Below are 129,619 nucleotides of genomic sequence, written 5' to 3'. Positions count from 1 at the left end.
TTCATTTAAAATCATTTTGTAAATATCAGTATTCAACGTTTTATGTTTAAAACACTTTTAGACAAAAATGGTTTTCCAAAGATCTAAAAATCTATTTAAACTTATTGGAAAAGATTAATTTCTATCACTGTTGTGAACTAACCTCACAGAATATGAAGAATATCAAAAACATTTATGAGTCAGCTGTCCACGGTAGTCCTTAATATACCAGCACAATAACACAGTCAGAAAAATATTGTCTCATTATTGATAAAATACCAGAAAATATTTAGATATAATTTTGTCAATATCACACACCCCTATGTCTCAGTTACTTAAAGTTACTATTTATTGAACTAAATTATTTTTATCTAACTTTATGTTGAATATAGGAAATGTATGAGACACAAGGAATATGTTTCTGCTATAACTATTTATTTATTTATTTATATATCTTTTCTTATTTTCCACAGAAGAAAGTCACACTGTATTCAAATGACTTGAAGATAATTAAAGTGAGGACAGTTTTAATTTTTGGGTGAACTATCCCTTTAACATGAAATGTTTTTGTTTGGCAGTATTTTCACACAGTTTTTGTGTTTAATAATATAATAACACTTACTGTAGTTTCTGTAGTTTACAGCGTGGATCCTCCAGTAGAGCAGAGAGCAGCTTCACTCCTGAGTCTCCTGGTTTATTACAGCTCAGATTCAGTTCAGTCAGGTGTGAGGGGTTTGATCTCAGAGCTGAACTCAGAGCAGCACAGCCTTCCTCTCCAATACTGCAGTCACACAGCCTGCAGAGAGAAAGAGAAAAACTAAAGATGAGTTAAGTTCATTCACTGTTTGTCACAGACCCATGAATGAGGTGTCAAATCGACCGGCTCATTGAGGAGAGGAGTGTTGTATCTTTTCTAAGTCATCGGACCTACGATGTTCACACAGCGGATGAAAAAGCAGACAAAAAAATCTCATAGACTTACAATGACGGAATGTTCATGAATTTGAATCTCAACTGTCACTTTCTCACACACACACACACACACACACACGGGCAGACACACACACACACACACACACACACTCTCACAGACACACACACACAGGCAGACACACACAGGCAGACACACACAGGCAGACACACACACGCACACACTCTCACAGACACACACACACACAGGCAGACACACACAGGCAGGCAGACACACACACACACACACACTCACACTCACAGACACACGCACACACTCTCACACACAGACACACATCAACAGAAACATACATTAGCCGAACCCTGTTTGCAATAATATTTGCAATAACACATCGATTTGTTGAATAATTAAGTAAATATACTTCCTTAATTTCCCTCTGTAAAGAAACCTCATTGCTGGCTACTCTCTGCTGTCTCAGACTACGACATCTTAGCCCTTTATCGGCCTCCGTAGCTTCTCTAAAGGGAGCGGTGAGCGGGAGACTGAGCCGTTGCTTGCAATTCACAAACTCAACCGCTACATGCTGCTAAAATCTACACACTGCACCTTTAAGTCGGCCGCCTACTGCTTGATCAGAACAGAAAGAGTAGTTCTGGTCACTTCAGTACAACTTGCTAATCAGTGATAGACAGAAATCAAAAGGTCTCTGATGACGTGCTACTGCTCCATTCATCCATGAGCCTTTAGTCTGTTCTGTCCTGGACACAGATTTGAGGAAACATCAGCCTCCACATGATCTACTAGTCATTATGATTTCAGAAAATGTATCTGTATGTTTCATTTTGGCTGATACTTATGTACTTTGTTGTTCATTGGTCTATAATGCTGCCTTCTCGTGCTATCGGAAATTTCCTATTTCCCACTTATGAAGTCGTGATTACGAGCTTGTTGTGTTCAAGTGCTTTAATGTCGGAAAGAATAAAATGTAGCATCCCATTGGCTGACAATCATATAAACATTCACCGTGCTATACATGCAGTTTTCTGACAATTTCAGTCAAATACATGTTTATTTCACTGCTTATCAAACATAAAATATGCTTTGAATGATCGTTCATATCTAGCCTATAAATACAGTACTTAAGCGACCAGACAAAGGGATGTAGTTGTTGTGAGAACAGACAGCAGCAATGGTTGTCCCCTCCACCATGTTTAAAGATTATGACCCGCCCAACTCAGAAACTCTGGTATCAAAATTATTTCTGAATTTCCCAGTAAATATGACTTGAAAGGCCGTTCACATCCAATCTCCTGATTACTCCGATAGCATGTGAAGGCACAATAAGTGTATATCCCAGGGGTGCCCACACTTTTTTGAGCGGGGATCTACTTTTAAAAAATAAATAGGCCTAAATAAAAAAGCTGGTTGGGATGTATCTTTATATTGCATTAAGTTAAATTTTATTTTATTTAAAAAAAAAAAAAATAATGTTCAATTCTTAGTACCCCATAAAACCGTGCCTGCATTTCCCTAAAGCAGTGGTCCTCAACCTTTTTTACTCCAAGACCCCCTCTTCTCCAAATCAATACTGCAAGCCCAAACTTTTCTATTCACTAAAACCTTCGTATTTTCATGTAATTATTTTAAACAAAGCAAATTCAAGAAAGATTTAAGCATCCCATGAACACACTTCACAAAAATGTCCCTTAAGTTGTGTTTAATATCTACAAAGTATGTGAAAGTATGTATCTCTGAACTCAGCGATCTGAAGGCAGCTCGACAGCATCAGTGAATATTTCCTCTGTCAGAACAAGCTGTTTGAGCGTCTGATGCCCGTATGTACATGAACACCACTGATCCTCACAAACTTCTCCAAAACACGCGAGCATCCGTTATTAAACTCTGTGTATTCAACTAGGTGAATATCCTGAGCTGTGTTCAAGCAGAAATATGATATTATAGTGATCAGTGCACCGAGAGCACAAATACACACGGCTCGTTTGTGCATCAAATAACAGACACAACACACACCTAATGCACCGTCCTGTATGTGACTGTAATCATCTTTACCTTGATGACAATCATCATCCATCAAAACTTTAGGCTACTAGTGTGACCCTGGCTTCTTTTATCCAGCCGAGATAAACATACATTAGTCTTGAGCACATTCAGTTCAATCATTGTGTTTGATCATGCTGTTTGGAAATGACTTGAAGATAATTAAAGTGAAGACAGAGTTTAAATTTTTGGGTGAACTATCGCTTTAACATTAAATGTTTTTGTTTGGCAGTATTTTCACACAGTTTTTGTGTTTAATAATATAATAACTTACTGTAGTTTCTGTAGTTTACAGTGTGGATCCTCCAGAGCTGAACTCAGAGCAGACCAGCCTTTCTCTCCAATCCTGCAGCAGGAAAGACTGCAGAGAAAATACAGAAAAAATAAAGATTAAGTTCATTCACTGTTTGTCACAGACCCATGAATGAGGTGTTAAATCAACCGGATCATTGAGGAGAGGAGAGCTGTATCTTTTCTAAGTGATCGGACCTACGATGTTCACACAGCGGACGAAAAAACAGACAAAAAAATCCCATAGACTTACAATGACGGAATGTTCATGAAAGCATAATCTAGCCGCTGCCGTTTTCAAAGCAAAACTGACATTTCATTTACTGACGCTCTTCAATCAGCGGCTCTAAACCCGGAAGCGCATAAACTTACTTGCCGGCAACCCGCCAAAATAAAAGCTCGCTGATTTCACTTTTGAAAATGATGAAAATTACAATTAAAAATAACAATGTGTCAAAATATTAGCATTTTATTTTTAACTTTAATATAAAATAATTGTGTGTGTATGTAATACTCCCTTTTTAAAATAAAATAGTATTATCACACTTGATTATTTAGTTTATTATTTAATTTAAATAAAAACTAAATAAAGTGCAATATTATTATCACTACTATTAATTTATTTTTTTATAGTTATATTTTATGGGTCACACTGCATGCCGTGGCCTGTGTGAGGACCAAACCAAATCTCCAGGTTCTCATATGAACCAGGCTGAAAAACTTATGAGCTCCTCTGTTTATATGGCTTTCCACACACACACACACACACACACACACACACACACACACACACACACAGACACAAAGAAACACACTCTCACACAAACTTTTTTTAATTCTAATCCAGTATTTGTAATATCAGAGTCACAACCCTGTTCCTGGAGGCAGCTCATCTTTGCACAGTTTGGATGAATCTCTCTTATCAAACACACTTGATTCAACACTTCAGGTCATTAGTAGAGCGCTCTGTGATGTTAGCTGAGTGTGTCAAATAAGAAAGACCTCAAAATATACAGAAACAGTGTAGAGAAACACAGGCCTACTGTTTACAATAAAGTCAATAAAACAAAGACACTGTAAAATACTCACTCAATCTTTCTAGATGCTTTGATCACTGGCAGCAGCCTCAGGAGACATTCTTCTGATGGATAATATTTACTCAGTTTAAACTCATCCAGCTCTTCTTCTGAGTTCAGCAGCACAAACACCAGAGCCGACCACTGAGCAGCAGACAGAGAGACTCCAGAGAGACAACGGTAATCTGTTCCGCTCAGGTATGTTTGTACCTCCTGCTCCAGTGAACGATCATTCAGTTCATTCAGACAGTGGAACAGATTGATGGATTTCTCTGGAGAGGGATTCTCCCTGATCTTCTGTTTGATGTATTTAGCTGTTTCCTGATTGATCTGAGAGCTGCTTACTGTCTTTCTCAGGAGGCCTTGTAAGAGAGTCTGATTAGACTCTAGTGAGAGACCTAGAAGGAACCGGAGGAAAAGGTCCCAGTGTCCGTTCTCACTCTGTAAGGCCTTGTCCACTTCTCTCTTCAGTAAACTGGTCATTGTTGATCTGAACTCATTCCTCTGTCCTGTGTTTTGTTCAGAAAAGGACAGCAGCTTGAATAAAGCAGCAAGAAACTCCTGAATACTCAGATGAACAAAGCTGTACACCTTCCCCAGCTGCAGTCCAGACTCCTCTCTGAAGATCTGGGTACAAACTCCTGAGTACACTGACACTTCTCTGACATCAATGCCGCTCTCTTTCAGGTCCTCTTCATAGAAGATCAGGTTCCCTTTTTCCAGCTGTTCAAAAGCCAGTTTTCCTAGAGACAGAATAGTCTTTCTAGCCTGATCAGAATCAAGTTCATATTTCCCATCATACTTCTGAGTCTTCAGTTTGGTCTGAAAGATCAGGAAGTGTGTGAACATTTGTGTGAGAGTCTTGGGGATCTCTGCTCTCTCTGCTTTACCCATCATCCTCTCCAGAACAGCGGCTGAAATCCAGCAGAAGACTGGGATGTGACACATGATGAACAGACTTCTTGATGATCGGATGTGTGTGACGATCCTATCAGCCAGACTCGGATCATTTATTCTCTTCCTGAAATATTCCTCCTTCTGAGGGTCGTTGAATCCTCGTACCTCTGTGACCTGGTGGACACACTCAGGAGGGATCTGATTGGCTGCTGCTGGTCGAGAGGTGATCCAGAGGAGAGCAGAAGGAAGTAGATTGCCCTTGATGAGGTTGGTCAGCAGCACATCCACTGAGGCTGATTCTGTCACATCAGACAAGCTCCGATTGTTTTGGAAATCTAGACGCAGTCGACACTCATCCAGACCATCAAATATGAACATGACTTTGTAGTCTTCATAATCTGCTGATTTAAATTCTCTGGTTTCTGTGTGAAGGTGGTTTAGAAGTTGCTTAAGACTGAGATGTTTCTGTATCAGATTCAGCTCCCTGAAAGGAAGTGGAAATATGAAATGAACATCCTGATTGGCTTTTCCTTCAGCCCAGTCCAGAATGAACTTCTGCACAGAGACTGTTTTTCCAATTCCAGCGACTCCTTTAGTCAGCACAGTTCTGATGGGTTTGTCTTGTCCAGGTGAGGGTTTAAATATGTCATTGCAGTTGATTGGTGTCTCCTGTGTCTCTGGTCTCCTGGACACGGTCTCAATCTGTCTCACCTCATGTTCATTATTGACCTCTCCACTGCCTCCCTCTGTGATGTAGAGCTCTGTGTAGATCTCATTCAGACGTGTTGAGTCTCCATGATTGGACAGTCCTTCATTGATTCTCTGATATTTATCCTGTAGTCTGGATCTGAGTTTTTGTTGATACACAGGCATCAGTTCTGAGCAAAGGAAATAATTCTTGTTATTGGCAGAGCAATATTTTAGAAATGTATTTTTAGGTTTGATATGTTAGATATTAGATTGTGTCATGAGATTGAGAGACAGAAGGTTCATAATAAAAACACAGGCTATAATCAGCTGATCCAGAGCTCTTACTGGTCTGTAGTGTGTTAGCGAGGTCTGTCTGGTTCATCTTCCTCAGGATGAACAGTGTGATCTTCAGAAGCCCCTCTCTGACTCTGATATGACCCTCGTCAGCATAATGGTCTCTTTCAGAGCATTCTGGGTAATCTGGACTCAGTAGTCTTTTAAAACTCTTCAACTCAGAAATAATTTTGTGCTCAATCTCCTGAAATCATAGTGAATATTCAAACAATAAACCTCCATTCAGTCACAGAGAAGGTGAACCAAAGGATCAATACACAAGAGTCAAGAGTGAATTGTTTTTGGGGTAAGACTTTATGTCGATAGTCCACTTTAGACGTTCTTCTATCAGTAGGTAACTTTGCAGCTACATGTCAACTAGCAGTCATTAGAGTATTAGTAGACTGTCTGCTTAATATCTTCTAACACTTTACTTTGATGGGTCCACAACATACAACATACTGACGATGAGAAACTATGCAAGTTTGTCAACTTATTCTACTAAACCTAAACCTACCCTACTGAGAGTTAGTAGACATGTAGTTGACATGTAGTTACAAAGTTACTTATAGTTAGTAGAATGTCTAAAGTGGAAATAAAGTGTAACCTCTTTTTGTAGTTTAGTCAAAGGCATGAATACTAAACATCACTGAATTATATCACACCTGCTAATAACTTCCACTGTTTGCTCAGACATCAGCGTCTACAGATACTGAGGTTAAAAGAGGGAGTTTGACTGGATTGGCTGTTTGCTAGATTGATGTTCATCTTTGTGCAGCAGTCAGGTTACATATGGACTCAGCTTCTCTACTTTAGTGATCATTGATCTGCTTTATAGTGGCCTACAAATTATCTTACATTGGTAGGAAAGTAAATGTGACTATTACAGAGAGGATTTCACAGATTTACCCATTTCTTAATACTTTTACCCAGAGAGTTACACACACACACACACACACACACACACACACACACACACACACACACAAACACAAACACATGCAGACACACACACTCCACACACACACACACACACACACACACGCATGCTCACACACACACACACACACGCACAAACACACACACACACACACACACACACACGCACAAACACACGCAGACACACACACGCACACACACACACACACATGCAGACACACACACTCCACACACACACACACACACACACACACGCATGCTCACACACACACACACGCATGCTCACACACACACGCACAAACACACACACACACACACGCACAAACACACGCAGACACGCACACACGCACACACACACGCACACATATACACACACACACATACACTCACACACACACAAAACCAACCTTGAAAATGGAGTCTAAGTTCTTCTTTGCTGAATGTGATTCTGGTCCTTCATGTTTTTGACTGTAGTTAAAAACATGTAAATATATGCATGTAAACATGTATGGAAGTATTTAATACAGATCAGTAAATGAATGAATATCTTATAAATATGTATTATACTGTAAACTAAACAGCACCTCAGATCAGCAGATGATTCTCCCGAGCTGAATTTCATTGGAGGATTCATTGACGCGTCACTCTTGATGGACACACAGCTGGGTTCAGGAGAGTCATTCTCACACAGACTGAAACACAACAGCAATACAAACTGTTTCTGAAAATCTCACACTGCTCTGACAGAAACACCTTTACTGTTTCAAACTCCCTTTAATGTTCATATCTTTCACTGAAAAATGGCGATGGGGAGGTTGTTGAATTTTTAAATATGCATTTCATATTTCCTACATGATTAATTTATGTTCCTCATCTAAACATATTTGAATCATGTAGCATGTATTTATTCTGTAAGGATGTTCAATCATATAGAATTAGTCATGTTGAAGATAAATAAAGTGGTTATGAGTTCTTCAGAAACCCCGCTCCTTTGTGAAGGAAACTGATTCGCACCCATCACCATTTAGTCTCTCGCTGTGGATGGATCTGAGCTCTACACGGAGTTAGGGAACATAAACGAGATCAATTATGTTGAAAGAACATAGAAATATCTGCAACCGATGTACATATTTGTTTCATGGAGGACTGTGTTGTGTCTTGAGAGTTAAAAGATGAAAGTATTATTTTCTATCAATAAAAGGATCTGGCCCATGTGCCCTCTTCATTCATGCATTATAGAATAAAATAGAGCAATACAGAGACACTGGTGCAGGGACGGATGATGACGCAGAGGTGCCCTGGACTGATTATAGGCCCTCCTCAGTTCAAATTGCAGTCATTTTTCTTACCTTCAAATAGCAATGGATTTTATCTACACTAAATAGCTATAGATTATATTTACACTATGTTACAATAGCAGGATTTTCTGCTATTTATACTACTTGTTGCAAAATAGTGGCAATTATCTGCACTTCAGTATTGTATTACATTATAAACCAGTATGCAATAATAACGTATTGAGTGTAAATTATCATTTTAATTCAGGTTATTAAATGGATGCCACCTTATTGATACAATAAAGCCCTCTGCACCTACCCTAACCCTACCTACCCGATACTGTATTTTCAACTTTAGTTATTTCTTTAATTTTTATTAAAAATAAATGCCTTTACGATGTGATATGAGATTTGAAAAGGGAGAAAAGTCTAGTCGATCGCGTCAAAAATCCTCCCATAAGTGATTTAGCATCTGCGCCACTGGAGCTGCTGGTCCATAGCAAAAGACGGGTTCAACCCCATAGCAGCTTTTTATAATCTTCACAGAGCCAATCACACGATGCTGGAGAATTAGTGTAAATAGACTCTCCGTTTACATTATCAAAGAACATTATCATTGACTTTAGTCTAATTCAAGCACTCTCAAAAACTCCCATTAATCACTGAAGTTGCTTACATTGTGAAATGAATATCTTGCTCACATCTTACGCACATCTGCACTTTGTTGTTTCTGATGAGAGAAATGGTCAGAGAGCAGAATTCATTCAGGGAGCGCTCACACTGAATAAAACACTCATCTGAATGCCTCTTATTGGTCATTGTACTCATGAGCTCAACAGAATCATGTGTGATTGGTTATAATGCGCAGTGCTGGAGCTAAAAACACAGCAGTCTCTGGCTCCGTGCCAGACAGTGAAGTTGAGCAAACACAGATTTGAATTTAGCACCGAACATCTAATCACACCGGTGTGATCGTTTATCAGAGACAAACATATATTAATCAGCTATTTGTGTCTTTTGGAAGCTGCATTCAAAATCCACTTGACTCAAAGATCTGAGGGGCACGGTTGAAATCGTGTTATTGTAGCATGCATTTATTGTTTCTGAACATTAATAATGTGAAACATATTCAGTTTTCTCACCTCTTGACTGTCTTTATCTGTGTGTGATGTTCTTCAGAGAGATTCATTCTGGAGGCCATGGTTTCATCTAAAAGCAGATACAGATGTTGATCCACAGAGTGAGTTATGAATCATCTCAGCAGTTAATTTTCTCAAATCCAGCTCTGTCTCATCAGTCAGTCCTCAGTAATGACCTGCACACATGAAAAACTATTTCATCCTGATATTATTTACACAGAATCACATTATTCACAAACTGCAGAACAAGTTCAGACGAGCACTGTGTTAAAATGAAAGTAAAGCTGGAATCAGACGATTTACAGACTCTGTGTTTTATCTCCTAATGTCATTTTATCTACTTTCAGAATATCTGATCCTGCTGCTGTATAGGACTCATTTATTAGATTTTGCACTGTTGTGTTGAAGATGGATGAGGCTGAATTCAAAGCACTGACAGACTTTAAAAGATATGGAAAGATACCTCAGGGTCTTTCCAGACAAGATAAGTTTATATTTCTAATTTTTGAAAGTAATGTAAAATGTACACCTGGATTTAGTGGCTTCACTGGTTGTTTATAATGATTTTTATACTTTTTAGATGAAGCTTTGTATTATATAAAAAAAGAAGGTACTTTGGCAAAAGTGGTCAGCACGAAAAAAAGTGCCCAAGAAATTTTTGAAGAGCTCCACAGCAGCCCAATAGGTGCTCACTGTGGCATTAAAAACCCTAGATGCCATAATCAAGCGCTTTTATTGGCCTGGTATGTCTGTGGACATAAAAAAATGGGTGAGTTTAATATGTGAATCCTTCGTCATGTTTTCATTCAAGATTCAAGATTTTTATTCTTCACATACACAATTATACAGAGTCAGTGAAATGTAAGTTTCATACATCTATTATTACCATCAAAAATATTTTAGGTCAAACACTGTGCTGCTTGTTAAAAAAGACAAGTGCTTCTCTGAAGAACCCAACAGAATATACCCCTATCGTGGTAATTCATGTTTTTATGAAAAACACAAGGAATATTTTTGTTGCAGCTGTTTTATATACGTGTGAAATACTCGAGTTGCGCAGATGATGACACAGTATATGGACGATAGCCAGAGATAGCTTAAAAAAATAATTAAAAAATAAAAAGCATCACGCAGCTAACAGAATTTTGTTATAAGAACGTTCTACAAATATTCATTGTTGGTTTTGGGAACATAAAAAAATGACCAGTTTTCTTGACGTTAGAGGAACGTTTTAAAACGTATGATGTTCCTCAAACGTTCTTTCAACTTAATTTTGATTTAAAATTCAACATTCCAGGAACGTTGATTTGTAACATTCCAGGAACGTTGATTTGTAACATTCTAGGAACGTTGATTTGTAACATTTGAATATAAAAATGCCCAGTTTCCTTAACGTTAGTAGAATGTTGTTTAAAGGTTATTATGATGTTCCACAGTGTCAACAGACAACATAGTAGAACGTCACAGCATGAATTAATAAACAACAGACAGGACCGATCTATTTTTGATGTTATTTTTTATTCTCTTTAAAACATACAACGTTTTTTTACATGTTTTTCCAACTTTTCAGTTGAATTTTAATTATAAATAGCATTGCCAGCTTTATTTTCAGTAGGCCCTACTGTAACTTACAGTACTGTCAGTGAAGCTGGTAATGCTGCGACTTATTTGTCTATATAACTAATCGCAAAATGATGGGCAATGATTCACATTTCCCGTGATAATAACATAATTTTATCAAAAGATCTTCCTTTTTTTCGTTTTCTTTCTTACCGCATTAAAGATTAAATGGTTCTATTTCCGCGCAGGCGCAGTGAGGGAAAAGGCAGTTTAGGACAGTGGTTCGTAGCTCTGCTTCAACTGTGCGATACCCTCACGAGGGGTGATATGTCAGAAATTCACCCGACCATCCGATTGCCTGTCGGGAGAGGCTAATCGCTTCTCATTTCCCCCTGTACACCGAGCAAACACTGCACGATAAACGACACACGACAAAGCTGAAATAGGGCCCGACAAAAAAAAAAAAGAGTCGCACGACCCAGAATTCGGCTCAAAACTGGACGAAAATAGCACAGCCCGGCTTAATAGAGGTGAATCGTATCGTATTTCATCCGGATATTATTTACACAGAATCACATTATTCACAAACTGCAGAACAAGTTCAGACGAGCACTGTGTTAAAATGAAAGTAAAGCTGGAATCAGACGATTTACAGACTCTGTGTTTTATCTCCTAATGTCATTTAAACTACTTTCAGAATATCTGATCCTGCTGCTGTACTTCACTTTAAATCAGTCTGGATTGAGTTTGGATATCAAAGATAATTGTGAACTCGTGATACTCACTGTTTTTCTCTCTCAATGCACTTCACTTCCTCATATGACAAAACAGATCCAGTTGTAATAGTTTCCCTTTCTCTGTCAGCTTCCTCATCTCTTGCTCCCTCTTCAGGATACGAGTGGAATATTTTAACAGTGTCAAGAATGCAGTTATTTTCTTTAGTAATGTGAGGAGCAATAAAAACAATAATAATCTGGTTATAAATTAATAAAAACATAACTTTTTCAAAGAGTTATATAAATCAAATCTATCAAAAAGCAGGATATAAGTGTAGTAAAAAGGCTGCTGGTTACTCTTTACAGATCCCCATCTGCTACTAACACTGTTTACAATAAAACACAGACTTTACACTGAACTACAACACAATCCAAATGAATTACCAGAAACAAGTTTATTTTAATGCAGTACCATTTTTAATACAGTCTCAATAGTCTCTCAATGCAGCACCTACTTAACTACAGTAAACAGTCCTTGCTAAAGTATCTGGAGCACATCCTCATGTTGTCTGTAATGTAATGAGAAAACCAGTCAGCCGACAGGATTTTGAGCAGCAGTTCTGGTACATGTGGCTACAAAAATTAGCAAAATCATATGTGAGCACATGTATCCCATTGGTTGTACCTAGACCAGAAATCCCTTCTTTCTTATAAGGAGTTTAGGAGTAACTGATAAGATGGATTGTGGACTAAACTATATCATCTTATCTTCTGTTGCTGTCAGATATTGTAAGAAAAATGATTTTCATTACTCATAACTTTTGCAAAATCGGCAATGTTTCTCTATTCTGTGCAGTCTAAGAGCTGTATGTTAGAATGTAAGTGTTTTTAATTATTTCTTCCTGTTCCTCTCATAGTTAAAACCCATTTTCCACAAGTTTTCATTAGGGTCTTAATGAAAATCCTATAACATTCTATAACATTAAATTTGAATGAAATGAAAACTAAGACTTTCAAATCACATGAGCCAATATTTTATTCACAATAGAACATGGAGAACATAACAAATGTTTAAACAGAGAAATTTTACAATTTTATCCACTAAGTGAGCTCATTTTTGCATTTGCATTTTGCATTTAGCAGACGCTTTTATCCAAAGCGACTTACATTGCATTCAAGTTACAGTTTTTACATTTTTATCAGCTCTTGCTTTCCCTGGGAATCGAACCCGTGATCTTGGCGTTGCTAGCGCCATGCTCTACTATTTGAGCTACAGGAAAGCACATTTCAAATTTGATGCCTGCTACAGGTCTCAAAAAAGTTGGCACAGGGACAACAAATAAATTTGGAAAAGATTCAGCTGGGAGAACATCTAGCAACTAATTAATTTAATTGACATCAGGTCTGTAACAGTATTAGCTATAAAAGGGATGTCTTAGGGAGGCAGAGTCTCTCAGAAGTAAAGATGGACAGAGGCTCTCCAATCTGTGAAAGAGTGCGTAAAAAGATTGTGGAATCCTTTAAAAACAATGTTCCTCAATGTCAAATTGCAAAGGCTTTGTAAATCTCATCATCTACAGTGCATGACATCATCAAAGGTTCAGAGAAACTGGACAAATCTCTGTGCGTAAGGGACAAGGCCGAAGACCTTTGTTGAATGCCTGTGGTCTTCAGGCCCTCAGACGACACTGCATCACTCATCGGCATGATTCTGTCATTGACATTACTAAATAGGCCCAGGAATACTTCCAGAAACCACTGTCGGTAAACACAATCCGCTGTGCCATCTGCAGATGCCAACTAAAGCTCTATCATGCAAAAAGGAAGCCATATGTGAACATGGTCCAGAAGCGCTGTCGTGTCCTGTTGGCCAAGGCTCATTTAAAATGGACTGTTTCAAAGTGGAAAAGTGTTCTATGGTCAGACGAGTCCAAATTTGACATTCATGTTGGAAATCACAGACGCCGTGTCCTCCGGGCTAAAGATGAGGGAGACCTTCCAGCGTGTTATCAGCGTTCAGTTCAAAAACCAGCATCTCTGATGGTATGAGGGTCCATAAGTGCATACGGGCAGCTTGCATGTTTTGGGAGGCACTATGAATGCTGAAAGGTATATAAAGGTTTTAGAGCAACATATGCACCCCTCCAGACGACGTCTATTTCAGGGAAGGCCTTGTGTATTTCAGCAGGACAATGCAAAACCACATACTGCAGCTACTACAACAGCATGGCTTCGTAGTAGAAGAGTCCGGGTGCTGAATTGGCCTGCCTGCAGTCCAGATCTTTCACCTATAGAGAACATTTGGTGCATCATTAAACATAAAAATACATCAAAGATGACCACGAACTCTTCAGCAGCTGGAAATCTATATCAGGCAAGAATGGGACCAAATTCCAACACCAAAGCTCCAGAAACTCATAACCTCGATGCCCAGACGTCTTCAAACTGGTTTGAAAAGAGATGCTACACCATGGTAAACATGCCGCCGTCCCAACTATCTTGAGACCTGTAGCAGGCATCACATTTTAAATGAGCTCATCTTGTGTATAAAATTTAAAAATTTCTCAGTTTAAACATTTGTTATGTTATCTATGTTCTATTGTGAATAAATATTGGCTCATGTGATTTGAAATTTTAGTCTTTTAGTTTTCATTTTATTCAAATTTAAAAAATGTGATTGTGTTCATACACTGCCAACATACATTTATGTTCAAACAACATACAAAACATCCAATGACCCCTTTAACTATTAACACATAGGCGGCTGCATATATATAAAAAACCACCTGACCCTAAAAAAATTCTAACAAAAGGTTTCTCAGTTGTTTTTTGTAGTATTAGGTGTCCTTAACAACATACTAAAAGTTTACCAAAGTTTGACCACTAGAAAGGTGTAATTTTCAAGATGGTGTCCAAGATGGGCAGGAAGCCCTTAAAATATCCTAACTCCTTCATTATTTGACCTAGCCAAGTAATCTTGGTGTCTAACCCAATGTTTTCTTGGTCTATGAATCCATTGGACTTGTCTAAATTGCACTGACATGATTACATACTTATGGAATATATGATTTTGTGAGATTACTGTAAGGTTTTATCATTGTTTGGGGTGAACTAGAGATGTAAACGATTTAGCCTATGTCATGTAACTCCTACTCAGTAAGTGTTTTTGGACACACACCCTTTTTTTTTTGCTAAAACACAGACTTGACATTCAATGTAAAAGTTATTGCACCCAAAAGTAACTTAAATTGGAGTTGTATAACTTTGATCATAAATAACTCTGAATTAGCCCGAACAGAGGCCTGTGTGTGAACCCTCTAAAATGGTCACTCATTTCAATTTGAATAAGGTAATACATATGTAATGCATCCTCTATAGATGTTTTGAGTATAAAGGTGGCATTATACTTATCCCAACAAAACTAAATTCACAATTTTCAGCAATTCAGAAGATGGTGGAAGAGAATACTGACATTTGATATTGCTTGTCTCATTGAAATGTTGTTGGCAGCACAGTGTATACCATTTTGCTCAAACAAAATTCATCCTTGACTACTTAAACCACCCACCCCCCCACCAAGATTTCTAACACATGAAAAAGGCCAACAATGTGTGAGTGTGTTAAGAGAGGATGACATTGTTGAATTAGCTTGAGAAAAAAGTACACTCCAAATGCAATTTTGACCATGCGTCATGTTGTTGTAAACCAAGAAACCTGCCCCATTTGCTGTAAAAACTTAAGAGATGGCTCTGATGTGGTTGAGGTTCATCAGAAGGGAGCTGATGGAATCAACAATGCAAGTGTACAAAGAGACGACGACGTACACATTTCCGCTGGTGAAATAGTACACTCAAAATGTTGACAGAAGTACATAAATAAAAAAGACATTAAAATCCAATAAGATAATAAATCTGAGCCACCAAAAAGAAGTACCAGAGAAGCAACTGGTCCTTTCAACAGCCAAACTGATTGTCTTTTCTGTGGGACTACGATAACACATGGAAGTAAAGACACAAGTAGTGTTAAGACTGATACGCTTGCAGAGTCCATTCTTGAGTGTTGTGACAATCGTGCAGATCAATGGGCTTTCACTGGATTGGAAAGGAAGACATGAACACAGTGGATTGGGGATGGAAACTGGTGAACAACCGGTTCCTGCCAGTTATGACCAGTAAGACTGCTGCCCCAGAAAGCCTCCTGCAGATGATCCACTGTAATTGCACAACTGCCTGCCGAACACAACGGTGCAGTTGCAGGGCATATGGACTACCGTGCATGCCTGCTTTACCCCTTTTCCACCAAGGCAGTTCCAGTGCTGGTTCGGAGCCAGAGCCTAGTTTCGAACCGGTTCTTTGTTTTTTCGACACCCAAAGCACCAGCTCCGAACCAGTAAAAGCGGTTCGTAAGTAGCACCTAAACATTGCTGGGCTAGAAGGAAGAACCGCTTGCGTCAGGAGCTGGGGCGGGGTTACTGTGACCAACAAGACGAACAGAAACTTGGACCGCCATATTTGAAATAGCAGCTAAACGCTAACACGTTTGATTCGCCGTGTTTGGATGCCGATGTAGGTTCGCAAAGCCATTCGGTGCGAGGCATATCGGGGTGCTGCGGGAGCGACTGGAAAGCAGACGGCTCTTTATGCTTTTGGATCGCTCTCGCGGTGCTTAAGTGTGTTGTGTGCCGATTGATCGATCGATCTGCGTGGCGCTGATGCACCTTGAACAAGCCTGTTGTGCCGCGCTAGCTATGGGAGGAAGAGTGTGAAGACTAATGGTAAATCTAGTGAAGGTCACAGTGCAAAAAAGTATAAAATATAAACCAGAATAAGAGGAAACAACTGAAGAAAATAGAAAAGTATAAAAAATATATATATAAAAACCAAAAGGCAAAAAAAAAAAAAAAAAACGCATTATAAAAAATATAAAAAAATATTTTAAAAAAATAAAACACAAATAAATAAAAGGGGTAGCGGTACTGAGCCTTCACGTGGCAGCCCTGTTTTGACAAATTTTACAGTACCACACAGTTTTAATGAATTTATTCTTTATTGGAATCTAAAGAATTGTTATGAACCACAGAAACTACCAACACTAGGCAAAACAATATGAGAAAGGAGAAATATGCAATTACTTAAGGGGAATTGTACTTATTTTTCGTATAAATATGCTTGTAACCAATTGATTTAATATATAATTGTACTTGTATTCACTTATCTATAATGCAAATATGCTAATTAGAATATTACATGGCCAAAACATGTATCAGGCACCAGTATTCCTGGTCTAGGAGGAATACAAAGGAGTAATGGTCATTTTAAGGACCTGACAGCCGCCATTTTAAAAATGGGGCCTTTCTTGGAGTCAAACTTTGGTAAACTTTTAGTATGTTTTTAAGTACATCTGATACTACTGTAAACCACTTAGAAACCTTTTGTTAGAATTTTTTTGGGGTCAAGCCATATTTGCAGCTGACTAATAATCCTAGGATTACAGGATAGAAGAGGTAAGGCCTGAGAGAGTTGTCATTTGTTCAGACTCTGCTGCAGCTCTTAGTAGCTTGAACTCCAAAGAAACATCTAGAGATGATTTACTGCTGGAAATATTTACAATAGCGTTAAGAATACAAAGAGCTGGAACGGATGTACAGTTTTGTTGGGTTCCTGCTCATGTTGGTGTAGAGGGTAATGAGAAGGCAGATGAGATTGCAAAGAGAGCGCTGAAATTAAATGAGAATGAAATTATGAAAAGGTGAAGCCAAATCATTCATCAAAAAGGCAGTGAGGGATTTATGGCAGAAGAAGTGGGACACAGATAATAAAGGGAGACACTATTATAACATACAAAAATCAATCACGGTGGAAACATTTAAAGGGAAGTGCAGAAAAGAGGAAGTGATTCTTGCAAGGTTAAGACTTGGACACACAGGATTAAAGTCAATTTTGTATTTAATGACAAAATGCGTTTCTGATAAATGTGACGGTTGTAACGTACCAGAAAATGTTGAGCATGTCATTTTGTGGTGTAATAAATATAGGGCAGAGAGGATAATTTTACGTGACAAGATATATGGATTAAAACATGGTTAGAATTTGGAAGGGATTTTAGGAAGGAATGAGAAAATGAGGGACTGCTGTAAGGCTTTATTTCTTTTTCTAAGAAATACAGGATTAGATCAGAAAATATAGATTATAATTTAAAAGGAAAGGAAATAAAGAGGGAGAAAAGAAAGAGGGAAAAGGGGAAGAGAGGGGAAAGGGAAAGAAGAGGGGGAAGAGAAAGAAAAGAAATGAAGAATATATAGTTTATTTGTATTTTTTAACTAAAGTATATAAAACTCTGATGATACACCCTCCTGTACAGTAGGTGGAGGTATGCTCCTATAAATGCTGGTTTGCCATCCGCCATTAAATTAAAAGAAGAAGAAGAAGAAGCAGCAAATCCGAGAGAGAGCAAGCGCAAATGCTGGCAGTGGCAGGTCGTAGCGCCACTTCCGGTGGCATCGCCAAATGCCAGCGGCAGCTGCCAGAGTTCGTGGCAGCTGCCAGGTCTTTTCTGCCAGCTGCCAGATTTCTCGTGGCAGATGCCATGGTTTTTCTCGCTGTTTTTGCTGTTTGCTCGGTAAAAACTACACTGTTCTCAGTGGCGTGCGGTGGTGTTTTTTGTTGTAGTTGTTGTATTATTATTATTATACATTTTTATGGATCAGCTGCCAGAGTTAGTGCCAAGAGTCACGATCGTTTGTCGCCGTTTATTGTTTATAATATGCTTATATTTTTTCAAATGTCGCAAAAATTATTTTGGAAACAGTTTTTGTGGAGAAAAGGGGCTTTAATGCAAATAAATGTGGAGTCACATGACAGAATTAGCCTATAGGCAGCTCGTGTTCATGGTGTTGCTCTCGTTAAAGCACCGTTTCCCTGTAGTTCAAAAGCGCATTAAACATATTCATATTATTAAACTGTATCTAAAATTATTTTATACATGGTAAGAAAAAGACCTCTCAAACATACTTATCTTAATTTGGTGTTAGTAGGCTAGCCTACGTTTACATGATTATTATAAATGTTATTTTTTTACAGCGCACTGTTCAGTTTAAATAGCCTGTAGTCCGTGCCTTTCAGCTTGACCACCATACCCCCGTCATATTATGCCAAGCACATTTAGTTTTACATGAACCTGAAGTATTTAAATTAATTCGTTTTGGCTTGTTAGCTTCTTATATTTTTATTCTTGAGGGGAGTGAGGAGAAAAATATTTGTTCATGTTTCTTCAATATGTTTGTCTGACTGTATTTTATTATGACATGAACAGGCTGCGTTGTGGAGGCTATGCTTAACTGCGCGCGAGGCGCCGGCAAGATCGCTTGCGGGTTATTTGTTTATTTGTTTTCCCTGGAAACAACTTGCACTAGTATACTTCTTCATTTGTGGTCATATAAGAGTAAGACATTATTCAAAACTATTCAAAATATTTGTTTTATTTGTGTACGTTCACAATAAAAAACAAAACGTACTTCGTTCTGCATATAGGCTGCTAATTGTTGCACTTGTATTTTTTTCTTTTCTTTTGTTTATTTAGTAAAATATATTTTGTTTATAGTTTCTTTTATATATAAAAGCTTATGTTTTTCTCCGTTCGCAGAAGCGCTGCAGGTGCGTGAATCCTCACGTTTATGCTGCTTTTTGCATTAATAAAATAAATCCCTGGAAAACAAATTTAGGTATTTGTCATGGGTCAAGCCACCTATCAATTAAAATTTTATTTAATTGTAATTTAACATAATCTTGTCGGTTAAGGGTTAATATGGCTTACCGTCGGTTAAGAGAAATAAAATAGCTGAATGAATATTCATATTTCCTATAAACGTTAATCATAAAAATTATAATAATGCTACTGTTTATGATCATTGCTTGAATATCAACAGTGGCCTATCTAACTAGTCTATAACAAAATACAAAAAAAACTAACAAAAAAACTCATGACACTTAATAAAATTATTTGATGTAGGCCTATACAATATAGTCTTTTTGTTGTTTCAAATGGATGAAGAACAGCTAGCCTAGCCTATAATTTACGCAATAGGATAAATGATGCATGGAAACAGCTCAAGGGAAACGTTTTTTGGCGATACACCAAAACTTATGCGACCATTAGTTTGTTTTTAGGGATGATGTCATGACGCACACCATTTTATCTGTAAAAGGCCAGTTAGATGGAAACAGGCTCTAGACAGCAAATTTCACAAAGTTTTTTTAACGCATATCTCTTTGTCGATAACAAAACAGCGCAAAATCTGGATGGAAACTTGATTATTGAGAGACGGTAAAAGTATAAATAAACACCAAAGGAAGTAAGCCTTTTTACTAAATAAATCTACACAAGTTGAGCTTAATGTCATATATAATGCTGTGTTGAGATATTTAATATGACAATAAAAGTAGCCTAATTTGGTTATATGTCTTTTTTCTTTAATCATAATCATGATATTGTAACTGTCTTGTCTTGCGCACTTTTCCGTGAATATCTGCGCATAAATCATAACTGGGACTAATGCAATTCAGTAATAACGGCAATCATAGGCCTATTTAAAGTCTCACATCTGAATATGTTATTTTCTTTATTTATGAATAATTATAAGTGTGTATGATGTGATTTAGCCGATATTTATTTGATCTACAGTTGGGCAGTGATCACAAGATGCTAGAGCAAGTTTAGTATTGTTTACAGAAAGGTGCTTTCTCATATTTTCTTCTGTTAATTATCATGTTTGTGTCTGTTTTTCTTCAAAGCACCAACTTGCCTAATGTTGGTTTGATTGCTTGTGTTAGATGAGAAAATAAATAAGTTTGTCTTCCTGATGTTGTAGATTAATCTGTCTTTATGTCTAATGGATCTGGTCTGGTACAGAAATAAATATATAGTGCTGCTGTGGGATAACGGGTCGGTGTTGTGTAAGTGCTGCTGGTGCAGGACTCTGCTTTTACAGATATTTCCCTAAACCACCACACAGCTCATATATATATATATCAGCCAAGGGGGGAGAACGTAATGATTACCAAAACCATTATTTATTTTTCTTCATTATCATTTTATTTCAGTTAGTTTTTCAATAACTGTTGTTAGTTTCGTTTTAGTTTTTCAAATATTTTGACATTTTTATTTTATTTCAGTTTACGAAATTGTATTTTCATCAATCGTTTTCGTTTTAGTTTTCATTTACGAAAATAACCTTGGAAAGTAGTTTAGTTTAGTTTATTTTGCACATGGGTAAATAGAAACAATAAAAACATGATAAACAAACAAAATAAATATATAATAAATCCATATACTGTGCAGGGAGAGGCAGAAAACCCAAAGAGCTTGTTTAGAGCCTCCACCTAAACAATGAAAAACAATTAAACTCATAAAACTACATTACAATAACAAATATAGAGATACAAATTACAACATATGTTGAAAAACAGAATATATTCAAAATAAACCATCTATGGTACATAAAATACAAGATAAATGATTACAAAGCAGCATTTAAATGATCTTTTATTCTTCTTTTATAACATATTAAAGAGGAAATTTTTTTTGCTAGATGAGATAAATCATTAATTGAACACCCCTAAATCTTATCGAGTATTGTCCTCTACAAGTGACAACTTTAGGAAAATGAAAATGTGAAAGTTGACGAGTTAAATATGCAGATACCAGATGCCTAACCCTCCTTATTATACCAGTAGTACTTGAGTAAGTTTATTGATGTATCGATATCATCATGTATATTAATGACTGTAATGACGTTGTTTGATACTAGGACAACTTTAGCATGTTCACTCATGGATAATGGTTTAGCGCTAGCTTCTAGCTAGCTGTGCATTAAGTTTGCATTTTGGCAATTTTGGTCTCATGTGTAGTGTATGCCATGCTCTTTACAATGAAAATTAAGCTTCGGCATTTTAATCACCGTTTGAGTCGGTTCAGACAACTAATGGGTATTGGCGCCTGTTTGAACGTCAAAAAGTACGGGCTTATCTGCTAATGTTAGCTACCGACTATTAACGCTACCTTGAAACCATCCAGCAAATAGACGGATTTAAGGCTCATTTTACACTGTTTAACAAGAAAACAAAACGCTGAGTGAATGTTACGTTTTTCATGTTGGTTTTGAGCGCTATATGCACCCCCGCTAACCAGGAAATCGGGTTTAACCTCAAATATTAAAATGATGTTTTAACAAATTAAAAGTGCTTACCTTTTGGCGCAAGGCAGAAGAAAATGTCGACGAGACAACTTTTGGCTATACGGGGGGCTGCAGACCTGGAGCAGGCCCCTGTTGTTCCTGATGCGTCCAGCAGGGGGAGGAGGATATACAGATCAATTATTAAACCACCACGCTCCAAATTTCATTAATAACCGTCCCGTACATAAACATTGACTAATTGAGAGTTTTGTTGTTTTTGTGTGAATTTATAAAAATGACATTAAGATATCAGATGATCTGCACTACAGATTAAAATATCTGCAAATATTCAATGTTGGTCTACATACATAGCCTACAGGAGACAAGTGTTTTTGAAATAAATATAAATAAATGATCATTAAACATTTAATTAGTGAATAAAAAACTTAATTATATACATATTTGGATCAAATGGACAATGTAATGGTGCATGATCTACTGTAGCCTATATATTCAGGTTTTCATACAGGAGATGGAGTGATATATATGTTGTTGTGAATTTATATATAAAGTTACATTCAGATATGAACCATATTCAGCCCATCAGACTTACAGCGTAATCATATGGACCATCAATGAAATATTTAATATTTATTTATGCTTTAGTATTCACTATTGGTTGTCATACAGCTACAGAACAGTGTCCTACAAAGCATTTTATAAAGACAAACACAATTCACCCCTTTCTAAAATTACAAGAGCCATTTAGCCATCGGAGAAGAAAAAGACTACTTTTTTGTGTACAACAATCTTATTAACACCATTTATTAAAAACATGAACTAGGATGACTGCGGTTGATGACTCTCTTTTAATTGTTGTTCAGTCCTCCTGTCAAAATGCTCCACTCACTGGTAAAAAAACTAAAGCTGGATAGTTGTAGAAAGAAATGGTTATTTGTGAATAATGGCAGGATGTCATGTTTGACCACATTTTCCTTTATAGTATCCTTACAGTACCTTATGTAAATGACAGGTCCTCGCAGACATTTCTCCTCAGCCTCCAGGATGGACAGATTTTCCACAAAAGCCAGGCACAGATAATGGACTACCAGAGAAAGAACTGAGATTGATCACACATCCCAAGTAGACAAGTATCATTTCACATGTTTAGCTGTTTACAACAAAATGAAAAGTGTCTCTTCTATAATAACCACAAAAAACATTGTTTTTAGAGCAATGGTCTCACATTATGGATAGACTATTTGACATTTAAAACAATGTGAATCTGACATAATGCAGAGCTCAGCTAACACATGAGACCCACCTCTGGAAGAAGTGCATTCAGATGAATTTGATCTGGTCACTGTGGGTGTGCTGTCCAGAACTGAAGTCAGGTGAGAGTGGATTGCATCAGTCTGCTCCTGATCTTCAGTGTATATCGGCACAGGTGACTCGGAGGAATGCTTGGAAAAAGTGTAAAGCCACTTTGAATTATTTTAGCCACTGCCTTGCCTTTCAAAAGAAAGAAAACATTTTAATTTGCTGACCCCCCAATACGACAACTCAGTAAACATTAAACAGATTCATAATTAAAATGTTTTAATTTCATTTAAATAGTTTGAATGTTGGTTATCAAGAATAGAAATGTAAGTATTGCCATGTGGGAATTTGACTAAGGTGATTATGAAAACAATGATGAGGCATGATTGATTGATGGCTTATGACTATACTGATGATTTATTGCATGTTTCATCTGTGCTGTGTTGCTGTGTTTGGTCAGTTATATCCATTGGCAAGGAACAGACTTCAAGGATGAAACAACAAACTGAGATGTTCAGAAACTAGTACACATACCCCTCTGTCTCAAACTGCTCAATAAGACTCTGATTGCAGGAATGTCAAGCTAACAGAAATTGAAATATTACAGCATTAGTATTCAGATCTTATTGTTAGAACTCAATGTCCAGCAATAAAGTACAACAACTTTCTAGCAACCTTTTAATGAAGAAAGCAGAAAAGCTCAGCTGAGGGAGATTGACTGGATTGTTCAGCCCGGTGTAGAGGGCATACTGTTGACGTTATATGACATAGGAACGTGGGAATCATCCCTTAGCTGTGGACCTAAAGATGTCTCTGTGCTGGTCATCTCCAAACCCAGGCTTTGATGACTATACAGGGAGACTAGAAGCAGGATCTCTCTTCAGAGTGGCTTCTGTATCTACAGAGATGCATATAAAAGTGTTACAACAGTCCATTTCACATTTGCATTATTATATATATATATATAACCAGCATAAAAGAACAATCCCTCCAAACCACAATGTTTAATAATTACTATATTCTTATGAGCTACACCATGTCAAATCTTACACATAACAGATAATGATCTGTGTCAGAGGTGGGTAGTAACGAGTTACATTTACTTCGTTACATTTACTTGAGTACATTTTTTGGGTAACTAATACTTTTAGAGTATATTTTAAAATGGGTACTTTTACTCTTACTCAAGTATATTTTTAGAGAAAAAACGGTACTTTTACTTCGTTACTGTGGGCGACTCTCCTCTCGTTACTGTATCTTAATGCAATATAAGTTAAAAATGCTTCAGTTTATTCCAAACGCGCCGTCTACTTTTCTCTGGGCAATGATCTCTGGGCAATCATTCGCGAATGATTCATTCTTTTGAGTCGATTCTGTTTAAAGGCTTTATCAAACCAGTTGGCAAACCAGTGAATCGGTTCGCGAATCAGTTTGAATGATTCGTTCAGTTCCAGTCTCTGAAGCGGTTCTCAGATAACAGAGAGTTTAAGAACATCAAGAGCGCTGAAGACGTGGCTTTGGATCTACAGTCGAAAAGTCGAATTAGTTGAAAGCAAATCTGCGAAGGCTTGTTTGCTAGAGCTATATGAAGATCTTTATTAGATGAACACCGCGTGTGCTGTCTACTGTTCCACAGCTATAGGCCACGATACCACTATGACATTACCAGTTTGTTGTACATGTACCTTACATTAAATACAATGTATAATCTATACATTAAATAAACTGTCACAGAGTATGAAATGAACACCCGCGGAACCTGCGTTAGCTCTGCGCAGCGGCGCGCGACCTGTTCTAGACACAATTAATATTCATATTTTTACAATATTTACGTTTGCAAAAATATAGGCTACATTTGTTTACATTTTGCAGAACAGAAGATCCGTCAATATGCATTTGTTTCGTTATGTTCAGAGCAGTCATGTGAGGCGTTTTCAGAGGTTTCAGTGTCAGAGGTTATAGGATAATACATAATTAATTTACTTTAAAATATAATTTAATTCAGTGATGCAAATCAGAATTTTCATCAGCTGTTACTCCAGTTTTCGGAGTCATATGATCCTTCAGAAAGCATTATAATATATAGATTTATTACCAGTGTTGGAAACAGTTTTGCTGCTTAATATTTTGTGGAACCTGTGACATTTTGTTCAGTATTCTTTGATGAATAGAAAGCTAAAAAGAGCAGCACTGATAATAAATCAACATGATTTCTGAAGGATTATGTGACTCTGAAGACTGGGGTAAAGGCTGATGAAAATTCTGATTTGCATCACTAAAATAAATTACATTAAAATATATATATATATATTTTGAAGGCAGTGTGTGTGTATGCACATACACATTACATAAATGTAATCTATATATCTAAATAAAAATAGACTATATTCAGTATATGATCCAAAGTAATTAGTAACTAACTACTTGAGTAGTTTTTTTAACCGATACTTTTTTACTCTTACTCAAATAACCATTGAGACTATTACTTTTACTTTAGTAAATATTTCTAGAAGTACTTTTACTTTTGTACAGTTTTTGGGTACTCTACCCACCTCTGATCTGTGTTCATGCAGGGAACACAAGGGCATCCTTCATGAAAGCATTATCCTAAAAAACACACATAACACCAATAAAGAATACCTTTTATTTTACTTCTGACTTACGGTAGATGTCAAATAGTATGATTTATGTATTCAATCCTCACTGGAGAGTGGGCTAGAGGATTGTGCAATAACATGCATGTTGGCAGTGTCCATGTCTTTGCTCTGTGAGAATAAAAGGAAAAATTAAGCAGACTACCACTTGCCCTTCAAATATGAAATGAAGAAGTACAGAAGATAAACTACAGCTGATATAAAATAATGTGAAAAAGATTTATACATGTGCTCAAACCTCTTCAGACGAGTTTCCAATCTGCAAGAGATAACAATCAAAACAGAACACACAAAAGTCGAAGCTCTTTCTTTAAACAAAGAAAACAAACAGCATAACGTTACCTGCAAATGTTACTATTTACCTGACCCTCGATAAGTACATTTTAGACCTATCTATTAACATATTAAAACTAATCGACATCAACTCTTAGCAAATCATTTAACTTTAAATGTTGCAATGTTGCAACGATTGCTGAACAATAATAATTTTATTGATTATTTTACATACCTCTTATTCGTGTCGCTTCTAGACTTAGTCTGTTCTGAGGCCCATACTGTACAGCCTCCCCCTGCTGGACCCTACTGGACACATCAGGAACAACAGGGGCGTGAAACAGCCAGCTCCAGGTCTGCAGCCTCCCCCTACAGAAAATGTGGAGCAGATGCGATCTGCGGTCGCTCGACAGGCGGCGCTAAATCACGGGTTCAGTAGCCACTCGCTAACGAGTCGTTCTTTTGAGTGATTCAGTCGAACCGATTCGCGAACCGTTTGTACAGTACTGTATTGTTTATAAGAGAGAACATCTGTTTAGGAATAAACCTGTAGGGTCAGCCACATGCTTGAACTTATTACCATAAACAATGCAACATTTGACAATATAACAGGCCTATCAAGATTAAATCAGTTATTTCTTCTGCACTGGAAGCTGTCGTCTAATTCCTTGTGTGTGTAAACATAGTTGATAATAAAGCTCTTTCTGACCTCTGAAGAAAATATGGACGCTGCAGCATTTATAAGGAAAAACACAATTAGACTCTCAGACAATATTAGATCAGTGATGGAATCAAATGGTAAAACATACATTAGCATACATTCTGAAAAACATACAACATACTAACTTATAAAAGTTGAAACATAATGCTAAAAGTAGTGTAGTGTAACCAGATAAATATAAATACAAAATAATGTTGTTTTTTTGTTTTTAAATATGAAAAAATGAAAATAAGCAAAATGTTAAAGTTGAAGTCTTAATTATGATTTTTCTCTCTGCCTTCTCTGTGGTCTAATGGGTTCAGGATCAAACCTGGCCTTCATCTGTTGTGCTGTAGGTTTGGTTAAACTGTACTTGTGCGCAGTGTCTGGATAAAATAATCAGAGACGGCAGTTAACTTTTATCCTTCAATAATTGTCGTGGCCCAAAGAGGTGGTCGCTGTCTGGATCTCAGTTGGTGCAATTAGAAAGGCTCAAAACAGCAGAGTTTCAAATGTGAAAGAAAAGACTTTATTATAACAAAATAACAAAGCCGAGAACGCAGCCGCCACATCAACTGCCTCTGAGTTCTCAAGTGTTGGTACATCATCTTATATATCTTTCTCACTACCCAAATTTGGTAGTTCCTGTTTTTTATTGGTTATGCCTGTCTGGTTTGCCACAATTAATTACTAGCCCACCTGGTCCATTTTTAATGGTGGCATTTGGCCAGATCCGCCATTTTTTAAAAGTTCTTTATTCCATCACTCCTATTGGTTGGCAGTGATCCCAGAGGACATACATCACAGTTGTTTACGTGTACCTGTCATATTCTGGAAATCACCCAAAGTTCCTCGGGTTATTCTAAGTTCACTGGTATAACACCTGCATTTGACCAGTGTATGGCCCTTTAAGACTTATAATCAGTATGGCCAGTGGATGGCACTTTAAGACTTATAATCAGTATTTAGACATCCAGTACATTAGTAATAAGATATCTTGATTAATATTTGGATATCATATTTTACATAGAATAGTGTATGGATTATGTTTTTAAACACGTCTAATATTTTGAATAAGATAATGCTATAGTGAGTAAACAAAATTATACAATATATTCAAGCAACTGTGTTTTCATTTTAGAATTTAAAGACTGTCGTGTGTAAAGTGGCATAATTTGGTTATGTGTAAAGTCATGTGTAAAGTGGCATAATTTGGTTATGTGTAAAGTCGTGTGCAAAGTGGCATAATTTGGTTATGTGTAAAGTTATGTGTAAAGTGGCATAATTTGGTTATGTGTAAAGTCGTGTGTAAAGTGGCATAATTTGGTTATGTGTAAAGTCATGTGTAAAGTGGCATAATTTGGTTATGTGTAAAGTCGTGTGTAAAGTGGCATAATTTGGTTATTTGTAAAGTTATGTGTAAAGTCATGTGTAAAGTGGCATAATTTGGTTATGTGTAAAGTAATGTGTAAAGTGGCATAATTTGGTTATGTGTAAAGTCATGTGTAAAGTGGCATAATTTGGTTATGTGTAAAGTCATGTGTAAAGTGGCATGATTTGGTCATGTGTAAAGTGGCATAATTTGGTTATGTGTAAAGTCATGTGTAAAGTGGCATAATTTGGTTATGTGTAAAGTCATGTGTAAAGTGGCATAATTTGGTTATGTGTAAAGTTAAGTGTAAAGTCATGTGTAAAGTGGCATAATTTGGTTATGTGTAAAGTCATGTGTAAAGTGGCATAATTTGGTTATGTGTAAAGTTAAGTGTAAAGTCATGTGTAAAGTGGCATAATTTGGTTATGTGTAAAGTCATGTGTAAAGTGGCATAATTTGGTTATGTGTAAAGTCATGTGTAAAGTGGCATAATTTGGTTATGTGTAAAGTCATGTGTAAAGTGGCATAATTTATACTTGCAGCACAATATATTTGTGCTTCATGAACAAACCCCGGCATTTTGCTTCCATGTTTGTGATAAAGTGAGATGCATCACATATCGTTTAGTTCAGAGAAAAGTAATGAGTTGCAAATTATTGCTTATGCTTTGACTCCCAGACAAATTACTCTTCCATTACCTGCACATTAATGCAGCAGAATGTTATTTTACTGTTAATATTCACATACTGAAGAAACTGTAGCAGGATTGTGGGAACCAGTGATATTTGTAGATATATTAATATCACTAATTTTATGTATTCATCTTTTTCAGACATGTGACTTTTTCACTCATACGCTGTATTTATGACCATCATGGGGTAAAGTGATGGGTAAACCCAAGGCCCTCTCATAGGCCCCTTATCATGTGCATGTGTGTGTTTGGTCTGTAACAGATGTAGGGATGTAAACAGTAGGGATGTAAACGATGGGTTAAGTGTGGTGTGTTTGAGCGCTAACGGTGTGTGTGCACCCACAGCTCCTTAGCAGGTAAGAAAACTGAAACAATAAGGATGTATGTAAACCAGTGCTGCTCTGTCACACAGCCTGTGCAATACGTTGGTCATTTTATGCATTAGAGCAAAATAAGTTGATTTGTGTACAGAGTAACAACAGGTTAATTGAGGTCAACTCATATTGTAGGAATCTGCATCTAATCTCACTTTTTGACTTTCCACAAACCTAGTATTGGGAGCCCATTCATTAAATTGCACATCTTGGATGTCTTCCTGATCTAAAGCCTGAGACACCTCAACAGCTGAAGTCCAAAGACATCAAACTCAGTCTAAGGTGAGTGATGAAAGACAGCTATTTTAATCAACTGATTTGTCCAATTCTATTCAATTTGAAATGTTATTTTCCAAAAACTGACTTGTAATCTCATCACTGCATTCCCAGAGATGCTAATGCTGTCTTTATAGTAATAGGACTGACTCACAGTTGTAAGTCATTATTTTCACAAAGATTCTGATCTGTGATGCTTCTCAGTAGACACCAAACATGTTTGTGTTTGTTTGTTTGTTTATAACATGACAGGTGAACAGGTGAAGAATAAAAAAGGAAGACATGTCCCTTCAAATAAGAATAAGACAGGATATTGCTGGATACTGTTGCTTGTTTTCATTGTGTCCTGAATAAACTGATTATCATAAACAACACATGTATTTTTCTAGGGATGTGGCATGACCAGGGGATAAATTGTTGCAGTCGTTAATTTAGCCTGATAGCTTGAATCAACTGAAGTATTTCTTATTATTTATTTTGTAAGTGTAACCCTCTGGACTTACTTTAAGACACCAAAACTATTTAACACAGGAAAAAAAAAAAAAAAAATACAACGTGCTTTTCAGGGGTAAAGATATATTTGACCCAATTTATTCATGCTATTTGACCCCTTATTCATGCTGCATTACATGCTGGGAACCGTCATACATATGCACAGCACAAAATACAGTAAGACGTTGTTTGTTTACAATACATTTCTGAGATAAATTTCTTAATAAATATATTAAACAGTATTTTTTTATTTCCATGACAAAAAAAGTTACCACAAAAGAAAAACTGAATAATGAGTTTATTGAATAATATACATTGGAAGAAAGCTTGGCAAAAAATATTTAAAGTAAAGATTTACTAAGATTTGTGAATCCCAGAGGGGTCATAGTTAGATCTGTTAAAATAGAGATCTATTTATAAATAATTGATGTTTTACATATTTAATTTATTTAGTTTATTACAGTATGTTTTATGTCAAACTCTCTCCTTGAGACTGGAGCACTCTGCTGGTAAACTGTGATCTTATCTCATGACTCTCTCTTGAGGCTGCATTAGGACTTAACTATACCATGACTGTCATATACTATTTCTAGAATTAAATGTAATGAATTTTCTTATCTTCAGGCTTATATTATAATGTACTGTATAAAGAAAAATATATTAAACCCACTTAAGTAAAAAAAAAGTCTAAGTTATGTCATGATTTCCATGTTTACTACGTATTAACAATATACAACATTTTCATGAAGATAGCAAAAAAAATCTATCTTCACTGTAAAAAATTGCCAGGAATTTACAGGATTAAAGAGTAGTATATTACAATATATTACTGTATTCAGAAATGTATTGTGAAATCAAAGCATGCTGGGTAATTTTCTAACAAATGACTGAATGAACAGCAGAATGATGCTAACATCACAGTAATTTACTGTTCTTGTTTTACTGTGAATTCAAATTATAAAGTTGTCTTGAACTGTTGTCTTTGACCTTGCATATTCATATTCAAAATAAAACTCTACAGCATGATTTATTCATGCTGCATTACATGCTGGGAACCGTCATAAATATGCACAGCACAAAACACAGTATGACGCTGTTTGTTTACAAGAAATTACTGAGAGTGCAGTTCAATACAAGAGAAGTCCCACTGTGAAATTACTGTGAAAGTAATGCAGTTATTAACCTGGAATATACTGTAATTTCACACTAAATTTTTACAGTGCAGTTAGTATGTCCAATCTAATTATTTAAACAAATGTTCCCATGAGACTGGAAAAAAATGTAGGCTGAATAAAAATTAATAACAAAATCCTTCACATATGAAACTGCTGGATCAGTATCAGTATTAATGTCCAGGTGACAGTCTTGTTCAGGACGTGTTGTTTTGATTCACTTGTTTGGAGCTTGTGGAGTTTCCTCTGTCAAATACTGTACAATAGAGAGAAAGATAAAATACACTAAGATCTGCTTTAATACAAGATAATAAATTACATCATTGAATCAATAACTTACTCTAGTTTCTGTAGTTTACAGTGTGGATCCTCCAGTAGAGCAGAGAGCAGCTTCACTCCTGAGTCTCCTGGATTATTATAGCTCAGATTCAGTTCTGTCAGGTGTGAGGGGTTTGATCTCAGAGCTGAACTCAGAGCAGCACAGCCTTCCTCTCCAATACTGCAGTTAATCAGCCTGCAGAGAGTGAAGAACATGAATGATCTCTGGGATTGTGTTTCAGCTTTAGGGTGAGAGTGTGTTTGTATGAGCTCTGCTTTTCTCTCTCACACCAGGATTGGTGCTATAGAGATTTTATCTTGCCAGCAGCTGAGACATTAATTTAACTCACTCTACATGATTTCTGATTGTGATGCTGAACTAGTTCATCGTTTTCACTCCTCAAACCGTTTGTAGTACTATATAGATGATAATGTTAAAATAAGAGTAACATTATAGTGTAACTATGATATATAAGTCTTGTAAGGATCACTAATCGGCTCAATGATGAAATCCAGCGGCGTGGATGAAGGTATAATGTGTGAAGGACTACTACTCCTGCTTTAATCTAACTCCAATTCTCAAGTGATCATTAAATTTAGAATGTGTTTCTAATTAGTAACTAATCACAAATATTGGTTAGTTTAAATTGAGATATTTGATTATTCTGTACATCCTATATTTTCAATTATTCATTCATCAGGGACTCGATGTTGTGTTTGAGTCTGACTCCGACCGGAGGTCATGAATCTCACGATCACAAACTCTCCAGTCTCAACTTACTCAGAGGGTGCAAGGATAACCACAAAATATATATTGTGTGTTTAATAGCCTGTTTATTAGCCTGTGTCTAATAACATATTAATTTTTGTTCCTTTAGATTCACAACACATTGCTATAACTCCTGCAGCAAACCGTAACAAGAGGAAACTACAACAGATTTATGCTAACGCTAGTTTGTCTTATGATTTAGTTCTCTAGACTTGGGAAGTGAATAATAAAGAGGAATCTGTCTGTTCAGTTCATGAATGAGGTGTCAAATCGACCAGCTCATTGAGGAGAGGAGTGCTGTATCTTTTCTAAGTGATCGAACCTACGATGTTCACACAGCGGACGAAAAAACAGACAAAAAAATCCCATAGACTTACAATGGAGGAATGTTCATGAATTTGAATCTCAACTGTCACTTTCTCTCTCACACACACACACACACACACACACACGGCCTTAGGAACCTCTCTCTTTCTAATTCAACTCAATTCAAATAAGCTTTAGTGGCATGACTGTGTAACATTTCAGTGTTGCCAAAGCAATACATATATTATACAAACATTATATAAAATAAAATAAAGAAATAAATAAAATGGGGGAAAAAAAATACACATACACAAAAAAAATGCTGTAAAAAAGGCCATATTCTGACAGTAACAACCTGTTCCCTTCCAGGAACGTCGAGCTGCGTCGGAAGACGCTATGGGAACGCCATCAGCGTAACCGACGCTCTGAATATCGTCTACACCTAGTCCGATAGAAGGGCGAGGCGTCACGGGCAGAGTGACGTCACGACCAGGAAGTATATAAGCACGTGAGGCAGAGCCCGCGTCAGCTTTTTGTCATTCAGCAAGCGCTCTGTGTGTTGTCAGTCCATATCTGTTTTGTGAGTCTTATTTAGTGTTGTATGTCCTGAAAAGAAATTAGACATCCCTAAAGCCAAGACCAAAACAGGGGGCGATCCTAGATTGCGTTTCAGATTGTGTGCTAGTCCACTGCCTGCGTTATGAAAAAAAAAAGCATTATGAGCGGGGACACACATGATCTGTGCGTGGTCTACCTGAGTGCGGAGCGCGAGGCAGCGGCTCTCGAGGGAGCTGACTGCCCGCATTGTGAGCAGCTCTCGCTGCGCACACTCCGCACTCGGAGGGCTCTCTTCGAGAAGGGAGTCTTTGTGAGCTCCCCGCGTGGTGCTGGCCCCGCTTTTGCCTAGGCAGAGCGGCGGCTGCGCTCGTGGGACTCACAGGCTGATTTGGCAGACGAGAGTGAGACGGGAATGTCCCTATCTCCTCCCGTATCCGTCAGATCTGGCGCCCCGTCTCGCGGTTCGGAAGCGGTCTCTTCCCCCCGAGACGAGGGCTCAACGCTTCGTCTGTCTTCCTCCGAGGAGGTTGACGTGACGAGCGTTGATGAGGTTTCGCCGCCTCTGTCGCCCCAATATATATAGAAGGAAAGCGAGCTCTCCACGCGCTGTCAGCCCCGCTTTTGTGCAAAAGAAAGATAGAGCGGTGGCTGCGCTCGCACGGCTCGCAAATGGATCATCAAAACAAATCCAGCGCCCGCTCTCTGTGCTCGGAAGCGGTTCTCTTCCCCAGAGAGAGGGCTCGACGCCCCGCTTGTCTTCCTACCGAGGAGGTGGATGAGAAATGATGAGCGTTGTAAACTCTAGTGTTGCACAAGCACAAATAAAGCCAGCCCCACTCTGCCGAGGCAGAGCGGCGGCTGCGCTCGTTGGGCTCGTACAAAAAAAAGAAAGGCTGGTCTGGCTGGCGGGCATATAGAAGAGAAGAGAAAGAAACTATCTTCTCCCGTATCCACCAGATCTGACGCCCCGTCTTCCGGTTCGGAAGCGGTACTCTTTCCCCCGAGACGAGGGCTTGACGCTGCGTCCTCCGAGGAGGTTGATGAGACGAGCGTTGACGAGGTTTCGCCGCCTCTCGCGCCCCAGTGTGAGGAGCCACAAGAGCCTTAAGTTTCCCCCGATCTCCACCGAGGTGTTGAGATCACGGGTGAAATCTTTGAAGGCAGATGGTATGCGCGCTCTCAAAATTCAGGTGGCTGCGGGGCGGACGCAGCCTCCTCCGCATACCAGCTCCTCGCGCAACAGGTCCTGATGGGCGAGCCCCAGGACCGCGGAGGGCGACCCCTACTGGGGTGGAGCGGCGTACACCGCGGCACACGGTGACCGTCTCCCCCTGGTGCCCTCCGGGGATTTGTCTGTCAACCCTGCAGTTCCAGGGCACAGCAGGTCCCAGCGAGTGCGTTTTCTCAGAATTTCCCGCCGGTAGTGACTGCGGGCCTGAGAAACTCGCCTCAGTTGCCAGAGACCGCGTCTCCCTCCGGAGCTCCGCAGCGAGACAGCGGTCTGGCCGCTTCTCTGAACCCAGAGGTCAGTCTCGAGAGCCTGATTCCCTTAGTAGATCATTGGGCAGTGAGCTGTCGAATGTGTCTTGCGGAGCCCTGCCTTGCAGGGTCTGGTTTGTTCAGATGTCCTGACAGGTGCGCCCCAGGACTACGGAGGACGACCCCTACTGGGGTGGAGCGGCTTACACCACGGCACACGGTGACCGTCTCCCCTCGGTGCCCTCCGGGGATTTGTCTGTCAACCCTGCAGTTCCAGGGCACAGCAGGTCCCAGCGAGTGCTATTCTCAGAGTCCCCCGCCGGTTGCGACTGCAGGTCTGGGAAACTCGCCTCAAGTGCCAGAGACCGCGTCTTCCTCCGGAGAGCCGCAGCAAGACAGTGGTCTGGCCATATCTCTAACACCAGAGGTCAGTCTCGAGAGACTGATTCCCTTAGTAGATCATCTGGCAGCCTGGGAAACAGCGACTGCCGGACGTGTCTCTTTGGGTCCTGCGGACGGTAGAGAATGGTTACTCCATCCAGTTCGATGGGCCACCTCCGCCGTTCAACGGGGTTTGCGTGACTGTGGTCCGCCCCGAGCAGGCTCTGGTCCTGGAACAAGAAGTCGATATTTTGCTGAGGAAGGAAGCCATCGAGTGGTTCCTCCTCACGAAGTCCACGCCGGCGGCTCAGCCGGCACTTCATTGTTCCAGAGAAGGATGAGGGGCTGAGGCCCATACTGGATTTGGCTTTCTGAACCGCTCAGCCAGAAAGCTGAAGTTCAAGATACTCACTGGCAGGCAGATCGTGTCTCAAATCAGGTCCTAGGACTGATTTGTCACGACAGACCTCTCCAGGTACCCATCCTTCCCTTTCACAGGGAGTTCCTGAGGTTCGCTTTTGGGGGCAAAGCGTATCAGTATCGGGTTCCTCCTCTCGGCCTTACACTCTCACCCCGCACTTTCACTAAGTGTGTGGATGCGGCACTAGTCCCGTTGCGACTGCAGAGCATCTGCATACTCAATTACATCGACGATTGGTCGATCCTCGCTCAATCAGAGCGGGTGGCGATTCGGCATCGAGGTGTCGTTTTCGCCCACGTGAAAGATTTGGGGGTTAAGACTAAACGCCGAGGAAAGTGTGCTTTCTCCAGCTAGAGAACCACTTACCCAGGCGTAGTGAGGGATTCGACCACGATGCAGGCTCGTTTGACCCCTGCTCGGATCGAGTCGATCCTCACGGCAGTCAAGAGAGTGCGAGAAGGCCAGCCATTCACTGTCAAGCAGTTTCAGAGACTGCTTGGTCTCATGGCAGCTGCGTCCAGCGTGATTCCTTCTGGCCTGCTGTACATGACGCCCCTACAGTGGTGGCTCAAGACCAAGGGGTCTCCCTGAGGGGGGACTCGCTCCGCACTGTCTAAGTGTCACGCTGCTGTCCGTGCCTTAGACATGTGGAGGAATCCTTGAGTCTTGTCTCAGGGCCTGGTGTTGGGAGCTCCTTGTTGCCGTGTTTCGCTAGCGACGGACGCTTCCCTCACCGGCTGGGGTGCGGTCATGAGTGGCCACCCTGCCCGCGGTCTGTGGAGTGGTCGCCACCTACGTGGCATATCAACCAGCTAGAGATCCTAGCTGTGTTCCGTGTGCTCAGGCACTTCCTCCCAGACCCAAGAGATCACCACGTGCTGGTGCGAATATGGGAGCAGACGTCCTGGGACAGCCGAGACAGGGGCTGAGGCACGGGGAATGGATGCTTCACCCCGAGGGGTGAAGCAGATTTGGAAGGCTGTGGCCAGGCACAGGTGGACCTCTTCGCCGCTTGAGAGTTAGCGCAATGTCCCCTCTGGTTCTCTCTAGCCCCTCCAGCTCCTCCGGGACTGGACGCTATGGTACAGATGTGGAGACCGAGGCTCCGTCCGTACGCCTTCCCCCGCCAACCCCCCCCGATCGCTCTGCTCCCGGGAGTTCTGGAGAGAGTGCGCCGGGACGAGGTCAGTCTACTGCTGGTAGCACCGTTCTGGCCGGGCCGAGTATGGTTCTCGGACCTGATTTCTCTTCTCGACGGCACCCCGTGGCCGGTGCCGATCAGGAGAGATCTCCTCTCACAGGCCGGGGGCACCATTGTGCACCCCCGCCTGGAGCTATGGAAGCTGTGGGTATGGCCTCTGAGGGGGCACAACTCATAGCTTCCGGTCTGTCAACCGAGGTTGTCGAGACCCTCCTCCAATCCAGAGCTCCCTCCACGAGGAAACTGTGTTAAAAGTGGAAGTGGAAGCTTTCACTTGGTGCGGAGACCGCCAGCTCGACCCAGTCTACTGCCCGATTCGCGCAGTCCTGCAGTTCCTGCAGGCCCGCTTCTCCGCAGGGTTAACCCACTCCACTGTTAAGGTCTACGTGGCAGTTATCTCTTTGTACCACGCCCTTAGCGGTGGCCAGTCAGTGGGCAGACACCCCCTAGTTACACGTTTCCTCCGGTACGCTGAGGCTGAGGCCTCCGGTACGATCATGCGTCCCCACTCGGGACCTGGCTGTGGTTCTGAGGTTCGGTGCGAGCACCTTGATCCTATCGAGGAGATAACAGATGGACTCCTCACCATCAAGACCGTCTTCTTGTTGGCCATCACTTCTCTGAGGAGGGTGTGTGGCCTGCAGGCCCTGTCTGCGGCCCCTTCGATGGTGACTATGCGCCCGGTTCGGCTAAAGTCTTTCTCTACCCCTGTGCGGGGTACGTACCGAAGGTTCCAGCGGTCATATCACAGCCAGTCGTACGCCAGGCCTCTGTCCTCCTCTCTTCGCAGGAAAAGCACAACCGTATGTGTCCAGTGTGAGCACTGGGCACGTACATCCACAGAGCTGCCCTGTGGTAGGTGGATGATGGATGCTGTCTATCTTGCCTACGAGGCCTCTGGGCTTGCCCATCCGTTGGGAGTCAGAGAGCACTCAACCAGAGGTATGGCGGCCTTCAGGGCCTTTTTGGACAGATGTACCGATCAGGGCATCTGCGACGCTGCTGGGTAGTCCACGCCCCTGACTTCGCCAGGTTACGACCTCGACATCCGAGCCACTACAGGCTCTTCTGTCCTCTTGGCCTGACATAAGGCAGGGACTTGTCAGTCTGGCGGCGTTGGTATAGCGTGCCCATAGCGTCTTCCGACGCAGCTCGACGTTCCTGGAAGGGAACGACCCAGGTTACGTATGTAACCCAGGTTCCCTGAAGGGAACGAGAGCTGCGTCTCGCAGCCATACTTCCGGCATCCCTGCCAGCGCTTGCTTCATGACATGAAGCTGACGCGGGCTCTGCCTCACGTGCTTATATACTTCCTGGTCGTGACGTCACTCCGCCCGTGACGCCTCGCACTTCTATCGGACTAGGTGTAGACGATATTCAGAGCGTCTGTTACGCTGATGGCGTTCCCATAGCGTCTTCCGACGCAGCTCTCATTCCCTTCAGGGAACCTGGGTTACATACGTAACCTGGGTCGTTTTTTCATTACAACAGCAAAATCCTGTAAAAAACAATGAATTCTGGGTAATATTTGTTGTTTTGGAGAAAGTATCCTTCTGCAGTCCTGTGAAGTAGAGATGATGAGATGAAGCTTCATGAAGCTTTAAGCTTTTCAGCCAAGTAGTTACAAAAGGGTTCATTTCTGGAGGCTTAATTTGCTCACAATACCACCTGGTGGCCAAAGAGTGTAAAACAAGCAGATATATTACAGACAGAGGTGGATAGTCCAGGGGTCAGAAAGTAAAAGTCCTGCCATATGTTTATTCCACCCATGAACTCAGCAGCTGATTTCACCAGAGGAGGAACCAAGTCATGCCTTTCAAGTCACAAACAAGTCTCGAGACAAATCACAAGAACTCAAAGAGTTAAAGTTAATGAGATGAATTAGTGACTAATTAAATGATGATTGTGCATTACTACATATTTATATTATTATATTAATACATAATTAAAGAATAAGAATCCAATTCAGAGATAATAAATACATAACATCAATTGCTGAAAGATGAATCTAAGAGGGAGAGGTGCAAACCTGACAGAGGAAACAGTAGCATTTATGAGTGCGGTTTACTGAAGTGGATTTTCCAAAAGACACAAATAGCTGATTAATATATTTTTGTCTCTGATAAACGATCACACCGGTGTGATTAGATGTTCGGTGCTAAATTCAAATCTGTGTTTGCTCAACTTCACTGTCTGGCACGGAGCCAGAGACTGCTGTGTTTTAGCTCCAGCACTGCGCATTATAACCAATCACACATGATTCTGTTGAGCTCATGAGTACAATGACCAATAAGAGGCATTCAGATGAGTGTTTTATTCAGTGTGAGCGCTCCCTGAATGAATTCTGCTCTCTGACGATTTCTCTCATCATCATTACCTCTTATCGTGACATAGGCAAAACTATATTTTGGGCCTCCCTTCCTTATTAATAGGCCTATATAATAGTACCACCCCAGCAAACAGAAATATTTTGTAATCAGTGGAAACCCTTACAGTGTGTTTTATCACAAGAAGCGGTTCTGTTCAGTCAATAAAAATCGAACGTCTTAATTTGTTTGAGAATGAAGACCGTTCCATTAATAAGCTCCAGCGTCGTGGCCATATTACCACTTCAGGAGTGCATTATTTCTGTAATAATTTGAACGGACTGGAGTCACAACCACACATCAAGACATTGTTTTGATCATTTATTTCAAAACATTTGTCATGTTTCCATCCTGAAATCTCGTGTGTTTAACTAATCTCTTGCGCACCTCATAAACCTTTCATTGCAATTTCCAAAACGTCATTTTAGAGCTAATAACAGAGGCTTGAGTCCTTGATATGCAGGCTAACACAGTTATTAATGCAGTCTAACACACTTAGGCTATTATTTATTCACATTGGCCCATAGAAACCTCTATGAACACACTTGACTTGACCGCGGAGGATGAATTTAAGTTTTATTGAAAAGTATTTATGTATTGTACACTCGTAGCACGCGCACACATTAGGATAGGTTAGATGCCTGCCTCCGGTGCGAGTCCCTATCAAGCACTTTACCAATTCAACTCCTCTCCTCTCCTCCTCTGCCTGGCTCTTTGGCCGCATCTCTCACCGCAGAGCAAGCCTGTTCTTGATAAAGCTGCTGTGAAAACGTGGGAAAAGCCGACGAGGAAGAAGTTGGGGTGAAGCGATCTTTATATAAGTGGAGCAAAATACTTAATCTCTCCGTCTATAGAGCATTGGGTGGTTTACACTGTCAGTACAGGAGACAAACCAATGGGCCACTGGCTGCTCGTTGTCCCTGTGTGATGGTCCTTGACAAAAACAAAAAAAAACACAATTCTGTCGGCCCCTTCAGTGCGTCGGCCCACCGGAAAAATGCCTGGTATGCCCAATTACCAATCCAGCCCTGAGTCTGTCTTATGATTTAGTTCTAGACTTGGGAAGTGATTAATAAAGAGGAATACATCTGGCAGAGGAAGTTGAATTGCCCATGTTTTCGCTGTGAAGTTATAAAACAGCAAAAAGTCATTCACAGTGACGTTTAATGTAAATGGCAAGGAAATTATGATGGAAATGAATGCCGGTGCAGCTGTGAGTATCATATCTGAGAAACATTTCCAGGCTGCGTTCTCAACAGAGCCACTGGAGGACACTAGAGTCATGTTGAAAACATACACAGGAGAGATTATGCCTGTGTTGGGACAGTTTAATACTCTTCAACTGATTAAATTACACAAGTCTTGGTGCCACGGAGTACATGCAAATCTGTTATTCATGGATTGGAGAAAGACTTTGGGGAAAGTAATTTTTGTAATTATTGATCTGTACATTTAATTTTGGCTTACACTTACATACTTTGTTGTTTAATGGTTTATAAGTGTATATATACAAACATTCATATGTCTTGAGCACATTCAGTATAATCACTGTATTTGATCATTTACATTTTGATTCCTACAGGAATCGTTCACCCAAAAATAAAAATTGTTATAATGTACTTCCCTGCATGTCGTTCCTAACCTGTATGACCTTCTTTCTTCTGTGAAACACAATAGATGATATTTTGAATATTGTTCCTACACTGTAAAAAAATAAATTTTGAAAAATTGTGGAAACTGACATAAATATTGGCTCAACAAATTGTTCCCAATAATTGTCCCAAAACAAAAAAATATATATTTTCTTATTTTCCACAGAAGAAAGTCACACTGTATTCAAATGACTTGAAGATAATTAAAGTGAAGACAGTTTAAATTTTTGGGTGAACTATCGCTTTAACATGAAATGTTTTTGTTTGGCAGTATTTTCACACAGTTTTTGTGTTTAATAATATAATAACACTTACTGTAGTTTCTGTAGTTTACAGTGTGGATCCTCCAGTAGGGCAGAGAGCAGCTTCCCTCCTGAGTCTCCTGGTTTATTACAGCTCAGATTCAGTTCTGTCAGGTGTGAGGGGTTTGATCTCAGAGCTGAACTCAGAGCAGCACAGCCTTTCTCTCCAATACTGCAGTTAATCAGCCTGCAGAGAGAAAGAGAGAAACTAAAGATGAGTTAAGTTCATTCACTGTTTGTCACAGACCCATGAATGAGGTGTCAAATCGACAGGATCATTGAGGAGAGGAGTGCTGTGTCTTTTCGAAGTGATCGGTCCTACGATGTTCACACAGCGGACAAAAAAGCAGACAAAAAAAATCCCATGGACTTACAATGACGGAATGTTCATGAATTTGAATCTCAACTGTCACTTTCTCTCTCTCTCACACACACAGACACACACACACACACACACACACACTCTCTCACACACACACACGCGCACAGACACACACATCAACAGAAACATACATTAGCCGAACCCTGTTTGTTTTATGTGTTATTTATAACAAACCATATTACAGATGCGTTGTCAAATTTAAGTTGAAATGCGGTCCTAGCGTGTGCCGTCCACGAACCGTTCCACCCCTACCTCATATCATCTTATTATTATTATTATTATTAGAATAGCCTATATCTCAATGAGTCTACTTAAAGAAAGAGAAAGAAAAGAAACTAAATAAATAATTTCTAAATGTTCTACCTCATATCATATACACACAGAAATGTAAAAGTATTCATGGCAACCCGTCAAAATAAAAGTTTGGTTTCACTTGAAGACATTGCGGCAGAAATATATTACTATTGTTCAGTAATAGGCTACTACTACTAAAATTATTAAAACCTTATTTTTAAGGAATAATCATACAATATTTCTTCTATGTTTTAATTTTAATATTAAATCCCCTTTATTTTCCAAAAAATAAGATTTTTTTTTATTTTCATTAATTAAAAGATAAATTAAATGAATGTTTTATGCCTTAATAAATATAAATACACAACACAGAGTTTCTGAGGAAAAAAATATAAATGTTAGAATAAATTAAACTTGTTTTTATACTTTTAAATAATTAGACAATAAAACATAAGGTTGGAAAAAATAAAACATTTAATTGGGCCCTAAACATGTATTTTTTTGTTAAATAAATTGATGTTAAATTGTTTAAGTTTCATGATTTTAATTAATTAGACATACTTTGATCCTTGCCCAATTACCAATCCAGCCCTGAGTCTGTCTTATGATTTAGTTCTAGACTTGGGAAGTGATTAATAAAGAGGAATATATCTGGCAGAGGAAGTTGAATTGCCCATGTTTTCACTGTGAAGTTATAAAACAGCAAAAAGTCATTCACAGAGACGTTTAATGTAAATGGCAAGGAAATTATGATGGAAATGAATGCCGGCGCAGCCGTGAGTATCATATCTGAGAAACATTTCCAGGCAGCGTTCTCAACAGAGCCACTGGAGGACACTAGAGTCATGTTGAAAACATACACAGGAGAGATTATGCCTGTGTTGGGACAGTTTAATACTCTTCAACTGATTCAATTACACAAGTCTTGGTGCCACGGAGTACATGTAAATCTGTTATTCATGGATTGGAGAAAGACTTTGGGGAAAGTAATTTTTGTAATTATTGATCTGTATGTTTAATTTTGGCTTACACTTACATACTTTGTTGTTTAATGGTTTATAAGTGTATATATACAAACATTCATATGTCTTGAGCACATTCAGTATAATCACTGTATTTGATCATTTACATTTTGATTCTTACAGGAATCGTTCACCCAAAAATATAAATTGTTATAATGTGCTTCCCTGCATGTCGTTCCTAACCTGTATGACCTTCTTTCTTCTGTGAAACACAATAGATCATATTTTGAATATTGTTGCTACACTGTAAAAAATTACATTTTGAAAAATTGTGGAAACTGACAAATAAATATTGGCTCAACAAATTGCTTCCCAATAATTGTCCCAAAACAAAAAAAATATATATTTTCTTATTTTCCACAGAAGAAAGTCACATTGTATTCAAATGACTTGAAGATAATTAAAGTGACGACAGAGTTTTAATTTTTGGGTGAACTATCGCTTTAACATGAAATGTTTTTGTTTGGCAGTATTTTCACACAGTTTTTGTGTTTAATAATATAATAACACTTACTGTAGTTTCTGTAGTTTACAGCGTGGATCCTCCAGTAGAGCAGAGAGCAGCTTCACTCCTGAATCTCCTGGTTTATTACAGTTCAGATTCAGTTCAGTCAGGTGTGAGGGGTTTGATCTCAGAGCTGAACTCAGAGCAGACCAGCCTTCCTCTCCAATACTGCAGTCATACAGCCTGCAGAGAGAAAGAGAAAAACTAAAGATGAGTTAAGTTCATTCACTGTTTGTCACAGACCCATGAATGAGGTGTCAAATCAACCGGCTCATTGAGGAGAGGAGTGCTGTATCTTTTCTATGTGATCGAACCTACGATGTTCACACAGTGGACGATAAAGCAGACAAAAAAATCCCACAGACTAACAATGGAGGAATGTTCATGAATTTGAATCTCAACTGTCACTTTCTCACACACACACACACACACACACACACACACACACACGCACACACACACACACACACAGGGCCTTAGGAACCCTCTCTCTCTCTCTCTCTCTGTCCCTCTCTCTCTAATTCGATTCAACTCAATTCAAATAAGCTTTAGTGGCATGACTGTGTAACATTTCAGTGTTGCCAAAGCAATACATATATTATACAAATATTCTATTAAATAAAATAAAGAAAGAAATAAAATGGGGAAAAATAAATACACATACACAAAAAAATGCTGTAAAAAAGGCCATATTCTGACAGTAACATCCTGTTTTTTCATTACAACAGCAAAATCCTGTAAAAAACAATGAATTCTGGGTAATATTTGTTGTTTTGGAGAAAGTATCCTTCTACAGTCCTGTGAAGTAGAGATGATGAGATGAAGCTTCATGAAGCTTTAAGCTTTTCAGCAAGTAGTTACAAAAGGGTTCATTTCTGGAGGTTTCATTTGCTCACAATACCACCTGGTGGCCAAAGAGTGTAAAACAAGCAGATATATTACAGACAGAGGTGGATAGTCCAGGGGTCAGAAAGTAAAAGTCCTGCCATATGTTTATTCCACCCATGAACTCAGCAGCTGATTTCACCAGAGGAGGAACCAAGTCATGCCTTTCAAGACACAAACAAGTCTCAAGACAAATCCCAAGAACTCAAAGAGTTAAAGTTAATGAGATGAATTAGTGACTAATTAAATGATGATTGTGCATTACTACATATTTATATTATTAAATTACTACATTATTAAAGAATAAGAATCCAATTCAGAGTCAGAGATAATAAATACATAACATCAATTGCTCAGAGATGAATCTAAGAGAGAGAGGTGCAAACCTGACAGAGGAAACAGTAGCATTTATGAGTGCGGTTTACTGAAGTGGATTTTCCAAAAGACACAAATAGCTGATTAATATATTTTTGTCTCTGATAAACGATCACACCGGTGTGATTAGATGTTCGGTGCTAAATTCAAATCTGTGTTTGCTCAACTTCACTGTCTGGCACGGAGCCAGAGACTGCTGTGTTTTAGCTCCAGCACTGCGCATTATAACCAATCACACATGATTCTGTTGAGCTCATGAGTACAATGACCAATAAGAGGCATTCAGATGAGTGTTTTATTCAGTGTGAGCGCTCCCTGAATGAATTCTGCTCTCTGACCATTTCTCTCATCATCATTACCTCTTATCGTGACATAGGCAAAACTATATTTTGGGCTCCTCTTTCTTATTAATAGGCCTATATAATAGTACCACCCCAGCAAACAGAAATATTTTGTAATCAGTGGAAACCCTTAGTGTTTTTTATTGCAATAAGCACTGGTTCAGTCAATAAAAATCGAACCATTAGTGGCCATATTACCACTTCAGGAGTGCATTATTTAATTGTAATAATTTGAACGGACTGATGTGTGGTTGTGAATTTGAAGTCACAACCACACATCAAGACATTGTTTTGCTCATTTATTTAAAGACATTTGTCATGTTTCCATCCTGAAATCTCGTGTGTTTAACTAATCTCTTGCGCACCTCATAAACCTTTCATTGCAATTTCCAAAATGTCATTTTAGAGCTAATAACAGAGGCTTGAGCCATTGATATGCAAGCTAACACAGTTATTAATGCAGTCTAACACACTTAGGCTATTATTTATTCACATTGGCCCATAGAAACCTCTATGAACACACTTTATGGGGAAGTCGTGGCCTAATGTTAGAGAGTCGGACTTGTAATCCGAAGGTTGTGGGTTCGAGTCTCGGGCCGGCAGGGATTGTAGGTGGGGGGAGTGAATGTCCAGCGCTCTCTCCACCCTCAATACCACGACTGAGGTGCCCTTGAGCAAGGCACCGAACCACCAACTACTCCCCGGGCGCTGCAGCATAAAATGGCTGCCCACTGCTCCGGGTGTGTGTTCACAGTGTGTGTGTGTTCACTGCTGTGTGTGTGCACGTTGGATGGGTTAAATGCAGAGCACGAATTCCGAGTATGGGTCACCATACTTGGCTGAATGTCACTTCACTTCACTTGACTTGACTGCGGAGGATGAATTTAAGTTTTATTGAAAAGTGTTTATGTATTGTACACTCGTAGCACGCGCACACATTAGGATAGGTTAGATGCCTGCCTCTGTTGCGAGTCCCTATCAAGCACTTTACCAATTCAACTCCTCTCCTCTCCTCCTCTGCCTGGCTCTTTGGCCGCATCTCTCACCGCAGAGCAAATAACATTAATACCATATGAGCGGGGTAGGGCAATGTCTATAGTACCATATTAAACTGTAAAATGACTGTAAAAAGCATAATTTACTATTCAGATACAAGTTTTAACAAAAACAAAGTTTGATAAAATGATCAACTTCACATTTCAGCCTTTAAACCATTTTTAAGAAAATATATAAGTCAAAAATGTTAATTATTATATTAAAACAATTATCAATAAAGTATTATATAAATTAAATAACATGAATCAGGGGTGTGTGATACTGACAAAAAATGACATCTTGATATTTTCTGGAATTTTATTGATAAAGATAATTAGATGATATTTTTCTGAGTGTGTTATTGTGCTGGTATCTTAAAGATTACCGTGGACAGCTGACTCAATGTTTTTGATATTCTTCATATTCTGTGGTCAGTTCACAGCACTGATAGAAATTAATCTTTTCCAATAAGTTTTATGGGCATTTTTACCTTTAAGCCATTTTTTCTAAAATTGTGCATCATCTTTTGAGGCCGGGTGAAAGAAATGTCTCCAATATTTTTAATTTGGACAGCAATACCTAGTTCAATCCTACATACAGCACCTTTAAAGAAGTCTCTTCTGCTCACCGAGCCTGCTTTTATTTGATCCGAAATACAGTAAAAGCAGAAATATTGTGAAATATTTTTATTATTTAAAATAACTGCTTTCTATTTGAATATATTTTAAAATGTAATTTATTCCTGTGATCAAAGCTGAATTTTCATCATCATTACTCCAGTCACATGATCGTTCAGAAATCATTAAAATATTCTGATTTGCTGCTCAAAATACATTTATTATTATGCTGAAAATAGCCGAGTATAATTTTTTTTTCAGGTTTTTTTGATGAATAGAAAGTTCAGAAGAACAGCATTTATCTGAAATAGAAATCTTTTGCAAAATTATAAATGTCTGTATCATCATTTTTGATCAATTTGAAGCATCCTTGCTAAATAAAAGTATTAATTTCTATAATTTCTTTCCCAAAAAACACAAAAATATACTGACTCCAGTCTTTTGAATGGTATATTGTATAATGTTACAAAAGATTTTATTTCAGATAAATGCTGATGTTTGAATCTTTCTATTCAAAGAATCTAGAAAAAAGGTACTCAACTGTTTTAAATATTGATAATAATAATAATAATAATAATAAGTGTTTCTTGAGCAGCAAGTCAGCAGATTAGAATGATTTCTGAAGCATCATGTGACACTGAAGACTGGCGTGATGATGCTGAAAATTTAAAGAAATAAATTACATTAAAATATATTCAAATAAAAAGCAGTTATTTTAAATAGTAAAAATATTTCACAATATTACTGCTTTTGCTGTATTTCGGATCATATAAATGCAGGCTTGGTGAACAGAAGAGAACTCTTTAAAAAAACATTAAAAATCTTACTGTTCAAAAACTTTTGACTGGTAATGTAGATAGGCTATGTATCATTGCTTCTAGTTGTTTTGGATAAGAATAAAACGTCAGGTTCAACTATTCTGTCGGCCCCTTCAGTGCGTCGGCCCACCGGAAAAATGCCTGGTATGCCCAATTACCAATCCAGCCCTGAGTCTGTCTTATGATTTAATTCTCTAGACTTGGGAAGTGATTAATAAAGAGGAATCTATCTGTTCAGTAACAGAGGGAAGGATGATTAGTAAAGGTATGAATTGAACCAATCATGAAGTTCACATGTAACCTTGGTATTTTAATGCATTTCTTAACAAAACATTTCTTAACTTGTAATTTTTGTTCAGTGTCTGTGATACATTTATGTTTACAATTTTTGCATTTGAATCAATAGGGACTCCGTAGCTCAGTAGTGCTGAGGAATGTTGGGATTGTTGACATCATGGACACTTTAAAGAGTTATTTTGAACCAAAGCCGTTACTGATTGTGGAAAGATTCAGTTTTAATCTCTGCGATCAAAGAGCTGATGAGACGGTGACAGAATATGCAGCGAGTTGTGAGTTCAGGGAACGCTTGACGAGGCATTGTGTGACCGATTCGTGAGTGGAAGCCACAACGAAGCCTGCCAGCGACGGCTGTTGTCAGAATCGAATCTGATGTTTGCACGTGTGTTTGAGATCACACTGAGCATGGAGACGGCTGAGAAAGACACGCAGCAGTTAAGAGGACATGACTCTCACTCGGCTGTTGTGCATAAAGTGGATGTTCCAGCCAAAGAGGGAAGAAGTGCTATAGATGTCATGGAAAAAATTACAGCGCTCAGGTATGTCATTTCAAAGATGCAAAATGCCATAACTGTGGGAAAACTGGCCACATCAACAGAGCCTGCAGAGGAAACATGGAAGTTGGAAAAATAAAGCCTTACTAAATATACTAAGTATGTGGAGGCAGAGGAAGTTGAATTGCCCATGTTTTCGCTGTGAAGTTATAAAACAGCAAAAAGTCATTCACAGAGACGTTTAATGTAAATGGCAAGGAAATTATGATGGAAATGAATGCCGGCGCAGCCGAGTATCATATCTGAGAAACATTTCCAGGCTGCGTTCTCAACAGAGCCACTGGAGGACACTAGAGTCATGTTGAAAACATACACAGGAGAGATTATGCCTGTGTTGGGACAGTTTAACCCATTGGGGTCGGCTGTATCGCCGGCGATACGAACTCGGTTTTTTTAAGATAAGTGCAAAAGACACTAAAAATGCTCTGTTGATTTTGGTCACACAAATAAGTGTTATACATCAATCGAAACTGTTAAGTGTCTACTTTTTTTTTTGAGTACACTCACGATTACAACAAAACTTTGTGGTTTTGGGGAAAAAAGAAAACAAACAGGGTGCGCTCTCTGTCTTCTCCATCTCCGCGATCTGTTTATAGTAACGCGTCACTAAAATGAAGTGTAACTCAGCAAATGCTCAACACAGAAACATGAGAGTTATCTCTATAGAAAGCCTGAAGTGTCTGCTTTCAACTGAAGTAAGTGTTGTCGAAAACAAATGTTCTGTGATAAAGTAATCCGTATGAAACCGACACGATGTTCAGTCTAACTCATTATTTCTAATGTGATCCCGCCCCCCCCCCCCCCGTGTTCACATGTAAATAACCACGTGACACGCGCGCGCTTGGAGACGCCCAACAACAAACAAACAGTCACGAGACTCTGTTCATCTCTGCTGCTGTTTGTTTCTGGAAGAAGACGCGCTGAGTAAAGGCTAGATTTACCTCAGAATAAGAGGAGAGTTCATCCAGAAGACATCGATCGATCTGATGAGTAAGTAAATGACTGTTTTTTGCATTAGTTAGCGTGTTATTGTGACAAACCTGAACGCGTTTAGTTGGGTTTTTCCCAAACGACAACATGATGAATGCCACGCATCTAAGAATGTTTAATGTTCACAAATAGATTTAATATCGTACTAAACAATAACAATTAGTTTCTCAGATATAAAATATCCTTTTTTTTTTATGGTACAAAGTACATCCTTTTGTAGTTCACAGCATACATGAGTCTATGGCTGCAGAATCATAACAGCTGCTATAAACTCATGCATACTAGACTATATGACTGCAAAATCATAGTTGTTTTTCTCCCAAACTGTAATTCCAGACTACAGTGTTTGAATATGATGGACAATTCATTGTATTTAAATTTCTTACGGCACGATGATGTTTTCATGCTCTATATAAAACAATAATATGAGAGTATATTGTAACATGATGAATGCTACGAGTCTAAGTATGTTTACAACATGTTTATTATTAATAGCCTACTCTGTTCAAAAATAGATTTAAATAATGTGATAAACAATAATAAATAGTTTCTCAGATATAAAATATTTTTTATAGTACAAATTACATCCTTTTGTGGTTCACAGCATACTTGAGTCTATGGCTGCAGAATCATAACAGCTTCTATAAAATCATGCATACTAGGCTGTATGACTACAAAATCATAGTTGTGTGTTTTTGTTTTTTTCCCCAAACTGTTGTTTTCATGCTCTATATAAAACAATAAAAGTAATATGAGAGTATATTGTAACATGAAGAATGCTACGAGTCTAAGTATGTTTACAACATGTTTATTATTAATAGCCTACTCTGTTCAAAAATAGATTTAAATAACGTGCTAAACAATAATAAATAGTTTCTCAGATATAAAATATTTTTTATAGTACAAATTACATCCTTTTGTGGTTCACAGCATACTTGAGTCTATGGCTGCAGAATCATAACAGCTTCTATAAAATCATGCATACTAGGCTGTATGACTACAAAATCATAGTTGTGTGTTTTTGTTTTTTTCCCCAAACTGTTGTTTTCATGCTCTATATAAAACAATAAAAGTAATATGAGAGTATATTGTAACATGAAGAATGCTACGAGTCTAAGTTTGTTTACAACATGTTTATTATTAATAGCCTACTCTGTTCAAAAATAGATTTAAACAGTGGTGGAAAGAGTACTGAAAATATATACTCAAGTAAAAGTAACCATTACCTTCCAAAAAATGTAGTTTGAGTAGAGTAAAAGTACTTGTCCAAAAAAACTACTTGAGTAAGAGTAAAAGAGTAGCTTATTTAAAAGTACTCATGAGTATTGAGTAGTGAGTACTGAGCTGTGGATACTACCCCCTCATAATAACTGCTCTACACTGCAATTTATACATGTGTGACCCTGGAGCACAAAACCAGTCTTAAGTCGCTGAGGTATATTTGTAGCAATAGCCAAAAATACATTGTATGGGTCAAAATTTTTTATTCTTCTTTTATGCCAAAAATCATTAGGCCATTAAGTAAAGATCATGTTCCATGAAAATATTTTGTAAATTTCCTACTGTAAATATATCAAAACTTAATTTTTGATTAGTAATATGCATTGCTAAGAACTTAATTTGGACAACTTTAAAGGAGATTTTCTCAATATTTAGATTTTTTTTGCACCCTCAGATTCCAGATTTTCAAATAGTTGTATCTCGGACCAATATTGTCCTATCCTAACAAACCATACACCAATGGAAAGCTTATTTACTCAGCTTTGTATAGATGATGTATAGATCTCAGTTTTGAAAAATTGACACTTAGGGTTTTGTGGTCCAGGGTCACCTTTAAAAAAAGTTGTACATTCTGGAATTCACATTATCTTGTTTGTCATAAAGAATGAAGAATATCTATAATCCAGCAGTTTTGATTGATTTTGACTGCCAACTCTTTAAAACACATCAAAACAGCACGGAAACAGTATTCAGTTGAAGAAAAGATGAAAGTTATTCTCAGTACAATTATACCCATTTAAATCATAAAGTTTGAAAAATAGATTTAAAATCATGTGTAAAGCCACTGTTGTTGCACATAAAATATTAATGTTTAGAATAGTGCAAATACAAACACCATTAGAAACTCATAGTTCAGCATCACACACACCATGATATGGGTTAAAATGAGAGCCCATTTCTCTCCAAAATGGTGCCAGTTTTAGTGTTTTGCAATAAAGAAACAAGAAAAACTAAACTTGATAATTTATGTTACAATTTTAAGAAATGCACATTGTTCTAGAAGGATGGCATCATGTACATTACATGTACATATACATTACTCGAATTGTTATGGCGATAAAACAATTTGTAAGGAAAAATGCATTAAATAAAGTATTTCTGGGGAAACTTGTCTCTTGCTGAGCCGCGGCGGTCTCGGTGAATCAGCAGCATCCACAACTGAATGCAACAAAAAGTGTTGAACTTGAAATTTGTTTATGCGCGAGTGCACATGCTAAATGAAGGCGTATTGAATAAAATGGATAAAAAAAAGAAATTAAAAAAGTTTATTAATGAGCTGCAGTTTTATTACATCACGCGCTGACACAGACGCAGTATTAACGCCACGGGTCATCAATAAGGTGCAGATTGGTCCTCAATTTGAGTACAATATTGCAAATCGTTTTACAGTGTTTCCAACATACTTTTTCACAGCGCGCATCACACGCTCAAACTCATCAAAAGTCAACAAGTTCAACAAGCAAAAACTTATCCAAGTGACTGCAGCTGAACGCGCGTGAGAGAGACGAAGCTCTTAAGTGAGTGGGAATTTACTGAACGTGGCACTTGCGGGAGTTAACACTGTACGCAATACCCGCAACCTCACACCAAATTTCAGGTCGTGTAGATAGGCAAGCATATATACAAATCATTTAGTAAGCAGAAATCCAAAATTTACCTTAACATATTAGAGGAAGATGTGACTGCATTGATGCTTGAGGAATGCACTTCCAGCAGCAAATGATAGACAGCAGCTGGCGGTTAAAGTTTTCTATGCACAATTTGATTTGACGAAAGTCACGAGACACTATCTCCCTATCCAATCATATTAATGGATAAAAATAAAATTAAAATAAGCATGTAACGACCACAAACGGATGAAAATAGCGGAGTAAAAGTACCGATACATCACTTAAAATGTACTCAAGTAAAAGTCCACAATTTTTAAACTACTCAAAAAAGTACAATTACTGATAAAAACTACTTAATTACTGTAACGTGAGTATTTGTAATTCGTTACTTCACACCACTGGATTTAAATAACGTGCTAAACAATAATAAATAGTTTCTCAGATATAAAATTAATTTTTTTGTGTACGATAGTACAAAGCATGCATGAGTCTATGCTCACAAATGTTTTTTTTTTTTGGTTGTTTGTATTTTATTGAATCAGGTACCTGAACCACAGATGAATCCTGATGACTTTCTTCAAGATGATTTCCTCTGAGATCGCTGTACCAACATCAGATGGTCAACTACACTGATATTCTATGGTAAAACAAGATCCTTGACTACTGATTATGTTTTTTTCTTCTTGAATCCATGGAAATAAGTAAATGTCAGGTATTTGTTTCACTTGTTGAACAGAATCTGTTGCAGGAATGAGTTAAAGTCAGTTCACATCTCTGTGGTTAGATCCGTGTGCACAATAATGTGTCTTTGACCTTCATTATGTATGTTTTGATTATACTGTGTTGTAAATAAAATACAAATAATTTAAAAACCCCATTTTTTCAGTCTCCTCACACTCTCTGTCTTACCTGCCTCAGTCACAGTCACACTGATGGGCCATTAGCAGCTTTAGGGGAGGGCCCTTTGTCTCTCAGGTGAAAATCACTTAATATTCAAGACCATTACCACTCCCTCGCATATTGGCTTTCGATCACAAAACATGTCTTTAAATTTTTAAATCAATATATTGTTTTCTGTGAATGAGTAAGCTGAATGATTTTCACATAATTGTGAAGTAAATATTCTAGCCTACAAGACCGATTACACAAAAGTCTTATTCAGGACGATTTAGTGTGGCTTTTATGGCCTTATTTCAGCTACATTTTTTTCCCCAAAACTTACTAACCATGCATAATATTTTTTCTAACAAATGCAAACATGTACATCCACCTTGGTCACATATTATTGTAGCACAGTTTGTGCTGAATACAAAAAAAATACATGTTGATCAATAGTATAAGTAGCTGAAATAAGCACAAATATCAGGGCATGTCAGCATCTCAAGGGCCCCAAAATTACCTCAGACCCCAGAGGGTTAATACTCTTCAACTGATTAAATTGCACAAGTCTTGGTGACACAGAGTACATGTAAATCTGTTATTCATGGATTGGAGAAAGACTTTGGGGAAAGTAATTTTTGTAATTATTGATCTGTACATTTAATTTTGGCTTACGCTTACATACTTTGTTGTTTAATGGTTTATAAGTGTATATACAAACATTCATTTGTCTTGAGCACATTCAGTATAATCACTGTATTTGATCATTTACATTTTGATTCTTACAGGAATCGTTCACCCAAAAATAAAAATTGTTATAATGTACTTCCCTGCATGTCGTTCCTAACCTGTATCACCTTCTTTCTTCTGTCAAACACAATAGATTATATTTTGAATATTGTTGCTACACTGTAAAAAATTACATTTTGAAAACTTGTGGAAACTGACAAATAAATATTGGCTCAACAGATTGCTTCCCAATAATTGTCCCAAAACAAAAAAAATGCACTGTAGTAATTTTAGCTGAAGGTGTGAAGTTAAAATTAAAAATATACATTCACCGAACATATTAAATTGTGCTCAGCCAATCTATCAAGCAGAAGTGAAAAATCTGTGTTGGCTGAACAAGCTTTGCAGCAGAAAACACGTGCACACATGCGCCTGAGAGAAACCGTTACTGTAGTGAATTCAACTTCCTGTGCGCGGGAGAGCGAGAGAGCGGAGCCGATGCTGAAGGACGACAGAACATCATTTACAGACGGATTTTCTATCATTGAAGTTATGGTACGTATACTGAGTTTTGTATTTATTAAGTCATGTTTCATGTACTACATTGTATGTTTCAGAATAACAGTGAATTCACTCCTTTACTGTGTCATGTTGACGTTTATAACCTAGTTTAGCTCGTACTGATCTCTCGGTAGGAGTGTGTGATATATATTGTCTGTGATAATATTGTAATTGTTGTTTTAATGATGTGGGATTCAACATTATCATGTATATCGCCAAAACCAAACAAAACCCGCCTAACTTACAGAGTGCATGAATACATTAATGTTACGTGATGAAGATTAGACTAGTGCGTGATTAACATTTACAGAGCGTTTTTACTGCATTATTCAGTCTTTAAAATGCATTTAGAGTGATCACATATGATATGGGGGCAGAAAATATCATTTATGTCATTTCATAATCATTATCACACGAAGAGTACCGTTTTCCCTCCAAAAAGCAGCATGATTACAAATATGATATTGATTTTATACAACAGTTCAATAAACAAGACATTAATATTAAATGGACTTGTGTTTTAGACACAGTATTGCCTGTTTTTGCTCTATTTCTCCAACAAAAATCATTGCAAACACAGCCACAGCACTGTTTTGTGTCTCTGAGCAACATGCTGTGTTTTGTTCCTGAATGAATCAATCAACCGTTTAAATGATTCGGTTCAATCGCAACGACTCACTTATTAACAATGACTTGCTGCCACCTACTGGCCGTTTTAATTTCACATTTAAATTATCTTTTCATTTTAAAATACTTGTAAATATCAGTATTCAACGTTTTATGTTTAAAACACTTTGACAAAAATGGTTTTCCAAAGATAAAAATACCCATAAAAGGTAAAAATCTATTTAAACTTATTGGAAAAGATTAATTTCTATCGCTGCTGTGAACTGACCTCACAGAATATCAAGAATATCAAAAACATGTATGAGTCAGCTGTCCACGGTAGTCCTTAATATACCAGCACAATAACACACTCAGAAAAATATTGTCTCATTATCGATAAAATCACAGAAAATATTTAGATATCATTGTCAATAATCACACACCTCTATGTCTCAGTTACTTAAAGTTACTATTTATTGAACTAAATTATTTTTCTCACTTTAAGATGAATATATGAAATGTATGAGACGCAAGGAATATGTTTCTGCTATAACTATTTTTTTGTTCCCATTAGTGTAACTCATCATTGCTAGGTCTGAGGAGAAAGAAACCACTATGAATTTCACTGAGTATTTAACAGTAGTTCTTATTGGATATATGTTTATTTCATATTAGTGTCAAATACTATTAGCTCTTAAATGTAATTTGTGAGGAGTTGCTTTATTGTAATGTAGGCTGCTAATTCTAATGTAGACTTAGTATTGACATTATGTATTTTTTTTTTTACAGAGTACAGAGCCATTGGAGAACCACACAACTGTAAAGAAAATGGGAATTATTGAAATAGTAATCAGCAGCAGTTGCACTTCAAGGGTCCTGTCAAGTGTGCTGAAAGTCTCCGTTGTCCTGGAAGAGGAGCTGGTGCTTCACAACTTAGGAGACTTTGTAAATGCATTTATTGTATTTTTTTGGATTATTGTATGCACTCATCCTGGAGTACAACAAGGATTTAAAGGGATAGTTTACCCCCAAATTAAAATTATGTCATTAATTACTTACCCTCATGTCGTTCAAAACCCATAAGAATTTTGTTCATCTTCAGAAAACAAATTAAGATATTTGATGAAATCCGATGATTAATTTTTTTTTTGATAAAACAACGGTCTTATTGATGTGGAATGACAGGAGGGTAATTAATGACAGAATTTTAACCTCAAAGTACCTCTTATGAGTTTTTTGGCAAACATTTGACGTGTAAGATGCAGTTTCATGAGCTCAAAGTACCTCTTGTGAGAATGGTAGAGTTCATGTGAAATTACTCTAAACACTGGTTGAAGTAACCTCAGATAAATTATTACTATTATTTATTAAATTATTATTATTTCATGGTGTTTTCGATATTTTTGAACGTTTGTGAATGTATTATTGTATAAGGTGCAATTCATAAGCTTTGTGTATCTTATGAGAATTAAAATGCATGATTTTCTAAGGTATACTGTGTAGAAAATTTCAATGTATTTATAATTTTAAAGTATTTTCACAATATTTTTGTATATTTTCATTAAAAGTATTCAAATGTGGCAGTGTTTAGTGTATCATTTAACCTGTTACCCATCACCCCCCATTGTGGGTCTCACGGGTGAAAATAACCTACCTAAATTAAAACGGTAACAGTTCTTGACAAAGTGTGCTACAGAAACACATTAGGTATCTTTGGAAAGAAGACACTCGGCTTTACTATCCATCATCCAGAGTTGATAATGTTCAAAAAGATAAAAAGTTATAGACACTGACGTGTCTTGAAAAATGTTTTTCCACACTGAATGTTTTTTTATTTCATATACAAATGCATGAAATAAGTCCTGGAGCAATCCAGAAAAGTAATGGATCGAAAGCCACATGTCTCATGAGTTCATATTTCAAATTTGAAGAAGATACAATGAAAAATGAGATTCCTGCAATATTATTTCTGAAACTATTTATAGTCCCCCCAGCCCCCTGTTTGAGGAAAAATAACCACCAAATGGATTGCAGAATTATACAAACTATTTTAGTCATTATACATGTTCCTGCATAGTTTTTCAATTATAGAATAATAGACATCATATAAGTGATTTATTTGAGCACTAAAAAATACAAAAATAGTTAGAGTAATAAAAAAGGAAAAAGAATGCTTTGTATATAGTATGTATACTGAAGTATTCTGATTGCCAGACATGAAGTGATATTGGCAGACATGGTCATAGAGTCAGTAATCACACGCTGATGTGCTTCCATTCAGATGATAATCATACAGATGGGCCATATAATCAATAATAGCTAATCAATGAATCACAATGATAGCCGTCATAGAGTCGGTAATAAACACGCTGATGTGCGTCCATACATATTATAATCATGCAGATACGGCCACATTCCCCACACAATACACACACACACATATAAAAAATGTAGAAAAAAAAAAAAAGTTTTTTATGGATAAAGCAGATCTCTAAGTTACGCCCCGCTCAGATGACCGCTGCGTCAGAGCGTGTGCGTCATGGCTGGCTGGAGGGAGCGCCAAATTCAAATAAACTATATTCCGCTTTTCTGAGACTTTTTTTTTCCGTGGACGGTAAAAACATAAAACTTGTAAAACTGTATGCTACAGCACTGTGTTGTTTTTTTACCACCAAGACGCTGTTTTTGAGCGTAATTTATTCCATAACGGACGCGAACAATAACTCTCCCGAAGAAATGAAATGTAAACAAAGGAATATTCATCCTTATTACAACGTTATTGTTTCGCTGGACTAAAAGTGCTCGCTGGATGTTGTTCTGTGGACCCTTACCTCTCTAACTAAACTGGGATTTCAGCAGTGGACGCGTTTGTGGCTCGTTATTACAATGATAAAGGAACGTACGGCTTTTTTACTCTGCGTGTTTGGATGTGTACTGCATACACAAATGTAGCAAATACATTCCTTATAAGCTTTCCATCGGAAAACAGCGAACTGTCGTCGATGCTTGAGGCTTAGACCTTCAGAATGATACATAGTTTGTCAAGATTAACTTTGTCCCGTTTCATTTATTCTATTAGAAAACAATGACACATGCAAACAAAGAGCGTTCAGTGTGCTCACGCACTGGTGAGGGTTAACAGGTTAATAAGTTATTAATTTTCTTTTGGGACAACAGGGAATAAACAATTCAATAAGGTTGCTTTAGCACTATACATTTACCAATACACATTTTTAAATTAGCTAAAACAAAAAATGTATGCTACTACTATTTACAATATTTATTTGGGCCAATAACTTGGTTTGGTAGACTTCTTTTTTCCCAGTTGCCTCAACATATTTTCTCATTGAACCAATGTTAACAGACTGTTGCCAAAAATTGATCAAATTCAGTTAGCAGAAATCCAATTGGGCCGATGGAAAAATGTAGATGTAATCAGTCACTAGAAAATTTGTTGGAGAGTTGAGGAGGTCTGAATTTTTTTTTACAGTGTAACCAAAGTTTGGGTATTATTGCTTACCATTGTGTGGACAAAAAACATTTCTCTAAATATCTTCTCTTATGTTCACAGAAGACAGTCATGCTATTTTGAAATGATTTGAAGATAATTAAAGTGACGACAGAGTTTTAATTTTTGGGTGAACTGTCCCTTTAACATGAAATGTTTTTGTTTGGCAGTATTTTCACACAGTTTTTGTGTTTAATAATATAATAACACTTACTGTAGTTTCTGTAGTTTACAGTGTGGATCCTCCAGTAGAGCAGAGAGCAGCTTCACTCCTGAGTCTCCTGGATTATTATAGTTCAGATTCAGTTCTGTCAGGTGTGAGGGGTTTGATCTCAGAGCTGAAATCAGAGCAGCACAGCCTTCCTCTCCAATACTGCAGTTAAACAGCCTGCAGAGAGAAAGAGAATGAGTTAAGAAACTAAAGATGAGTTAAGTTCATTCACTGTTTGTCACAGACCCATGAATGAGGTGTTAAATCGACCGTCTCATTGAGGAGAGGAGTGCTGTATCTTTTCTAAGTGATCGGACCTACGATGTTCACACAGCGGACGAAAAAAACAGACAAAAAAAATCCCATAGACTTACAATGACGGAATGTTCATGAATTTGAATCTCAACTGTCACTTTCTCACACACGCACACACACACACACACACACACACACACAAACAGACGCACACACAGACAGAAACAGACGCACACACACAGGTACACAGGCACACACAGGCACACAGACACACAAAGGCACACACACAAACAGGCACACACACAGGTACGCTCAGACACACACACACACAGGCACACACACACAGACACAGGTACACACACACACACGTACACACTGGCACACACACACACACACACACACACACACAAACAGACACACACAGGCACACACACAGACACAGACACACACAGGCACACACACACACACACACACAGGCACAGGTACACACCCAGACACTCACACACCCCCAGACACTCACACACACAGACACACACAGGCACACACACACAGGCACACACACACAGGCACACACACACACATGCACACCCCCAGACACTCACACACACAGGTACACAAAGGCACACACACACACAGGCACACACACACACACCCCCAGACACTCACACACACAGGCACACACACACACACAGACACAGAAAGGCACACACACACGGAGTGACATTTGAATCTCACTCCGACCGGAGGTCATTAATCTCACGATCACAAACTCTCCAGTCTCAACTTACTCAGAGGGTGCAAGGTTAACCTATACTTTAAAGTAAGAAGCACTAATACCATGAGCGATGGAGAGTCTGATGGTGGGGAGAGGAAGCGTCCTGGTCAGCTCAGTGCCTGACGGCTCATCTGACAGCCATCAAGATTTGTTCCCTAATGTTACTCATAATATCATATTTATGTAGCCTAATGTTACTCATAATATCATATTTATGTAGCCTAATGTTACTCAGAATATCATATTTATGTAGCCTAATGTTACTCAGAATATCATATTTATGTAGCCTAATGTTACTCATAATATCATATTTATGTAGCCTAATGTTACTCAGAATATCATATTTATGTAGCCTAATGTTACTCAGAATATCATATTTATGTAGCCTAATGTTACTCATAATATCATATTTATGTAGCATAATGTTACTCAGAATTGTTCAAAATTTAGATTTAATTTTTGTTCTGCCGTTTCTATCGTTCATTGTGTATTTCTGTGCTGATTTTTATTCTGCCCGTTTCCTGAAGAAAAAAAAAAATCCAATCTATGATGTAATGAACAAAACCATTTTTTATATTACCCCAAGTTTATGGGTGTTGTTCTCTTATTCAAATGATACAACTAAAATTAATTATTAATTGTGAAGCTGTGCTTGAATTTGTCATCAAATCATGCAGTGTGGTGAATTATTGCTCATTATCTATTGACTATTTTTGTAATTTAAATAACATAGGTTAATATATTATCTAATATGATTATATTATCAATATATTAATTAATGACAATGTAGTATAATATTACACCACCCAAATATGTATTTACTTCCTTCTAATTCTCGCGGTCAGTTCAGGCTTGTTTATATTGACCGCTATGATTAGTGTCCTGCATAAAAAAAGCCTTGAACATAAAACAGGACAAAAATATATTTGATGACTAGACAATCATTTAATTCTAGACACTTCTTTGTGAAGACAGTGGCATATAATGCAGTGAAATAATATGTTCTTTAGCCATATAAAAACAGTTGTAATATGCGTGTGTAAAATTTACCCGCTGGTGGTTTTAGGTTGTGACGAGCGTCCCGAGGACTAATCAGCGTTGCCCTGGAGACAAAGGAGGAACACCTGCACTCGCTCATCACGGCGGGATCGGCCACACCTGAGACTCATTCGCCCGCGGCCAGATAAGCCGCGAGAGCCTGAGAGACGGGAAGAGAGATCTCCGAGCGAGCTGAGAGACTAATGCGTGCCATTCTTCTTTGCAGACCCCAGCGAGTGACCGATCCTGCCACGCCACGAGCACCGCACCGACGCACCGTCCTGGGAAGCACCTGCACCACGAAGAGCACCACTACACCTCAGACAGCCGCCTGCACCCAGCACCGCACCACAACAATAAACCCACCCTCCGGGGTATTTATTTGGAGCTCTCCTTGTTGCGTGATCCTTCCACCTTATCACAGTGGTGGAGAATGCGAGCAGATTAAGGAAGGTTCACCAACAAGCGATCTCCACCGTTTACTCACAAGCTTTTTTTTCTCTGTGTTGCACTTTTCAGAAAGGCGGGTACTCCTCCTCCAACGATGGAAGAGCTACTCCGGCAGCTCACCGAGGTCAGCCTGCGCCAACAACAGATTGTGGAGCACCTTGCCACGCGCCAGAGCCAGGCTGACCAGGAGATCGCTGCCCTTCGCACTGCCGCCCGCCAGCGCGTTCCGTTACCAGACCCCCGAATTCAGGCCACGCAGCTGCTGCCAAAAATGACCACTCATGATGACGTCGAAGCATACCTGCAGATGTTTGAAAACACAGCCACTGCCGAGGGCTGGGATCCCGATGACTGGGCTCGCGCACTTGCCCCACTCCTCACCGGCGAGTCCCAACGAGCCTTCTTCAGCCTACCAACAACCGCGGCTGACGACTACGCGGAGGTGAAAAGAGAGATCTTGGCCCGAGTGGGGCTGTCCCCCGTGTGCGCGGCCCAGCAGTTTCACGACTGGGCGTTCCAGCCCCGGCGGCCCGCGCGTGCCCAAGCGGCCGAACTCGCCAGACTCGCCCAACATTGGCTAATGATGGATTCCCCCACGGCAGCTCAGGTAACGGAACGCGTCACCGTCGACCGCCTCCTCCGCGCCCTGCCCCGCGCCTACCGTCAAGCCGTCAGCATGAGGAATCCAGCCACCATCATGGAGGTAGTGGAGGCGGTCGAGTTGGCGGAGGCGGCCCAACGGCGCGATGCTGGGGAGCGAGTACCCCCTTTTCCCCGGAGGGTGGTGCCAGAGCAACGCGCGCCGGAGGGCATCTCGCGACACGTAGACAGGGCGGCGGCCCCCGAGCCACAGGATGAGTCAATGCCAACCGCGCCTCCGTCGCCCAAAGCTCGGACCTGGTTGGCAGGCTGTGTGCTTCATCAGGAACCGCCCAAAGGAGCCCCGACCACTGAGGTGAAGCTGAATGGCAAGACCTTTAAAGCGGTGCTCGACACGGGCAGCGCTGTCAGTCTCGTCAGGGCGGGGATCCTTCCCCCCCGCCACGAGACGAAAGGGGTACTCCCCGTTACCTGCGTCCACGGCGACACGCGGGAGGTCCCCGTCCGACGCGTGTCCATCTCCGCATCCATAGGGTCCTGGCCCGTAGAGGTGGGCCTCGTGAAGGACCTGCCGGTGCCCGTGCTCCTGGGACGAGACTGGCCGGGCCTGGACGCCCTGTTGAGCACCGCCACACAGCCTGCCAGTCCAAGAGGGGGCCGCCGTGGACGGCAACCGGCAAGAAGGCCCAACCGCCGCCCCGTTCTTCTGGCCTCCGACAGTGGGAGAGATGGTGAGTCCCCTTCCCAAAATCCTAACTTTTTTTATGACATTTATCAACAGGTTACGGGAGGGAAATTTATAATTTGCTCTGTTGGCTTAAAGGGAAGTTGAACACCATAAACCATATATTAATGTCGGGGTGGGTGAGAGAGCCACAAGAGGATAAACATTTTGCAGTAATTAGCACTATAATCTATGTACTCAGAATAATATGCTCGCAGAATACACATAACACCCTTAACACACACACACACACTTTTGGCTCACTTCTCAGAACTCGTGGTTATGTTTTCTTTTGTTTTCCTGTCCTCAGGTCAACCCTACGTGCAGCTGTGGTTGATCTTAAGAGAAGTGAGGTCTGTGTCTACTTGGCTGCAGTTTTCATGAGCTTATTATACAGTTATACATTATACAGTGGTTAGGGCTCTAAAGAAAGCTTTTGTTCCCCTCTAAGATTCTAAGATTAATAATGCTAGCTTGAGCTGAAAGACAATGTTTAATAAAAACTTTTTCCATTACAGGCTCCTTTGGCCGGGCTCAGCGAGAGGACGATCGCCTAAAACACTGTTGGGCACAGGTGTGCGTCTTGGAAGGGAAAGACGCCCGGCCAAGGCCCCATCCCCTTCCTCACTTTGTCGTGGAGAACGGCCTGCTCTATTGTGTCGCCCAGCGGAGGGGGGAGGAGAAGAAGCTGTTAGTGGTCCCGCGGCCGAAGACGGAGACGGTCCTGCACCTGGCGCATGCCCATCCCCTGGCTGGACACCTCAGCGCGACGAACACCGTCCAGCGCATTCGGGACCGGTTCCACTGGCCCGGCCTGGAGGCCGACGTAAAACGCTTCTGCCAGGCGTGCCCAACGTGCCAGAAGACGTCCCCCAGGCCACCTCCCCCCTCGCCACTCATACCATTACCCATCATAGAGGTGCCCTTCGAGCGGATCGGGATGGATCTGGTGGGGCCGTTGCCGAAATCCGCCCGGGGACACGAGCACATCCTCGTCGTGGTAGATTACGCCACCCGGTATCCCGAGGCCATCCCCCTCAGGAAAGCCACGGCCAAGAACATAGCCCAAGAACTGTTTCTCCTGTTTAGCCGGGTTGGCATCCCAACGGAGATACTGACCGATCAGGGAACACACCGTTCATGTCCCGGCTGATGGCTGACCTCTGCCGACTGCTCCGGGTAAAGCACCTGCGGACCACCGTATACCATCCCCAGACCGACGGACTTGTGGAGCGGTTCAATCAAACCCTCAAGCGAATGCTGCGGAGGGTGGCAGCAGAGGACCGACGGGACTGGGATCACATGCTGCCCTATGTCCTCTTTGGTATACGGGAGGTTCCGCAGGCCTCAACGGGCTTTACACCGTTTGAGCTCCTTTTCGGCCGACAGCCTCGGGGACTGCTCGATGTTGCAAAAGAGGCTTGGGAACAACAACAACCCACCCCACACCGGTCCCTAGTCGAGCACGTCTCCGAGATGAGGCAGCGGATCGACCAGGTCATGCCGTTAGTCCGGGAGCACCTGGCTATAGCCCATCAGGCCCAACAACGCCACTATGACCGTGCAGCTCAGCCTCGGGAGTTTCAGACGGGCGACCAAGTCATGGTTTTGGTCCCCACCTCCGCCTGTAAGTTCCTGGCCACCTGGCAGGGGCCGTACACGGTAGTAGAGAGAGTGGGGCCGGTTACCTACCGTGTGCGCCAACCCGGAAGACGGAGACCCCAGCAGCTATACCATATTAACCTGTTGAAGAGGTGGGTGGGGACCAGAGAACAAACCGCTGCCTTCGCCACCACGGAGCCCGTCTTGGTGGACACTAACCCCGATCTGTCGGCGACGCAGAAGGCTGAGCTGCAGCACCTGATCGGCCAGTTCTCGGATGTGTTCTCCACTGTCCCCGGGAAGACCCAAACCGTACAGCACGACATCAAAACGCCGCCAGGGGTCGTCGTGAAGCAACGGCCCTACCGTATCCCAGAGGCTCGTCGGCAGGCAATCGAGGAAGAAATTCAGCAGATGTTAAAGTTGGGGGTGATCGAACCATCTTGCAGCCCGTGGTCCAGCCCAATTGTCCTGGTCCCGAAGCCGGATGGCACCCTCCGCTTCTGCAATGACTTTCGGCGCCTCAACGAAGTCTCGGAGTTTGATGGCTACCCAATGCCCAGAGTGGACGAACTCCTGGATCGATTGGGAAGGGCCCGGTATATCTCCACCCTCGACCTGACGAAAGGCTACTGGCAGGTACCCCTCACCGACAGAGCCAAACCCAAAACGGCCTTCTCTACACCCAGTGGGCACTGGCAATACCGGACCCTTCCCTTTGGCCTTCACGGAGCTCCGGCCACCTTCCAGCGGCTAATGGACATCCTTCTCCGACCCCACCAACAGTACGCAGCCGCGTACCTGGACGATGGTGTCGTTCACTCGGAGCGTTGGGAGGACCACCTGGACCGTCTGCGGAGGGTGCTCATGGATCTTCGACGGGCTGGACTCACCGCCAACCCCCAGAAGTGTCACCTAGCGCTCTTTGAGGCCAAGTACCTGGGCTTCCAAGTCGGACGGGGGCTCATAAAACCGCAGGAGAAGAAGGTGGAGGCCGTCCGCGCTGCCCCAAGGCCGACCACGAAGACTCAGGTACGAGCGTTCTTGGGGTTGGCGGGTTACTATCGCTGCTTCATCCCTGACTTTTCCTCCTTAGCCGCCCCTCTGACAGACCTCACCAGGAAGGGGCAGCCCGAACATGTCACCTGGAGCCCAGAGACGGAGGAGGCGTTCCAGAGGATCAAGCACGCACTGACGGAGGAACCGGTCCTGCGAGCCCCGGACTGCGGCTGCCCCTTCCTGTTACAGACGGATGCCTCCGAGACAGGGTTGGGAGCCGTCCTGTCCCAAGTCCAGGGAGGTGAGGAACACCCTGTCTTGTATATAAGCAGGAAGCTGACCAAGGCCGAGAGGAACTACGCTGCCGTAGAAAAGGAGGCTCTGGCGATAAAGTGGGCAGTCCTGGAGCTGCGCTATTACCTGCTGGGCCGAAAGTTCACCCTCCTAACGGACCACGCGCCCCTCCAGTGGATGGCAAGAGCAAAGGACACCAATGCCAAAGTGACGCGGTGGTTCCTCGCGCTCCACGACTTCTGCTTTGTCGTCCGTCACCGAGCCGGAGCCTCCAATGCCAACGCCGATGGACTCTCTCGGATCTGGTCAGCCTTTGCAGGTCTGTCAGGGGTCACTCCCCACCCACCCCCTATCTCCCCCTTGTTATCCCCGTATGTTTCCACCAGGACCAGGACAACGCTTAGGGGGGGGGGAGTGTGACGAGCGTCCCGAGGACTCATCAGCGTTGCCCTGGAGACAAAGGAGGAACACCTGCACTCGCTCATCACGGCGGGATCGGCCACACCTGAGACTCATTCGCCCGCGGCCAGATAAGCCGCGAGAGCCTGAGAGACGGGAAGAGAGATCTCCGAGCGAGCTGAGAGACTAATGCGTGCCATTCTTCTTTGCAGACCCCAGCGAGTGACCGATCCTGCCACGCCACGAGCACCGCACCGACGGACCGCCCTGGGAAGCACCTGCACCACGAAGAGCACCACTACACCTCAGACAGCCGCCTGCACCCAGCACCGCACCACAACAATAAACCCACCCTCCGGGGTATTTATTTGGAGCTCTCCTTGTTGCGTGATCCTTCCACCTTATCACAAGGTATACAGCGACCCCTGGCGGTTCTAGTGTTAAACCATTTTTAAGAAAATAGATAAGTCAAAAATGTTAATTATTATATTGATTAAAACAATTATTATCAATAAATTATTATATAAATTAAATAACATGAATCAGGGGTGTGTGATACTGACAAAAAAGATATCTTGATATTTTCTGGAATTTTATTGATAACGACAATTAGATTATATTTTTCTGAGTGTGTTATTGTGCTGGTATCTTAAAGATTACCGTGGACAGCTGACTCATAATGTTTTTGATATTCTTCATATTCTGTGGTCAGTTCACAGCACTGATAGAAATTAATCTTTTCCAATAAGTTTTATGGGCATTTTTACCTTTAAGCCATTTTTTCTAAAAGTGTGCATCATCTTTTGAGGCCGGGTGAAAAAACCGTCTCCAATATTTTTAATTTAGACAGCAATACCTAGTTCAATCCTACATACAGCACCTTTAAAGAAGTCTCTTCTGCTCACCAAGCCTGCTTTTATTTGATCCGAAATACAGTAAAAGCATAAATATTGTGAAATATTTGTATTATTTAAAATAACTGCTTTCTATTTGAATATATTTTAAAATGTAATTTATTCCTGTGATCAAAGCTGAATTTTCATCATCATTACTCCAGTCACATGATCGTTCAGAAATCATTAAAATATTCTGATTTGCTGCTCAAAATACATTTATTATTATGCTGAAAATAGCCGAGTAGAATTTTTTTTCAGGTTTTTTTGATGAATAGAAAGTTCAGAAGAACAGCATTTATCTGAAATAGAAATCTTTTGCAAAATTATAAATGTCTGTATCATCATTTTTGATCAATTTGAAGCATCCTTGCTAAATAAAAGTATTAATTTCTATAATTTCTTTCCCAAAAAACACAAAAATATACTAAGTCCAGTCTTTTGAATGGTATATTGTATAATGTCACAAAAGATTTTATTTCAGATAAATGCTGATCTTTGGATCTTTCTATTCAAAGAATCTAGAAAAAAGGTACTCAACTGTTTTAAATATTGATAATAATAATAATAATAATAATAAGTGTTTCTTGAGCAGCAAGTCAGCAGATTAGAATGATTTCTGAAGCATCATGTGACACTGAAGACTGGCGTGATGATGCTGAAAATTTAAAGAAATAAATTACATTAAAATATATTCAAATAAAAAGCAGTTATTTTAAATAGTAAAAATATTTCACAATATTACTGCTTTTGCTGTATTTCGGATCATATAAATGCAGGCTTGGTGAACAGAAGAGAACTCTTTAAAAAAACATTAAAAATCTTACTGTTCAAAAACTTTTGACTGGTAATGTAGATAGGTTATGTATCATCGCTTCTAGTTGTTTTGGATAAGAATAAAACGTCAGGTCCAACTATTCTGTCGGCCCCTTCAGTGCGTCGGCCCACCGGAAAAATGCCTGGTATGCCCGATTACAATCCAGCCCTGAGTCTGTCTTATGATTTAATTCTCTAGACTTGGGAAGTGATTAATAAAGAGGAATCTATCTGTTCAGTAACAGAGGGAAGGATGATTAGTAAAGGTATGAATTGAACCAATCATGAAGTTCACATGTAACCTTGGTATTTTAATGCATGTCTTAACATAAGCATGTGTGTAATTTTTGTTCAGTGTCTGTGATACATTTATGTTTACAATTTTTGCATTTGAATCAATAGGGACTCCGTAGCTCAGTAGTGCTGAGGAATGTTGGGATTGTTGACATCATGGACACTTTAAAGAGTTATTTTGAACCAAAGCCGTTACTGATTGTGGAAAGATTCAGTTTTAATCTCTGCGATCAAAGAGCTGATGAGGCGGTGACAGAATATGCAGCGAGTTGTGAGTTCAGGGAACGCTTGACGAGGCATTGTGTGACCGATTCGTGAGTGGAAGCTGCAACGAAGCCTGCCAGCGACGGCTGTTGTCAGAATCGAATCTGATGTTTGCACGTGTGTTTGAGATCACACTGAGCATGGAGACGGCTGAGAAAGACACGCAGCAGTTAAGAGGACATGACTCTCACTCGGCTGTTGTGCATAAAGTGGACGTTCCAGCCAAAGAGGGAAGAAGTGCTATAGATGTCATGGAAAAAATTACAGCGCTCAGGTATGTCATTTCAAAGATGCAAAATGGAAATTAGGAAGGAAATTAATTCCAAACTGCGTTCTCAACAGAGCCAATGGAGGTCACTAGAGTCATGTTGAAAACATACACAGGAGAGATTATGCCTGTGTTGGGACAGTTTAATACTCTTCAACTGATTAAATTGCACAAGACTTGGTGCCACGGAGTACATGTAAATCTGTTATTCATGGATTGGAGAAAGACTTTGGGGAAAGTAATTTTTGTAATTATTGATCTGTACATTTAATTTTGGCTTACACTTACATACTTTGTTGTTTAATGGTTTATAAGTGTATATATAAACATTCATTAGTCTTGAGCACATTCAGTATAATCACTGTATTTGATCATTTACATTTTGATTCTTACAGGAACCGTTCACCCAAAATTAAAAATTGTTATAATGTACTTCCCTGCATGTCGTTCCTAACCTGTATCACCTTCTTTCTTCTGTGAAACACAATAGATGATATTTTGAATACTGTTGCTACACTGTAAAAAATTTACATTTTGAAAAATAGTGGAAAGTGACAAATAAATATTGGCTCAACAAATTGCTTCCCAATAATTGTCCCAAAACAAAAAAATGCACTGTAGAAATTTTAGCTGAAGGTCTGAAGTTAAAATTCAAAATATACATTCACCGAACATATTAAATTGTGCTCAGCCAATCTATCAAGCAGAAGTGAAAAATCTGTGTTGGCTGAACAAGCTTTGCAGCAGAAAACACGTGCACACATGCGCCTGAGAGAAACCGTTACTGTAGTGAATTCAACTTCCTGTGCGCGGGAGAGCGAGAGAGCGGAGCCGATGCTGAAGGACGACAGAACATCATTTACAGACGGATTTTCTATCATTGAAGTTATGGTACGTATACTGAGTTTTGTATTTATTAAGTCATGTTTCATGTACTACATTGTATTTTTCAGAATAACAGTGAATTCACTCCTTTACTGTGTCATGTTTACGTTTATAACCTAGTTTAGCTCGTACTGATCTCTCGGTAGGAGTGTGTGATATATATCGTCTGTGATAATATTGTAATTGTTGTTTTAATGATGTGGGATTCGACATTATCATGTATATCGCCAAAACCAAACAAAACCCGCCTAACTTACAGAGTGCATGAATACATTAATGTTACGTGATGAAGATTAGACTAGTGCGTGATTAACATTTACAGAGCATTTTTACTGCATTATTCAGTCTTTAAAATGCATTTAGAGTGATCACATATGATATGGGGGCAGAAAATATCATTTATGTAATTTCATAATCATTATTGCAGCAGAAAACGCGTGCATTTAGAGTGATCACATATGATATGTGGTTTTAATTTCACATTTAAATGATCTTTTCATTTTAAAATACTTGTAAATATCAGTATTCAACGTTTTATGTTTAAAACACTTTTAGACAAAAATGGTTTTACAAAGATAAAAATACCCATAAAAGGTAAAAATCTATTTAAACTTATTGGAAAAGATTAATTTCTATCACTGTTGTGAACTGACCGCACAGAATATGAAGAATATCAAAAACATTTATGAGTCAGCTGTCCACGGTAGTCCTTAATATACCAGCACAATAACACACTCAGCAAAAGATTGTCTCATCATTATTGATAAAATCACAGAAAATATTTAGATATCTTTTTGTCAATGTCGCACACCCCTATGTCTCAGTTACTTAAAGTTAATATTTATTGAACTAAATAATTTTTCTCACTTTATGATGAATATATGAAATGTATGAGACACAAGGAATATGTTTCTGCTATAACTATTTATTTATATATCTTTTCTTATTTTCCACAGAAGAAAGTCACAATGTATTCAAATGACTTGAAGATAATTAAAGTGACGACAGAGTTTTAATTTTTGGGTGAACTATCGCTTTAACATGAAATGTTTTTGTTTGGCAGTATTTTCACACAGTTTTTGTGTTTAATAATATAATAACACTTACTGTAGTTTCTGTAGTGGACAGCGTGGATCCTCCAGTAGAGCAGAGAGCAGCTTCACTCCTGAGTCTCCTGGTTTATTAAAGCTCAGATCCAGTTCAGTCAGGTGTGAGGGGTTTGATCTCAGAGCTGAACTCAGAGCAGCACAGCCTTCCTCTCCAATACTGCAGTCATACAGCCTGCAGAGAGAAAGAGAAAAACTAAAGATGAGTTAAGTTCATTCACTGTTCATCACAGACCCATGAATGAGGTGTCAAATCAATCATCATTGAGATCATTGAGGAGAGGAGTGCTGTATCTTTTTTAAGTGATCGGACCTACGATGTTCACACAGCGGACGAAAAAACAGACAAAAAAATCCCATAGACTTACAATGGAGGAATGTTCATGAATTTGAATCTCAACAACTGTCACTTTCTCACACACACACACACACACACACACATTTGAATACTTTTATTTGGATCTAAAAGACATTACAAAGACAACAAGATCCAAATACTCTGGGAAGAGTTTTTGACAAGGTGACAGATCTACAATTCGTGGCTCACATACTTGCACAAGTCTTTCCATTTATGATACTCAACACATTAAGGATAAACAAAACATCTCCGTCTCCATATTTGCATGCTCCCTATAATGGCTGAAATAGAGCAGAATTTTGCAAGCCTTTTTGCCTCCTTTTTTGCAGCCCCCCCAACTGCATCCCTCTGATCACACTTTTATGGACATGACCCAAACTTCCAAATACCAAAACCATTAATCTACAGTTGTATCCAAGTTGGAGAATAAGATCTACCAGAGGTTGGTATTTCAATAGTTTGGAATAGTAGCAAGTATTCATATACAGGTCAAAACAGCAGCCCACCTCAAAGATGCATACAGATTTCATAACCTCATTTACAATTACAATGTCAGGAGTATTTGGAATGCTTCTAAAGTAATCACCGTCAGATATGTTATGATGAAACCAGCCAATTCGCACAGTGCTATGCTTGTAAATCTTACTATCATGTCCACAGATTACCTTTTCCAACTCCTTTGCAACCAGATCAACCAAACGGTCATGTCTGGCTACATAAAGTCCTTTATAATTGTAGCATCCATTTAGTATATGAGCAACCGTTTCATTTTCCTGCTGAGTTGGATGTAATATACAATAGGGTTACACACACACACACACACACACACACACACTCTCACACACACACACACTCTCACACACACACACACTCACACTCTCTCTCACACACACACACAAGCACAGACACACACTCACACTCTCTCTCACACACACACACAAGCACAGACACACACACACACACACACACACACGCACACGCGCACAGACACACACATCAACAGAAACATACATTAGCCGAACCCTGTTTGTTTTACGTGCTATTTATAACAAACCATATTACAGATGCGTTGTCAGATTTAAGTTGAACCGTGGTCCTCGCGCGTTCCACCCCTACCTCATATCATCTTATTATTATTATTATTATTAGAATAGCCTATATCTCAATGAGCCTACTTAAAGAAAGAGAAAGAAAATAAACTAAATAAATAATTTCTAAATGTTCTACCTCATATCATATACACACAGAAATGTAAAAGTATTCATGGCAACCCATCAAAATAAAAGTTTGGTTTCACTTGAAGACATTGCGGCAGAAATATATTCCTATTGTTCAGTAGTAGGCTACTACTACTAAAATTACTAAAACCTTATTTTTCAGGAATAATCATACAATATTTCTTCTATGTTTTAATTGTAATATTAAATCCCCTTTATTTTCCAAAAAAACAAGATTTCATTTTCATTAATTAAAAGATAAATTAAATGAACGTTTTATGCCTTAATAAATGTAAATACACAACACAGAGTTTCTGATGAAAAAAATATAAATGTTAGAATAAATTAAACTTGTTTTTATACTTTTAAATAATTAGACAATAAAACATAAGGTTGGAAAAAATAAAACATTTAATTGGGCCCTAAACATGTATTTTGTGTTAAATAAATTGATGTTAAATTGTTTAAGTTTCATGATTTTAATTAATTAGACATACTTTGATTAGTAAAATTTAATTTGAAAAGATTTAAAAAGATATGTAATTCAGGTACTGTTATCATGATCATTACCATCTTAAAGCCTTCCTTGGGGCAAAATAGGAGAAAGACAAATGATTATCAATGTACTTATTCACACGCATGTTATCCAGGCGTTAATCCACAAGTACTTTCTAGACGCAAAGTAAAAAAATCCTTTCTTTGTGTTATAATGAGAGGGCAGGACGACAGAATCACAAGTGAAGGTAGGTTTAATGATCAACAGTGGTAATGGTATCAGGTAAGTGAATGACAGAATCTGGAGTTGCTGAACGAACAGTCTGATGATCTTGGGTTTCCTTCTTGCAGGAGAAGAGAGGGATGAGGAGGCTGTGACAGACATACACCGCAGACTTGGGGTTTATCCGGAAACGTTCTCGGAACAGATGTCACTGGAGCTGGGTCTGGAGATTGCCTAGGAGCGAGCAGAACAGGTAAGTAATCAACAGGTAAGTACTGCACTATGACTGAGCGTAGTGAGTTAGTCCTCTTCGTAGAAACGAGACTGGACGACTGGTGTTGGGCGGTGTGTGTCTTTATGCTGCGTGGGTAATGAGAAGGGAATGAGTGGCAGGTGTGCGTGATCAGTATTCTGGTGAGGGTGAGCGCTGTGATTGGGTAGCAGAACCTGGCAGATCTGTAACATTACCCCCCTCTCCACGGCCCGCTCCCGAGGGCCGAAAACCCCGACGCCGTGGCGGTCTACCTCTTCCCCTAGGGGCAGGGCGATCTGGGTGGTTAGAGTGGAACTCTTCGAGTAGCACTGGATCCAGCACATCATCCCTGGGGATCCAGGACCTCTCCTCAGGACCATATCCTTCCCAGTCTATGAGGTACTCTAACCTGCCGCCTCGGCGTCGGGAGTTCAAGATCTCCTTGATCTGATAGACCGTCCCATCCTCCAATACCAGCGGGAGAGGGGGTTCTTCCTCGGGACCAGGTTCTGCAGGGGGAGAAACAGGAGGGTGAAACGGTTTTAGCAGTGACACGTGGAAGACGGGGTGAATTCTATACTGTGAGGGGAGCTGGAGCTGGTAAGTGACTGGATTGATTTGTCTGATTATGGGAAAGGGACCAACAAATCTGGGACTGAGTTTCTTGCAGGGTAGACGTAACCTGATGTCCCTAGTTGACAGCCAGACCTTCTGCCCTGGATGATACACGGGAGCCTTGGAGCGGCGGAGGTCGGCTGTCAACTTACGTCTACTCACTGCGCGCTGGAGGTGGTGATGAGCGTTGTCCCAGACCCTCTCGCTCTCCCGGAACCAGTGATCCACGGCAGGTAAGTCTGAAGGTTCGCCTGACCAGGGAAACATGGGAGGTTGGAAACCAAGTATGCACTGAAATGGGGTTATACCTGTAGTAGGCTGGCGCAGGGAATTCTGGGCATACTCAGCCCAACCGATGAACTGGTTCCAGGAGTTCTGGTGGCCATGGCAGAAGGTTCGGAGGAACCGGGCTACTTCCTGGATCTTCCTCTCCGTCTGCCCGTTCGTCTGTGGATGGTAACCGGAAGACAGACTGACGGTCACACCCAGGAGCTTGAAGAACGTTCTCCATACACGGGACACGAACTGTGGACCTCTGTCTGAGACTATATCTTCCGGGATCCCAAAATATCTGAATACATGATTAAACATTAGTTCTGCAGTTTCCATGGCTGTCGGAAGGGCCTTGAGTGGGAGTAATCGGCAAGCCTTAGAGAACCGGTCTACAATCACCAAGATACAGGTGTTCCCGTCCGATGGTGGTAAGTCCGTGACAAAGTCAACTCCTAGGTGTGACCACGGTCGGTTGGGAACGGGCAGAGGAAGTAGCTTACCGGCTGGCAGATGTCGGGGAGATTTGGACATGGCACATTCCTTACATCCCTGGACGAATCGACTCACATCCTTGGCCATGTTGGGCCACCAGAAGCGCTCTCGTAGCAGCGAGAGGGTGTTGTTGGTCCCTGGGTGACCAGTGCCAAGGGAAGAGTGAACTGACTGAATAATCTGTGAGCGTTGGTTTCTGGGAACAAATTGTGTACCTGGTGGGCAGCCCGGCGGAATGTTGGAGGAGACATTGGAGGAGGTAAAGCTAGGAGAGCTCCACTGCATGGGGCAGACAAAAAGAGGTTCTGGAAGGACTGATTCTGGAACTTCATCGTATTCTTCATGGGATTCGAATTGTCGGGAAAGAGCGTCTGCCGCTGTATTCTTGGAACCGGGTCTATAGGAAATGGAAAAGTTGAAACGGGTGAAAAACAGAGCCCATCTGGCTTGCCGGGGGTTTAATCTTTTGGCTTCTCTGAGATATTGGAGGTTTTTGTGATCGGTGAGGACTAGGAACGGATGTTGGGCTCCCTCCAACCAATGTCTCCACTCCTCCAAAGCGAGCTTGATGGCTAGAAGTTCTCGGTTGCCAACATCATAGTTCCTCTCCGCCGGGCTGAGTTTACGGGAGAAGAAGGCACATGGATGGAGTCGTGGTGGAGTCCCCTGTCTCTGGGACAATATGGCACCCACTCCTGACGTGGAGGCATCGACCTCAACCACAAACTGTTTCTCTGGGTCTGGATGTACGAGGATGGGAGCTCGGGTGAAAGCATCCTTCAATTCTTGGAAGGCATTGGTAGCGGCTACTGTCCAGGAGAGGGATTTGGGCTTTCCCTTCAACAGGTTGGTTAGGGGACTGGCTATGGAACTGTAATTGTGAATAAACCGGCGATAGAAATTGGCGAAACCTAGAAAGCGTTGAAGTCTCTTTACCATGTCAGGAGTGGGCCATTCTCGGATTGCCGTAACCTTCCCCTCGTCCATCTGTATACCACCGTGGCTGATGTTATAGCCGAGGAATTGCACTGAGGGTCGATGGAACAGACACTTCTCCGCCTTAAGGAACAGGTTGAACTCCCTCAGGCGTTGTAGGACCTCCGCAACGTGGCGACGATGTTCGGCCATACTCCGGGAGTAAATCAGAATATCATCAATGTACACTAGTACAAACTTATGGAGAAACTCCCGGAGCACCTCGTGCATGAAATCTTGGAATACGGAGGGGGCGTTGATGAGCCCATAGGGCATAACGAGATATTCATAGTGGCCTGTGGGCGTGACGAAGGCGGTCTTCCATTCGTCCCCCTCACGTATTCTGACAAGATTGTAGGCGCTGCGGAGGTCTAACTTAGTGAACACGGTGGCACCTCGCAGATGTTCCAGAGCAGCTGGGACGAGGGGAAGCGGATATCTGAACTTGACAGTGATTCGGTTCAAGGCTCGGTAATCAATGCAAGGTCTGAGCCCTCCATCCTTCTTTGCGACAAAGAAGAAACTGGAGGAGGCAGGAGAGGTGGAAGGGCGAATGTATCCCTGCTTTAAGGCTTCCCCGATGTACTCCTCCATGGCCTTCTGCTCTGGGATGGATAGAGGATATATTTTACCACGAGGCACTGGTTCACCCGGAAGGAGGTCAATGGCGCAATCCCAGGGTCGGTGAGGTGGTAACTGTGCGGCTTTCTGGGGACAGAAGACATCTTTGAATTCATCATAACCAGGAGGAATTTCGGTGGATAGTTTCTCTGGGGGACTCTCTACGGAGGTGGTAAGTAATTTCAGGCTCTCTGCGGCTGGTCTTGTTGGTCTAGGTATATGTGGAAAACACTCGGGAAAACATGACTCACCCCACTTAATGATCTCGCCCGTTCTCCATGAAATGATGGGATTGTGTTGAACTAACCAGGGTCGCCCTAAAATGATGTCCGTAGTAGCATCTTCGAGCACCAATAATCTTATATACTCTACATGGAGTAAACCTAATTTAAGGCATACGGGAGTAGACCATCTGTTTACTAACTTACGGCTTACCGCCTTGCCCGTCACCGATTGGATCTGGTAGTTCCTTGGGGTGATGGAGGTTGTGAGGCCGAGTTGTCTGCAGAGACTGCCCGAAATGAAGTTCCCCGCCGACCCTGAGTCGAGGAGGGCAACGACTGGAACGGAGAAAGTGGTGCCCATAAGAAGGGCCTCAGTGGTTAAAGGCTTGAGATTAGGGATCTCGGAATTCAAGGCACTCACCAAAAGGCGAGTTGGTCTTACTGGGCAGGTGACTCGGAGATGCCCCCTCTCTCCACAGTACAGGCAGAGTCCAAGGGCATATCGGCGTGCCCTTTCTTGGGAGGAGAGACGAGAATTATCAACATTCATAGGTTCAGGACTGGATTCAGGTGGGTTCGGTGTGACGGGGAAATAGGAGCCATGACCCAGGTTGAGTTCAGACAGACACGTCTTCATGCGTGTGGCACATCGGATGGAGTGTTGAATTAAGCCCTCTAATCCCAGGGCATCATCAAAGGCGGCGAGTTGTAGACGGAGGTGAGGTGCCAAACCTTGCCGGTAGGCGGTTAACAGGGCTCGCTCGTTCCATCCGCTGGCCGCGGCTAGGGTTCTGAACTGTAGGGAGTAATCTTGGATATTGTTATTTCCTTGGCGTAACTGATAAAGTTGATCACAGACAGAGGAATCATAAGCGGGTTTACCGAACACATCTCTGAAGTGTTGGATGAAGGCTTGGGAGGATTGGGTAACACTGCCTCCTTGTGTCCATATGGTGCTAGCCCACTGCAGCGCTCTACCCTGGAGATGTTGGATAATGAACGCAATCTTGGCCTTCTCAGTGGAAAACAAGTGGGGCTGCATCTCAAACGCCAGGTCGCATTGTAGCAGGAAACCATTGCAATCTTCCGCCGAACCAGCGTAGGGCGCTGGTCGGACTGTAGAGTGGTTCGTGGGCAGCGAAGAAGAGATTGCGGAAGCACCTGGGCTGGGAGAGACCGCTGCTGGAGCGAGCGTTTGTTTTAAGATGTCAACCAGGTCCTGGAATGCGTCCGGATTGCTCATGCTGTTGATCGTTGATGTAAGGGTCCAGTCTTCTGTTATAATGAGAGGGCAGGACGACAGAATCACAAGTGAAGGTAGGTTTAATGATCAACAGTGGTAATGGTATCAGGTAAGTGAATGACAGAATCTGGAGTTGCTGAACGAACAGTCTGATGATCTTGGGTTTCCTTCTTGCAGGAGAAGAGAGGGATGAGGAGGCTGTGACAGACACACACCGCAGACTTGGGGTTTATCCGGAAACGTTCTCGGAACAGATGTCACTGGAGCTGGGTCTGGAGATTGCCTAGGAGCGAGCAGAACAGGTAAGTAATCAACAGGTAAGTACTGCACTATGACTGAGCGTAGTGAGTTAGTCCTCTTCGTAGAAACGAGACTGGACGACTGGTGTTGGGCGGTGTGTGTCTTTATGCTGCGTGGGTAATGAGAAGGGAATGAGTGGCAGGTGTGCGTGATCAGTATTCTGGTGAGGGTGAGCGCTGTGATTGGGTAGCAGAACCTGGCAGATCTGTAACACTTTGCTACGTCACCACCGCAGTTTGAGCGCAGCTCCGAGATGTGACCGTGACGTCTAACGTGTCAAATATTACGTCTGAGACCTGAATCTTCATTTGTTTCTCTACTTTTTCTCTTGTAATCTTTAGTACTTGATTTCAGTTGACAATGTATATTCATGATACTTTGTATATTATGTACAATCGTTCTTTAAATGTCAACTCTGTATTTTTGCATTGCATTAATTAAAGAAAAACAAACGCCTGAATACGATGGGATTTTTGCCAAACGGCTGGCGAGCGTATGCACCTTAATTCTCCTGTCAGTTTACTTAGAGAGTAGAAAAAAACTGCAGTTATCACACCCCATACATGCACAGGCCTGGTACCGAGGGTCATTTAGTTCTCTTGGAATGTGTTTGAAGTCCGATGGAGAGAACAGATCGTCAGTTCTGCTTAGCATCTGACAGTAGGGAGACAACCACTGGCAATTAAGCAGCCATATAAATGTAGAATGTGAGGCCAGGTCTGTGACTTATTTAGCTAATGTCAGAGGCTAAAAGGGGCCTCTAAGACATACAACCACAATGACCATCAAGGATCATAAGCAGACGCTACAGCACAGTAAGTGTATATCCCAGGGGTGCCCACACTTTTTTGAGTGGGGATCTACTTTTCGAAAATAAATCGGCCTAAATAAAAAAGCTGGTTGGGATGTATCTTTATATTGCATTAAGTTAAATTTTTATTTAAAAAATAATAATAAAATAATGTTCAATTCTAAGTACCCCCATAAAATCGTGCCTGCATTTACCTAAAGCAGTGGTCCTCAACCTTTTTTTACTCCAAGACCCCCTCTTCTCCAAATCAATACTGCAAGCCCAAACTTTTCTATTCACTAAAACCTTCGTATTTTCATGTAATTTTTTTTAAACAAAGCAAATTCAAGAAATATTTAAGCATTCCATGAACACACTTCACAAAAATGTCACTTAAGTTGTATAGAATATCTACAAAGTATGTAAAAGTATGTATCTCTGAACTCAGCGATCTGAAGGCAGCTCGACACCATCAGTGAATATTTCCTCTGTCAGAACAAGCTGTTTGGAGCGTCTGATGCCCGTATGTACACGAACACCACTGATCCTCACAAACTTCTCCAAAACACACGAGCATCCGTTATTAAACTCTGTGTATTCAACTAGGTGAATATCCTGAGCTGTGTTCAAGCAGAAATATGATATTATAGTGATCAGTGCACCGAGAGCACAAATACACACGGTTCGTTTGTGCATCAAATAACAGACACAACACACACCTAATGCACCATCCTATATGTGACTGTAATCATCTTTACCTTGATGACAATCATCATCCATCAAAACTTTAGGCTACTAGTGTGAACCTGGCTTCTTTTATCCAGTCGAGAGCTGTATTGTGGATCATATGCCAGGGCTCCAGACAAAACAATCCAGTAAGGTGCCATTGGCTCCTATAAGAGAAAAACTTTGGCGCCAAATCATTTTTTTAGGTGCCACAGAATAAAAGTGTTCCCTTCCAGGAACTTCGAGCTACGTCCGAAGACGCTATGGGAACGCCATCAGCGTAACCGGCGCTCTGAATATTCTATACAACAGTCTAATGGATGGGCGAGGCGTCACGGGCGGGGTGACGTCACGACCAGGAAGTATATAAGCACGTGCGGCGGAGCCCGCGTCAGCTTTCTGTCATTCAGCAAGCGCTCTGTGTATTGTCAGTCTGATTTGTGTCTTGTGAGTCTTATTTGGTGTTGTCTGTCTTAGAAACCCAGGAGATTATGCCTAAAGCCAAGGCAAAGACTAGGGGCGATCCCAGATCGCGTTTCAGGTTGTGTGTTAGTCCCTGCCCTCGTTACATCACGAGTGGGGACACACACAACCTGTGCGTGGTGTGTTTGGGTGCGGAGCATGCGGCGTCGGCTCTCGAGGGAGCCGATTGCCCGCACTGTGAGCGGCTCCCGCTGCGCACACTCCGCACCCGGAAGGCTCTCTTTGAGAAGGGAGCCTTCGCGAGCCTCCCACGCGGTGCTGGCCCCGCTGCTGCCGAGGCAGAGCGGCTGCTACACTCGTGGGGCTCGCAGGCTGATCTGGCTGGCGGGAGTGAGACGGGCATGTCTCTATCTCCTCCCGTATCCGCCAGATCTGGTGTCCCGTCTCTCGGGGAAGCGGTTACTTCCCCCAGAGATGAGGACTCAGCGCTTCGTCTATCTTCCTCCGAGGAGGTTGATCTGACGAGCGTTGAAGGGGTTGCGCCGCCTCTCTCGCCCCAATACGAGGAGCTTTTAGAGGTGGTAACTCGGGCAGCGGCCAAGCTTGACATCAGTTGGCCCCCCGAGAAAACAGCTGTGCCGCAGTCCAGCCTGCTGGACGAGCGTTTCCTGCGCTCGCGGCCGCCACCTCTACGCAGGAGCCTTCCTTTTTTCCCCGATCTCCACACCGAGGTGTCGAGATCCTGGGCGAAACCGTATACATCCCGCCCTTTCGTTCCCGCGTCAGATTACTACGGTAATGTGCGGGAATTGGACGGGCGTGGATACAGGGCGATGCCCCGGATTGAGCAGACGCTTGCGGGCTATCTGTCTCCTTCCACGGCGTCGTCCTTGAAGGCTCCTACCCTGCCCACTAGGCCTCTGCGCACCACATCATCCCTAGTGGGCAAGGGGTATGCGGCAGCAGGACAGGCTGGTGCGTGTCTGCACACGATGGCTGTGTTGCAGGCGTACCAGGCCGAACTGCTGAAGGAGTTAGACGAGTTCGGGGATATCAGAGCCGACGATATCGCAGAGCTCAGGAGAACTGCCGATTTGTCTCTCCGCGCCACCAAGGAGTCGGCCCGTGCGATCGGCCGCTCCATGGCAGCTATGGTGGCAGCGGAGAGGCATTCGTGGCTGACCCTGTCCGACATCAAGGAGAAGGACAGGGTCTGCCTCCTGGACGCCCCGCTTCAGCCTTCTCGCCTGTTCGGCGACGCTGTGAGCACCGTCGTCGACAGGTTTCAGGAGGCCCGCAGGCAAGCGGAGGCGTTTCGGCGGTTCCTTCCCCGCCGCTCTCTAACTCTGGAGGCTGCTGGGCGGGAGCAGCCTCCTCCGCATACCAGCTCCTCGCACAGGGCTGCGCAGAAAGAGAGCGTCGCCTCTCGTGCTCCCCCGAGACGGAGCCGAGGGCAGCGGCGCTCCGCACCGGGGACTTCAAAGCCCAAGACAGACCTGAGGGATGTCTTGGCGGCCAAGAGGTCCGCGGCAAGGAAGTCCTGATGGGCGAGCCCCCGGACTTCGGAGGACGACCCCTACTGGGGTGGAGCGGCTCACACCGCGGCTCACGGTGACCGTCTCCCCTCGGTGCCCTCCGGGGATTTGTCTGCCAACCCTGCAGTTCCAGGGCACAGCAGGTCCCAGCGAGCGTTATTCTCAGGTTCTACCGCCTGTGACTTCAGCGGGCCTGAGAGACTCGCCTCAGCCGCCAGATTACGCGTCTCCTGTCGGTGCGCCGCAGCAAGACAGCGGTCTGGCCGCTTCTCTAACACCAGAGGTCAGTCTCGAGAGACTGATTCCCTTAGTAGATCATTTGGCAGCCTGGCAACGGCTGCCGAACGTGTCTCTCTGGGTCCTGCGGACGGTAGAGGCTGGCTATTCCATCCAGTTCGATGGGCCACCCCCACGGTTCAACGGGGTCTGTGTGACTACGGTCTGCCCCGAGCAGGCTCTGGTCCTGGAACAGGAAGTCAACACTTTGCTGAAAAAGGAAGCCATAGAGTTGGTATCACCTCACGAAGTGTACACCGGCTTCTACAGCCGATACTTCATTGTTCCGAAGAGGGACGGAGGGCTGAGGCCCATACTGGACTTGCGTCTCTTGAACCTCTCAGTCAGATCGCTGAAGTTCAAGATGCTGACGGTCAAGCAGATCGTATCTCAAATCAGGTCCGAGGACTGGTTTGTCACGATAGACCTCAAAGACGCCTATTTACATGTGTCCATCCTTCCCTCTCACAGGAAGTTCCTGAGGTTCGCTTTCGGGGGCAAAGCGTACCAATATCGGGTTCTTCCCTTCGGCCTAGCACTCTCACCCCGCACTTTCACCAAGTGTGTAGATGCGGTCCTGGTCCCGTTGCGACTGCAAGGTATCCGCATACTAAATTATATCGACGATTGGTTGATCCTTGCTCAATCAGAGCAGTTGGCAGCTCGGCATCGAGATGTCGTTCTTGCCCACATGAAAGATTTGGGGTTAAGACTAAACGCCAAAAAGAGTGTGCTTTCTCCAGCTCAGAGAACCACTTATCTAGGCGTGGTATGAGATTCGACCACGATGCAGGCTCGTTTGACCCCGGCTCGGATCGAGTCGATCCTCACGGCAGTCAGGAGAGTGCGAGAAGGCCAGCCATTCACTGTCAAGCAGTTTCAGAGGCTGCTTGGGCTCATGGCAGCTGCGTCCAGCGTGATTCCTTCTGGCCTGCTGTACATGAGGCCCTTACAGTGGTGGCTCAAGACCAGGGGGGTCTCCCTGAGGGGAAACTCGCTCCGCGCTGTCAAGGTGTCACGGCGCTGCATCCGTGCCTTAGACATGTGGACGAAACCCTGGTTCTTGTCCCAGGGCCCGGTGCTGGGAGCTCCTTGTCGCCGCGTCTCGCTAGCGACGGACGCTTCCCTCACCGGTTGGGGTGCGGTCATGAGTGGCCACCCTGCCCGCGGTCTGTGGAGTGGTCGCCACCTGACGTGGCATATCAACTGGCTAGAGATCCTAGCTGTGTTCCGTGCTCTCAAGCACTTCCTCCCAGACCTGAGAGATCGCCACGTGCTGGTCCGCACCGACAGCACGGCAGTGGTCTCTTACATCAACCACCAAGGAGGTCTGCGATCGCGCCCCTTGTACAAGCTGGCACACCAGATCCTTGTGTGGTCCCAGGGCAAGCTCCTATCATTGAGAGCTGTGCACATTCCTGGGTATCTCAACATCGGAGCAGACGTCCTGTCGAGACAGGGGCCGAGGCCCGGGGAATGGATGCTTCACCCCCAGGTGGTGAAGCAGATCTGGAAGGTTTTTGGCCAAGCACAGGTGGACCTCTTTGCGACTCGAGAGTCGGCGCAATGTCCCCTTTGGTTCTCTCTAGCTCCTCCAGCGCCTCTGGGACTGGATGCTATGGTACAGACCTGGCCGAGGCTTCGTCTGTACGCCTTCCCCCCGATCGCTCTGCTCCCGGGAGTTTTGGCGAGAGTGCGCCGGGACGCGGTAAGCCTACTGTTAGTAGCGCCGTTCTGGCCGGGCCGAGTATGGTTCTCGGATCTGATTTCCCTCCTCGACGGCACCCCGTGGCCGGTACCGATCAGGAGCGATCTCCTCTCACAGGCCGGGGGCACCCTTGTGCACCCCCGCCCGGAGTGCTGGAGGCTGTGGGTGTGGCCCCTGAGGGGGCACAACTCATAGCTTCCGGTCTGTCAACCAAGGTTGTCGAGACCGTCCTCCAATCCAGAGCTCCCTCTACGAGGAAACTGTACGCCTTGAAGTGGAAACTCTTCACTTCATGGTGCGGGGACCGCCAGCTCGACCCAGTCAACTGCCTGATCCGCGCAGTTCTGGAGTTCCTGCAGGCACGCTTCTCCGCAGGGTTAACCCACTCCACTATTAAGGTCTACGTGGCAGCTATCTCGTCGTACCACGCCCTTATCGGTGGCCAGTCAGTGGGCAGACACCCCCTGGTTACACGTTTCCTCCGCGGTGCGCTGAGGCTGAGGCCGCCTGTACGACCCCGTGTCCCCACGTGGGACCTGGCTGTGGTACTAGAGGCTCTGGGCAGAGCACCCTTCGAGCCTCTCGGGGAGATAACTGATAGACTCCTCACGATCAAGACCGTCTTTCTGCTGGCTATCACCTCTCTGAGGAGGGTGAGTGACCTCCAGGCCCTATCTGTGGCCCCTTCGCATATCGACTTTGCGCCCGGTTCGGCGAAAGTCTTCCTCTACCCCCGTACGGGGTACATACCGAAGGTTCTGACGGTCGTACCACAGCCGGTCGTACTCCAGGCCTTTTGTCCTCCTCCCTTCAGGGAGCCCGACCAGGAAAGGCACAACTGTGTGTGTCCAGTGCGAGCACTGGACGCATACATCCACAGAGCTGCCCTGTGGAGAAAGACGGACCAATTGCTCGTGTGCTTTGGTCCGCCTAAGAGGGGTCTTCCAGCTTCGAAGCCCACTCTTAGCAGGTGGATAGTGGATGCCATCAATCTGGCGTACGAGACCTCTGACCTTCCCCCGCCGTTGGGAGTCAGAGCACACTCGACCCGAGGTGTGGTGGCCTCCAAGGCCTTCTGGGCAGTTGTCTCCATGCAAGACATCTGCAACGCTGCTGGGTGGTCCACACCCCTGACATTCGCCAGGTTTTACAACCTCGACATCAGAGCCACTCCAGGCTCCTCCGTCCTTTCAGCCTGACACCAGGCAGGGACTTGTCAGTCTGGCGGCGTTGGTATTGCGTTCCCATAGCGTCTTCGGACGTAGTTCGAAGTTCCTGGAAGGGAACGTACCAGGTTACGTATGTAACCCAGGTTCCCTGAAGGGAACGAGAGCTACGTCCCGAGCCACACTTCCGGCATCCCTGCCAGCGCTTGCTTCATGACTTGAAGCTGATGCGGGCTCCGCCGCACGTGCTTATATACTTCCTGGTCGTGACGTCACCCCGCCCGTGACGCCTCGCCCATCCATTAGACTGTTGTATAGAATATTCAGAGCGCTGGTTACGCTGATGGCGTTCCCGTAGCGTCTTCGGACGTAGCTCTCGTTACCTTCAGGGAACCTGGGTTACATACGTAACCTGGTACGTTTTATATTATTATAATTTTATTTTTTCCCCTACATTTGAACATTTCAAGCATTCTGTCATGTGTTTATGTCTCATCTTTTCTTGGCTTTATCAGCATTTTAATCCATCTTGTAGATGATCAGGTCGACCTGGTAACTAAGGTTCACTTAAAGTGGGAACTAAATGTCTTTCACAACTTGAAATATAGTCACAAAGAATTGTTCGTTACACAGAATCTGTACCAATATCATGGACCATAAGCATCACTTGGCAACTGAGTGTAGCTTGGGCTCCTCCTCAGTGCATCCTATAAATGTTGTCAAGTCTTTCACACATTCAGTCTGTTTTTCTTCATTAGTAAAACATAATTTTATAGGAGGAGTTGAATCATGTAGACAACAGATTAATTCAAAATATGAATATGCAACAGCACATAAATATAGCAAAATGCTCCTCTTTATAGTTATTTTTCTAGCTGACTGATGAGCTTATGGACACTGAGTGGTTATTCTTAGGTAAATGTATTATTACAATGCAATGTTTACAAGCTTTAGACATTTTCCTCAGTTTGAAACTCTGAATGAGCTTTTACATGAAACATTTCAGTAAGTTGTACTGTAGACTCTCTTATTGCCTGTATGGACTCATTAACGAAATTAATGGAATCCATGAACGAGAAGGAGAAAGAGGAGACAGCTGAAATGGACAATCTTCTCAGGAAATTAGATCAGCTTAAGAAACGAAAGCACCGCCGAGACAAGATGATGGAACACATCAAATCATTCTTGAGGGAGGAACAGGAAAACGAGGATAATGAACAGGTACAGGCTGTTGCATCATCGCTACAATCTTCGCCTGCACCTTCTAGCTATGTAAGCCCCCCGGCCCTACTCTCACGAGGCACAGTGCTACATGTTGAGAAACAGGCTGCAGTAGGAGCATTGGTGCAACATGAGGACAGGTCACATATAATAGATACTGTTCTTGAACCAGAGGTGAAAAGTCTCAACCGTGGATTTGCTCCAGTCCAACCAAGTTATCCACAAACTACAGGTTTACAGTATTCCCCTATTTCCTCTGGCATGGCATCTCCTGTCTCGCATCACCCACAATTACCGCAACTGTATGAGCCTGTTCCTTCTCATTTGTCCAGAGTTCCACCCAGTCAAGAACGAGCTGTAACTTACGAAGCTGAACGAACATTCCAGCCCCTTGAGACACAGCAGCTAATTTCACCGGCACCTGTTTATCCACATTCCATGGCACCTGGTTTAGTCCCTTCAGTGAGTACTGCAGCAGCCGCACCACAGCTTATGCCAGCACAGATTGCAGTTCCACCAGGTGGTAGTATACCTCAACGGACATTTCATAGTCCCCCAAAACCTAAAATTCCTGACTTCACGAGTGACAGCGAAAGGGAATTTGCTAATATGAAGCTGGCGTTGGACAATTTGCTTGAGCCTTACCCAGAGTTAACTGAGAAGTACAAATACCATGTACTGTTGGAGCATCTTAAACTGCCTGAAGCTCAAATGATAGGGCAGTCTTGCCGGCATCACCCCTATCCGTATTCAGCAGCTATGCAAGCCCTTCAGCTACAGTACGGTCAGCCACATCAACTGGCTCAAAGTGAAATAGCAGCCATCCTTACATCACCAGATGTAAAGCCCAATGATAGCCACAGCTTTCAAAGCTTTGCCTTACGAGTTCATCTCCTGGTCAGTATGCTGCTGTCATTAGAGGGACCCAGAGGGATGGAGCTGAACTGCTGTTCACATGTGGACCGACTACTTAGCAAGCTGCCAAAGTATCTTCGAGATGGCTTCATTGAATTCCTTCATCAGCAGGGGAAGCTCAATTCTATAAGTCTTAACCCCTATAATCTGCAGGACTTTGCCGGATGGCTACAAGTTAAAGCACAGCAGCAGAGACTGTCGATTCGATTAGTACAGCGCTACCAGCATGAGAAACTTCCAGGGGTTGGGAAAGAGAAACCTTTAATTAAAACAAAGGGGTCAAGTGTAGTTCTTTATCATGGTGCCTCCTCCGCTGAGACTGTGCCCTCTACCCGTCCCAAAGAGCCCAAACAAAAGAAACCACTCAAGGTACACTGTCTCTTTTGTAATAGTAAAGAGCACTACATCACACGTTGTGACAACATCAAAGAGCAGACGGTTGCAGACCTACAAAAGTGGATTTCTGATGGAAAGAGATGCTGGCGATGTGCGCGACTACATGAACCAGAGATGTGTAACCTCAAAAAGCCATGCAGTGACTGTGGGGGAATCCATTTACAAGTGCTTCATCGCATAGCTCGTGATGATCCAACAAACACAGCAGGTACGTCAGAGAGTCGTATTTACCTCACACCTGCTAGTGCGACCTGCAGAGTGCTGCTCAAAGTGGTTCCAGTGGTGCTACACAGCAAGTCCAAGTCAGTGGAGACTTACGCTGTATTAGACGACGGAGCACAGCGAACCATGATCCTACCAGTAGTCGTACAAATGCTTCAGTTGAGGGGTGAACCTGAAACACTGGCTCTACGCACAGTACGATCTGACATCACTCACCTTTCTGGGTCCAAGATCAACTTGGAAATCTCTCCAAAAGGTGAACCAAAAAGCCGCTTTCCGATACTTGGGGCCTTCACAGCTTCAGGTCTGGACTTAATAGAGCAATCGTATCCAGTGCAGAGACTTCAGAGACGGTATGCCCACCTCAGAGGGCTACCATTACAGTCCTTCCACAATGTACGTCCACTGGTACTGATAGGATCAGACAATGTCCATCTTATCACAGCAGATAAGCCAGTCCGTCAAGGAATCAAAGGTGGCCCAGCTGCAGTGCACACAGCCCTTGGGTGGGCCCTACAAGGGACTGAGGAGACCACGACAAGCCATAGCTCAGTGCATCAGTGTCTTTTTGTGACAACCACCTGTCCTAATGACTTGCTCTACCGTAATGTTGAGAAGTTATGGCAACTTGACATCCTGCCTTATCGAAATGAGAAACTGGTGGTTCGATCCAGGGAAGATCAAGAAGCAGTTATACTTCTCGAATGCAGAACACAGAGAATTCAGGTAGACAATGTTCAGCGTTATGCCACCCCCCTTCTCCGCAAACCTGGTGTTACAAAACTAACAAGCACAACCCAGTCTGTCATGCCTAGTCTGAGGAGTACCGAGAGGAAACTTCAGAAAAACCCAGACAAAGCTGCTGTCTACTCTGGTGAGATTACTAAGCTTGTTAAGGCAGGCTATGTTACCAAGCTTCAACCCGAAGAAGTCACCAAGTCAAGAGGAGGCCTGGTATATTCCCCACCACCTGGTGTGTCACAACGATTAACCAAGATTGGTCTTTAATTGTTCATTCAAGTATCAAGGCCTATCTCTGAATGATCAGCTGTTGCCAGGGCCCGCACTTGGCCCCTCATTGTTGGGCGTTCTTTTGAGATTCCGTCAACACCATGTGGCTGTAAGTGCAGATATCCGAGGAATGTTCCATCAGGTCCGCTTGCTGCCTGAGGACAGACCGCTTCTTCGCTTTATCTGGCGAGATCTGCAGTCTGAGAACTGTCCAGATGTCTATGAATGGCAAGTCTTGCCGTTTGGTACAACCAGCAGCCCATGTTGTGCCATTTTTGCTGTGCAACAGCATGCTCGCAATAACCAAGAGAGTTACCCAGGAGCTCTACAGGTAGTGCAGCAGAGTTTTTACGTGGACAACTATCTAGCTAGCTTTCCAACCACATCTGAGGCCAAGCTAACGGTCGATCAACTGCGCAGTCTGCTAGCAACGGGTGGTTTTGACCTCAGACAATGGGCTAGCAACCAGCCATCAGTGATCTCACATCTGCCCACAGAAGCAAGGTCTTCAGTTGCAGAACAGTGGCTTGAACAAAACAGGACTGATCCAATGGAACCGACTTTGGGTCTCAGGTGGAACTGTGCTGCTGATACACTGGGATACCAATATCGTCCCATTGAACATGCTGCATTAACAATGAGAACAGCTTATCAAGTGTTAGCAACGCAGTATGACCCATTGGGGTTCATTGTGCCTTTCACCACACGGGCAAAAGTGCTCATTCAACAACTGTGGTCCAAAAGAAGAGATTGGGATGACCCGAATCTGCCACAAGATCTTCACACTGCCTGGGACACATGGGAACGTGAGTTAAAGTATCTCAGCACCATAACAATTCCCCGCTGCTACTCTTCAGTGCCCAATGATGTACAACGGAAGTACGACCTCCATGTGTTTTGTGACGCATCAGAAAGGGCATATGGGGCTGTGGCTTATTTGGTAGAGTACACAAAAGATGTTGTTCATACCACTTTTGTCATGGCCAGATCCCGAGTGGCTCCCAGGAGGCAACAGTCCATTCCTCGCTTGGAGCTCTGTGCAGCATTAGCAGGAGCACAGCTAGCGAAGCTTCTGAAAGATGAGATGACTCTCACAATTCAGCAGACAATTCTGTGGACAGATTCTACGACAGTGTTGGAGTGGCTTCAGTCCGACTCCTGTAGATTCAAAGTCTTTGTTGGAACACGAATCTCAGAAATTCAGGAGTTGACAGAGTACACTGCTTGGCGTTATGTGGACACACAGAAAAACCCAGCGGATGACATCACTAGAGGAAAACCACTCTCAAGTTTTACTGTTCCTGGGCGCTGGAGTCATGGACCCTCATTTCTAAAACTGAGTTCTGAGCACTGGCCAAAGAGACCTGAACCGGCAAGGTCAGAAGAGTTACCTGAACTGAAATGTGTCACTATCTGCTGCCTAACCTCTGTGGAATCAGATCATACCCTTCCTGAGGTCACTCAGTTCAGCACCTGGAAAGAGTTAGTGGAAGCAACTCGGCAGGTATGTCAACAAGTGACAGATGATTCAGCAAACACCCAGCTCATTGATCCTCGTGAAGCCGAGTTGATCCTACTGAGGAAGTGTCAGGCTCAGAGCTTCCCTGAGGAGACAATAGCCCTCAAAACACACAAACCCATACCAAACCACAGTCGACTAATATGTCTTGCTCCAGAGTGGGATCCAGTAACTAATATAATCAGAGTTGGAGGACGATTACGGAGGCTGGAAAGCCCAAATGTTGAACAGATTCACCCCATAGTGCTAGATTCGAGGCATCCGGCAACAAAGCTTCTCATTAAAGACTTTGATGAACGCTTATTGCACCCAGGCACAGAAAGAGTGTATGCGGAATTACGGAGACAATACTGGATCTTGAGGGGGCGGCAAGCTGTTAAACAACATCAGCTTCTCTGTTCATCATGTCAGCGGTGGAGAGCTAAGCCTAAAATACCACAGATGGCAGACTTGCCTCCAGAGAGGCTCAGACTTCTCTGCCCACCGTTTTATTCCACAGGAGTGGACTGCTTCGGCCCTTATCATGTTAAAAGAGGCAGGAGGGTTGAGAAACGTTGGGGTGTCATTTTCAAGTGCCTCACCACAAGAGCTGTTCACATAGAGCTTCTCAACTCCTTGGATGTGGATGCCTTCCTGCTTGCTCTTCGTAGATTCATAGCCAGACGTGGCAGACCTAAAGAGATCAGGTCAGACTGTGGCACTAACTTTCGTGGGGCTTATCGAGAACTGCGTGAAGCCTTTGCCGCTATGGAATCCCAATTAAAAGAGCAGCTAGCTGATTACCAGATCCTCTTCAAGTTCAATCCACCTAATGCTCCTCATTTTGGTGGCGTTTGGGAGCGAGAGGTCCGCTCCATCAAAGCTGCTCTATAGGTGGCAGTTGGAAGTCAGTCCATCTCAGAAGATGTCCTGTCTACAGTATTAGTAGAGGTAGAGGGCATTTTGAATTCAAAACCCCTTGGATACGTCTCCGCAGATGTTGCAGATCTAGACGCCATTACACCAAACCTTCTCCTTATGGGGCGGCGGGATGCATCACTTCCGCAGGTGGTGTATGCTTCAGGAGAAATGGGGCGGCGCAGATGGCGCCATTGCCAAAATCTTGTGGACCAGTTCTCAATTTACAAGGAATTACTTGCCCACACTACAGACACGTCAGAAATGGCACAAGCCATCAGACTCGCTGACAGTAGGATCAGTGGTTTTGATAATTGATCCACAACTCCCCAGGGCTCAGTGGCCCATTGGCAAAGTTACCAAGACTGTGGTCAGCAGTGATGGATGTGTGAGAACAGCGGATGTCAGTGTTCAAGGCAAAGTGTATACTAGACCAGTAGCCCGCCTCATTCCATTGCCAGCCTTTGAGAATGAAACCAAAGACTCTTAAAGAATTCCCTTAACTTGCACATTTGCTGCTCAAATGTGGGGGCGGCTGTTGTGAATTCTTTACCTTCATTTGTCTCTTATACTTTTATATTAGGTAAGAGCCTGTATTATGTAAATATGCAAGATGCAACTTTTATTATGATACGTGTTCGGAGTAAGTGTTGCGCTATTGGTTACGCATACAGAGCTAACAGAATGTGACGCAGTTTTCCACCTGTGCAGCACCGTCAAGTGCAGGGCAAAGTTATTGACAAAGTAAGTTTATTCCATGACTTTATGTGCATAATACTGGATGTTTATACTGCTGAATCTGTTCGCGTTGTCAAGTCTTTGTGATATTGTTGGTCTTCGCGATCTTTATGATAATTAGTTCACCATGTGAAATACACGTGAAAATGCGCTAGCATTGCGGCTTATCTTGCTAATGTTATTAGTATCTTGTTTACACATGTTGCTGATTTCGTGTGATATATTCTATACTTGTAATGCTTTCATATTGTGATGAGGACATTGTATAATGTACCTTAAGTTGTTCATATGCATCTTTATATTCTAGTACCCAGTAATTATTCGTCCACTAACTACAAGTTGCTAATATTGCTTACTGTGGGAAAGTGCGCTGTGTCCTGTAACAGTGTTTATGTGTGACATTTATATTTGTTCAACATTTAGTTATTTATTTATGATTTATTGTTTATTGCAGAAACTACCTTCAATGCATCAGAGTGTATATGGTGAATCCCTGCACCTAAATAAATGGTGGAAAGAAATTTGATGACTCAGACTCCTTGATCAGAGTACTGAAGTGGTTAACACCCTTAAAAACCGGCATCAGTGGGGCAGTCCCCAACACCTAGAGAGGTGGTGCTTTTATTTATATATATATACATTATTTAACATATTAGTCATAACATTAGTGAATATATTATATTTTAGTTTTAAGTTATCTCGCGCCCCCCAGCTGAGAACCACTGACCTAAAGCGTGATCTACCAGCATTGCCTTCACGATCGACCTGTTGGGCACCCCTGGTTTATACAAACATACATTAGTCTTGAGCACATTCAGTATAATCATTGTGTTTGATCATTTACATTTTGATTCTGAAAGGAATCACTCACCCAAAAATATAAAGTGTCATAATGTACTTCCCTGCATGTTGTTCCTGACCTGTATGACCTTCTTTCTTCTGTCAAACACAATAGATCATATTTTGGACATTGTTGACAACCAAAGTTTTGGTATCAATGCTTTCTATTGTGTGGACAAAAACATTTCTCTAAATATCTTCTCTTATGTTTCACAGAATAAAGTCACACTGTTTGGAAATTATTTGAAGATAAGTAAAGTGAAGACAGTTTTAATTTTTGGGTGAACTATCCCTTTAACATGAAATGTTTTTGTTTGGCAGTATTTTCTCACAGTTTTAGTGTTTAATAATATAATAACACTTACTGTAGTTTCTGTAATTTACAGTGTGGATCCTCCAGAGCTGAACTCAGAGCAGACCAACCTTTCTCTGTAATCCTGCACCTGGAAAGACTGCAGAGAAAATACAGAAAAAATAAAGATTAAGTTCATTCACTGTCTGTTTGTTACAGACCCATGAATGAGGCGTCAAATCGACCGGATCATTGAGGAGAGGAGTGCTGTATCTTTTCTAAGTGATCGGACCTACGATGTTCACACAGCGGACGAAAAAGCAGGCAAAAAAATCCCATAGACTTACAATGACGGAATGTTCGTGAATTTGAATCTCAACTGTCACTTTCTCACACACACACACACACACACACACACACACACAGACACACAGACACACACACACACACACACACACACAAACACACACACATACACACACAGACACACACACACACACAGACACACACACACACACACAGACACTCACACACACACACACACAGACACACACACGGGGTGTGCAAGACTTTAAAAATTTTGGTATCGATCCGATACAGAGTAAATACAGGGAAAGTATCACCGATACCGATACCGATACTTGTCATTTAAGAAAACATAAATTTAAATGACCAACAACAATTAAAAAATTAACAACTGTTGATATGACTAATATTATATTCACCTTAAAGCTACGTGGATTTTATTTGCCTTTCTTTGCAGGCAAAAGAGCACAGAACATGAAAGCAATAAACAGTTTCATGTAAGTATAAAAATAAATAAATAAATAAACAAATAAATAAATATATATATATAGGCCTACTAAACAACATGTTAAGCATTTTACTCCCATAGAAAACCATTATAATGAAAATTTCAAGTGTCTTAATGCATTAAGAAATAATTTTAAAAAGCTAAACTCAGTTCACACTTTACAGTGATACTGTATAAAAAGGACAGATTCAGTATACAGGTATAACATGTGAAGGATTTCCTTCCTCCCCTTTTCATTTCTTTTGTAGCTCGGAGTTCTGTTTCCTCTCTCACTGGAGCCAAAAGTATCCGCTTGCCAAGCACACACACACACACACACACACACACACACACTCTCACACACACACACACACACACACTCTCTCTCACACACACACACACACTCTCACACAAACTTTTTTAAATTCTAATCCAATATTTGTAATATCAGAGAGTAACGGTCATGTTCCTGGAGACACCTCATCTTTGCACAGTTTGGATGAATCTCTCTTATCAAACACACTTGATTCAACACTTCAGGTCATTAGTAGAGCGCTCTGTGATGTTAGCTGAGTGTGTCAAATAAGAAAGACCTCAAAATATACAGAAACAGTGTAGAGAAACACAGGCCTACTGTTCACAATAAAGTCAATAAAACAAAGACACTGTAAAATACTCACTCAATCTTTCTAGATGCTTTGATCACTGGCAGCAGCCTCAGGAGACATTCTTCTGATCGATCATATTTACTCAGATTAAACTCATCCAGCTCTTCTTCTGAGTTCAGCAGCACAAACACCAGAGCCGACCACTGAGCAGCAGACAGAGAGACTCTAGAGAGACGACGGTCACCTGTTCCGCTCAGGTATGTTTGTACCTCCTGCTCCAGTGAACGATCATTCAGTTCATTCAGACAGTGGAACAGATTGATGGATTTCTCTGGAGAGGGATTCTCCCTGATCTTCTGTTTGATGTATTCTGCTGTTTCCTGATTGATCTGAGAGCTGCTTACTGTCTTTCTCAGGAGGCCTTGTAAGAGAGTCTGATTAGACTCTAGTGAGAGACCTAGAAGGAACCGGAGGAAAAGGTCCCAGTGTCCGTTCTCACTCTGTAAGGCCTTGTCCACTTCTCTCTTCAGTAAACTGGTCATTGTTGACCTGAACTTATTCATCAGGCCTGTGTTTTGTTCAGAAAAGGACAGCAGCTTGAATAAAGCAGCAAGAAACTCCTGAATACTCAGATGAACAAAGCTGTACACCTTCCCCAGCTGCAGTCCAGACTCCTCTCTGAAGATCTGGGTACAAACTCCTGAGTACACTGACACTTCTCTGACATCAATGCCGCTCTCTTTCAGGTCCTCCTCATAGAAGATCAGGTTCCCCTTTTCCAGCTGTTCAAAAGCCAGTTTTCCTAGAGACAGAATAGTCTTTCTAGCCTGACGAGGATCAAGTTCATATTTCCCATCATACTTCTGTGTCTTCAGTTTGGTCTGAAAGATCAGGAAGTGTGTGAACATTTGTGTGAGAGTCTTGGGAATCTCTGCTCTCTCTGCTTTACCCATCATCCTCTCCAGAACAGCGGCTGAAATCCAGCAGAAGACTGGGATGTGACACATGATGAACAGACTTCTTGATGATCGGATGTGTGTGACGATCCTATCAGCCAGACTCTGATCATTTATTCTCTTCCTGAAATATTCCTCCTTCTGAGGGTCGTTGAATCCTCGTACCTCTGTGACCTGGTGGACACACTCAGGAGGGATCTGATTGGCTGCTGCTGGTCGAGAGGTGATCCAGAGGAGAGCAGAAGGAAGTAGATTGCCCTTGATGAGGTTGGTCAGCAGCACATCCACTGAGGCTGATTCTGTCACATCAGACAAGCTCTGATTGTTTTGGAAATCTAGACGCAGTCGACACTCATCCAGACCATCAAATATGAACATGACTTTGTAGTTATCATAATCTGCTGACTTAAATTCTCTGGTTTCTGTGTGAAGCTGGTTTAGAAGATCCACAAGACTGAGATTTTTCTGTATCAGATTCAGCTCCCTGAAAGGAAGTGGAAATATGACATGAACATCCTGATTGGCTTTTCCTTCAGCCCAGTCCAGAATGAACTTCTGCACAGAGACTGTTTTTCCAATTCCAGCGACTCCTTTAGTCAGCACAGTTCTGATGGGTTTGTCTTGTCCAGGTGAGGGTTTAAATATGTCATTGCAGTTGATTGGTGTCTCCTGTGTCTCTGGTCTCCTGGACACTGTCTCAATCTGTCTCACCTCATGTTCATTATTGACCTCTCCACTGCCTCCCTCTGTGATGTAGAGCTCTGTGTAGATCTCATTCAGACGTGTTGAGTCTCCATGATTGGACAGTCCTTCATTGATTCTCTGATATTTATCCTGTAGTCTGGATCTGAGTTTTTGTTGATACACAGGCATCAGTTCTGAGCAAAGGAAATAATTATTGTTATTGGCAGAGCAATATTTTAGAAATGTATTTTTAGGTTTGATATGTTAGATATTAGATTGTGTCATGAGATTGAGAGACAGAAGGTTCATAATAAAAACACAGGCTATAATCAGCTGATCCAGAGCTCTTACTGGTCTGTAGTGTGTTAGCGAGGTCTGTCTGGTTCATCTTCCTCAGGATGAACAGTGTGATCTTCAGAAGTCCCTCTCTGACTCTGATATGATCCTCATCAGCATAATGGTCTCTTTCAGAGCATTCTGGGTAATCTGGACTCAGTAGTCTTTTAAAACTCTTCAACTCAGAAATAATTTTGTGCTCAATTTCCTGAAATCATAGTAAATATTCAAACAATAAACCTCCATTCAGTCACAGAGAAGGTGAACCAAAGGATCAATACACAAGAGTCAAGAGTGAATTTTTTTGGGGGGTAACACTTTATGTCGATAGTCCACTTTAGACGTTCTTCTATCAGTAAGTAACTCTGCAGCTACATGTCAACTAGCAGTCATTAGAGTATTAGTAGACTATCTACTTAATATCTTCTAACACTTTACTTTGATGGGTCCACAACATACAACATACTGACTATCAGAAACTTTGCAAGTATATGTCAACTTATTCTACTAAACCTAAACCTACCCTACTGAGAGTTAGTAGACATGTAGTTGACATGTAGTTACAAAGTTACTTATAGTTAGTACAATGTCTAAAGTGGACTATCAAAATAAAGTGTAACCTCTTTTTGTAGTTTAGTCAAAGGCATGAATACTAAACATCACTGAATTATATCACAGCTGCTAATAACTTCCACTGTTTGCTCAGACATCAGCGTCTACAGATACTGAGGTTAAAAGAGGGAGTTTGACTGGATTGGCTGTTTGCTAGATTGATGTTCATCTTTGTGCAGCAGTCAGGTTACATATGGATCCAGCTTCTCTACTTTAGTGATCATTGATCTGCTTTATAGTGGCCTACAAATGATCTTACACTGGTAGGAAAGTAAATGTGACTATTACAGAGAGGATTTCACAGATTTACCCATTTCTTAATACTTTTACCCAGAGAGTTATTGTGTTGGGATGGACACACACACACCCACACACACAAACACACACACATGCAGACACGCACACACACACACACACACGCAAACACATGCAGACACTCGCACTCCACACACACACGCACACACACACACACACACACACACACACACGCAAGCACACACACACACACACACACACAAACACACACACATGCAGACACGCACACACACACACACACACACACGCAAACACATGCAGACACGCGCACTCCACACACACGCACACACACACACACACACACACACACACACACGCAAGCACACACACACGCACACACACACACACACACACACACGCACACACACACACACACACACACTCACGCACACACACACACGCACACACACACACACACACGCAGACACACACACACACACACACACGCAGACACACACACACACGCAGACACACGCACACACACACACACACACACACACACACACACACACGCACACACACATAACCAACCTTGAAAATGGAGTCTAAGTTCTTCTTTGCTGAATGTGATTCTGGTCCTTCATGTTTTTGACTGTAGTTAAACAAATATTGAATGTTTTTGTAAATATGTATTAATGTATTTAATACAGATCAGTAAATGAATGAATAGCTAATATATATTTATTATACTGTAAACTAAACAGCACCTCAGATCAGCAGATGATTTTCCCGAGCTGAATGTAAGTGGAGGATTCATTGACCGGTCACTCTTGATGGACACACAGCTGGGTTCAGGAGAGTCATTCTCACACAGACTGAAACACAACAGCAATACAAACTGTTTCTGAAAATCTCACACTGCTCTGACAGAAACACCTTTACTGTTTCAAACTCCCTTTAATGTTCATCTTTCACTGAATAATAGCGATGGGGAGGTTGTTGAATTTTTAAATATGCATTTCATATTTCCTACATGATTAATTTATGTTCCTCATCTAAACATATTTGAATCATGTAGCATGTATTTATTCTGTAAGGATGTTCAATCATATAGAATTAGTCATGTTGAAGCTAAATAAAGTAGTTATGAGTTCTTCAGAAACCCCGCTCCTTTGTGAAGGAAACTGATTCGCACCCATCACCATTTAGTCTCTCGCTGTGGATGGATCTGAGCTCTACACGGAGTTAGGGAACATAAACGCAGATCAATTATGTTGAAAGAACATAGAAATATCTGCAACCGATGTACATATTTGTTTCATGGAGGACTGTGTTGTGTCTTGAGAGTTAAAAGATTAAAGTATTATTTTCTATCAATAAAAGGATCTGGCCCATGTGCCCTCTTCATTCATGCATTATAGAATAAAATAGAGCAATACAGAGACACTGGTGCAGGGACCGATGATGACGCAGAGGTGCCCTGGACTGATTATAGGCCCTCCTCACTTCAAATTGCAGTCATTTTTCTTACCTTCAAATAGCAATGGACTTCAGTATTGTATTACATTATAAACCAGTATGCAATAATAACGTATTGAGTGTAAATTATCATTTTAATTCAGATTATTAAATGGATGCCACCTTATTGATACAATAAAGCCCTCCCTACACCTACCCTAACCCTACCTACCCGTTACTGTATTTTCAACTTTCTGGTTATTTCTTTCATTTTTATTAAAATTAAATGCCTTTACGATGTGATATGAGATTTGAAAAGGGAGAAAAGTCTAGTCGATCGCGTCAAAAATCCTCCCATAAGTGATTTATCATCTGCGCCACTGGAGCTGCTGGTCCATAGCAAAAGACGGGTTCAACCCCACAGCAGCTTTTTATAATCTTCACAGAGCCAATCACACGATGCTGGAGAATTAGTGTAAATAGACTCTCCGTTTACATTATCAAAGAACATTATCATTGACTTTAGTCTAATTCAAGCACTCTCAAAAACTCCCATTAATCACTGAAGTTGCTTACATTGTGAAATGAATATCTTGCTCACATCTTACGCACATCTGCACTTTGTTGTTTCTGATGAGAGAAATGGTCAGAGAGCAGAATTCATTCAGGGAGCGCTCACACTGAATAAAACACTCATCTGAATGCCTCTTATTGGTCATTGTACTCATGAGCTCAACAGAATCATGTGTGATTGGTTATAATGCGCAGTGCTGGAGCTAAAAACACAGCAGTCTCTGGCTCCGTGCCAGACAGTGAAGTTGAGCAAACACAGATTTGAATTTAGCACCGAACATCTAATCACACCGGTGTGATCGTTTATCAGAGACAAACATATATTAATCAGCTATTTGTGTCTTTTGGAAGCTGCATTCAAAATCCACTTGACTCAAAGATCTGAGGGGCACGGTTGAAATCGTGTTATTGTAGCATGCATTTATTGTTTCTGAACATTAAAAATGTGAAACATATTCAGTTTTCTCACCTCTTGACTGTCTTTATCTGTGTGTGATGTTCTTCAGAGAGATTCATTCTGGAGGCCATGGTTTCATCTAAAAGCAGATACAGATGTTGATCCACAGAGTGAGTTATGAATCATCTCAGCAGTTAATTTTCTCAAATCCAGCTCTGTCTCATCAGTCAGTCCTCAGTAATGACCTGCACACATGAAAAACTATTTCATCCTGATATTATTTACACAGAATCACATTATTCACAAACTGCAGAACAAGTTCAGACGAGCACTGTGTTAAAATGAAAGTAAAGCTGGAATCAGACGATTTACAGACTCTGTGTTTTATCTCCTAATGTCATTTGAACTACTTTCAGAATATCTGATCCTGCTGCTGTACTTCACTTTAAATCAGTCTGGATTGAGTTTGGCTATCAAAGATAATTGTGAACTCGTGATACTCACTGTGTTTTTCTCTCTTCATGTAGTTTACTTCCTCATATAACAAAACAGATCCTGCTGGAATAGTTTCACTTTCTCTGTTACCTGACAAGGAGGAGTTTGAGTCTCTTAATAATGATTTTTATTCTTTATTATTTAAAGTTATAACCCCTGAATGTATTTTCCTCACAGGAGTGTTGTTGAACTGAATATATAAAGCAGCTCTCTGTAAAATATCAAACTAATGTCTCTCTGTCAGCTTCCTCATCTCTTGCTCCTCCTTCAGTACAGGTTTAAATGCTGTCAGGCAGAATAAAAGTCCCTATGAGTGCGGTGTAGAATAACGCACTTTAATAACACATTGTCTGAAACCACCACTCACTGTTACCTACGCATACCATTTGAAGCAGAAATATAATAATGTGAGCTATAGTATGCTAATACATTATTTCTTGGTTATATAGCATTGTATAATAGTCGCATGTCCCATTGATAAATGCTGTGCAAAAAGTTCTGTTCATTTGGATAAAAGTGAAGTGCAAATAAAAATCAATATTGGGCTGAATAGTATAATAATGTGTCCGTGCCATTTCCCACTCTTGTCCTTTATTTATATTAAAAGGCATTAGGTGTGTGTATAATTAATATGAGGAGCATTGGGATATTTCTCACACTGATTACAGTCATCGAAGTTTCTCCAGCGCAGAACTGCAGTACACTTTTCATTTTCCACAAGTATTTACTAATATAGTAATATTCACAAATTATTTAATGCTGGGACAACATTTCAGACAGGCCGGGAGTCTCACAGTCATCCAGGTTACTCCAAAAACCTACAGCTGTTATAAATAATTTACATTACTTTTAAAAATAATGACAATTTACTTGAGAAAGCCAACATACATTTAAACACGACGGGCCCCATGCAGGCGATAACGCCGGGCCCCCTGAGCTGCACGGTTATGAAGCACATATACAAACAACGCTCGTGTCTAGAAGAGCAGGGGCCCCTGAGCTGCACAGTTATGAAGCACATATACAAACACAAGGCTCGTGTCTAGAAGAGCAGGGCCCCCTGAGCTGCACGGTTATGAAGCACGTATTCAAACACAACGCTCGTGTCTAGAAGAGCAGGGGCCCCTGAGCTGCACGGTTATGAAGCACATATACAAACACAACGCTCGTGTCTAGAAGAGCAGGGGCCCTGAGCTGCACGGTTATGAAGCACATATACAAACACAAGGCTCGTGTCTAGAAGAGCAGGGGCCTCTGAGCTGCACGGTTATGAAGCACGTATACAAACACAATGCTCGTGTCTAGAAGAGCAGGGGCCCCTGAGCTGCACGGTTATGAAGCACATATACAAACACACCGCTCGTGTCTAGAAGAGCAGGGGCCCCTGAGCTGCACGGTTATGAAGCACGTATACAAACACAATGCTCATGTCTAGAAGCGCAGGGGCCCCTGAGCTGCACGGTTATGAAGCACGTATACAAACACACCGCTCGTGTCTAGAAGAGCAGGGGCCCCTGAGCTGCACGGTTATGAAGCACGTATACAAACACAATGCTCGTGTCTAGAAGAGCAGGGGCCCCTGAGCTGCACGGTTATGAAGCACATATACAAACACAAAGCTCGTGTCTAGAAGAGCAGGGGCCCCTGAGCTGCACGGTTATTAAGCACATATACAAACACACCGCTCGTGTCTAGAAGAGCAGGGGCCCCTGAGCTGCACGGTTATGAAGCACATATACAAACACAACGCTCGTGTCTAGAAGAGCAGGGGCCCCTGATCTGCACGGTTATGAAGCACATATACAAACACAAGGCTCGTGTCTAGAAGAGCAGGGGCCCCTGAGCTGCACGTTATGAAGCACATATACAAAGAGCAGGGGCATCTGCAGGAGGCGGAGGCGCAGGCGGGGCGGGGGGTTTCCACACCATTTAACCTCAACAAAATGGTACAGTTTATAGCCTACTGCTATTTCAGCTATTAAAATAGTTCAGTTTTGCATGTAATGGAAAAGTTATTCATTATTATTATTATTTAGCCTATTATATTTCGTTTCGATTTTTTATAAAGTTAATTTAGAAAATCGTTTGTTCGTTAAATGTAGGTCTAATTTTATTTTTTAGTAACGACCAAGGGGCCAGTTGATCACAGCCTACGTTTGATCAATTTAGCCTTCTCAAATCAACACGACTTGCCTAAAATAAAATCTGTAGATATAAAGCAGTTCAAGCATATCACAAGGTTAGTTTAAATGTTTAACCCATATCCATGTGCTGTTAGTCAGTTTGTGCGGAGAGGAGCTAAAGCATGCTGTTATATGACATGGAGGTCACTTGCATTTCTTTCTTACAGTAGAAACTACTTAAAATATGCCTTCATTTTTGCTCATAACGGTAAGGAGTAATATATAATCCTGAGCTGTAAAGGGTCTACCTTTATATGTTAAATATGCTTACATTCACAATATCAACAAAACTGTGCTTTTATAAAATTAATAGGAAAACAGAATAGGCCTAGCTTTCTGTCTTCAACAAGATATGATAAATATATATACAGAAAGCTTTAAATTACTACTTTAAAACAAAATCATTCAAATCGAAAACAAAAACTCTTCTTAGTACAATGAAAAAAAAAAGTAATTTTTATAGATTAGATTAGATTAGATTCAACTTTATTGTCATTTATGCAGAGTACAAGTACAGAGCTAATGAAATGCAGTTAGCATCTAACCAGAAGTGCAAGAATATAGTGTTTTATATACATATAAGTGCAGAGTAAATGAAGATATGATTTACAGAATGTGCAGTGGAATTGCTATATACAGTATTGAGCAGAGTATATACAGAATATAAATAGGAATGCAATGTAGGGATTGTATGTACATTATGAACAGAGCAATGTAGGATTATATACATTATGAACAGCAGAAACGTGAGAACAGTGGTAATAAATAAATACAGCTGGATGAGTGTGCAAAATATTGATAGAACAATGTATTCTATGCAAAATAGCAGTAGTGCAATATTTTATAGAAATAGTTTACTGTGCTTTGTATAGTAACAACTTTATACAGTTTATAGTGTAATAACTTGTGCAGTCTGTGCAAAATATGAGTAGTGCAAATGCATGTGTGTAAAGTACTGTGACCAGTGCAGTAATAATAAGCAGGTGCAGGAGTTAGATTAGTGGTGTGGCGTTCAGAAGTGTCAAAGCCTCGGGGAAGAAGCTCTTCCTGAGCCTACTAGTGCGAGAGCGTAGGCACCTGTAACGCCTGCCGGATGGAAGGAGGGTGAAAAGTCCATGGTTAGGGTGAGAGGCATCCTTGATGATGTTTCTTGCCCTGCCCAGACAGCGCTTATAATAAATGTTCTCAATGGAAGTTAAATGGGTGCCGGTGATCCGTTGAGCAGTTTTCACCACCCGCTGGAGTGCTTTGCGGTCAGATGCGGAGCAATTGCTGTACCATACTGAGATGCAGTTCGTGAGTATGCTCTCAATGGTACAGCGGTAGAATTCCACAAGGATCCTGGGATTCAGGTGAACTTTCTTAAGGCTCCTTAAGAAGTAAAGGCGCTGCTGTGCCTTTTTGACCAGAGTGGAGGTGTTATGGGACCAGGTGAGGTCATCAGAGATGTGGATGCCAAGGAACTTGAAACTCGACACACGCTCCACTACAGCTCCGTTGATGTAGATGGGTGTGTGTGCATGACTCCTAGTCCACCTGAAGTCCACAATGATCTCCTTTGTCTTCTGGGTGTTTAGTTCTAGATTGTTGGTGGCACACCACACAGCCAGGTGCTGCACCTCATCCCTGTAGGCTGATTCATCGTCATCCTTGATCAGACCTACCACCGTGGTGTCATCTGCAAATTTAATTATGGTGTTGGAGCCATAAACAGGAACACAGTCATGGGTGAAGAGGGAGTACAGGAGAGGGCTCAGTACGCAGCCCTGTGGCACGCCGGTGTTCAGGGTGATGATGGAGGAGGAGAGGTTATCTAACTTAACGGACTGAGGTCTGTTAGTCAGAAAATCTAGAATCCAATTGCAGATGGGTGTGCTGATTCCAAGCTGGCTGAGCTTGGAGATCAGCTTGGAGGGGATTACTGTATTAAATGCAGAACTGAAGTCTATGAACAGCATTCTCACATGTGTGTTTTGACTGTCCAGGTGGGTGAGGGCAGAGTGAAGTGCTGTTGAGATGGCGTCCTCCGTTGACCTATTGTGGCGATAGACAAATTGGAATGGGTCTAGTGTAGCAGGGAGACAGGATTTTAAGTGGGATGCAACCAGTTTCTCAAAACACTTGGCAATGATGGGGGTGAGTGCAACAGGACGGAAGTCGTTAGGGACCGAGGCAGTGGAATGTTTCGGTACTGGTACGATGGTGGAGGTTTTGAAGATAGTGGGGACAGTTGTTTGGGCCAGGGACAGATTGAAAATGTCCGTGAAGACCTCAGCTAGCTGCTCCGCACAGGCTTTAAGCACACGACCAGGTATTCCGTCAGGGCCAGCTGCCTTCCGTGCATTCCCCTTTACGCAGAGTGGAGTAGACATCTGATGTGGAGCGTGTGAGAGGCAGTTCACTGGGTTGATGCTCAGCTTTGAGTGAGATCTCCTTATTATTTTGATCAAAACAAGCATAAAAGTGATTGAGCTCGTCTGGGAGGGAGGCAGAGCTGGAGGGGGGCACAGAGTTAGGTGGTTTGTAATCTGTGATAGATTGTATGCCTTGCCACATACGCCGGGGGTCTGAAGAATTGAAGTGTTCTTCAATCTTCTGTTTGTGTGTGAGTTTGGCCTGGCAGATACCCTTCCTCAGGTTGGCTCTGGCTGAGCTGTAAGCATCCTGGTCTCCGGACCTGAAGGCTCCATCTCTTGCTTTGAGCAGGAGGCGAACCTCTCTGTTCATCCAGGGCTTCTGATTGGGGAAAATTTTTATTTTTTTGTGTGTGGTCACTCTGCTCACACAGCTGTTGATGTGCTCCATGACAGAGTTGGTATAAATGTCAATGTTAATCTGAGAGTTTGTGGTGGCCTGGGCAGCAAACTCACTCCATTCTGTGTGCTGGAATTGATGTTGAAGAGTGGAGTCAGCACCTTCCAGCCAGATTTTAGCAGTCCTTATTGTAGGTTTCACACGTTTGATGACTGGGGTATACTTGGGGAGCAGGAACAAAGAGAGGTGATCAGACTGACCCAGGTGGGGGAGGGGTGTGACTTTGTAGGCATCACTCACATTAGTATAAACGTGGTCCAATGTTTTATGTCCCCTTGTAGTGCAGGAGACATTTTGATGAAATTTAGGGAGAACAGATCTAAAAGTGCAGTGATTGAAGTCCCCAGCAACGATAAAGGCTCCATCCGGGTGCAGGGTTTGTAATTTGCTAATAGCAGCACAAAGTTCTTTCTTAGCCACGTTAGCATTAGCGTCCGGAGGTACATAAACTGCAGCAGCAACAATGCAAGTATATCCTCAACACATGCAAACAAAAATGTAGTTTCAGACCTTCAGAAAATGATTTACTGAAAAACAAGAACATGACTACAAGAACATCAGGCAGAACATGAGATGTGGCAGGAACTGCCATAACATAAAAAATAAACAGAAGAATAACACGAAACTCTTAGTGACTTCAAGAACACTAGACAGGCCTGCAACCTCTGTGATAACAGAATCTTCCGATCTGCATTTAGGGCACTGCCTTGAGTTCTCCATCCACTGGTTAAGACAGACCTTGCATCCCACCACACTCCGGCAGCATGAGGTGAACACTGGTTCTTCGGTGAAAAAACAAAAACATTAACTGCAGCTGGAGCCAAACCTACATGATTATGTTTTTGAAAACAATAAGTCAAATGACATCAATTACAGCTGATATCGAGGCTAAACATGAGAAAACTTTTGGCAGTTACTTCAAGACCCGATTCTAAAGAGACCACATGCTTGCAAATGAATGAATCAGTGATTAGACTAAACATGATTTCAGATCAAAGTAAAAATTTTGCGTCAACTTGTTACATCTAATTACTTTACTTTTATCAACTTTAAATTTTTACTTTGAAAAGAATTAACTATCCATTACTTAGCTAAAGCAAAAAGTATCTTTGAATCAAATAAAATTTTTAAGTTTAATGAAATCTCAAATTATACTTTGTTTTAATGTTTTCTCTTTGTATTAACTTAATTATTTTACATCTAACCAAATATAATTTAAAATATAAACGTAATATAAAGAAATGTATTTACTTTCAGAATGTGTAATTTTATCATCTGTCTAAGACGAATGACTTCAAGCATCAAACTTGACAATTTATTTTGTCATAATACAATTTTTTTTACAATGTGTACAGTATCCTCATACAAATACACACTGTCTAACAATGTAAACATCATAAACTTGACAATTTTTGTCAAAACATTTCTACAATGTGTACAGTATTAAAAACACATACTGTATAACAGTGTTTAGTATCCATATACATAGACACACTGGATACGATGTAAATTCACCATAAGGATCAGTTATGGTTTCGAAGAGAAACATGCAATCTTTCCATGAACAGTCAATCAGAACTGACTACACAATCAAACCTTTAGAATTCTTCTGAAGATAAAACAAGTTTTAGGGCCAAAAACTGGTTTAAAATGGGCAGTGTAAAACCAAGCACTTTTAATAAAACACCTAATAAATTAGCCAATAGTAGGAAAAAAATGGAATATGGAATAGTTTACCCAAAAATGAAACTTCTCTCATAATTGTCATAAAATGTCTCTGAACCAAATTTAATTAAAGTTAAATACTTGAATATCTTAAGGATGAGTAAACCACGTCAGGATTTTCATTTTTGGGTAAACTATTTAACTAACCTTAGATAAAACACAACTTAACCAAGATAAAACAAATCAGGTTTAGTAAACAGTAGTACAGTTATCTTTGTATAAAAGGCTTTATACAGTCCAACATCTTCAAATAAATTTACCATCAGCAGAACATTGTAGCTGGGTCAAAGGAAACAAATTTACTCCTGCAGCTCTGAAGAGAGGTTCTGCGTCCTTCAGCTCATCTGCTTACTCCTGCAGCTCTGAAGAGAGGTTCTGCGTCCTTCGGCTTATCTGCTTACTCCTACAGCTCTGAAGAGAGGTTCTGCGTCCTTCAGCTCATCTGCTTACTCCTGCAGCTCTGAAGAGAGGTTCTGCGTCCTTCAGCTCATCTGCTTACTCCTGCAGCTCTGAAGAGAGGTTCTGCGTCCTTCGGCTCATCTGCTTACTCCTGCAGCTCTGAAGAGAGGTTCTGCGTCCTTCGGCTCATCTGCTTACTCCTGCAGTTTTTAAGAGAGGTTCTGCGTCCTTCGGCTCATCTGCTTACTCCTGCAGCTCTGAAGAGAGGTTCTGCGTCCTTCGGCTCATCTGCTTACTCCTGCAGCTCTGAAGAGAGGTTCTGCGTCTTACTCCTGCAGCTCTGAAGAGAGGTTCTGCGTCCTTCGGCTCATCTGCTTACTCCTACAGTTTTTAAGAGAGGTTCTGTGTCCTTCGGCTCATCTGCTTACTCCTGCAGCTCTGAAGAGAGGTTCTGCGTCCTTCAGCTCATCTGCTTACTCCTGCAGCTCTGAAGAGAGGTTCTGCGTCCTTCAGGTCATCTGCTTACTCCTGCAGCTCTGAAGAGAGGTTCTGCGTCCTTCGGCTCATCTGCTTACTCCTGCAGCTCTGAAGAGAGGTTCTGCGTCCTTCGGCTCATCTGCTTACTCCTGCAGTTTTTAAGAGAGGTTCTGCGTCCTTCGGCTCATCTGCTTACTCCTGCAGCTCTGAAGAGAGGTTCTGCGTCATTCGGCTCATCTGCTTACTCCTGCAGCTCTGAAGAGAGGTTCTGCGTCCTTCAGCTCATCTGCTTACTCCTGCAGCTCTGAAGAGAGTTTCTGCGTCCTTCGGCTCATCTGCTTACTCCTGCAGCTCTGAAGAGAGGTTCTGCATCCTTCGGCTCATCTGCTTACTCCTGCAGCTCTGAAGAGAGGTTCTGCGTCCTTCGGCTCATCTGCTTACTCCTGCAGCTCTGAAGAGAGGTTCTGCGTCCTTCAGCTCATCTGCTTACTCCTGCAGCTCTGAAGAGAGGTTCTGCGTCCTTCGGCTCATCTGCTTACTCCTGCAGCTCTGAAGAGAAGTTCTGCGTCCTTCAGCTCATCTGCTTACTCCTGCAGCTCTGAAGAGAAGTTCTGCGTCCTTCAGCTCATCTGCTTACTCTCTATGTCCATGATTATCTTTTGAAAGGCCTCAAAGGTATATTTGAGTCCTTCAGGATATTTTAGGTTCAGTGCATAAATGAGTCCAAACATCAGGGCACAGGCACAGGCACATGCAACAGAGGGCAACTCATTTAGTACTTCCACACCGTCAATGACAATGGAAATGTCCAGTGCACGACTAAGAGCATCACTTTCACGGATCACAAAAAATGCCATGGTGGTCTTTCAAATTCTCTCTCCTCTTCCTCCCTCTGGTCAGCCTAAAAACATACAAGAACAGAGAGTAATTGAGGGACTGTGTGAAAAAAAAAAACCTTCATCTGAAAATTTATTACAAAATTTAGTTAGCTGTCCTACTATGGAGGTCAATGTAGAGCCCAAACGTCTGTTGCTAACTTTCATTAAAATATCTTCATTTGTGTTCAGTGTAAAAATAAAATGTGTACGGTTTATTACAAGAGTAGAGTAAGTGAATGTTCGGTTTTGGGCGAAGACGTACTTTTACACTCTCTTTGGCTTTGAAAATGCTTTTAAACACTTGTACAATCAAACGCTCCCATGTGTTGACCATTGCAGACAATCACAGACATATTTGTTGAGTGCAGTACCACAATGGCCATTCAGAGGCATTTATCAATCTACTCAATGGTGTTCAAAATGCATTTTTGGGTGATCAACCCCTTTTAAAGGAGTAGTTCACATTCAAAATTCTGTCAACACTGATGAAGAAAATACTGGTCAAAATGTAAGGAGTTCAATAAATATATATATATATCTTATCAGATCCTTCAAATTTGACAGCTTCCAACATTCTCCTTTATTTTAACCTCCCTCCACACACACACACACACACACACACACACAAAACCAAAGGCACTTTTAAGAGCCACGTCCGTCTTGTTATCCTGTACTTGTCTCTCTGTAGCTCTCTCTCTCTCTCTCTCTCTCTCTCTCTCTCTCTCTCTCTCTCTCTCTCTGTTTACATCTCTAGTTGTCGTATCTATCCTTCTTTGTTGTGAGTCTTTCTGTCTGTTTGTGTTTCTGCCCATCACCATGAGTGATTCAGAACTACAAGAACAGTTTATGAAGCTGGATAACCTGGTTGATCATCAAGAACTCAATGATGAACTCCGAAGTCTTGATGACTTGCTTGGTGAGCTGCAGGAAGAGGAGGAAGCAGCACCAGTAAAGACACCTGAACCAAGGGTGCATTGCAGAAAGAGAGACATTGATGGAAACATTGTCTATGCAAGGCCAAAATCAAGCAGTCAAATAAGGGTCAGTATAGTTTATCATTCAAAATCTATTGCATATCTACATTGATTAGGCACTTATGAATGTATCAAACAGGAATCCTTACATGGCGCCGCTGTGTTCGGACGCCGTGCGGGTCGCTCCACTGAGACTTTGCTTAAACCTACTTTTTTCCCTACTTTTACTTTCTCTTTTTACACATTTCACGTCGGCACTGATCACCTACAACATAGAAACACTTTTGGACATTGGAAACCGCTACACCTACCTGCTTCAGGACACTTTATCCACGAATCCTGCGTGGCCTCTGGAGATTCTTCGGAACACGGAGACGAACAATAACCCCCCGAGGCGACGGACCAAGAAACACCGCGGGAAGCGCGCTGGAATTCGAGTCAGACTCAGGAAAAGGGCTCACAGTCCTCCTCTTCCAAGCATTCTTCTTGCTAATGTCCAATCCTTGGAGAATAAGATGGACGATCTTAGAGCCAGGATTAGTTTCCAACGGGACATAAGGGACTGCAACATCCTTTGTTTGTCAGAAACGTGGCTTTCGTCCTCGGTCCCGGACACTGCTGTAATGCCGAGTGATAACTTCTCTGTCTTTCGGACGGACAGAACAGCAGAGGCCGGTAAATCCAGGGGTGGAGGAGTATGTTTCATGATCAACAAGAAATGGTGTGATCCCAGGAATATCTCCATTCAGTCGCGTTCCTGCTCGCCTCATCTGGAACATCTTTCCATTATTTGCCGCCCATTTTATCTGCCCCGGGAGTTTTCATCGATCATTGTTACTGCTGTGTACATTCCACCACAGGCGGACACCGGCTTGGCTTTGTCTAAGCTTCACGATGTGCTCAGCGGCTACATCAACAAACATCCTGACGCTGCCTTTATCATCGCGGGGGACTTTAACAAAGCCAACCTCAAGCAGGTCATGCCGAACTTTTATCAACATGTATCCTGTCCAACTAGAGGACCAAACACACTGGATCATTGCTACACTCAATTCAAGGATGCCTACAAAGCCCGCTCACTACCGGCTTTTGGCAAATCGGACCATGCCACAATTTTTCTAACACCGGGATACAAACAAAGGCTCGTTCAGGAACCTCCGGTGCAGAGAGTAGTGACGCGCTGGTCCTCCCACTCAGAGACTATGCTGCAGGCGGCGCTTGATGACGTCGACTGGGACATGTTCCGGGCGAGTTCTTCTGACGTCAGCGAGTTCACGGATGTAGCATTAAGCTTCGTAAACACGCTAACCGAGCAAGCTACAGAAACAATAACGATAAGGACATTCTCCAATCAGAAACCGTGGGTGGACAGAACAATCCGTGCCGCGGTTAACACACGCACTGCCGCTTACAATGAGGCTCTTCTGTCTGGGAATACGAGCGAGTACAAAGCATCGTGCTATGCTCTCCGACGCGCAGTAAGAGCCGCTAAACACAGATACAGAGAGAGAATTGAGTCTCATTTCCAGCTCAACGACTCTCGACGGATGTGGCAGGGACTGAGGACCATCTGTGCCTTCGGAAACAAATCCTCCGCGGAGGTGAGAGCAGATCCGTTGCTGGCCGACGAGTTAAACATCTTCTACAGCCGCTTCGATGGCAACGGCGGCGGCGCGTCAGGAAGCAGCAGGCAGAGCAGCGATGATCCTGTAATCACCGTGTCGGAGGATGAGGTTCGGAGGGCGCTAAAGAAAGTGAACGTCAGGAAAGCAGCCGGTCCTGATGGGATAACCGGCCGTGTTCTGAGGTCCTGCGCCGATCAGCTCGCTGGTTTGTTCACTTCCATTTTTAATGAGTCCCTTGCTACCTCCGTGGTTCCCACCTCATTCAAAAAATCCATCATTATCCCTGTGCCAAAGAACAATAAACCCTCTTGCCTGAATGACTATCGCCCAGTTGCCCTCACATCTATAGTCATGAAGGTTTTTGAGAGACTTGTAAAAAGCCACATCTGCTCCTCCATCCCTGATACTTTGGACCCTCTTCAGTTTGCCTATCGCCCAAATAGATCCACGGACGATGCCATTTCTCACGTTCTCCACTCTTCCCTCACACACTTGGACAGCAACAATGGGAATTATGTAAGGCTGCTATTCATTGACTATAGCTCAGCTTTCAACACTATAGTCCCCATCAAGCTGGCATCTAAACTCACTGACCTCGGCCTAAACTCCTCACTCTGTGACTGGATTCAAGACTTCCTCACCGGCAGATCTCAAGTGGTGAAAGTTGGCCAGTTCACCTCAAACTCCAACACTCTGAACATAGGAGCCCCACAGGGCTGTGTCCTGAGTCCCCTGCTCTACTCTCTCTACACGCATGACTGCGTGTCCTCTCACAGCTCCACATCCATTGTTAAATTTGCTGATGATACTGTGGTTCTGGGCCTCATCTCCAACAACGATGAGACCGCATACTTGGATGAGGTAGAGAGACTCACATCATGGTGCCAGGACAACTGTCTCTCACTGAATGTGGGGAAAACTAAAGAACTGATCATGGACTTTAGGAAGAGACAGCAGCAGCCCTACACTCCTCTTATGATCAGTGGGACACCTGTGGAGAGGGTGAGTAGCTTCAAGTACCTCGGCGTAAACATCTCCGAGAACCTGACTTGGACTACACACATCCAAACACAGGTTAAGAAAGCCAGGCAAAGACTGTACCATCTGCGACAGCTGAGGAAATTCAGGGTCTCACCAGCAATCCTGAAAACTTTCTATTCAGGGACCATAGAAAGTGTATTGACTCAGTGCATCTCAGTGTGGTATGGAAACAGCTCCAATCAGGACTGCAAAGCACTACAGAGAGTTGTGCGCTTAGCTGAGCGCATCTCAGGGTCTGCTCTCCCCTCTCTGCAGGACATCTACCTCAAACGCTGCAAAAGTAGAGCTGTTAAAATCTTCAAGGACTCTAATCACCCTGGTAACTGTCTATTCACTTTGCTACCATCTGGTAAGCGCTTCCGTAGCCTGATGGCAAAAACTGAGAGACTTAGGAGGAGCTTCTTCCCCCAGGCCATCAGGCTCTTAAACTCTAAACTCTAACTCTGTGTCATAATATCACTTGACTCCATGTAATATCACCATATCAACAAGTTATTCATAATTTTTTCTCCATGTAAATATCATATATCAATAAGCTATTCATAATTTTTCTCTACCTCATATTGCTGCTATTCAAATACCCTGTACAACTTTTTGCACATTATTTTTTGCACATTCCTCTCATTACTATTTGTCAACAACATACTGACCTGCACATTTATATTTATATTTTTTATCCTATCTTATCTTATTTTATCTTATCTTTTATTTTATGTTTGTACTTCTTCTTAATATTTGTATACTTTATAATTGCACTGTTCTTGGAGCGGACCTGACCTACATTTCACTGCTGGTTATACTCTGTATAATTGTGTATGTGACAAATAAAACTCTTGAATCTTGAATCTTGGAATCTTGAACAAGGAATATATCAGGGAAACGATCAAACCAGAACCACTCATTTGATTTTTGCCAGTATTTGTGTAAAGCAGTATAAACTACACTAAAACATTGATCTTGGTAAGGCTGTGTTTGTTCTGAGTGTGTTGTCCGAAGCCAACCAGCTTGTTTCTTTTTTAAATGATCTGCTTCTACAGCAAGCAGTCTTATTTGCTTTCATCATCTATATGACACCTTATAGATAACTGCAAGTAACTGTACTGTCCACATGTGGGTTTGGGAAATAAAAAGTCTGCTAGTCCTTCTCTCCAACTAAACATTAAACAGTGAGCTTTGGTCATTTCAGGCTGGTTATGAGGGAGGTAAAATTATGCCACAAGCCTTGGGACAAGTTGAAAATGTTGTAAATGTTTTTTTTTTTTTTTTAATCTGGTGCAGCTGAGCACATTCGGAAAACTGATCCTCCCATCAATGCTCCTGACACTAACTGTGAGGTGAGCTTTGCTCCAGAAACTGCTGGTGTGTACTTCATTGTGTAAATTTACATTTTCAAAACTTTCCAGAATACTGGCCTTTTCACAGTCAAAGGCACTCCATGCAGTACACTTTAATGTATATGTTAAAGTGGTGTTTTTAAATATTCCATACTATTTTAACAGTGTTTTCTGCAAGATCTCCAGCACTCACTGAGCAATACCTCAGATGATGAGGCATCACCTCTTGGAGCCTCAAGATATCCTCTCCTCGCTTCCTCGAACTGGAGCACACGACAAAGTCTCTTTTCAGAAAGGTGGAGGACAGAGAGACCCCGTCTGGTGAACACCGCTGCGGCACAAGAAAATGTGGCAACACACATCTGCCAACAGTGTGGGAGCAGTCCAGCTGTTGTCCGGTGTGGTGACTGTCGACCAGGCCCCTTCTTCTGTGCACCAGACATGTTCTCCATAACCGAGATGCCATGACTCCTGGATTCTACCAGCCACTGCCTCCAACAGCTGGTGTTGTAGATGAGGCTCTTTCCCATTGTGGTAAGTTCTGGTTTGTGAGTGTACAACATACATATGATTCTGAGAATCGTTAGGCCTCATAAGCTTTACTATTTAAATAATGCCTTTTTGTCTCTTATTGTTTGATACTGAATTGAAGCTTTTTGAGCATCTCTTCTATACCTTTTCAGCTTCATTACCATTGAACCATTACACTGTTAAACTGTAAATAATTATTCCATAAAATGTAAATACATAAGCATTCTTGCAGTGACTCTTTGTAAATGTGTTATTTTGTGAATATAGTATAACATGCCATTATCTTGCCTCTGTGGGTAAGTGGATATAACATCTTTTGGTGACAAATAAAAGGAATTTATATCAGACCAGTCCAGTAGCATAAACCTAGCCACTGTATTAAGATATTAAGCACTAGTTTGACCAACTAGCAGTCAGCCAAACAGTAAACGTAAGTCTACTTTTAATTGAACTGACTAAAAAAGATAGGAACTGTGGAAGAAAATAATTCATCACTAACTTTTAAGACTAATCTAAGAAAGCTATGTAGCTGGCCTCAGTATATAAAACATATAGATCACAGTTATAAAACAGATGGGTCATGTCATGTACAGTACCAAAAAAGTGCTGATCAGTCACAAGTAGCATGATGACGTTTCTGTCATCCATACAAATGGGGAAATAATTGAGTACATAATATCCTTACATGTAGCAGAAAATAGGTGGTTATTTATTGAAATGCTACTGTAGAGCTTGTTTTGTTTAGGAAACCAATAGCAAGTTCAAGATCAGGAGAAGTAAAGTGCAATGAGGAATACTGGAGTTTAAACATTAGTAATAATATAATGTGCATGTTATGTTCACTCAGAATCACTTTGATAATGTTTTACAGGTATGTGATCCCATCCTGATTCATTCCAAGAGCGGTTTTCCTTCACCCAGCACCTCGTTAGTGCAACATTGCTGCATGGAGACTTGTTTCCACAACACAGTGTGACGTTTCCTGAATCAGCACTTGAAACAACAGTGGAGGCATACCCCATGCTGAACAAGGCCCAGCTCAAAACAGAACTGTGTGCTATTGTCCATATGACTTCATTTTAAAAACTAGATTTATCCCAATAAATTCATTTATTTTTCTTTCTTTGTTTTTTTGAGTTATCAATAGTAAAAAGTGTGACTATTTTCTATAATAAAATTAATTTAATTGGACTTCACCATTAATTGATTTTACCAAACTGATTTTAAAAGTTTATACCAGACGTAAAAAGACACGACCCGCACCTGCAGCAACGGAAGAAGAAGCAAATCCTTCAGTCTCGTCTGTTCCAGGAGTTTATTCGAGCGGAGCCGGATCATTTATACTTCACGTACCCCATGTAAGTAGCTCTTTGTATTGTTAAAAGTTTGATTTGACCCTAATTAACGTGTTTGTGTTGTGCAATCTGCAAAAGCATCGCTCTGTTTCCTACAAAAGTGCTCTCTCTCAAACAGCTCGTTAACTTGAGCCACATACTGTATAAATCTACGTGTGTGTGCGCTGTATAAGTAATGTTGTCTTTGTGTGATAGTTTAATGCTTCAGAGGTGTGTGGAACTTCAAAAACATTGTCGTGGCTTCGTCATAGTTTGGTAGCGGACACACAGACACACACGAAGCCACAGAGTGATTATCAATTAGTCCAAAGCTGATTAATTATGGTAAAGCAAATATCCGGCATAGTTCATCTTTCACAAAAGTGTACGCTCAAAATGTACTCTATGCATAGGCCTAACTCATAACCCAAATTTCATATTTGTATTGCTCTGTAGTTATTGGGTGCAGATGTCTAACCCGTCTCTTGATATATTTATATGAATTTTGTTGATGCATTTTAAAACCATTTGTTTAAGTGAGAAGATTTTTGACTAATTTATTTGTATTAACATCCCTCCTCCCAATATTGTAATTAGTTAACTGTCTGTAGGTGCTGTATGATGATATCATTACAAAAATTGAGTGGGGTTTTTACACAAGGTTTCAGATTATTTTCTAAAATAAGTTTTGCCATGAACTAAAGTTAATCATTCTTGTTTTGTTCAGCAGGATAATCTTCACTTGTATTTTAAGTGTATTTTTTAAAGGGCTTTCATCAGACTTGTATTCAAAAGGCATTAACTAGTATTTTTTCATTTAAATGTTACCTATTTTAATTAAGTCTAATGTGTATAATATGCTGATATTTTTTACATTGATTGTACTCAATTTATTGTCTTTTTCTGAAAATGCTACTTAATATTTTTGCATACATTGAAATGCATATTATTAAGTTGTCCTTACTCAAAATATCAGTTAGTTTACTAAACTTGCAGAAAGTATTTGGGAAATGTAGTGTTAATTTTATTGAGTTCGATCCAAGTAACTGAGAAGCCTGAGTTTAGGGTTGGCAGCGGTGCAGTTCCTCTGTAGCAGTTTCTCATTGAGAACAATCTTCAGAGTACTTTCACAGAGACTCAGTCTTCTCAAGATCATAATCATCAGAGTCTGAGAGGTGCTTTTCTACTCTGAAGAGGATCTTTCCTAAGAAATACAATGACCCAGGATCACCTTAATGCTCTGGCAATGCTTTCTATTGAGAAGAAACTGCTCAAAGACATTCCTGACTTCAATAAGAAAGTAGCAAGCTTATTATAGCTTTCAATTTTTAAATTTGTTTTATTTTAATATCGTTTTCAAATTTGCTAAGAAATTCAGTTTAGTTTTTATTAGTTTCATTAGTATTTTTGTTAGTTTTAGTTTAGTTTGTATTTTGTGAGCACATTTTTATTTAGTTTTTATATAGTTTAGTTTCAGTTTTAATGAAAGTTTAGCAGAATCAACAGATCACTTCCAGAGCGAAGGCCAAAGGCATAATTTAACCTTTAGTGAGGAAAACGTTTAGTGACTAAATGAACCCATGCTGAGAATAACCAGCTTTCCATCTAAAAATATTTAGCGCTTTAAAATATTTACGATATAGCTGATGGAAATGACAATTAAATTTCTCATGTGTGACAAAATCTATTTCCGTTTAACTATAGCGCATAAATTATCGATACTTCAAATGTCGCAAAAATTATTTTGGAAACAGTTTTTGTGGAGAAAAGGGGCTTTAATGCAAATAAATGTGGAGTCACATGACAGAATTAGCCTATAGGCAGCTCGTGTTCATGGTGTTGCTCTCGTTAAAGCACCGTTTCCCTGTAGTTCAAAAGCGCATTAAATCATATTCATATTATTAAACTGTATCTCAAATTATTTTATACATGGTAAGAAAAAGACCTCTCAAACATACTTATCTTAATGTGGTGTTAGTAGGCTAGCCTACGTTTACATGATTATTATAAATGTTATTTTTTTACAGTGCACTGTTCAGTTTAAATAGCCTGTAGTCCGTGCCTTTCAGCTTGACCACCATACCCCCGTCATATTATGCCAAGCACATTTAGTTTTACATGAACCTGAAGTATTTAAATTAATGCGTTTTGGCTTGTTAGCTTCTTATATTTTTATTCTTGAGGGGAGTGAGGGGGAAAATATTTGTTCATGTTTCTTCAATATGTTTGTCTGACTGTATTTTATTATGACATGACATGTTGTGGAGGCTATGCTTAACTGCGCGCGAGGCGCCGGCAAGATCGCTTGCGGGTTATTTGTTTTTGTTTTTTCCCTGGAAACAACTTGCACTAGTATACTCCTTCATTTGTGGTCATATAAGAGTAAGACATTATTCAAAACTATTCAAAATATTAGTTTTATTTGTGTACGTTCACAATAAAAAACAAAACGTACTTCGTTCTGCATATAGGCTGCTAATTGTTGCAGTTTTCTTTTCTTTTGTTTATTTAGTCAAATATATTTTGCATATGGGCCTGTTTCTTTTATATATAAAAGCTTATGTTTTTCTCCGTTCGCAGAAGCGCTGCAGGTGCGTGAATCCTCACGTTTATGCTGCTTTTTGCATTAATAAAATAAATCCCTGGAAAACAAATTTAGGTATTTGTCATGGGTCAAGCCACCTATCAATTAAAATTTTATTTAAATGTAATTTAACATAATCTTGTCGGTTAAGGGTTAATATGGCTTACCGTCGGTTAAGAGAAATAAAATAGCTGAATGAATATTAATATTTCCTATAAACGTTAATCATAAAAATTATAATAATGCTACTGTTTATGATCATTGCTTGAATATCAACAGTGGCCTATCTATCTAGTCTATAACAAAATACAAAAAAAACCTAACAAAAAAACTCATGACACTTAATAAAATTATTTGATGTAGGCCTATACAATATAGTCTTTTTGTTGTTTCAAATGGATGAAGAACAGCTAGCCTAGCCTATAATTTACGCAATAGGATAAATTATGTATGGAAACAGCTCAAGGGCAACGTTTTTTGGCGATACACCAAAACTTATGCGACCATTAGTTTGTTTTTAGGGATGATGTCATGACGCACACCATTTTATCTGTAAAAGGCCAGTTGGATGGAAACAGGCTGTAGACAGCAAATTTCACAAAGTTTTTTTAACGCATATCTCTTTGTCGATAACAAAACAGCGCAAAATCTGGATGGAAACTTGATTATTGAGAGACGGTAAAAGTATAAATATACACCAAAGGAAGTAAGCCTTTTTACTAAATAAATCTACACAAGTTGAGCTTAATGTCATATATAATGGTGTGTTGAGATATTTAATATGACAATAAAAGTAGCCTAATTTGGTTATATGTCTTTATTCTTTAACCATAATCATGATATTGTAACTGTCTTGTCTTGCGCACTTTTCCGTGAACATCCAGCATAAATCATAACTGGGACTAATGCAATTCAGTAATAACGGCAATCGTAGGCCTATTTAAAGGCTCACATCTGAATGTTATTTTCTTTATTTATGAATAATTATAAGCGTGTGTATGATGTGATTTAGCCTATATTTATTTGATCTACAGTTGGGCAGTGATCACAAGATGCTAGAGCAAGTTTAGTATTGTTTACAGAAAGGTGCTTTCTCATCTTTTCTTCTGTTAATTATCATGTTTGTGTCTGTTTTTCTTCAAAGCACCAACTTGCCTAATGTTGGTTTGATTGCTTGTGTTAGATGAGAAAATGAATAAGTTTGTCTTCCTGATGTTGTAGATTAATGGGTCTTTATGTCTAATGGTTCTGGTCTGGTACAGAAATAAATATATAGTGCTGCTGTGGGATAACGGGTCGGTGTTGTGTAAGTACTGCTGGTGCAGGACTCTGCTTTTACAGATATTTCCCTAAACCACCACACAGCTCATATATATATATATCAGCCAAGGGGGGAGAACTTAATGATTACCAAAACCATTATTTATTTTTCTTCATTATCATTTTATTTCAGTTAGTTTTTCAATAACTGTTGTTAGTTTCGTTTTAGTTTTTTTTATTTCAGTTTACGAAACTGTATTTTCATCAATCGTTTTCGTTTTAGTTTTCATTTACGAAAATAACCTTGGAAAGTAGTTTAGTTTAGTTTATTTTGCACATGGGTAAATAGAAACAATAAAAACATGATAAACAAACAAAATAAATATATAATAAATCCATATACTGTGCAGGGAGAGGCAGAAAACCCAAAGAGCTTGTTTAGAGCCTCCACCTAAACAATGAAAAACAATTAAACTCATAAAACTACATTACAATAACAAATATAGAGATACAAATTACAATATATGTTGAAAAACAGAATATATTCAAAATAAACCATCTATGGTACATAAAATACAAGATAAATGATTACAAAGCAGCATTTAAATGATCTTTTATTCTTCTTTTATAACATATTAAAGAGGAAAGTTTTTTTGCTAGATGAGATAAATCATTAATTGAACACCCCTAAATCTTATCGAGTATTGTCCTCTACAAGTGACAACTTTAGGAAAATGAAAATGTGAAAGTTGACGAGTTAAATAACAATGAACCTGTGAATTTACTTTAAAATACATATTAAATTGCTCTGGAATGTAACCCTCTCTTGAATATATCTTATACATAAAAACACATATTTGAAGAATATTAATATCATAAATGGTAAGAACCTGAAGTTTATGAAATAAAGAAGCAGATGAAGTATATTTGTTTGATCGGGTTGCAATCCTAACAAAATGCTTCTGAAGAACAAAAATAGTTCGAAGAGTAGTAGGAAAAGTACTCGCCCAAACAATATTACAATATGAAAGATACGGAGAAATTAAACTATAATAAAGCATAAGAAGACACTCTGTAGTAACCAGATGCCTAACCCTCCTTATTATAGCAGTAGATTTATGTATTTTTCTGCTCACGTAATCCGCCTGTTCTTTCCAACTCTGTTAACCCTAATATCAGAACAGTGCAATATAGGAAAATGATCAGACACGTCTGAACATAACACACCAGATTTAATTCATGGACTTACAGAATGTGTTCAAATGTTATCAATTAAAGTTGCACAATTGTCTTTAACTCTTGTAGGTTTATGAATAAGAGGAAAATAATAACTAGAATAAAGAATATTTAAGAAATCTGTAGTAGGGGTATCAAATTTCTTTTTTAGGAGATTTATGTTAAAATCACCCAAAATAGAACAATATTTATGCTCATTGTTTATCAAATCAAGTAAGTTGGCAAAAGTATCATTAAAATATTGAATATTGGAATCAGGTGCTCGGTGAATAACACCAACAATAATATTTCTTCCTCCATGACCAATTGAGAGCTCAACAAATAAATGATCCACATTAATTCTGTCTGAATTTAAGGCTAATTTAAAATGTATAATCTTCATGAATAAACAAAGATACTCCACCTCCCAACCTGTTCTTTCTAACATAATGAACACAGTTATAGTTTAAACATTTCTCTACAGTTTTCATTTAACCATGTTTCAGATAAAGCAATAATAGAAAACTGATGTTTAAGATAAATAATGAATAAAATGATCATAATTCCTACATAAACTTCTTATGTTCAAATGAAAAGTAGAAAAAACATTAGAAGGCAAAGATCTACATAAATCATGAAACTGATTTTCAGTATAAAAACTACAAGAGTTTGAAGCATTCAATGATGAAAAATAGTTTAAATCTGGGTCAACATCCAAGTTATAAGAATCAACTGTAGAAAGATCAAATGGCTTAAAGGTCTCAGATTCAAAAACTAATTTGTTGGAATCAATAATGTATATAAAGAAATATACAATAGATGTGATTAACTTATCAAAATACAACAAATAACTAATAATAAATCTATTTTAGAACTTGCCTTCCTTTGTTTTGGTGGATTTTGGATAGGCAGATGAACAATAAGTTTGTCGTATTTCAGATATGCAATGTCACCTCTTTCTCGGGATGCCTTCATTGCTGGAAGTAATTCTCTCCTTCTTTGCCGGATGGTTTCAGGGAAGTCCTCGTTAATAAAAATGCCAGAGCCCTTTAAGTTCTTTGCTTTATCCAAAACTGCAAGTTTAGGTCACACTTTATATTAGGTGGCCTTAACTACTATGTACTTCCATCAAAAAACAAGTACAATGTACTTATTGTGTTCATATTCTGTTGCAAAACACTTCTGCTGCTATTGAGGTGGGATATGGGTAAGGTTAGGGACAGGTTTGGTGGTATGGGTAGGTTCAAAGGTGGGTTAAGGTTTAAGGGATGGGTCAACAGTGTAATTATAAATGTAATTACATAAATTAATTACAGATGTAATTATATATAGGTATTTTTAAAAATATAAGTACAATGTAAAAACATGTATGTACACAATAAGTGCATTGTACCAAATGATTAATTTAAATGTAAGTACATAGTAGTTAAGGCCACCTAATATAAAGTGGGACTCAAATTTATCCTTCAATCGCAAAAATCTGACAACAATAGGTCGGGGTTTCTCTGATGATACCACTGACTTCCCAACTCTATGAGCCCAATCCAACTCTATTTTCCCATGATCCAGCTGTAATTTTTCACTGAAGAGTTTTCTCACTTGTTCTTCAGATTCAGACACCTTTTCTCTTACAGACTCCTTAATGCCTTCCACAACAATATTTTGCCGTCTTGCCTGGCCTTCCAGATATTCTGTCTTGTCTGAAATTGTGATCAAACTTTTGCAGATTGTGTCCAGATCTGTCCTGGTTTCATTGCAATTTGAAGACCATGTCTTAGTTGAAAAGTTTGTCAATCAGAAGGAGAGAAGAGCAAGATTCCTGTACAAATAAGTAAAAAAAAAAAAAAAACATGCAGGTTTTTTTCAGCACATTGATTTTCTTGTACATGGTTATCCTCAGATTTGTATCAGTCATGGAAGTATCCACAATTGAACTGAGACTGGTCAAATAACTGATTGGAGATGATTTAATGAATAAACAGGTAACCAGATGTTCGTTAACTTTGTCTGCATTGCAGTAAATCATATTGCTTTGATTTATTGTGAAATTGTTTGCTGTGCCACAGCTCCACCTCAAATGATTTTCACCAGCCGCCACTGCAAACATTCACAAATAACGTGGAAAGCTTTGAAATCTGCTCCGTTGTAAAATCCCCTGTGATGAATCTGTGGAGGTCCAACATCTGCTGGAAACTCAGGTGAACTATTAGCGTGCACGCGCATGTCCCCAGTTGATCCAGAACACCTTCATTGTTTACATATGTGCCTAGCGTCTGGATTCTTGTTTCCTGAAAAACACCAAGCTTTTATTTCCCTTTTATTGCAAGTGTTATGTGGGCTATAATTAAATGAGTTCTCATTAGTTATCTAGCTCTCTTGTCAGCAGATAAATGCAGTGAGGAACACGTTATAGAAATGTATCTGTAAACTTGAATGTTGAATAGTGTAACAGTTAACTGCAGTAGTTTACAAAAGCTAACGGAGAACATTTTTCATCACTTATGCTTGTCTAAGGTTAATTCCAACATGTACTGATGTATTAAACAATAATAGTATTATTAGTAAATATTGTGCATGAAATAATAGTTTTTCTACTTCTGTCTTTAGGAAAGCCATCATCTGTAATGTAAGACAGCTCAGACAGTGAGTGCTACAGAGAGACAGGACAGTGATAAACCACACGTGACCATATGATCATCCAGATGTGTTTGACAACTTGAGGATGAAATGCAATGTAGTACTCAAAGCTGCTCATGGTCAGCCTGCTGCTTTTGATATTGATCACGTTAATAAATTTGCTGGAAACAGTCTCTGTCTTGTGTTTATATGCAGTACTGGTCAAATTTCTGGACACATTACTATTTTTATGTTTCTTATGCTCATCAAGCTCCATTTATTTGATCAGAAAAAATCAGTAATATTGTGAAATATTACAACTTAAAATAATGGTTTTCTGTTTGAATATTCTTTATATTTATTTCTGTGTTGCAAAGCTGGATTTTGATCAGCCTTTACTCCAGTCTTAAGTGTCACATGATCCTTCAGAGATCATTCTCATGTGCTGATTTGATATTTGGTTATTGTCAGTGTTGGAAACAATTGTGCTGCTTAATATTTTTTTTCTGGAACCTGTTGCCAGTCCTTCCGCTCGATTGGCAGTTGTGTTGCTCCTCAATATTCAGTGGGTGCTCCTAAAACTTTGAAGTTGGGAGCACCAGTGCTACAAAGTAAAAAAGTTCATTTCGAGCCCTGCTCAGTCATATATTTTTTTTACACATACAACAGTTTACGTCCTTGAAATGGTCACAGCTGCCGCTGAACAATGCATTATTAGTTTTTTATTTATTCACAGTTTTATTTGTATGTTTTTAAATATGTCCAAAAAAAATGTTCATTGTCCACAGGTGTGCTCGAAAACATCATTCCTTCCGTGTTTGTCCATAGCAGTGCAGTGGTATAGTTTTTATTATAGGGTGGCCGAAAGGGCCACCTAAATAAAATGTTAGGGTGGCACAATACAAAAAAGTTTTGCATGCCTAAATCTAATGGCAGACAATAATTTTTGATGTTACCATTCATTCTGGGAGCATATAAAGTAATAGGCTTCAAAACTTCAGTAGACTATTACTATTTTCTGTATAGAGCAAAATAGAAAAAAAGTCGCTCTGCAATTCAACTGCAAGTACCCTCGTGTGTGCCAAAAACAAAGTTCTACATTTTAAATGGATTGCTTAGAAAGCTCGCAAAGAGTGCTCATAATAAAGCTGTCATTCTTTGTTCATCGCGATCTCACAAAGTTCTGTGAGGACCAATGAATCTCACACTGTGCAATTAATAGCCTATATAATATAGGCCTATTAACATCGTGTATCCACCCTCTTTTAAGGCAGTGCCCCAGACTGCCCCCCCCCCCCCCCCATTTAAAGTGCTCTAGACACGCCCCTGGTGGACATGTCGACTGCCTTCCTCTTCATTTCAATTATTTATCATAAACCCTACATTTGTGTGGTGGAAATATGCTGTCAGTGCTTAATTTACATATTTTCTGTTTCTGTTGTCAGACATAAATGAATATATTACTACTCATCTGTCTGGGTAACAAAAACTGTTCTACATATGTGACTTTAAGAGCCCAAAATGCATTAAATGTTGCCCAAATCTGCAATAATTTACAGATCAACTGATGGAGTAACAGGACTCTACACTTACTTTTCTTTTTAGGAGCAGGGTCAAAAATTTAGGAGCACCTTCTAATCAATAATTAAAAATTCTGATAAAACAATGAACCTTCCCATTACGAGGTGATATGTGACTCCTTAAAGTGATTTACAGGGAATTTAGTTTTTACCTTTGTAATAGCATTTTTCTAACTTTATTAAAAGTATATCATCTTTTATTTATCAATTCAAAAAAGCTTTTTAACATTTCTAATTAAAACAACAGAATAAAAAGTAGAATAAGAATAAGTTATCAATCAAATGAAATCAGTATTTAAGGAATAAATTTGTACTACAGAGGTGGCACGAAGAACACACAAGTGGCTTGTAGGTGTATTTTCAGACGTTTAATGAGACTGAGAGTGCAATTAAATTCATAAATTCATATTGAGGTTAATGTTTTAAATATCAAATGTTGAATATAGAAATATTAAATTATTTAAATATACTTTAAAAATGAAAGTAAAACTGCCAGCAGGTGATTTTATCACTGAATCGTTCATTTATTTGAATCATTGGCACTAGATTTGATTAAACGCAGCTGATTCATAAATGAAACACCGCTGTGTTTGAATGGAGATGCTCAGAGGCTCTTACTTTGTTGGAAACGATTTTCATTGATGAAATAGAGCAAAATAAGGCAATATTGTTGTAGTCAGACAATAGAAGTCACTTAAATGAATATGAACTTCTTGTTTAATGAACTGTTGTATTAAATCAATCACATCTTAATAATCATTAAAAGCTGTCACTCATCTTAGTTTGCTATCTCACAAAACTCTATTATAATCAGCTCCTTACACTGCACAGTGAATCTCTAATTTACAGTCTGTCTACACGTTGTTTGTTATAATGAGTGGATAAACTCAACGCAGCTAGCTTTGAAGCTCCTTCAGCACAAACTCAAATATACTGATCGGGTCAGGCGCACGTTTCTCCTAAATATTTGTTCATAGTCGCACGCAGTAGCCTAGTCTTCAGTCTCAAATGTAGAGCCCTGAGTAATATTAATCTAATAAAAACTAAGATGTAACAGAAATAGATTCAATTCAGTCAATTCCTAATTAATGCCTTAGTGACGCCTAATCTATAGCCAAACAGTATTGTATTATGTGAGTTTGACAGAATAAACTAAGTTTTACTTGTAAGTTTCCTCTCCTCTCAAACCATGTGCTGCAGTGCAGTATGCTTCGATAGTATGGTACACATAATACAAATTTATTATATTTATTTTTAATATAGTGTTTCATCAGTGTCAATTTATTCATCCATGTTAATTTATATTGAAAAATATATATGATTCTAAAAAAACCTCCACTCTTTCTGTTTGGGGTGGCCAGTGTCATTTTAGGGGTGACCGTGGCCCCTCAATCCAATCATAATCATGTTGCACTGATTTAGTTGATCTGATGAGCAGCGCTGTATCTGTGTGTGTTTACTCTTCTGCTCAGGGAGAGGTACTTCCTTTCAATAAGTACTTACTTAACGAGCGCTAAAAGAGTACTACTCTACAGCCAAATCTCGCTGAATATGAATGCGATTCGCCATGTTTACTTTATCATGGGATTTATGACAAGCGCAAAAACAAACTTAAAAGACACTTCATCCATCTGTCTGTAAATATTGATATTGATGAAATGTGCTCATTTTTGTTCTTGTTGAAGAAACAGCTGCCCGTATAACTAATACATTTTGGGTTGATTTAGCTTTTTATATTTTTAACTCTACTAACATCAGTTTAATACTTAAAGATATCATTTTTTATTACAAAACTCTTGAAAATGTGATTAATTTCTTAATTTTATGTGCAAAATTGTTCACCAACACACAAAACTGGCTTAAATCTCGCTTTCCTCTTTATCTTGTTGAATGTCTCTGAGGCTCATAAATAACAAAAACAAATGCAATTTTAATGCATTATTATTATATGAATTTTATGATCATTCAAATATATTTAATCTTTTTTTTCCCTGTGTACATACAGTAATATCATATGATGTAAGCAAACCCATTATGGTTATGTTTTCTGTTTTTTTTTTCATTATGATGTTCATTGTGCCATATTTCCCTGAGCTTGTACGTTCTTCAGTAATAATAATACAATTAGGAAAATAAGAGCGACAGGTGCACAAACACCTCATAGCATCAATAAATCCACAACCCTACCTAGTACGTTTTCTTCCATGTTTGCAATGTTTGTAATATCTGCTCAAAGGAGACGCTGATCAGCTGCTCAAAGATCTCGTCTTTGGAGAAGACTGTTGATTTTACTCCAAAAATGAAAGCATTACTACTTAGAAATTAAGATTACCTCAGAAAGCATTGGTAGCCCAACACTTATGAACAATAATAATGATAAATGCTGACCAATAATTATATGTTTTTAGTAAAACAAGCAAAATGTAATTAGCTTCTTCATATGCCATAGCTATGCATGACTACACACGAGACAAATGCAGCCAAGGTGAATACATCTCAATTTTCAGTCAAGTAATGAATTAATGCATGTGTTAAAAAAACAATTATATTTTATTTACTGACAACAACAGGAAACATGAATAAATGAGTAAAATGTAAATAAAAGTAACCATGACAATAAATAAACACAAGTCAACAACACATGAAACAAAGCTTTATTCAAACATATTGTTCTATCAATCATGTATTTACAGTCGGTGAACCCACATCCTACAGTCATCTCAACACAGCTGGGCCAGTTCTGCAGCTTTATTCTGATGAAGCAGCTGATCACCGAGCACACCTTCACCAGTCTCTGCTGTCCATTATGTCTCTCACTGCTGCAGTAAGACTGAATCTGATCATGGATGGGAAAGGGACATGGAGTCCACACAATCTTGAACAAGAGCAGGAGAACGTGTGCGGGACAATCTGGCTGCCGCTGTGTCTGCTCCAAACATCTGTGTGCCTGCTCTCCATGAGAACAACTACCTCATATCTCCGTGGAGCTTAATGTGCCACCAGGTTTGCTTGTAGTCAGACAATTACTCGCTGTACTGAACCATCATCCAAAATAACAGAAAAACAACAGAGAGGTAGCACACATCCACACTTGCTACATTAATAAATAAAAAATGTTGTGATGCATTGCAAATATAGTAACAACCAAAGGACGTTTTTAGGCAAAATGCACATTTACTACATAGATATTAGACATTTACATTACATTACATTTAGTCATTTAGCAGACACTTTTATCCACAGCGACTTACAAATGAGGACAATGGAAGCAATCAAAATCAACAAAAGAGCAATGATATGCAAGTGCTATAACAAGTCTCAGTTTATGGAAGCAGAATAATGACAATAGTTTTTGAAACAAAGCATGCTGAATTCCACAAATCGAAAAAAAAGATGACTTTCTCAATGTGGTCTGAGAAAGTCAGCTGATCATCAATCATAACTCCAAGGTTTCTAGCAGGTTTTGAAGGAGTTATGGTTGATGAGACTAACTGGATGGTGAAATTGTGACGAAACGATAGGTTTGCTGGAACCACAAGCAGTTCTGTCTTGGCAAGGTTGAGTTGAAGGTGATGGTTCTTCATCCAGCCAGAAATGTCTGTTAGACATGCTGAGATACGAGCAGCTATCGTCGGATCATCAAGATAGAATGAGAGGAGTTGAGTGTCATCAGCATAGCAGTGATAAGAAAAGACATGCTTCTGAATGACAGAACCTAGTGATGCCATGTAGACAGAGAAGAGAAGTGGTCCAAGAACTGAGCCCTGAGGCACCCCAGTAACTAGATGTTGAGACTTGGACACCTCACCTCTCCAAGGTACCTTGAAGGACCTATTTGAGAGGTAAGACTCAAACCACTGGAGTGCAGTTCCTGAGATGCCTTTGTAGAAACTGGTCAGAACAAGAACACACACAAACCTATTTTCAACACATGCCTGAAGCAAGAATGAAAGCACACATTCCATGGCTCGCTCCGAACCCCCTTTTTCTCCTGGGACCATAAAAACCAGGATATATCGGGGAAAAGACATCTGGATGCTCTTAAGAGAAGAGCAACTTTAAATAGATAAAATAGATAAAGTCGAATGGGACAAAGACTTCGGCGTCTGAAATCACGTATTCGGGGCGGAGCTCCTACAGAAACACTTGCGATTGGATCAAAAGCCCCACAGGCAGATCCCAAATCGGCCTGTTAAAAACAGATGCAACAACTGTAAAAGAGGTTGTTGTTGGAAATTGAAAAGAGAAGCTTAAGCTCAACTCGCTCGTCTCTCGTTTGCTCACGCGCTGCAAAGCGCTTCTTGCCACTAACATCACGGCCGAGCATTGCAACAGCGATCAAGACTCAGTTAAACTTCGAGAGAACTTTAACATCTGAAGCTAAGGAACTGAAACGACTTCCTGAGAGCGTCACCAAGTCAGAACGAAGCCAACCAACCACTGAAGAGTACCCTCGTGACGACGACCTCCCAAGCCGCAAATCCGCGCACGGTCCGTCTCGAACTGAAAAAAAGTAAGGCAAAATCTCCTAAATCTGCTGAAACTGGTTGTATTTATCTTTTAAGAGTAAAGATACAAGAGTTCCCTCCGTGTGTGATTTCCCTCAGGTTGAAAACGAGCATTAGAACCTAAGACTCTCTTCAGATCAGAACAATCCATTGCAACGAATGTGTGTGTTTACGTCTTTTGTTTTGTGTTGCTTAGCTTAGTATTGTGTTAGAGTAGTGAAATAAACTTGGATTCTATTAAGAAATCTCATGTCTGCTGCTATGTGATTTGTCAAATCTTAATTACTTGCCAAAAGGTCGCGTTACCTACGCTCAGGAGCTTGATAACTAAAGTTAACTATTTGGTTTGTTTTATCGTTGGCCGCGAATGAGATAAACACAATGGTTAAAAGATAAACGTGCTGATTTTAATACTTGCTGGACAAGTCGTTAATAAGGTATCGTTAACAAGGTATAAGTTGGACATTCTGATTAATCTCAGTTAATCATATAAATATGTAATCTTAAGAGTGATTACCTAAAAGCTAAAGTTAGAACAATGATTCTAATGATTAATACCTACACCTTTTACCAATAGGGTTGACAGGAGGATCTGGTAGTTGACCGTATAAAAAGCAGCTGACAGATCCAGCAAGATAAGTATTGAAGATTTGGAGTCCGACACAAAATATAATTAAGCAAATTCATTAGCTTAATTCATTTTAGCACAAATTAAACACTGTATTGACAAATGAGCGTCCATGACCAGATTTTTGTATAAACTGCTATATTTAGTGATACTGATGTGACAATTAAATCAATGTATTATGTTTTAGATTCTCAGATTGTGAAATTTAAAATTCATAACTGTTTGTTTAATCTTGCTGTCTTTAAGATTCCTTATTGTGCTAAGACTGCATCTGAAGATAGCAGAAAACACCCTGCCCTTAAAACAACAAACAGAGGATGTGCTTGCTTTAACTTTATAATGTTTGACAACTACAAAATCCAATCTGGCATCGAAGAAGACACACTAGATTTTGCTCTTTGTTCACTTCCATAAGCATGTAAATGCTGGTGCTTGAGTACTGATCCTATTCATCAACCTGATATACACAAAGTTGGGGATTTTGGA

The 129,619-nt window shown here is 40.8% G+C and overlaps 2 protein-coding genes across 4 annotated transcripts in view; both read right to left on the bottom strand.

The window, feature by feature from the left end:
• LOC306874668 (NLR family CARD domain-containing protein 3-like) overlaps positions 1-12,028 on the bottom strand; it is a 16,961-nt gene extending 4,933 nt beyond the window's left edge. Inside the window, exons 1-8 of one of the 2 annotated variants that reach the window (XM_079424873.1) lie at positions 11,956-12,028; positions 9,614-9,786; positions 7,779-7,886; positions 7,602-7,662; positions 6,268-6,460; positions 4,349-6,110; positions 3,243-3,329; positions 602-775 (exon numbers count right to left, since the gene is read on the bottom strand). In XM_079424873.1, the coding sequence (XP_079280999.1) occupies positions 602-775; positions 3,243-3,329; positions 4,349-6,110; positions 6,268-6,460; positions 7,602-7,662; positions 7,779-7,886; positions 9,614-9,672 (2,444 nt within the window). In that variant the 5' untranslated portion in view covers positions 9,673-9,786; positions 11,956-12,028. The remainder of the gene's footprint in view (positions 1-601; positions 776-3,242; positions 3,330-4,348; positions 6,111-6,267; positions 6,461-7,601; positions 7,663-7,778; positions 7,887-9,613; positions 9,787-11,955) is intronic. The other variant, XM_079424874.1, reaches the window with a different exon arrangement.
• Positions 12,029-30,280: 18,252 nt separating this feature from the next.
• On the bottom strand, positions 30,281-99,701 carry LOC306874647 (NLR family CARD domain-containing protein 3-like). 2 transcript variants are annotated; one of them, XM_079424816.1, is made up of 13 exons: positions 99,437-99,701; positions 99,005-99,177; positions 97,272-97,379; positions 97,096-97,156; positions 95,653-95,845; positions 93,734-95,495; positions 92,334-92,420; positions 70,298-70,471; positions 58,638-58,811; positions 43,347-43,520; positions 41,148-41,321; positions 31,722-31,895; positions 30,281-31,637 (listed from the first exon to the last, which is right to left on the bottom strand). In XM_079424816.1, the coding sequence occupies exons 2-13, from the start codon at positions 99,061-99,063 to the stop codon at positions 31,631-31,633; spliced, it is 3,147 nt and encodes a 1,048-aa protein (XP_079280942.1). In that variant the 5' UTR covers positions 99,064-99,177; positions 99,437-99,701; the 3' UTR covers positions 30,281-31,630. The 2 variants fall into 2 exon arrangements, with proteins under 2 accessions (XP_079280942.1, XP_079280943.1); XM_079424817.1 differs by lacking the exon at positions 92,334-92,420 and having other exon boundaries at positions 30,428-31,224; positions 31,282-31,637; positions 97,272-97,472; positions 99,005-99,071; positions 99,437-99,519.
• Positions 99,702-129,619: the final 29,918 nt, after the last annotated feature.

Source organism: Barbus barbus (assembly GCF_936440315.1).
Source record: "Barbus barbus genome assembly, chromosome: 9".
Lineage (NCBI taxonomy): Eukaryota > Metazoa > Chordata > Actinopteri > Cypriniformes > Cyprinidae > Barbus > Barbus barbus.
This window is presented reverse-complemented; position numbering and strand designations above follow the sequence as displayed.

What these genes read in the sequence shown, in the direction of transcription:
- LOC306874647 (XM_079424816.1), bottom strand. Translation starts at nt 99,063, where the DNA reads ATGGCCTCCAGAATGAATCTCTCTGAAGAACATCACACACAGATAAAG. An exon ending in TGTAAATTACAGAAACTACA is followed by an intron (nt 70,472 to 92,333) that starts GTAAGTGTTATT and finishes TTCTCTCTGCAG; the next exon opens with GCTGTATGACTGCAGTATTG. An exon ending in TGTAAACTACAGAAACTACA is followed by an intron (nt 41,322 to 43,346) that starts GTAAGTGTTATT and finishes TTCTCTCTGCAG; the next exon opens with GCTGATTAACTGCAGTATTG.